The following is a 144179-nucleotide window of genomic DNA, read 5'->3' on the forward strand; positions in this document are numbered from 1 at the left end:
ATTCAATAACAGGATAAAAACGTCAGAAAGGTTGAGTGGGCAGGTGAGTCAGAAATGTCTGTTCTGGCAGGGACCCAGGGCAGCTCTTCAGAGAGGGATTAGAAAGTTGTACACATCGAGTTACTGCCTGGAATTTCGTGAACATCAGAACCCTGTTTAATAGACAAGAGACAGTGGGTGATGTTCTCAAACAAGGCAAACTCCCTATGTTTAAAATCAGCCTCAAAACTAATGATCGGCTGGGGGATGAAGCACAATTGCTAGAGTACTTGTGAAGCATGCACAAAACCCCGAGTTTGATGGCCAACACCACACAAATCTGGGCTGGTATGTATGGGACCTATATTTGACCTTTAGAAACCAGGGTTGGTTGTTTGGATTTTAAGTGCGCTGGCATGTGCCTGCTCCATGGCAACCAGCCTAGCTTACTGGTCCCCTCCCCTTGCCACCATAAATAGACTTTTGGATTATGTCTGAGGAATGATACCCAAGGTTGACCTCTGACTTCCTCATGCAAGAGTACATTATACCAGCATTTTACACATGAGCATGTTCTCTCTCTCTCTCTCTCTCTCTCCTTCCCTCCCTCCCTCCCTCCCTCTCTCTCTCTCCTTCCCTCCCTCCTTCCCCCTCTGGTTCCCAATCTCGTCTGTACTTTTTTTCTCTGATCCCCACCCCATCCCCCTTGCACTGTGTCCACTTGTATGTATAAAAGTGTGAAATATGAAACAAGAACACCCTTTTCTGTTCCATTCATTCATACAAAACAGCAAGAACTTTATTAGTGAAATCTTGTTTTTTATCTATGCAGTAGTTTTGTTACATGGAAATGAACCATGTGGAGAAAGAGACAAGAAACTGAACGCTATGGACCATTATTTGCAAACAGAATGGTTTGCACTAGAAAGCAAAGTCAGTTTCTCTAAAGACGGCATTGAATAGATACCTGGAAAGCCCAGTCTTCCACACTGTGAATGAAAAATAGAAATAAAAAGGACATATACTCCTCCTAGGTATGGTGGAGATGAACATGAGGGAACACACAGCCAGAGACAGACACAGAGACATCTGGAAGAGTCCAGAGTAGACGTGACCAGCAGATTGAGCCAGACCGTGTGTGTGTGTGTGTTTGGGGTGAGTAGGAGCTAAGAGGACAAAATACAAAGAGGCTCAATGTACCAAAAATGGCTGGATTATATAGAGAAGAGCAGTTGCGGAGAGGGTGGTCCAGCCCCTGGGACTCTTTTAGGGTGGGAGGCAGGGTGTGCTAGCCAGTACATCTGCTCTGATGTTAATAGGCACCTTAGCCTCTTGTTCCAGGTTGAGACCTAAAACGTTATATGCTTATTTTCCAGTTTACCGGAGTCTAATTTTAGGTTCTTATCTCCTTTCCTTACTTTGGCCTTAAGCTGCTCCTTCTGGGTTGTTTTGTCTCTTCAGTCTTTGTTCAATTTTACTTTTTCCTTTTTAAAATTAAACCTTAAAGCTATAACATTTTATCAAGTACTGCTCTGGCTATATCTTACATGTTTTGTTATTTGGTATCTGTTATTATTGTTGTTTGGGTTTAAATAATACCAACTTTGGCCAGGCGGTGGAGGCGCACACCTTTAATCCCAGGACTCAGAGGCAGGAGGATCTCTGTGAGTTTGTAGCCAGACTAGTCTACAAAGTAAGTTCTAGGAGAGTCTGGGCTGTCACACGGAGAAACCCTGTCTCAAAAAACAAACAAAAAACCCTAAAAAGTAATCTTAACTTCCTTAAAAAATTCACTATTTACTTTGCGTTTATGTGCCTATGTATACATACATATATACACATACACATATGTGTGTATACACACACACACACACACACACACACACACACACACACACACACATATATATATATATATATATATATATATATATATATATATATATATATATATATATGGAGATCCAAGGACAACCTGTCCTTCTACCATGTGAGTCCTGGGTATAGGACTCAGATCCTTAGGCTTGGTGGCAATTTAACTAACCTTTAGTCCTTTAACTACTGAGTTATCGCCACAGTGCTAATCTTACATCTTGAGAGGTCTTACTGTAATTTTACTTACTTTTGCAGTGCTTTTAATGTTTCTTCTGTGTGCAAGTGTGGGTGCACAAATATCAGTGTGAGCATGGAGGTCAGAAGACCACCTCAGGTGTCTTGTCCCCACTTCCACCTTGTTTGAGACAGCATCTTTTTTGCTATTTCCCATTGCATATGCCAGGCTAGCTGACTTGTGAGTGCCCAGGAATTCTCCTGCCTCAGTCTCCCATTTTCCCAGAGTCCTAGAATTAGAGACATGGGCTACCCTGTCAGTCTTTACAAGGCAAATGAGTGAGCACTCCAAGGCCTTTAATGTTTCTTAAGTATTTAACTTCACTGAGATGTGTCTATAACCAAGCCTTCTGAAAATGTTTTATTGCTCAAAATAGTCATTTTTAAATTTTTTCTTTGTATGAAGATAAAGCATGCTTCACACTTTTAAAGATTTTTGTGTTTAAGTGTCTTCCCATATATATATATATACACACACACACACACACACAAAGAGATATGCACTATGTGTGTACAGTGTCTGTAGAAACCAAAAGAGGGTATCAGGTTCCCTAAAACTGGAGTTACAGGCAGTTGTGAGCTGCCATGTGGGTGCTGGGAACTGAACCCAGGTCCTCTGCAGGAGCAGCAAGCACTCTCACCCACTAGCCACCTCTCCAGTCCCAGGTTTCGTAATGCTGAGATATGGTGTGTATTCATTATGGACAGCTTTACTTTGGCTCAGAATTCAAGAACAGCATTCACCTTCATGGGGAAGTCACAGCTGCAGGAGCTTATGGCAGCTGACCACACTTGCTCTGCATCAGGAAGTAACGATGAATAAATGCTGGTGCTTAACTGGCTCCCCCCCCCCATACAGTCTGGGACTATCGTCCCACCTCAGTTACTCTCATCTAGATAATTCTTCATAGATGCTCTAGAGATTTGTTTCCAAGGAGATTCTAGATCCTCTCAATCTTGATGATAAAGTTGACAATCAAGATTAACCACTAAGCAGGGGACAAATTAAAAGCCTAAGAACCATTCACTGGAAGAAAAGGGTTTCAGATATTCAGGAGATAAGTATCTGGTCTGTAGGTTGTTGGGGTGCCTGCTTATTGTGCTCAGGAGAGTGAGCTCATTCTCAGAAACACACTTTAACAACCTTCTCCCTCCAAAGGGAAATGACTTTAATCAACTGCAAATCAAGCTGCAGGAAGTAATGGATGAGTGCCCACATTTGCTAAGCACAATAGACTTGAGGTTGCACTATGACCAGGAAGCAAACAGAGGCCTCTTTGTTAGCATCTAAGGCATGCACAAACACCCTGACTTTCTACTGTCATCTTCTAAACATTCACAACATAATTCTTTTAGTGGCATTAACACCAAAGTCAGGAAGGATTTCGTTTCATTCATGTGTATGTGCCTGATTGAATTTATGTGCACCATATATGTACAGGTGCCCACAAAGGTCAGAAGAGTGTCAGATCCTCTGGAACTGGAGTTGTGTGTGCTGGGAAACAAAACTAGACCCTCTGTTACCAGCAGGTAGTGCTCTTAACCCCTTTTCCATCTTTCCATCCCTGCACTGACTTCCCTTTGAAACCTTAATATTGCTTCAATTACTGAGGACACAGCAGGGATAAAAGAATGGAAGCAAGAAGCACTTACATAAGTGGAGGAAAAACAGAAACACCCGAGCCTAGAGTTTGATGGGAATGGTGCACACGAGAAGCTGTACTGATGGGAGCTGTGCACACCTGAGCCTTGTTCTGAGATGGGAGCTGTGCACACTTGAGCCTTACACCACTCCCATCTCAGTGCAAGGCTCAGGGTGATGATTAGGCCAACTGGATGGTAGCGGTGCAGCGGTCCATCGAGGCAGAGAAGAACAAGGACAAAGGTCTGAGGGATGAGGACAATCACTGAGAACTGGAGCATCCTCAACTTTCTGGAAGAGACACACTTGGGCAGGTGAGCATCTGGTTTAATGAAGGTTATGATGCAACTCAACATCCTTGCAGAAATCTCTACATTTCCTTGCCCTGTTACACGCAGCATTCCTGTCCTAAGAGTGCCTTACAGTCAGTCCGCAATGGGAGTGAATCTGATGACTCCCTTAGCATCTCATGAAGTAACTGATCTTAAACCGACTTTCTCCTCTCAAGACCACCACACTATTTGTAACCATGTTGCTTTCATACTTCAAGGAGATCTACTAACTATCGGAGTTGATGAATTCTTTTAAATTCTAAGGTAGAGTAAAAACACTGGCTTCCCCCAATGGCCTCCTAGGTATTAACTGACATTGCACAGAAAAACACATCTGCGTCATAGATTCTACAAATTGATTAGAACTTGTTCATCATGGAGACTTGTAATTTTGCAGACTGGGAATCAGAATTCCTTTAGTAACTATTTACCATGCCTCCTCCATATCAGGTAAAACCTTTGGGATGAAACATAGCAGATTACTCTATACCTTGAAGCTTAAAAATACCATCAGATAGTATCCCAGACCTTTAGCAATGGTCTCCTCCTGTCATAACCCTCCTTCCCAAGGACCCCATTCATGTAGGTGGGGGCTGCATTTATGACTGAATTTTTGTTCTGTGACCATCAAAGTTTTTGCAATAACTTCCACAGCAGAATGTGTCATTCAGGGTAACCTGAATCCATGTTCCTTCCTAGGCTATGTTCACTCAAATCTGGCTTAGAATAAATTTCTCACTTTCCTTTTGGAACATGAGTTGTGTTTTGTTTTGATGTGGCCTTTCTTAGAAGAACAGAAAGTGGAGGGAGGGCTTTTTGTGTAGATATGTAAAACATACCGTTAAAATTCCTTTTTATGAATTCTTCTGCAGACTAAGTTGGAAAAAATATTTTTAGAGCACAAAAAAGTAGAGAAGAAAGTATGGAGGACAGAAGGTCTAAGATACAACAAACCTTAAAAAAAAAATCAAGTTGATGATGGCTCCAATCTGACAATGAGTTAACAAGTAATGGGAAGAAAGTTCAATCTTCAGTTGGTCCTGCCTACTGATACACAGCCTCTTAACTTTTCAAAATTATTTCCTTAGAACAACCAGCAGCTTTGAGGGGAGTCAGTAATTTCGTCATGTTTAAGAAGTAACCCCCAATATAAACTCAACTCTGGTGTCAAGAGACTTGTGGGAAAGCTGACAAGAACAGCTCACCATTCTTTGAGGGGTGATGAGAGACTCACACTGGAGATTACTGTTTTTCTTCTGTCTCAAGGGGAAGTATCTGGCCCTGCTTTGGTGAAAAGGAATCCCTCTAGGGAAATGGCACCAGTGAGTAATTCCACATTAGACGGTATCTGGCCTTTACAATGAGAGTTAGCTAAAGTGCCCAGGCCTCAAAGATTTCCCAGATCTCTACCGCAATTCCATGCGCCTGCTTTTATGGGATTCTCCATGCCTCAGTAAGATGGCTGAATAGGGGGTCCAGGAATGAAAGGGAATAGAAAAAACGACTCCCTTATGACCTAATTCCAGAATAAACACCTATCTGATCCTATGAAGTGCATTTCAATCTGCCATAGAGACACAAATTGCACCAGGACTCTATAGTGTTCTCTCACGGGACCTAGGAGCATTTCTTAAGCTCCCCAGTCTAAACCTTCTTAGAAAAGAGGAGCCATACACTTCAGTTAAGTAAGCATTAGAAGTGACCAGATATAGGGTACTTCATGGAACAACAAAAGTTCTCGTTATTTATGTTAGACTTAATATTTCAAATGGAGTTTTGAACCATCATTTACTTCAAGGATCTAAAAACTCAGATATCAGAGCAGTTACTAAATTCACTACAACTATCATAAATTCAGATTTTTAATTATTTATGTGCATGTATGTGCCTGGATGAATGTATGATGTGGGTGTGTGTCCTCCACAGTCAGAGTGTATCAGTTCCCCTGAAACTGGAATTACACGTCACAGCAAGCAGCCTGATGTGTCACACCTTTAACCACTGAGCCATCTCTCCAGCTGTCTGTTTCCTTAGGGAGTATTACTGCATACACCACAGGACAACTGAACTTACCTGATAGAAAACTGTTCTTAGACTTGGTATTGACTTGATGTGAATAACATAAGTAACTTTCTGAAAAGACTGTAAATAAGCATGATTCTGTGCCATACATAATCAAGGTATAGTTTGCTTTTCAAATGACCAGAGCTGTAACACAATAACCTAAAAGCATCACTTTGGTGTTGAGATGCTGTCACTATCGAGACTGCCCTAGCAGTTCCCTTATTTTTGTTGTAATACAAAGGCAAGTGGCTAGTGTACACACACACACACCCAGACATCTTGTAGTTTGTTAAACATTTGCCACACATCTTTAAGGCAGCTAATTCTAGCAACTGCAGCACCGGGGCAAACCAGTAATTATGTAAATTAACAACTAGCAATTATCTGGAATCAAGGGTGATGTCATGAAGTTGAACTGCAAGTGAACTTTCAGTTAGAATATGGCTCTCAAGAATGAAACCACATTTCAGATGAAAGTGCTCAGTCCCCCTGCTTTCTTCCCCCGTGATTACCACCTTACACAGCGTATGTTCTGAAGAAGTAAGAGAACGCCCTTTTAAATTTCATGATTGGTTTAATCAGGTAAGTCCAGGGGAGGGGAAATCACTGAAACAAATCATCTACCGGCTGATAAGTCCAATTACATGGTATGATGGAACAAAAGCAGTCACAAACTTGTATGTGCATATTTACATTATATACTCACAACTCTCAAGCTAGTTGACTCTATGTGGAGAGATGCATTAGGACAGCAGTTAAACAGGCTTCCACTGCTTGTTAGAAAGAATGCGGTCAGGCTCCTAGTGGGGGTAATATACACGTGAGGCACTTCTGAGGTCAAGGAAATAGAAAGCAAAACATCCTTCACACTGGAAATGTTAACACAAAAATGTGTATATCTTTAACACAAAGGCGTTCAACTAGATTTTTCTTGAAAATTTTCAAAAAAAAATAACAACTTTTGCAATTGTAGCTTTTGGGACAATGGATGACATCAGTGTACCAAAGCAACCAAAAGGTTTCTAACTGCCGGGCTGTTAGGCAACGGAGTTGGTAACTCTCCTTCCCTCCCCGCCCACTTTTTGGTTTGTATAAATCGCCTCTGCTTGTCAGTGTGCAAGTTCTTGATATTTGTAGTCTGACTCACCATAAAACACACACGGCCCTCTTATCATTCACAGCCGCTTTCCAGTGTCCCCTAATACTTACAAGTGTGGTTCTGGACGTCAAATCAAGAGTAAGCAACATTTAGTGATGAATTGGTTTTATCAGTTAACTAAAGTTCTCCAAGTTATTTTTCAGAAAGAGGTTACACTTGCTCAATGCACTGTAGGACTACAAGTAAAATGACTTTAAAGCACATTAATCCAAGTTACACATTCCAAATATAATCAAGACATTCAATTTCAACAGAAGAAAGATCCATAAAATTCTCTACATTGACCATTTAGAGGAAAGTACATGTTTCCTACACTCTGAAGACTAATGTGAGTATAAAGAAATTACCTGTGTGCCACTTAACTAAGGGAGAGGGGAAGGAGAGAAGACTCACCCAAGGAATGAGACGGCACTATACACATGAACTGAAAGTGCATTTGTATTATTTCAGAAGCTCACTTTAGGCACTGCTGAATAACCAATGAAAATAGGTAGTTTCAAGTTTTTCCCTTTAAGTTTGAAGCCCTGTCTCATCACCATCATCTACTCAGAAACACACACACTCTGGAGTTGTCATGATAAAATACAGGCAATTATGTTTATTTTTTAAAAATTCTCCCTGACTGGCACTGGGAAGAAAATAGGAATACCATTTTGGTAATGGCTTCTGAGTTAAAGGAACTGGTTGTATAAATGCTTCAGTATATATGTAAGTCTGACTGCCAGTTCCAAGCTTCAATAAATATTTTAAAACAGGCTATGTAAGAAAAGTGCTTAAAATCTTTCAGCAACCAAAAAATGCATTAGAGTAAAGATTTATTTACATTCCACTGAGCTGTTCCTTACCCCTGGTTTCTCTGGTGGGCAGTGGGCCACCCTCTGAACAGCCATTTACTGGGCAGAGGCCACCTCCATCTCTTGACACTGGTCTAAAATCATCCAGCAGGTGGCACTGGAACTCCAAAGTACTCCTGATCAGCAAATCAAAGGCTCTGAGGCCCCTTTAAGCCACAAGAATCACTTGAAGACCAAACAAGCCCACCAGGTAGAATTCTTTCTGGTCATGCCATTTTGGTGATTTTCAGTATTTACTTTACTCTAATAGTTTTGCTGAGCCATCGGCTTAAACTTTAGACAAAAGAGGAGTTTTAAAAGGAAACGCTCAATGGCGGTGCCGAATCTGCACAGCAAATGAAAAATCATTCCTGAATCCACCTGCACATGCTTGGGAATAAGATTAAACTGTTCATCTGATCACAGAGGGACTCGATATTATTACGTCATCAGCTACTTTTCTGCACTGATGTGAATTCGTATATGCTAATTATAAAAATCCAAAGTAAAAAAAAAAACCAATTTCATTACCATAGTTTTTAATGAAGAGAAATGTTTAAAACTGTAAAGGAAAAAAGGGAACAGGATGGCAAACTCTTAGCAGCAAAGTGGTTAAACAAACTGAAAATATTAATGCACAAACATTAAAATATTAAAGCAGGTATGTTGCGTATAAAATACAGTAGAGAACCAGGAGATGCACTATAGTGACTAGTGCTTAACAGAAAAATGATTAATTTTGTTCTTATATACACAGTTCATTTCCACGGTATTTCCTATATAGCCAGCAAGTTATAGTCTTCAGTTATTCACACCTTGTTCCAACCTGAATTATAAACTCCACACTTACAAATATGAATATTCATTCATAAGGAAAACCAGTATTTCTATTTCAGCAATAAAAAGGAATTTTGAAAGTTAACAGTCTGCTCTAGGAAACCAAGTTTATCTGAAAACGTCAGGGATGAAGATCATCTGTGTAGCAGCCTCCAAATATAGAAACAGTAAAAATAAGACTTAAAATTGCTGCTACAGTGTCTGGTTTTGGATTTAGTTCATCCAATTGATTTTTAGTACAAAACTAGAAATAACCTCTTCTTCATAACATCTATAGTTATCAATATATTTTTCTTCTTTTCAATGTGAAATAATACTTCAAGATGATCTATATACATAATGTTGTCAGTTCAAGCTGTCATATAAATATAAATGCTTTCTTAAAAAAAGTATTTTACAGACAGATAGTGTTATATATACATTGTTCAGTTTGATTTGGGGCAAAAGAAGAAAGCTAACACAAGCTTAAGTGTGACACACAAAATGAACGGTACAGAAATGACACTGAGAACCTGCAGAATGAACTTCAAATGGTAGTGTGATTTTCTATCACTTCAGAGACTTTAAGCAAAAAAAAGAAAAAAAAGAAAAAAAGGCACACTGCTCAACTGTCAAAGGAGTATATCAAAGAACCCCTCATATGGTTAGAACGTAATGTAACATTTAAAAAAGAGAGACAATTTGACCCCAAAGCACTTTTAAATGGTTTGCTGGAACACACCATACCTTAACTCTGTAAATCAAACATCCCATAACACAAATGCTCTGTGACAGGATGTGATGTACAAGCTCTTCCATTCACAATGGAGGATTAAATACTTTCTTGGGAGAGTTCCGCATACATTTTAATGCAAAATAACTTTGCTCTTGACTAGCTGAAATAAAATGCAACTGAAAAATGTTATTGTTATATGAGTAATAATAAGCACAGAAGATTAAGCTTCAAAACAATCAGTGAAACAACTGTGCACATTCTGGCTTAGCAGAATGATAAATGGAGACTCAAGAGGAAACTGCTTCACATTAACTATTCAGCTAATGCTCCTGCCTTGTAAAACCTTTATAAAGGCAACTAAGTTCTTCTGAAGGAGGAAACTCTGAAAGAAAACAACTTGCTGGTTGAATACCACAAAAACAACTAGAAACCCTCACTTTTTTCTATGCTTACTCAGTCTCTTTATATAAAAATAAGTGTTATGTTTCCATCAGAACATTAGACAATTACACCTGTGCTTAAAAAAAAAATTGGTCACTCAAGGCTATTAGAGTATTTTAAAGAGTTTAGATTTCCAGAATGTACAGATAGTAACTCAATATAAACTGCAGCCAAAGAGAAATGAGGATGAACATATCAAATCTTTCACATGGATACAAACGTTATTAACTAGATGAGTTAAGTACTCAAAATATATGGAATGTGATGGTAGATATATGCACATCTACCTCAGAACTAGGAAGGGCAAGAAAAGTTTAATAATATGTCATAGTTCGTACCTTACATTTAGTTAAATATAAACATTTGTTACTTATACATAAAACTGCTTTCAAAAAACAACTAATACATGATTTAGTTGCACTTGTTTTATCTTTTTAAATTTCCAAGTATTAACTTTTCTGTACTGAAACCTGTTCCTTAGTGCACTTTTTAGTTAATGTCTTAAAAAAATTCAAATCTTTAAAAAGTCCCGTCACCTAGTGCATAAATATAAAAATGCCAAAATTAATCCCTTTTAGTTGGATCATATTCTATGTTGACCTTTTGTAATCAATAACCAGAAATGACTTTCTTCTGCCAATGATCTATGATCTGTCCCAGAACATGCCACGCACTCAGGAAAACATCAGGCATGGCAAGCATCTGTAAGTCACAAGAACTGATGAGTTCTGCTTCCTCCACGCATGGCCCCAATGAACCAGGCAAGATTCCATACTGCCTGCCAACAGCTTCCACAAATCCAAGTTAGCTAATTCCTGGAGATGAAGATTTTAAGCTCCTGCTGGCCCTGGACTGCTTCACCCAGCAGCCTTATGTTTCCCACCACAGCACCCACATGCCTCACCACAGCGATGGCACATTCTCAAAGGGACATAGCAGCACATACATGGTACAATAAAGGACAGCGCTACCAGGGCTAACCATCTTAGGCAGAACTTGTCATCACTAGTGTCACATGAACAAGGGTGAGAAAAGTCTCCCTCTGAGTCTGACATACAATGATACAGCATGCTCTCTGCACAAAGCATGCAACTAACTTGATATATGCATCTTCTAACAGGATCTGGAGCATCCTGGCATTTTCCCCTGCCATTTTCTTCATGATTAAACCTTTCCTGGCAGTACACGCAGCGAGAACGTTCCCCATCCTCTTTTCTTCGTTTTGACTTAAATTTTAACGAGGGAGGCTGTGTCTTAAATACCACAGAGTCTTTCAGGGAACTTAACTTAGTTTCATCTCCACAGTGGTAGAGATAGTCTGATTTTTTACTGTCTTGTTTAGAAAATGGAATATTGGAGTCAGTATCATCTCTCTCCAAGTCATTTTTCCACATGTCCGGATGTCTGTAGTCTGCATACCGACGTATTAAGATATCTCGAGGATTTATTCTGACAATCTCATCCTCATCTTGAAAGCTGACGTGTCTGATTGACTTCAAAGGGACCTAGACAAGATGAAAATTGCATAAAGGACTATGACAGTTAATTTTATTTCAGTTTGGTGGAGCAACCCTATCGAGGGACCCATTCAAGGAGCTCCATGACAAAGTTTTGGATGAGATCAACACTTCAGCTGGTGAACCACATCCAATCAGATAATACCTAAAACTAAAACTATCTCCCTGCATGGCAAGAAATTCTGCCATTAGAACTTTGTACTCAGGCTCCAATTTTCCCCCATCTCCAACCCAATGATTTATCTGTAGATTTTGGGCTTTTATTTCTCTCCAATACCGAGATTGAGCCTAGGGCCTTGTGTCTGCTAGGCAAGCTCTCTACCATTGAGTTACACCAACTAACTCTTTGTACTTTTTATCTTGATTCAGGGTTTCAATTAAGCTATCCAGACTGGCCTTGTGTTCTCTTTCCTCTTGCCTAAGTTTCTTGAGTAGCTAGGCGTACCAGTCTGTGCCATGAGATCTGGATTAGACTTTGGGTTTGTATCCCATTACTGTATGAGCCAATTCCTTAAAACAGAAGATCCATCTACTGACTTTGTTTTACAGATTTTTAGTGCCAAGAAGATGGTTGCAACTCTCGTATCTTTAAAAATGTAGAAACGGGTAAAGATTGCTGACTAGAATGATACATGTGAGAGCCTCAGAGAAACTACTGGTAGAAATATGTTTATAAAGTCCTCCTGGTAGGGACTCAGACTGAAACCAGAACTCATTACTGGACACTGGGAGAAAGAAAATGTAAATGACAAGATCGATCATGTTTGGTACACTTGGAAGGTAGAACTTGTACGTAACAATATTTAGCAGACGTGCTGAAAGTGTGGCAGTTTTCTCTTTGCTGCTTTTCATATCATGTGTGAATGGGAGGTAAGTGTATGTGTGCATGTGTGTACGCACATGCACAATGGTGAAGGACTTGTTAAGCAAAGTGAAACTCGAAAGTGGATAATTCCCAGTGTAATTTTATTGCAAACAATAGGGAAGTAGAAGGATTCATAAAGCTAAACTGTGCCAGCATGGACTAAAGAGGCAGGATAGGGCAGGATGAAGAAAAATGTTCAAGCTGGGCGGTGGTGGCGCACACCTTTAATCCCAGCACTCGGGAGGCAGAGGCAGGCGGATCTCTGTGAGTTCGAGGCCAGCCTGGTCTAGAAGAGCTAGTTCCAGGACAGGAACCAAAAGCCACGAAGAAACCCTGTCTCGAAAAATCCAAAAAAAAAAAAAAAAAAAAAAAAAAAAGTTCAATCTCTGGGTCTCCACAAAACAGGTCAAGAGTGCTGTGTGGCTACAGGCATACTCCATCCTTTCAGTAAAGAAGCCTGACTCTGAAGACAGGGCTGAGTTATGTTCCCACAGTTTAAGAGGGAAGGCAAATCTTTTACTGCAGTAGACCATGCTATCTATGGTATTCTATGACCCTGATGGCAATGCTGATAACTAGAGTGAAGGGGAAGCAGGGAAGACCACCAACTCAAGAGGGCAAGAAGAGACAAACACAAAATCAAAGATGATTAATTCCAAGTCCAAAAATTAAGTGAACTGCTTTTTATTAGAGTTTGACATATCTTCATTTCAGTTCCTCAATTCTGTAATGGGACTGTCTATTTCTACTCTATATATTCCCTGACACTGTATTCTAGAAGCCATCACCTGTCTGGTTCAGAGGCTCACAGCTGGAGAGGAGTTTTGTTTCAAGACGAATCATTCCCCAGGGTCATCATACTTTGTTGGGATGACAGTTCAAGACTTGGGAATTAGCACAGATGCTGGAGTGGGACAAACCCTTCAGGACTCTTGGATGGAGATACACATTATTCTCTGTGTGAGAAGGGCATGTGAAGGCCAGAGTGTAGAGTGAAGGATGCTGTGCACTAAATTAACAACCTAAGTTCCTGTTTTGTCCTACCTGGTGATATAGATTCAAAAGCCACTCAGACTGAAGAGAGCTTATGTATAAAGACACAGTAGAGGCATACTCAATAAGTCTCATGTACATGGATGTTGAACTGCTACATTTCAAACCAAGAGATAAACGAACATTACTTACCCTATTTTGGGACTTTAGGCTCCCACACTCCTTAGATTGCCGCTGTACATATTCCATACTTCGACTCTGAATGTCTAGGCCTTGCTGACTGAACGGTATCTAAAATTTCAATGATTTCTATTTTAAGTGGTAGAGTATGAATTTCCTACTCGTAACAAAACCAAGTACAACATACATTTCAATACCTGATAGGTTGTAAAATCACGTCTAACCAGCCCCTTCCCATCAAACACATTAAAACCCCATTTTAATAAAATGCAGAATTGGCCTGGAGATAAAAGCTCAGTAGTTAAGAATACTTGTTACTCTTAACAGAGGACCTGAATTTGGTTCCTAGCACCCACATGATGGTTCACAGCCATTTGTAATCCAAGCTGTTTTCTGGCCTTCACAGGAATCAAACATTATGTATGTTTCCTGTGCACATATGTTGTGCATCACATATGCAGGCAAAATATAGAAATATTTTTTTAAAAAATAAAGAAAAGCAGAATCACTTCTTTCCTATTTTACTCTTGGAAAGAATTTTTGTTGTTATAAAAATGCATTTAAATTTAATTTGTCAAGTAACATCTTGCCCCACACAATCCAATCCCCCTGCAAAAGAACACCACTACTAACAACAATTAACAAAAAAGCAAACATAGAAGATAGGTATGGTGGCCCATGCCTGTAACCTCAGTACTTTGGAGTCTGAGATAGGAAGATCACTGGAGCTTAAGGATAACCTGGACTACAAAATTAGAGTTCTAGTCCAGTCTAGGCTACAAAGTAAAATCCTGTCAAAACAACAAAAATAAGAGGGGGAAAGATGCAACCCAAGAATCTATCAATGGCTGCCTGTAAATACACAACACAGCAGGCCAGGAGATGGAGCATCTGAGTGTGTCAAAACAGGGCTGCTAAGAGCAAAAGAGGCAGGGTTGGGGAAGGATAGGACAATAATCACAATGAGTTTTCTGGAGCGATGGAAATACTATGGAACTGAATAGTAGTGACTGCCCAACCTTGTAAATATATTAAAACACCAAAAAAGGAAGAATTTATGGTATATGAATTATGTTTTATAAAAAAATCATGAGAACAGTCAGTCCAGATAAGATTTCTTAGCTTGAGTTGTAAAGAACATTTAAGAACTGAAGATTATGGTTAAAATTTTATCAGTTTATTTTTTAGAATTTTATAGTTAAATTAAATATACAGAAAAAATAAAGGATATAATGAATTCCCATGTTAATCATTATCAGTATTTCAGTGGTTCTGTATTCTATTGTTTTACTGAGACATTCTGATCCAAACCCTGATACACTTAATAAAAGTGTAATTTGAAGATAGCAACACCCGTTCTATATGAAGTATGAGTTTTATAGATTGAACATATAAAAATTCAGTAATTAACAGAGAAAGGGACCACTATGGATTAAAAGTTCTGGTAAGACTCCATGAAGGAAACACAGAATAAACTATTTGTTAAACTAAAACAATAATAAATGGAGGAGTATTATAGAGAAGAAAATAAGAGCGAAATGTCTTTGCTTAATATAATGACCTCTAGTTAAATAGTAAGTATATACAGTCTTAATGGCCAGGGATTATAGCTCTAGGGTAAAGGATTTGCCTAGCACACACAAAGCCCTGGTTTCAATCCACAGTGCTAGAAGAAAACAAAGCCCCAAATATCCTGAATATTTATTTTATTCTAGGAGTAAACTTTTAAAAGTAAAAATGCCTATTTTCACTTATTATCCCTATTTTACTATCTCAAGTTATCTCAAGTTGTGTTTGTATTGTAGCTGTATCAGTTATAGCAAGGCACACTATGGCCAGCTATTCTCTGCATTCTGACCAATTGTGGTTTTCTGTGACGGTCTCTGCTGCAAAAAGAAGCTTCTTTGATAAGGGCTGAGAGAAATTAAACCGGTTTAGGAAAGTGGCAGGAGGGGGCTCTCCTCTAGAATCTATGACTTTACCAGCCACAGAGAATTCCCTCCTATTCAGTAGACCCAATGTCCAACAGTGTGTAACTGTTGGCTACCCACTGAATATAAGAATCACTATTGCATCTTTCAGAATATTCTCGTCATTATGAGGGTGCTACAACTGGGTAGGCCTACTAATTACTTTTCTCCCTTGGCAGCTTGAATAGCTCCTTCAAATACTATGAGAGCAAGACCACTTTGTACATCTTGAGCAAACACCGGCCTGACTTTAGGAAACAAGGGAAACAACATGAAAATGAAGGCCATGGCACTACACTGTATTGAGAAATAAGGTTCTTTGTGTCTGACCAAACAATCTTGTGTCTTTTGGAGGAATCTATAAACATGGCAGCTAAATTTGGTAGCTAAGTAAGGTAACATTCTAGACCTTATAGTTCAACAAGGCAGCTGTCCAGCCCTTTTGAAAAGCTAGCTTCTCTGTTGTAGAAAAGGATCTGTTAGGCTAACTCTGAAGCAGGCAAATAAATATCCAAAGCATATTAACTCCCTTGCTGAATACTTAAAACTCCAGTAGCCCATTTCATGACCTACTGAATGTAAAGCCTGTGCTAAGATGAGCTTCCACTGCTTCTAAAGTCCTCCTTTAAATTTTGCATTCTGATTTTTATGTAGCACTTCCTTAATCTCAAGTCTTAATCTTAGAAAAGGGACTTTAATTCTAGTTATTTTGAAAAACAAAATAAGGTATCTGCTCTACAAACTAAGGGTCAGATTCTGTACTGTGAGGAATTGTCCATGTTGCCTTTCAGATTCTATCCAAATACAAATGGTATGGAATCCCAACACCAACATGCCGAACAGAGTGTTTTACTCTTGGTAAGTATGAAAACACCATCAATAAACCCTCAATTTTGTATATTGCCCCTTAACAAATAAATGTATAGCTTTAAAGGAAACAAATACATCACATTTAATTCGTATTAAATTCCTATCTATCTTTGTCTATACTCTTGGAGATCAGGACACATTAATGATAAGAGACTAGGAATAATACTATTTATTTAATAAAATACTTTCCCTGGATGCTTTTTTTTGTCATCATTGTTTCAAGCTTCTAGAGGTAAATTCTGTTATTACCCAATTTATAGACAAACTAGGAAGATGTTGTAAGGCATTTACCTAACAAAGGACTTGGTTCCCAAGTTATGTAAAGAATATCCCTTCAAATCAGTAGGAAAAGGCCAGACAACCAAATGTGAGACATGCAACATTTTTGTTAAAAGAATTCCTAAGTGGCTAATAAACACGGGAAAACACACCAGCAATCAGGGATATAAAACTTAAAATCAAATAAAATACTATTTATTTCTACCTAGTGACCATTTCAGTATAAAACAAAAAAGGTTGAGTAATACCAAGTGTCCCAGGAAATGCCAACTCCCTGTATGAATGGCGAATGGGAAGATTACTTCAAACTGTTGTTTTTGAGTAAAATTGACAATCCATAAAAATGTTCTGTGTTTTGTCCCTGGTTTCTTGTATAACCCAGTACATAACTATGTACCCAAGTTTGTGAAAAACATCCTAGATAAAATCCAAGGTATTTTTCACAGTATGAACATTAAATAATCTGGTTGCCACTCTCTGCTTCTTTTCCTTTGTTTCTAATATGTGTGGTTTTCTACCAGATCACATATACACACACATGCCCATGGTGCTCTCTGTAATGGAGACTGCATATCTCTTCTGGAAATCAAATGTGGAATTTCTAGTCTCCTTCTATATATAACAGTTATTTAGAGACAGGCCTTTGGCTGATAGTTAGGTCATGAGAACAGATCTCCTAATTAGACAGAATAGTGTCCTTCTTAGGGCTACCAGATGTTTTTATTTCTATTGTTCCCAGCCAAGTGGGGACATGGCAATAAGGCAACCGGCCAGCTAGGAAAAAAGGCCCTTACAAAAGCCGGGCGGTGGTGGCGCACGCCTTTAATCCCAGCACTTGGGAGGCAGAGGCAGGCGGATCTCTGTGAGTTCGAGACCAGCCTGGTCTACAAGAGCTAGTTCCAGGACAGGCTCCAAAACCACAGAGAAACCCTGTCTTGAAAAAGCAAAAAAAAAAAAAAAAAAAAAAAAAAAAAGCCAGTCCAACGCCCTGTAATCTTGGCATTCTAATTATTAGAGCTGTAAGATTAAAACAAACAAAAACCTTGCTGTTTGAGCTACCCAGTTCATGTCGTCCCACAACAGCTTGCTAAGGTACTCATTCCCTGTCTGCAGCACTCATCCTCCACATCCTTGTGCCCCTTTACAGAGATTACATTAATTTGTCTATGGACATACCACCCTGAATGCACCCAATCTCATCTGACTACCATTAACTGTAAATCAATACCCTTTCTTGGTTTTGTTTTTTTAACCTGGTAAAGACTAGAGGGTCCTGGTGGTCTTCTGTAGCACAACAGTTTCTCTATATATGACATACATACGTATGAACGGTATGCATTTTCTTACCTGGCTGCCTTGGCTTTGCAAGTAAACTCCTCTGGCATTCAGATCTTCAAAGGGTAAAGGTCTTATGTCTGAGCTTCTGTAAGGATCACTGGTAACAACTGTCTCTTGCTGGAAAAGGTGATCTTTTACTAAGGAACGAGAAGTGTCCTCTTCAGTGGTCTGATGGGAGCAACAACACAGAACAACACTTCAGCACAATCAGTAAGTCTATGCCATTAACGTCGCCATGAAAGGCAATTCCCTGAACTCAAAAGTACATGCCAAAATATGAAGAAATTTAGAACACTTAAACTTCATGACTACAGACCTCATTAAAAATAACTCAGAAGAAATGAAGATACAATGATAAAGCCTTTAACTACACTGAGTAGTTTAAATACACAGATGACAAAGAAATTAGGAGGAAAATACAAATAAATATAACAATTTGCAAATTAAAAATAAAAAGCACACAGTACAAGCTATAATGATGATAAAGAGAACAGAAATATGAACACAGTAGTCCATGAACAGAAACATGAACACAACGGTCCGTGAACAGAAACATGAGCAACAGTGGTCCGTGAACAGAAACATGAGCGACAGTGGTCCGTGAACAGAAACATGAACACAATGGTCCGTGAACAGAAACATGAACAACAGTGGTCTGTGAACAGAAACATGAACACAATGGTCTGTGACCATGTTTAACTTGCTAAAAAAGATTTACAGACACTTAAACCACCAATCACCATAGACTAAGAGAGGGCATATACTCAACTAGTGATAGTCATTTAAGACATTTCAAAATATCGTAAACAAAAATATCTATAAAATAGATGTTATGTGAGCGAAATATAGCAACTATAAAACAAAGTCCTGGGTTTTTCCATTTCTTTGCAGTGTAGATTAAACTATTTGCTACTGTCTCCATTAATGTGTAATTATTTGAGAAAAGATTTTGACAGTCAAGTAGAAATGGCTGAATACTGTCACTGACTCAAATTATTACTCAAACTATCCTAAACTAATTTAGAACAATCATTATAGTGTTAGCGAATTTCAAGGTACAAGATGTATACTTTCTTTCTTAAATAAGTTTTGAAGAGTTTTTTAATGCTACTTCTAAAATAAACAAGTAAATTACATAAACTGACCAGGATCTTTTAAATTTATAATTTATTTATTATAAAAATAAAATTTTTGCTCTGGAACCACATAGTCTCTAGTCATTAATTTCTCCAGTATTCACTTTTCTAAATTATAAAATAACTGTAACATCTAGTGAAAAGCAGTTATTACACCAGGAACCAACCAATTAAAGTTTAAAATATACACAAGGACCCACTGCCAAGTAAAGCCAACTATGTCAGACCTGGTTAACTCACATTGTGACCTAATTCTCCTCACAGTTGTCCCAGACTAGTATGATGATTAATGCTAAACTACTGAAAGATGTTGGCTAAACACTGTTATCCAGCAAACATTTTCTGTCAAAATACATTTAAAAATTGGGAAGAGCAAAAAAGAAAAAGAAAGAAACCTATCTGTTGAAGACCTTCAAAAACAAACCACTAAGTCACTCACAAACTGAATAAAGACGATGTAAAAAAACAAATGGTTAAGAAAAAGGACCTTAGGATGTAAATTAAAATGTTCAAACAACTTTTTACTATAAATTGGGTATAGTATCAGTCTTAGAGCTGGCTGGGATACTCATAAGATAGAAATTTAAATAAGCATTAGTTGCATCAACAAAAGGTAATGATATCTTTAACAATAACTTCTTTTACTAAAATACAGTCTAATTGAGAAATCGTTTAGTAATTCTAAATGAAAGCTGGGCATGTAGCCTAGGATACCAGCACTCACTTAGCATGAGTAATGCCCTGGGTTCCATCTGCAGCACAGCAAGGAAGCAACAAAACTTTTTTGTCTAAAACAACAAGCTTTACTTAAAATATGTATCTGAACAAAACAAAACAAAAAACAAAAATGGTTTTACAGCCCAGTACTACTATGCTGACGTGGCTAGAATTCTGTGCTTCTGTGAGTAGAGCAATAACTGAACAATTTATAAGGATACATTTAAATGGGTCTCAGCCAATAAAATAACTAAGGAATCATTTAGATGAGAAATGACCCAACAGTGTTTGAAAGTGCTATCTATAAGATGTATAATAAAACATGTTATTACTTATACTATTATGAAAATCAAACTAACATTTCAGACAATTCTGAAACAAGAAAAGTTTATTTTTATGTTGTTAATTTCTTTTAAAAAAATAGGACTAAGCGTTTACCCTTACTTTTGATAAAAAAATCTTAATTTTTAAAATAATACAAAAATACTCTACCAGTAAACCAGTCACTTTTTAAAAAGTGTAATGTATCTTTTCCCTCTCACCTAATATAATGCACTACAATATTCTACACCTTTGCCTGAGATTTCTAGATTGATGCAGAGCAACTCTCTATGTCTATAAAATGACTTTGTAAATATGTGACCTCTCCATCCACTTTCCAATCTATTTTCTCTTCTCTATACCCACTGTCTGCCTGAAAGCCCTATCTCATGTTAGTGTGATTCAAACTGATCTTTTCAGACTCTGGCCCACCATTTTTCATTAAGACTTTTATTTTTATACTCAAAGTCTTACTAAAAGCCCCAGCTACCAAGGCTGTAAGAAACTGGGCACATGCTATCGCGGCATGGATGAGAACCAGAATCCTCAGAGCATCCTCCTAAGTGACTACACAGCCCACAAGAATGCACTGCAAAGTTTAATTTTATCTGATAAACAAACAAGTACACTATATTGCACTTGCTCAAGAATTTTATCCTTGAAGTTATCACAAATTAGCTTTGAGTAATGTGTGGCTGGATGATATTCGACAAGACAAAACCTTAATTATTAAGTATATATACATATAGTAGTTGAAATTGTATGCTCAGATTTTGTGACCTTATAAAGTACAAAAAAGTTCCATAATTCTTTTGTCCTAACATAATCACAAACATGTTTATAGTACCAGCTCATTTTAGAAATGAGCTGCAATCAATTCCTATTCTAGTCAACAGATCCTCTCAGGTAAATTTTTGATTAAGAATAAACTAATCCCCTCAGATACACCTTTTTCTCTCAAGACAGGGTCTCACTAAATATGTAGCCCTGGCTGTTGTGGAACTCATTATGTCATCTAGACTGGCCTTGAACTAACATAGATCTGTCAGTCTCTTGCTATCTAGGGCCAATGCTTCCCATGATCCCCTTAAGTTTTTAATCCTGCCTCCCATGGTTCCCTTAGGTTTTTAATCCTGCACTTTTCTGAGAGTTTTGTCTAAAACACCACTAGTATATTAATATTCTACTTAAGCAAGCTCAATGAAATAACTGTGATGAAATAGTAAAGAAAGAAGGAATGTCAAGACATATCTGCAGAAAATATATCACAGAAAAACCAGTCCATGTCCTGGCTTAGATAGCAGAAGAACATTCCAATGAAAAGTTAATTTGGCCTCAAGGTACTTTTAAGTTTGTAGAGATTCTTTACTCTTTGTAGATACAGTCTTGAGACATTAAGCAGTAAATCCTTTTTTCTCTCTTTCTTTTTTGGTTTTTTTAAGACAGGGTTTTTCTGTAGCTTTGTAGCCTGTCCTGAAACTCGCTCTATAGACCAGGCTGGCCTTGAACTCACAGAGATCCACCTGCCTCGGCCTCCTAAATGCTAGGATTAAAGGGGTGCGCCACCACCACCTAGTTATTTCTTAAGTAACAACGTTTGTGATCACGGTTATAAAAGACACCAGAAGTCAAACATAAACAAGATGAGATTTTAAACCAAAATAATGGACCTGTTCTCAAACTATTCAAAGATGGCTGAGAAAGAAGTAAATTCTCCCTGGTAGCTCATGGCAAATGATAAAGACACTAAATTGATAAGAACAGGAAGGTGTTCTGCCACCAAATACTCTTCTTCTTTTTTTTTTTTTTTTTTTTTTGGTTTTTCGAGACAGGGTTTCTCTGTGGTTTATAGCCTGTCCTGGAACTCGCTCTTGTAGACCAGGCTGGTCTCGAACTCACAGAGATCCGCCTGCCTCTGCCTCCCGAGTGCTGGGATTAAAGGCGTGCGCCACCACCGCCCGGCCCAAATACTCTTCTATCTAACAATTATGGCAAAGAATGGGATCTTACTCTCTGTGGATAAAAAATGAATATTCAAAATGAGATTTCTGCTCTAACATTTAATCCTTTCGAATTTGACAAGTTTTTACTTCTACTAAGCTGAAAAAAAATTAAACAGGTTATATGCTATGCTTTTAAACTATATTCTAGCTGTCTTTACAAATGATGGTCAAAAAGCAACACATGTGCTAATGAAATGGTTCAGTGGGTAAAAGCTCTTGCTTCCAATTCTGATGACCTGAGTTCAACCCTTAGAACCCACATGATGGAAAGAATGACTTCTACAAGTGTACTGAGGTGCATGCTCCCTATTGCTCTCCCTCTCCTTCTCCCCCCCGCCCCTCCCCCCCCTCTCTCTGTCTCTCTCTCTGTCACACACACACAATCTCCCATGTACCCAATCACTTATTCTCCAAAACTCTGGCATACCCGTCACTAGATAAACTATACAGCATTAGAGTAAATTTAAGAATTCTCTTTCGCAGTTTTAATCCTGGACAGACCTTAGAATAGTGTAATTGGTGGGGGGTGAGGATGAAAAATAATGGTTACTCTATTCTTCCAGAGGACCTGGTGTGGAGAGGGACATCCTATTCCAAGCACCTAGATGGAGACTCACAACCACCTGTGACTTCAGTTCCAAGGCATCTGACTCCCTCTTCTGGCACATGGTGCTCAAACATCCACACACATAAAATACAAATAAGGACTCTCTACTCATCTTAAGGAAGTTAGCATCTCTGTTCACACAACTGTTTGCTATATAAGACATCTCCACAAAACTCAGCAGCTTAAACAACTTCACGACATAAATTGAGTCAGAAATTTGGGAACAACATAGATGTACAAAAGTAAATAATCTCTACAAACTTAAAAGTACCATTAAGTCAAATTTTTTCAATGGAGTGTTCTTCCGTTGTACAAGTCACATTTAAATCAATCGAATGAGTAAAGGAGATTTCCCTCGGTGTGTGAGATGATATCCTGCAGAGAAAGGACTAGGGGTCTGAAAACCCAGCTCAATGCGGCAGAATGAATCTGACCAGCTTCCATCATGCCAGCCTGCCGCTTTAGACTTCAGATCTCTACAATTTTATGAGCCAATTCCTTATACAAAATAAAACTCTAGGCAGTGGTTCCATTTAATCAGGAAGACCTAGGTAAATAACATTATCTTTGAAATTTGTGAGTTGTTAACATGAATTCTAATGATTTTCTAAACATGTTTATGTTTTGAAACACTTTCAAGCCAAACTACTTACTTGTAAATCGTCTTCTCCTCCTTCAGCTTCATTTTTTGATGCTGGGCACCCTAAAATAAGAGGTCAAAGTTAATAAAGCATATATATATATATATATATATATATCGCCCCTTAGATTTCCATATTAAAGGTTGACAATATCATTATAAATATCAGAGATTCATTTCTGGGTTGCCTGGTTACAAATTCAAATACCAGACACTTGTATTTGTTCCTGTTAGAATAATAAAATGACTTCTTCCATCATCTCTTGGCAAATTTCCATTTACCTTCTTTTACAGCTAAGCAGACTCGTTATGTTCTATTTCTCGGGTTGTTTAAGTGATGTCAAAATGTGATTAATTCAGTATTTAAATAGTCTGATCCAGGAAACACAAGCACCCAAAACCAAGATTTTAGTTGTTCAAGTTAAAAAAGAAGTCAAGCTTGACTTACTATGGACAGTCAAGGCTCCACTGATTAACTTGTGCATATCCATGTTTGCTTAAGCTTTTATGGTGTTGAGTGTCTTTAGTTACAATAAATTAATACAAAATGACATGCTGTAGCTGAGTACACGTCATTTATGTTCTAGACATAGCTAGCATGAAGCAGGCATGAGATGAAAAGAAATGTGGTCCTTGTAAAAAGTAGTCTATTTTTGGGATTAAAAAAAGTAACAGAGCGCACGCCTTTAATTCCAGCACTCGGGAGGCAGAGGCAGGCGGATCTCTGTGAGTTCGAGACCAGCCTGGTCTACAAGAGCTAGTTCCAGGACAGGCTCCAAAACCACAGAGAAACCCTGTCTCGAAAAACCAAAAAAAAAAAAAAAGTAACAGAAATTTAGTAAGTTTAGAGAACTTTGGTGAGGAGGAGGATATTAAATTTTTAACAAGACAGGCTGAATACAGCAACAGTAACCTGGTGAGGCAAGTGAGCATTTCCTCCTTAAACATAAACTGGCACAACATTCTGAACCTCATTTACTCCATCTTAGAAAAAGAAGTATTCTCGTACAAGAGCATTTAAACCTGTATTCATACAGGTTTTTTTTAAAAAAAAAAATCAGCTCAAAATTTAAAATATATTACTTTGAGGAGTTAGGAATAATGATTTTTCTCTTTAAATTACTTGTTTTATAAAATTTAGGTAAACAATTAGAATCAACTGGGCAGCTTTAGAAAATATGCCAAAATTAACCAGCTTCACACACTTATCAAAACATATTCAGTATTAAGCATTTTCAAGCTCATCTCTAGTTTTCTCCTAAGTAGTTTATTTCTTCAAATTCCTCTAAATTACCACCTTGCACTTTCCTACTTTCTGTCTGCTTGCTTTTCCCAGACACAGTCTCATTATACAGCCCAACCCAGGAAAAGCTTGAGCTCTCAACCCCCTGCCTCTGTCCCTGAGCACAGGGCTAACAGTCACATTTGACCACACTGATGTTTTTTATTATTAAAGGTTTTATCCTTCTCAATTAGAAAAAAAATATTGGTTATTATCTCCTATGGGAAGAGATGGGCTTAAATATCATCTTTTTTTTGTTTAAGCAAACACACATCAGAACTATGGGAAAATAAATTCTCCATTTAGAATCTCCATGTTTGGGGCTGACCATCATTTAACAAACTGGTAAGATATTAAAGGGGACAGATGAGATTGCGGCCTCTGCCAAATTTCAAGAAGACCACAGAGTTTTATAACTGAGTATCTAGAATCTAGATATATATGAGTATTACAAGGTTTCTTTCTACCTCATTAAAGAGAAAAGAGTGTAATATTCCATGACACACTGCTGACAGGCTCTTCACCTGGTAGCACCTTCACCTGGTATCAAATGCGACTGGACAAACATAAAGAAACCAAGCAGCCTTCTCACTACTCATTACCCTTTACTTACTATGTCCTTTCAAAGTGTGGGCACGTTAACAGACAACCTTACTTGATTAAAGGACACAACTACTTTAGGTCAACATCAAAGAAAGAATAAACATTTACTACTATCTATATATAAGGTGTAAACATTCAGAAAATAATAAAAAAAAAAAAACAACCCAAAACACCCTACCTTGAGAAATATCCTCTATAGCTCTTCGAATGCCTCGATCAAAAGCCCTGGCATCAGCAGGACTTTGAAAGGTAAGGCCGAACTTCTTGTCGTCGATCTTCCAGTGGTGAAATGTGGGAGTGACCTTATTATAAACGAGGTCTTTTTTAAGCATACACTCCAAAACCACCTGCCAAAAGCCAGGTGCCAAAGTTAATGAACACACAAAATGCACCTAATGTAGCTTTGACATAAACACTGAGGACTATAAATACAATGAGCGTTTTTAAATAAAATGAGCTACTGAATGTAATCTTCACAAAGTCAACTTAATAAAGGGACTAAGGAGATTGTAAACAGAATGTGAATTATGCTATCATTTAAAAGAATAAACACTTATTCTGCATACAAAACTTCCAATAGAATACACTTAAAATTGTTTTTGAGAAAGTCTGGGAAAAGAGACACAACAGAAGTGGTAATAACAATATGACTTTTATAAACCACTCTCCCTTTCTCCTTGTGTTTCTGGGTATCTAACAAGCGCTCCACCATTAATTACATCTTCCAGCCGTTCCTCTTCTACTTTCTTAAGAGACCCATTACAGAAGCAGATCTAATACTTACTTGCCATTTTAGTAGCTTGGTTATTGGTTATAAAACTTTTTCCCACTTTGAGACAAGGTCTCACTGAGTATGTCTGACTGGACTGAAACTTCCTAGAGAGACCAGGCTGGCCTCAAGCTCACAGACCGCCTGCCTCTGCCTCCCAAGTGCTGGGACTAAAGACATGTGCCACCATGCCTGGCACTGGGTTGCTAACTTCTCAAAGCTCTAGCTTCCTCATTTTGAAAATAACAGCATTAAATACATCCTATAATTTTGAATGAAAATTTCATGTAATTTGTGGGATAATGCAGCTTTGTTTCTTCATATTTTATTTTTTCTGAAATGGTTCAGGGAAGTAACAATAATAGGTAAAATGACTTCCTCCCTTTTACTTGGGTTATCGATTTTTAATATCCGCTCTATACATCCTAATGTATACAATTTTTATTTTATTTAACTTCTGTTTGTCTATTTTTGCAGTGCTGGAAATTGCATTTAGGGCCTCACACATGATCTACCATTGAGCTACATTCCTAGCCCAACATTTTTGCTTATTTTATTCTGAACTGTACCAAGGAGGTAATTATTTGATGCCCCATTGCTCTTTAATACTTGGGTGTCTTTCTTAAGACAAGGCTGTTCTTGTATGTAACACAGTGAGTGATCAAAGTTAACATGGAGATACTCTTTTAGTTCATATTCTAATTTTGTCTGATAATAACATTTTTAAAACTTCTAGTATAGGGTTCATTCTAGGATCAAACATTATATTGTCTTTAATATGGGAGCCTTTTTCTAACAAGATGTTCAGACAACTTTCTATCACATTTGCTATCATTATCACTATACAAAAGAGAAAAAGAAATACACGTTAAGATTACTCTATAAGAGGCCGGGCGGTGGTGGCGCATGCCTTTAATCCCAGCATTCGGGAGGCAGAGGCAGGCGGATCTCTGAGTTCGAGGCCAGCCTGGTCTACAAGAGCTAGTTCCAGGACAGGAACCAAAAAAGCTATGGAGAAACCATGTCTCAAAAAAATCCCCCTCCCCCCAAAACACAAAAAAACACCTAAGCAGCACTCAGATCAGATCACATACCTATTTTATTTCTTCACACTAGTTGTAATGACTTCAAACCACTTTGCTTCCTAGTCTGTTTATTCCTAGTGCTCTAAGACTAGGAATGCTACAAGGACTTGAACTCAGCTTTTTTCTTGCCAAATTTTTGACCGCAGGGCAACATGTAATATGTACACACACACACACTACATGCTCAAAAACACCATGCCCGCTACTCCGGCTATCACCTTCACTGGAATGCCTTTTCCACACACTGCTAACAATTCCCCCAGTCAGGGCAACTACTCTGTATGTGAAATGTTTTCTTTCTTTCTTTTCTTTCTTTCTTTCTCTTTCTTTCTTTCTTTCTTTCTTTCTTTCTTTCTTTCTTTCTTTCTAAAAATAGAAAGTATACTTTGTTTTAACCTTTACAGTCTTCCCAAAGCTAGGATCAAAACCAAAATCCTAACGATGGTTGATTGCAGTCCAGAGATGGTACCATCCACCCATCTCATTTCCTACTCCATTCTCGTTTCCTGCTCTGCTCCCTTTACTTATCTGACAAAGACTCTAGAGAGACAGTCCCAGAGACGGTGTAGCAAAGGTCACTTCCTTTGCCTATAACTTTATTACTCAACCAGTACCTCGCAAAGATTCCAATTCATACAAACATTCATAAGAAAAAGCTCTTCCTGACCTCTAGACAAGATATAGTCTGATAAAGTTTCTGACACTGTAATTTCAAATTGGGTATTTTTAAACACCTCCTTTTGCTAAGTCTATAAACTGCATCTATGTTTGGCTATCCCCTAGTCCTTACAACACAGAAGCAACCTTACATATCTAATAAACATCCTTCCTCCGAAAAACACACATGTGTACAGTTTCTTCAAAAACTTGCAGGCTTTATGTGTTTTCCAGATCTCCACCCACTGAATTAGGTTATACCAGGCTATAGTTGGCTTTTACAGGTTCTGTAGAGTCCAGTGGACAAATGTTTTAGAATTTTGGAAGTCATTATTAAACATTCAATAATAAAACCTTATAGTGAAATAAATTACTCCGATTACTGCTTTGTTTCATGTCATCCAGTATAGGGTAGTCCCTGTCCTGCTCATTTTTTCAAACATCATATTCAACGACACTGGCAGAGTGAAGTCAGATGAGGCAGAAGTATGTAAATACTATAAATCACGACCTCTGTCCCATATGAAAGTAGTTGTTAAACCTTTATCATCAAAGCACTGGGACTGATGCCTGTTTGCTAGCAAGTCTTGTTAACTTAGTGCTAGGGTTTTGCTGATGGCTACATGTGTGGAAAAGTATTCTATGCTGATTTACTATTTGTTATACAACTATTTTTCAGAAATAGAAATATAAGAAGACCCAAATTTAAGTTCTAGAACTCAAGAATAAATACTGTATAGGTGTTAATCACTATAACACTTGTACTGAAACTCATATAGTAAATGCAGTATTTTAGAAAATGGTAAACTGAATTGTTTAAAAACAGGAAGAACGAAAAAAGTTTGCTTCTAGGTATTATGTAGCATGTCACTAAATCTTAATGCCTGAAAATATTACTGAGTTACTTCTTCTGTTAGATTTCCTAAAATTAATACTTTCCAACTGCTTCCTTTTAGATTAAAATCTCAATGTGATCTATACTACTATCCACCACTAGTCTCCAAATGCTATCTTCTTGGAGAAATATAAAAAAAGGAAAACACTGAGTTCTTGGGGATATATAAAAAAGTGCAAACACTGAATTCATGCAATACACAACAGGTACAAGGGTAACATACCAACAAATTATGAATCAGAAAGAACTCAATTTGTTTTTGCCTATATACTAGGGATTAACTTGCTGATATTATACAATACATTTAATGTAGCAGAAAGATACTCTTTAGGGCTACAATGGTGGTAGCTACTGAGGGTTTAAGAACAGTCAGTGGACAAAAAGACAAGTTACCTATTAATTACCACTACCACCCAACCAAAGCCTTAGTGGATAATCTTAAATCTATGTCACAGACAACATGTTGTATCAAACAATAGTTACATAAATCTCAGACTCCATGTCTGAATTAAATAACTTCTTTCCATTTAAGTCACATAAATTACAAAGCTGTTTCACATTTGACTTAAAATAACATTAACTGAGGGAGGAGGAGAGAAGAAAGAAGAGCAAGGGAGAACTCTATTTATAATTATTGGAGCTTCTTTACAAGAGAAGATCCTGTATACAAGAAATGAATAATTTCAAGTCCCATTAAAACGTTCCTAAATGCAACTGCCACACATAATAAAAATATGTTTAAAACCAGAAGCAGTATGGTTTGCTTATTTTGCCATTCATAAATGCAGTTATAGTTGAAAAGCAAGGCCAGGAGCTGGCTCCATGGGTCAGACAAAGTGTCTGTGGCACAAATGTGAGGAGTCCCTGAGTAGAATGTCTCCGAAACCTACATAAAGATGAGCATGGCAGTGCACATCCGCAATGCTGTGTACCTACTGTGAGTTAGGAAGCAGAGGCAGGAGAATTCCTAGAAGCTCTTGGACCTGCGAGCTCAACATAGTCAAAGGCAGACTATTAAGACAACCTGTTTCAAAAAAGGTGGAAGGCAAAAAGAAATGTTGTCTGACCACTACAAATGTGTCTTGGGATGTGTGTACCTGTACACTATACCTGGGGGGGGGGGGGGCGGGAGGGAGGAAAGGAAGGAGAGGGTGAGACTGTATGCTTCAAATATACCTCTACCTAATTTTAATTCATAACTCAAAAATTTTTCCAGGATTAAGTAGTTTAGGAAATGGGCAAATTTCACCAGGTCCCCATGATAACCTTAAAGGACATTAATGAGTTAGTGAGACAGAAATTCACACAAGAATACAATACACACATACATACAAGTAGCCTCATTCTCATTTCTACCCAAGAGAAAAATCTTATCTAAAGTTAATAAAATATAAAGTTATTGTACATATTAATATAATATTAAATCAAAAATAACTACAAAAATACTTTCCTGAAGTATTTTAACAAGAATTTCCTAAAGTAATTTGTGACTGATCCACTTAGAATGTGGTTAGTTATCAAAGATCAAGTAAAAGAGCTGTATTTTAAAATCACATTAGTATTTTTATTAACTCAATCATTAGCAAGTATACTTAAGTTAGGAAGTAAAAATGTATTCCTATTCTGTTAAGGTTAAATAGATATTAATTATAAAAACTATATAAAACTATGTTGTGTGGAATATTAGCTGAAGATGTATTACATTTGTTTATGCTGCTGAAGATCCGTTTAATGATGCAGAGATGTGTTGCATTCTTTTATGCTGCATTTGTTGAACTGTCAGACTGTGTTACTTTGCCTGCCTAAAACACCTGATTGCCCTAATAGCAAGAGCCAATAGCAAGGCAGGAGAAGGGGTAGGCATGGCTGACACGCAGAGAGAATAAATAGAATGAGAACAACAGAAAAGAGGGAGGAGGGAGGAAAAGAGAAGGAAAGAACACCAGGTGCCAGCCACATAGCCAGATACAGAGAACGAAGTAAAGACAAGACATATAGAATAGAGAAAGGTAAAAGCCCAGAGGCAAAAGGTAGACAGGATAATTTAAGTTAACAAAAGGTCGAGAGAAACGAGCCAAGCTAAAGTCTGGCATTCATAATTAAGAATAAGTCTCCGGGTATTTATTTGGAAGCCTAGTGGCAGGCCCCCAAGAAGTAAAAAGTAAAAAAACCAACTACACTCTGAAATTTAAAAAATTCTACCACCACCAATTTATTAAAATCTAGTATTAAAGAGGAAAAGGAAAAACAAGGTCTCTGTGCTATTAAGTAGAGTTAAACAAAAGTGGAGAAGGATGGTCTATTAGAAAAATTATTATAATTTTCTTACTTCCGTGACAAAACACATGAGGACAGTAGATGAAAGAAAGGTTGTTCCAGACTCCGTCTGAGGGGTAAGGCATAGCAAGGCAGGAAAACATGGTGACACAACACAAGGTCACACAGTCAGGAGGGAAATAGAGAGACCAATACTTGAGCTGTTTGGTCCTTTTTTATTCGGCCTGGGTCCCAGCCCATAGGATGGTGTGGCCTACATTCTGGGTCTCTCTTTCCCTCCTCCTCAGTTGCACCTCTGTGGAAACACTCTCAGAGGCCCAGAAGTGTGTCCTCAGCGATTCCAAGTCCATACACAGAGTTAATGAGCACGATTATTCCTAGTAAAGTGTCCAAAATAACAATACTGAGTTATGAAAAACGGAACAAACAGAAACATAACACTCACACTCCTGAAGCATGATGAAAGACGGTGAGAGAGAAATGTGGTACAGTGACTGTAAGTCTGTGGGCCTGCACCCAACAACAGCTGGATGGCATCCCATGTCTATCATGTTCTGTCTATCTTATTTTGCAGAATTAACTAAGGTAACACACAAGGTATTCAGAGTGGTATTAACTGTCAACTTTATAAGAATCCAGATTCACATGGGAGATGGGCCCTGAGCAAGCGTGAGGAATTATCTAGATTACATTAATTGAGGGGGAAGGTCTATCCTAACTGTGTATGGGGCTGTGCCCTGTGCGGGGATCTTATACTATATAAAATGGAGAAAGCGAGTGGACGACTAGAAGTATTCACTGATCTCTGCTTCTTGAACTGTAAGAAAATAGAAAGTAGGAAGTGTAAAGTCGATTTGGACAAGACCATTAAATTTCATCTGCGACCCACACATTGGAAACAAATGCATGAAAGATGGTCTTTAAGATGTGTAACATTTAAATGAATTTACTCACAATATAAAATATATCTTGGCAAAAGAATCACACTGTATTCTCTAGAATAAAAAAAGTAAGAACTCAATTCTCTATTTCTAAACAGCTAATGAGTCAAGGAAATCAGCATGAGAATCAGACAACAAGGAAATAACTACATATAAGAGTGGAGGGCTGTGCATGAGGGAACAGTTTTGCATACATAATGGCCTAGGTTTCAGGAGAACAGGAGTGAGGAGGGGGAAGGAAACAGGGGGATGGATCCTATGTGGGGTAACCAAAGCAGAATATTTAAAAGGAGTTTGTAACATAAAAATCTTGGCAGATAAGAAAACCAGAAAATAAAAGAAGTTAATGTCAAAACTACAAAATAAATACACTTTTTTTAGTTTAAGAATTTAAGAGGTCTAAACAAAGAGATTAGATGACTCATCATAAATGCAATTCCTGCCAACGTCCCATAGTCTTCCTGTAGACAGAGGCAAGACCAGCACTTCAACTTTCTACAGAAGGGAAAGACTGTGGACGTACAACAATCTTGAAGAGACAAGACCACAATGGGAGGACTCCCTCTCCTAGGTATCTGTGCTAATGCACAATATAGGAGCATGGGATACAGCATCTGCAGGAAAACTGTCAAAGCAGGAGAACAAGAGAGAACCTACAGAAATATGCTTAACTATCTTAAAGGAAGACAGAAAGGTGATTCAAGGAGGAAGGACAAACTTTTCAACAAATGCTGCAGAGAAATGCAATCATTCAGCCCAAAGACAGAGAATCTTAACTTTAATAGTAACTAAAAAATTAGTCTAAAATGGGTTTAAATATAAAATATAAAACTATAACATGTGTAGGACAAATTATAAAATATAGCGTCAGAAATAACAGACAATAGAACAGTTTATGGATTTGACACTAAAACAGCAGTCTACTAAAAGAAAAACAGATAAATGAACTTTAGCAAAACTTAAAGCTCTATAAGAGCCTATTAAAGAATGAAAAAGAAAATTACAAACTGGTACACAGCACATTGTTCCACCAAGAACTACCATCCAGAATAGAATTAGCACTGGAGCCTCAATAGAAAGAAAGTATCCTAGTGAGGAAATGAGCAAAGGACAACAAATATCTCACCAATAAAGGATACTATCAGCTACCAGGGAAATGCACATTTAAAGCTACAATGACTTTGACTTTTCGTTAGATGCCTAATTACCAACACTGAAAAGTGAGTCCATGAAATGCTGAATAAAAATGTTGTGAACATTTAGGTACTTCTTGAGCAAATTTAACACAGCACAGCCACTTTCAGTACAAGTCTAGCAGCTTCTTACATCATTAAACAAATTACTATCACATAATCTAGCAAACTCTATTTTGATTATTCTAGAAAAAGAAAAGTTATGTGCACAAATAAATGTACAGTAAAATTTATACAAATGCTCACAGTAGCCTTATCTATGAAACGGCCCTAGAACAACGTAGAAGTTCTTCATTAGTCAATGATTAATATTAAAAAAATTATACTTATATTACAAAATACTAACAATAAAAGATTTTTAAAACAAGTTATACTGAATGAAAAACAGACAATCCTAAAAGGTTGCATACTTACAATTCCACTTTTATAACACTTTGGAAATGACAAAAATCGTAGGAGTGATCCAGAGAACAAACAAATCAGTGCTTGCCAGGCTAAGAGTGATACGTATGTGGCTATAAATAACAAGGAAGAGTCGTTGGCTGCTTCGTACTGTGCCTGTAGATGTTAATTTATGTGATTAAACTATACAGATCTAAATACAATAAAAATTGACTAAGGTTAATACAGAAATCAAAAAGAGGTTGTCTGCATGAATATTCTAGTATAATAATACAGCTTTTTAAAATGTTATCTCTCATTGGTGAAACTAAGTAGCGAATACATACAGGATCTCTTTTCATTATTTTTATAATATTAATAATCTAAATTTAGTTTAATAAAATTAAAATATCTATGGGACACATTCTAAACCAGATTTCATAAAAATTAATGTCAAATTCTGGTGGCACGTGAGAAAGACAAAAATGCTACATCCACAATAAAAGATATCTCTCCAGGTAACAGCCAACATCATACTTCTATGTACAACAGTAGAAAGTCTATAAATTCACAAAGAAAACAGGGATCCTTAATTATTAATAATACCTAACGTTATTCAGAAAGATCTACTTAGTATCTAAGAAAGAAAAATTACAGGAAGAACTTTAAAAGACTCCAAGAATGGTAGAAAGAAGATGGCAATTTTTATGTATATATGAAAAAGATTAAATGAATTTATACCCCTAGGCTTAAAGAGAAACCATTCATACTTCTCAAAGTAAATGCAAAAACACATTCTACAAGAAAGTAGTAACTAATGAAGACAACTGGTGCCAGCAAATACCAAACTCTCTCTACACAGTTATAATAATATAAGAAAGTACATTTGCCTAGAAACCTACCAACTAAAAGTTAAGCAGGAAGCTGCATGTAAATTAACTGAGTCCCTGCAAATTCCTGTGCTGCAACTCTAACCTTCAATGTGGCTTTCTCTGAAGACAGGGCCTGTAAGGAAGTGGCAAATGTCAAATGAGATTAGACACACAGCTCCTAAATTCTTATGAAGCAAGTGCCCCATTGATGGAAGAGATACCAGCACTCCTCCCTAGGCCAGAGGACTTGAAGAGAGTCTCCCGACAAGGAAGTACCCTCATTAGAAACATAAGCAGGCAACATCCTTGATCTGACTCTGTGACACCCACAACTGCAAAAAACATAAGCCATCCAAGAAACACTGTATTATGGCAGCCTGAACAGGAAGCCAAGCACATGAAAAGACAACAGTAAATGATTAGACACAGACAGGAGTGATATTAATTAACCAGTCAACTAAAAGTAGATAGCCAGGTTATAATTAAGAGTCTAATAAAAGTAGGAGAAAGCTAGCATGCAGCACCAATAATTTCAATTAAAAATTTGGACTCTAATTCAGAAATCAAGACGGCTACAGAACTTTAATAGCCTTAACAGAAGCATAGCTCAGTAGTAAAGGTAAAGTTTTTGCCTAATAAATACAAGGTCTTAAGTTCAATATCCAGTACCACAAACAGTGAAACAAGAAAACAGCCTACAATTCAAAAAATAAACAGAGCACATCAGAATGGGAGACCTGGTATGAAGAACTAGCATTGGGCACTAAAGAGAAAGATGAAGCCAACCAAACTGACAAGTGTGACACACCATGCCAGTATAAATCAGTTCAGTGTAGTAGAATCCAAAGAAATTGAGTAACTAATGAACAGACTGATGATCATCATTTAAAACAGAAAATTGAATTTTAAGATATGTGAAGCACGGGCTAAAGAAAGGTCAAAGTACAAAAGGTGAAGCTGTCTGAAAGAGGAAATAAAGGCAGCCAAAAGGGTAACTAGCTAGCTCCCAATCCTAACTTTCAGGAACCAAGTATTACAAGGCTCCAAAACATAGCAAACAGTAACGGTAAGAGGCAGGGTTTTTCCTCTTCAAGAGGCATCAGCCACATTAAAGAAATAACTGCTGTAAAACTACTTTTGAAAGAAACTCACAAAACTTACAAGTGTTCATAAAGATACTGAAAGTGTCATTTACTTCTGCCATTGGTGAATTGACCCTGAAATGCACAGGTAAGGATGGACTGGTTGAACACTGCGGGCATTTGTCCCAATTCCATTTATTCATAGAAAAGCTGACTTTCTCAAAGTACTCTAGTTTTGGATTGTGGCAACAAAATGGACGTGGGAACACATGAGTATCTACTTACAGTCTTCTTTTCTACAGTGTTTTTTTAATTAAACTTTTTAAATACTTATTTTATGTGCATGAATGTCTATCGATGTACTGTGCTCATGCCTGGGGCATTAAGGTCAGGAAAAGAGCACTATTTCTTCCGGAACTGGAATTACAGATGGATGAGATCTGCCATGTGGGTTCTAGGCATCAAAGCGGAGTCCTCTGAAAGAGCAGCCAGAGCTCTTAACCATGGGACCATTAGTTTTATACTTGTAAGAGTAGGCATATTCTGAAGTTTAATATACATTGCTTCAGCTGATCTATAGGTACTCAAGCAATAACATGAAAATACCTGATAGTCTATCCTTGAGAAAGATACAGCTAAACAGACAGAAAAATGGTAAGGCCAGATCATTGTCTTTTGACATAAGGAAATAAGATTCTCTGTAGGAAAATTATTGAAAAAATAGAACTACGTAAAACTGGGCAATAAAAAAAATTAGGAGGCTTCTCTGTGGCAAAGTAAAAAAGATACAGAGGAGGACAACAAATATCAAGAAAGAAAGTCTGGTTCAACAGTAGAGATCACATATCACGGTTCATCCCTACATCAATGACTACTGTTAACAAATATTTTGATTCCACTTACCAAATCCAAAATTTCTGAGATTTTATATAATATACTATCCAAAACTAACACCATAACCATATTCTACTTTAAGAATGCTCAAGATATGGAAACCTCAACAAACAAACTAAAATATAAATCATCTTCACACAAATGTTACTCAATCTTCTCAGTCAACCTGTCATTGGCTACTCTGAGTATTACCCAAGTTCCTGACAGAAAAGCTTCCTACACCATTTCTTCCAGCACTACCTAGCATGCTTTTTAATATTTACTTTAATAAGAATGTATGTACTGTGAGAACTGAGATTTCTTAATTCATTTTCATAATCCCAATTTGCTGTGGGACAATGATCTTGTACCCTGTAAAAGTTTATGAGTTATACTGCTTTAATAAAACACTGATTGGCCAGTAGCCAGGCAGGAAGTAGAGGCCAGCAAGAACAGGAGAATTCTGGGAAGAGAAAAGACTCAGTCTGCAGTCGCCACCCAGATGCAGAGGAAGCAAGATGAGAATGCCTCACTGATAAAAGGTACCAAGCCAAGTGGCTAACATAGATAAGAATTATGGGTTATATAAGTTATAAGAGTTAATAAGAAGCCTGAGCTAATGGGCCAACCAGTTTATAATTAATGTAGACCTCTGTGTGTTTTGGGGATTGAATGGCTGCTGGACAGAAACCTCTGTCAACTCTGTCAACACCAGTTCTTTTAACTGAATTTGGCACAAGCATCTGCTGACAAATTATGTGCTATATGTTTGGAAGGACAACTCACCTTTAAAAATTTAGAATTAAAACAAAACATATGGATTCAACAGGTTATATTTAGCAATAATCATGTATATGTGAATATATATATTTATGCGATAGCAACTGATAAAAAAAGGCTGCAAATCAGAAGGACAGTGGGGAGTACAAAGGAGGGTTTGGAAGGAAGAAATAGAACCCAAATATAATCTCAATATATTCTAAGCTTTAAAATGTAGTTATTAAATGGGCATGCTGTATGATGTTGCTTTTACAGTTGATATAAAAATTTACCAACTTATTGCCTAGCACAGAATGGATGAGAAAATAATTTACAAGATAGGAAAAAACATTGTTGATAAAAATTAATAAAAATGCTAAAGACAGAGGAATTTAGTGAGCTTAGGGGAAAATTACAGGCAAAGTAATTGAATAGGCATAAAATTTAAGTACAAAACTACAGAGCAGAACAGAATAGCCCTGACTATCAACCATATCAGAAGAACCTGTTGGAAAGAGGACCAAGGTCAAGACAACAAAGAGCCCTCAGGAAAAATGAGAAGGCCCAGAGGTGGAAGAGCTTCTTTGGGGAGCAATTGTGAAGGTCAGAGCTGAAAGTGGAAGTCAGAGGCTGTGATTCGCTGAGGGTGGCACACAGAAATAGCACAACACCTCTACTCCCACTCCTCCCTCTTCCTAACTGTGATATTCCAGTTCACACAACAGTGTCTTTCAGGAGACAGGACTGCCAAGGAGGCCAAACCCTACATAAAAGCTAGTGAAGTCCTTTGGATTTTAGTGGAACACGCTCCTACAGTATGGCCATTTGACAGTGAAGCGATTCAGAGGTATCGTGGGAAAGCTTAGCAGGAAAATTCTTGTTCTGTACTTTTACTAAGTTCAACCCAGAGTTTTAAGATTCCCTAACATAGAAAGGGTCAGGGTCAAAGCGACTGGTGTTGTATAATTATTTTATCTTCTTCCCAGGAAATATTCTAATTTTGTCTTGGTCCTCAATAGAAGGAAAAAAAAAAAACCACTTTTATAAATACCATTGTTGTTGAAGAAATGAAAAACTTTTAGTGAAATTTTAGCTTTTATAAATTGTTTACCCACAATCTAATTACTCATTAATTCTAAAAATAATTCTTGATCTCCTCAGCAACTTCCCATACTAAAAACAAGCATCTTTCCTCTTTTCATTTCAAAATTACATTTGCAATCACTGTTTACATTGGTAGCTATTTTATAACCTTGTTCTTGTTTTCAAAGCACCCTAAACAATTCCCTTGTTTTAGGAAGGCCTCCCTGTATCCTCCTCTTGCACTGTATAACCTTTGGGAAGCATAACAAGTAATCACAAATCAAAGGCTGGAAGTCAGCCTTCTGTTAAAGCAAGGCTCTGTTCATCACTTGGAAGGAGGGGGCTGGTTTTCTTAAATACACCTTGTATGTGTCTTGGTCAGCCGTGGCCATGTGCAACTTTTCCTATTATTTATTTTCTTAAAGGGTGCAAGTTCATTCAGGAGTCTAAAAAACAAGAACTTCACTTCTTTAACTCATCAAATGGACTGAATGCTAAGATTCAGTCCACAAAAGAGTATAGGAGAGTTTCTAGCAACTTATCACATGGAAAACTATTTAAATACAATGTTTATTTACTAGGAAAACCTTTAAAAGAAAACAATTATCAATTTGGAAAGAATTTTATGGATTTCCAGATTTGTAGTCAGGGAACCTTTGAGAAAATATAAGTGCTAGAACTAAAACCAATCAACAAAATAAGTCATAGAGTCGACACTCTCATCTTAGAAGGCTTATTATCTCTTGTTTTCAGTGCTCCTGTCTCCTTTGCCTTGAGACTGTCTACTTTGATATTTTCAAAGTAGTAGTAGTAGTTATTGCTATCTTTGTGCCTAAGTCCTCACAACCTAGAATGCTTCATTATAGCTAATCTCTGAAACAAACATTGCAACCTTCCAACCATATGCAATGTCTCCTCGAGGCCAACATTTGATCTGCTTATTGTCCCTGCATCACCAACAGTCAACAGTTAAGTAAAACAACAGGTGCTTTGATTCCCGAGGTCATAATTCTGGCAGAAAAACCCATCTAGTCACTAACCATCATGAATGATCCTCTATCCCAGGAGGAAGTTCTGTGCCTGCATGTGTGCTCTCCCTCTCTTTCCCTTTCTCCTCATTCTGTTTCCTATTGTTGAAAATAAGATTATCTTCTGAATCCCAGGTTCATTTTTTGCAGTTGTATGGAAGAGCTACATACTGAACACTCACTGTGTCCATCAACCTGAGCTACCTCAGACCAACCTCACTTCAAATTATACTGTTTGGGTTCCTTAGTTAACGTTAAGTAAACACTTTCTTATATTCAGGCCATCTTTTCCTATTGATATGCTCTTACTTAAAAATATTTCTCCTCCAAATTTTATTCCACATTTGCCTTGTATTTTTTTTTAAAAAAAATATTTATTACCAAACATTCCTGAAGAAACATTTTATATCCTTCCTCTTTACACAGTTTCTAATCTACAACTTATTTTTAAAAATACTCAGCTACCAAATTAGAAACATTATACTCTAGGACAAACTACTTGCAACATCATTATGGTCACTATTTAGCATCTCCACGTTTAAAATATGCAAACACCATTCTATGTGTGCAAAGAACCACTCTTAAACTTTATAAGATGACACATTAAGTTTATTCCATTTTCCTGATTTAACTGGAGTCTTCCTCAAAACTAAACATATTCTAGTTAACTGTGATCCGCTGTGTCATTATGTACCATTAATAAGTAATTATAAAACCACAAAACAGTGGTCTTGGGAGGATTTTAAGATGATATAGGATAATTCTAACTATGGGAGAAATCTGGGCAAAGATTAGTAACTTTCTAAGTTACTGAAATGATCCATCAGTTAAAAACATTATGAAATCCAAAACCCAACCTAAAAAAAGAACATTCAAAATGTTCATGTACAAAAGAATTATTTGTACATCTGACAGAAATAACGAAGGCTAAATATGCTTATGAACTCATCTAACAAATAAATTTAAATAATTTCTAGTTACTTTAAAGGATCTTAAGAAATTTTCAACACTATTTCTATTTTGCTTCGACGTATTTGCTCTTTCCTTGACACGCAAATGACACTAATGTTACTCAACTTATACGCTGTATTTTTTGGTTCTCAGATGAAATGAGAATAAGCTGTCCACAGTAATTAAAAAAGGACAACTAACATCAAGAACCAGATTATCATTTTAATATATTTTAATGTAAGAAAACATCCACAAAGGTGAAAAATAATTTTGTTGAGACTAGCCAGTAGGTAATCTTATGTCTTTTTATTTAAAAAAAAAAAAACTATGGGGAATAGATAAAACCTGAGATCCCAAGAGTCTAAGGCAGAAGTAAGCAAAGTTTCTCTTTAATAGGCCACACACTTAAGGCCTCTGTTGCTGCTACTGAACTGCCTTTATAGCGTGAGAACAGTTACAATAATCAATGACTTCAGCCAAAGTCAAGACACTTTGTACAGGGCTGAAGAGATGGCACAGTACTTAAGAGCACTGACTGCTCTTCCAGAGGACAAAGAGTTCCATTCCCAGCACTCGCATGCAGCTCAAAACCACCTGTAACTCTAGTTCTAGGGGACCCAACACCCTCTTCTGGTTTTTGAAGGCACTAGATATGCATGTAATGAACAAAAAATATGCAAGCAAAACATATAGATATAGATATATAAAATGCAAACAATTTTTAAGTGAAGAATTTATTTATGCATGCTAAAATTTGATTCCACCTAATTTTTAAAGTCACAAAATTATGATTCTTTGACTTTACTAACGCTTGCTTTTTGAGATAAAGTCTTTAACTGTGTAGGTCAGCATAGCATAGAACTATGTATTCCAGGTGACCTTAAACATCATAATCCTCCTGCCTCAGCCTCCTAACAACTGAGGTTACAGGTATGAGCCACCATCGTCAGCTCATCAACTTTCATCAAATCATTGAAAATGTTTAAAACAGCACCCTACCCCACCCTCCGACAAGAAAACATCATCAGCTCATGGTCTGAATTAAAGAAACAAATAAAAAGAACAGGTGGCATGCCTGAATCTGTCCTTCAGACTAGGGATTGCTGATCCTTGGCCCAAAGTGGGGAAGGATGAAGAACTATTCATGAACAACATTCTGGAGTTAATCTATACAGTGAAGACATTCTGGAGTTAATCTATACAGTAAAGCAGCAGCCCCACGCAAGATGTATACATTACTGTCAGATCCAGCCAGACACAGGCGCGTATTGTCTTTAACATAAACATAAAAACAACGCCCAAGAAATAAACATTGAGTCACAGGCAAAATTAACTCTGACATAAATGATATACCAGAACTTTAAACAGATAATTCATTTCTTCAGAAAGTATCCTAAAATTACATTGATAGCTGTATTAATCATTACCATTTTGTCCCTGAGTCTCTCTCCACGGATAAAGAAGTCTGCACAGCCATTCTCTTCCTGATGAGGGACTCTGAAGACAGTGACGCTGCTCAGTCCGCTCCCTCCGAGTGGTAGCCATCCACCACTTGAGTCATCTCTGGTCATCACCACAGCTCGCACTTGTGCATAACTATTACTAAAACAGACACAAAGATCCGGAATTAGCTTTTCCATAAACAACAAGAAAGCCAGCGTGTTTTGTTTGAGAAGCCAAATAACACAGTAATTGCTATGTAGCAAGTAGTATGTTTATTATTTACTTCCATAATAAGCCATAGGGGGAAAAGTAACTGAAAGGGGAAACTCACAAACTGAAGGTTGTTCTTTATTTTAAAGGTTCAACTCATAATAAGACTACAGGACTATTTTAATTCATCATTTTGGTAAATAGACCATATCTGGATCACGCTGTATATGTGATCATAGATCCAAAAGAGAATTTGTCACCTTGCCTATATTTAATTCATTTGCTGCAACATTACGAGGACAAAATATTGCTGTATTTATTTTAGTTCATTAATTGCTTCTAAATCCCCAACTTTTCTGGAATACATTATAAACAAAATGTTGAAATAATCATGCTTAGACTTGGAAGCCCATTTTTAAAATCTTCCACCAATGAATGGGGAGCCTACATCATTTTTATAAATCACGGAGGGATAAATATTCTGTTTAGTCATCAGTCCAATATATCTGTGGAAACCTTCCATGTCTTCATTTTGCTCCATTCTACTCTTAAGAGACTAGTTCCATTTCATAATGCTCTCCCCAAATGAATGACCTCTGACATAAAACCTAGGATAGTCACTTAATGCATTAAGTGTCCTATACAACTGACACTTAAGCCCTCACTCAGTTTTAAAACTTTTACTAATTAATAAATAATCTCTAAGTCTGAATAATGAACCATGCAAGCTTAGAAAAGTATACTGGATACAACTTAGATCTGGGGCTAATTATAAATATCAGCTGAAGGTCTACACAACAGTTCTGTACCTTTTAATGTATCACTGCATGCTCTAAGCTGTTCATATGGTACTGCACTTGTCCAAAAGTTCTTCCCTAGCTTCTATTGTTTTCATTATTTTTCTAATTTTTAAAAATTATAAAATCTAATTACAGGCCGGGCGGTGGTGGCGCACGCCTTTAATCCCAGCACTTGGGAGGCAGAGGCAGGCGGATCTCTGTGAGTTCGAGACCAGCCTGGTCTACAGAGCTAGTTCCAGGACAGGCTCCAAAGCCAGAGAAACCCTGTCTCGAAAACAATCTAATTACATAATTCCCGTCTTCCCTTTACTCCCTTCAAGCCCTCCCATGCAAATCTTTATTTTTTATTGAGGTAACTTCATACACAGTAGCATGCATCCACTTTAAATACACAGGCACCACCTAAGTCTATAGATGTGTACACGTGCAGCTCGGTACACGCGTTTGTGTCCCTCCAGAATGCACTGCTATCTAAACCCAAAGATGAGGGCAGAGGCAGAGGAATATTTGGGTCATGAAAGCGAACTCTTAAAGCTACCTCATTCTTTCTCCCGTATGGTGACACAGCTAGAAGGAGGCCACCTATGGTCTTGAGAAAGAACCCCAAACAGACAACTTAGTCTTCAATTTCTCAACCCCCAAAAGTGTGAAAAAGAAATGCTTGTTGATGACAATTCCTTTCATTTACACTTTAACTTGTAGAAGCCCAAAGGAACAAGATATGTAGAACCATCATGAAAATTAAGATACTTCTACCACACCAAAGAACCCCCCCTGTGCCCTCTTTGTTTTTATTTATAATTTGAAGACAGCTTGGCCCATGCTAAGGCTTCATATACTTTGAAGCAAGTAGTATTATCATACTTTTTTAACTTTCTTTTTATTTATTTACTCACATCATGCATCTCAATCCCATTCATTTCCTATCTGCCCTTGCAACCTCCTCTCTCCCCAAAAATAAAATTTAAGAGAAAAAAAGTCACACAGTAAACCCTTTTATCCATGTATCTTTACTTGCAAGTTTTCATTGCAGAGTCATTGGTCTGGTTTGAGCTCTCTGGTTTTTGCTACACTATCAATGCTGGGCCCTCATTCTGACTCCTCTTGGATATCCTGTTTTTGCCCTGTGTCATGGAGATCCTGAAGCTTTGAGTCTGCAGGACCGGCCCTTTCATGTGCACCCACATATCACAGATGGAGTGGATGTTTGGGTGGGCCAACTCATAACCCTGGTTCTGGGCCTGGGTAGTTGCAGGGTTGGTTAGCCTGCCAGCTCTCCCATTTTCACTAAGGTAAGCTCTCCAGCATTGGCCTGGCTGGTTTACCCCTAGCAGAGATGGACAAGGGGTGGAGCCAGTTCTCCTTTCACACCCTCAGGGTTGGCACTCCCACACCTACACCTTCAAGGTCAACTCTACTGTGTTGCCCTGGTGTGTGGGAGCCACCCTCCCAGAGTGCTGCAGCTGGTGAGGGGCAGGGACAGCTCTCTCACTCTTTATGACCTCAGGGGCAGCTTTCCTAACTGCCACAGGCATGCACGCAGGGGTGGGAGGTGGGGAGGCTGTGAAGATATGCCCTCACCACACCACCACATGGCAGATGAGAGGCAGGGCCCGATCTCTCCCCCTCCCTCACTTTCTAGGTTCACTAGCACTCCTGTTAATAGGGTCAGCTCTACTGTGCTGTCCTGGAGAGATGCAGTGTCGACTTTCCTGAGTGCTGCAACTTGTAAGGAAGAGGGTCAGCTCCCTCACCCACCACAGGTGACAGTGCCAAGTGGGGGGCATCTTTCCCTCTCTCCCAACACCACATGGCAGACAAGGGGGTGTTGTCAGCTAGCCCTCTCTCACACCCTCAGGGCCAGCTTACCCATACTTCCTCCTCTAACAATATGGTCAGCTCTACTGTGCTGCCCAGGTAAGAACAGGCCTGCTTTCCTGAGTGCTGCAGCTGGAGGGCCGGTTCCCTCATCTGTCACAAGTGGCAAGAGGTGAGGGGTAAGGGAGGCCATCTCTTCCCTGTCCATGCCACTGCATGAGAGACAAGTAGTGCGGACAGTTCTCCCACCAGCTTAGAGACTGGTTAACACAAACCGCCACCAACTGGGTTGGCTCTATTGTGTTGCCCAGGTGAGGTGCAAGGCCTGCTCTGGTGAGGAGCAGAGGCAGCTCTCCCCCTCTTATGACCTTGGGGCCAGCTCTTCACCTACCTGCCTCAGGTGTGTGTGGGGGGACAATCTTTCTCCCCCTCATGCCACTGTATGGTAGATGAAAGGCCGGGCAAAATCTCCCATATTCTCCAGGCCGGTTCACTGTGTCCCACCAACAGGGTCAGCTTCACTATGATACCCAGATGAGGTGCAGGGCCTGCCTTCCCAAGTGTTAAACCAGAAATTCTTAACGTCCCATTTATATAACTCTTGGAAGGAACTTAAAGAATTCCCAAACTGTGTTTCTTTGTACTTTTAAATAGTATTAGGAGCTCCTAGTCACTGAAGTCATCTCTTCTGCCTCACACACACAGCACACACACCTGTAATGAACTGTAAAGCTATTTAACCATGCATGTACTTCCTTTTCTAGAGATAGCATAGTTTTAACCACAACTTTTCAATTAATGTAAGAACCATGGCTACACAAAACAGAATTTCTTGTACTGCTCTGGCTTCTCTTAGGTCTAGCTCAGAATATTTCTAATCTAGCCTATCTGTGGTTTATGCTTTGGTTGACTGTCCGAACACTTATAAAATAGTTTTCCTAGTATTTCCTTCCTCTCTGCTTCTATCTTCTTCTACAATATACCAACTGGCTCACACCTTTATGTGAGCTTACTAAAAGTTTCAGTTAAATTTCTGGCCTCCAAGCAACAATATAACACATTTCTATTACCTTAAAGACACTAGATCTCTGGTAATTTGTCCCAGCACCAACAGGAAATGAATACAAAACATGAGGGAAAATCTTGAAGATATTAAAGTAATCTGTGTACTGGAGAGGAAAACGATCATTTTCCTACAGCAAATGATAATTAACTGCTCCTCTTCCCCACAAATCAAAAAGTCCTAGAATCCTGTAAGGTGTATTCAGTACAAGAATTAGCTGTGTGTGTTCCCCTCATGTATGTTTACAAAAGCAAAGTACTTTTTTTTTTTTGAGTATTCATTATGGTTTATTTCAGGCACACATTTACCATCCAAATATTAACGCAGATACTAAGAGAACCACATTACAACTCATTCATCTAATCAACACTACTTATATGTCATGTACATAAACAAAAGAGAAAAACTATGTTCCTTTCCTGTCTGTAGAGGCTTCACACCTCTTGAGTAAAGACATACAAACAGAAATCACTAATATCCCCTTTATTTGGGAAGGGGGAGTAAGACAAGATCTCACTACGTAGCCCAGGTTTTCCTCAAACTTAGGGCCTTCTGTCTCAGTTCCTGGATGCTGGAATTATAGGCAAATACCACAACATTTGGCTCAACAGTCAATAATTAAGCCTTGTACACTATGCTAAGTATTATTACTTGCGACTACAATAACAGAATGCAAAATGCAGTAAGCATGGGAGAGATTTATTTATGTCTGGTCTTTCTCAGAATCTTGTACTAATCCTAACAATGGTAGTTACTTTCCCACTTGAATAAGAAAATTAAGTACTAAGTATGATAAGAAAATTCCAAGTCCAAATTACTCTTCTGCACTAGTAAGTTTAAAAGTAGAAGAAACAATTCCCATGTAGTAACCATCAATCCAAAATATCAAATAGTATTATGTTCAGTACCAAGTCAGGCAGGCCTCCTGGCTTTCCAAAATCTATGGATAGTAAAATCAAAGGCCTATGAGAAAATCTCCTGTTGTTTTGCCTTAGGGACTCACTGATAAACTACCTTCTAAATATCTGTATTTATACACATAGACTAATGCAGCTCTTGGCCTTAGAGAATTCCTTCTGAAGTTAGTGATATTTAAAGCAGAAACCCAAAATTTCTGAGAATAGGTGGCTGCTAAATACTCACCCCAAATGGTACGTGTATGTCACGTCCACTGAAGTCCTGGAAACATGGCAAAGAACAGCTGGAAGGACTATGAAAAGTGAAAGATCGGAGAAATGTTGTGGGGCCTGTTTCAGATACAACTATGCACACAGAGCTACAATAGCTTCCCTCTCAAGTAAAGACCAGGAAAGCGGAGGATGTAGAGACAAGAGTGTAGGAAGGGGCCAGAGGAGGTCAGTCACCAAGGAGAGAGAGGGGAAAAAGGTGGTAGTGGAGTGTGACTGAATGTAATCATAGAGTATTGTATATAGGCATGATACTAATTTGCTCATAAAGTAGAATGAGTAACAGACACTAAAGGGGACTCAAATAATATGAAATGTTTATATGCATATACCTACATGTTCTTTATGCCTGAGTATTCTAGTATGGTTTCTGCTGTTGTGAAAAAAAAAAAAAAAAAACACTGACCAAAAGAAACTTGGGGTATGTTAACCGACTCATCTGTCTGACTTATCTGTCATCGAGAGACATCAAGGCAAGAACTCAAGGCAGGAACCTGAAGGCAGGAATGAAGCAGAGACCATGAGCAAAGCTGCTTCTTATATAACCCAGGACTATCTGCCCAGGCATGGTACCTACCACTCACCAGCTTGGCCCTTCCACTTCAATTACAAACCAAAACAATGTCCCACAGCCATGTCCACAGGCCTATTTTATGTGGGCACCTGAGGTACGCTCTTCCCAGATAACTAGTTTCTTCCCCATATTTCCTCTATCACGGTGACACCACTGGGCAAGTTTGCCACTTTTAGGAACCTATGTGATTAGACTGGGCCCATTCAGGTAATCCAAGACAAGCTCTCCACAGCAATGCTAACTGCAGTCACACTTTCAGGGTTGCTAAGTTTCAAGGTTTAGTTAGGTTTAAGAGCCTTTGGGAGACAGGGGAGAAATGAAAAATGGAAAAAAATGAAAGATATATTAGTTTTCTTTACCACAAATAATGCAAACAAGCAAGCAAATAAACAAACAAAAGGCATGCCAAAACTCTATGCAAGTATTAAGTTTTCAAAGAACTTAATTTAGAAAACAGCAAGAAAAAGAAAAGACAACTCCAAAATTCAATAAGCAAGGAAGGAAGATAACTCAAAGGGAAAAAGTTTCTGAATAATACCCCCAGGTCATAAAATAAAAAAGAATCGAGTTACAATTAAAAGGATGCAAATTAGAGATGACCAAATATCAAGACATTTGCTAGCTCAAGAGACAGTGAAGATATGAAAATACAAATTAGTATGATAGGTTTTAAAAGATAATTTATGAATATCCATCAAAATTTAAAATACAAACATTCTCTCACTCAGCAGTTCAGCCGCTCTCTTTCTTCCATGATGCCCAAACCTACTCCACCCTACATAACACTCACATCTTGTCCACCTGGAAACTGTTTCCCCCCATGTACTACGTATAACACCCTATGTCTCACTAACTCTCCTATGCTGCAGTCTTTCCACACTCCTTTCTAGAACACATAACATGTGGTCCTTCTGTGGGTGCTAGGCATAGCTCATGAAACCAAGTAGCCGTTCTGTGGAAATTAAAGGGGCAGCTCAAAGTCTTGCCTAAAGAAAGGCTGCTGCTCTCCTGTGGGATACCTAAGATGTAAGGCGAGACTAAGAGGAGCTAGGAAGAGACAAGCAGGAGAGGGAACTATTTTGTAAATGTTTCCAAGTGGGATATGAATCCAAGATTCAAATAATGGACATCTGATGTAGACTAATGTGGTTAATAATAAGCACAAGGCAGACACGACTCCATTTTTCTAACATAGGTTAATAAACGTATCTGAGAAATTCCTTCTTGCCAGCTAGGAAAAAGGCACACAAGTCTATTCCCATTTCTAGCTTTAGTAAAAATTATATTGCTCAGCCATTATTACTTAGTATTATTTGTATTACCAAAGACATTAATGACAATTGTGGGTTTATGGGTAGGATGAAGCAATACTTTTTTAGCTACATGCAGCAGTGGCAAAAGCATTTGGTGATAGATTTGGGATCATCCTGAAAAGGAAAGTCCTTTACTCTCAACATTGGAAGATGTCTTTTGCTCAGAATGGAACAACAAAACCTGTTCCATTTAATTGCTAGGACTTCTGAAAACACTGTGAACCCCTCGAAGGTTCTGTACACACAGCTTCATTTAGCAAAAATGAAAAACACATACTTTTCTAGGTACATCTAGGGGCAAATACTTAGCTATATGCATGCTCAGAGTTCATATAACATTTCGGCATTTAATGGCAGGTGAAGCAGGCTGTAAACAGCCAACCCTAAGGGTAATGCAGTCAAATTGGGAATACAAGAAAGATATGAAGTCAGTGACAAGGACCAAGATTCATCAACAGACTAAGAAAGAGGAAAACCGAGTATAAAAACCACCATCTCAGTGTCCTAAATATGCCCAAGACCTGAAAGTCTTAGAAGTACCTCCAGGCATTTAATAAATACCTGAATAGGTGAAGGTGGGAGTAATAAAATAAAAAACATAAAGGAGACATAAAAAATGGCTAAAATTCTTCTATAAATACCTTTCAAGAGTGACTCTGGCATGTAGATGCTACAAGGTGACTTAGTCAAAATGAGAATTCAGTCAGAATTTAGCACTCCTCAGTGATGTGCATACAGACAGTTACATAATGCTGCCAGCATTTTATCCACAGAAGGCAGTTTAGAAATTTCCTCTTAAGAGGCCACACTAGTCTGGAAATAGAAACTGTGAGACTGTGGGACCTCTGAAATTTTAAACACTCCTTCCTCTTAATGCAATATAAATCGATTTAATTTTCACTGAAAACTGAATGTCCTTACAGCAGTACTGTCCAATAAAAACCAACCAACAAACAAACAACGAGAATTCAAGTTACATAACTAAAGAGGGCAGCACCGAAATGGTGAGCACATTGCTCTAACATCAACAGGCTGACTAAAATGCACTCAGAATCAACTTTGTTAAAACTGTAGGGTACAGTGATTAAGCAAACATCAAATCCAAGAGGAGCCGGAGGGGGGCAGGTCCTAGCATAAAGGCTAACCTGAACTACATTAGGAAGTTCAAATAACCTATGTCACTATGTCATTTTGACAACTGCTCTGTAATTAATAATTACAGGTCCGATATTGGAAATTTATTTTAAAATGTAAAGGTACTGGGGAGATGGTTGAGCAGTTAAGGGCACTGGCTGTTCTAAAGAAGCTGGGTCTGATTCCCAGCACCCACATGGCAGTTCACAACCTGTACTTGGGGGCCTGACACACTTGTCTGTCTTCTGGTATACTGTACACATGAGACACAAACACACATACATTAAAATAAAAAAATGTCTTTGAATGTAAGGGCACGCTATAGAGAAAGAAGGCATTCTAATACTCATAAATATTCTTACCTTTGTATTTTCTCCTGCAGAATACTCTTTTCTCCTATATAAAAATTCATGCACATTCTCACATGTTGGCTATGAAGACTTCTCTTTTATATGAAATTTAGGCATTTAACATCTATTTTACTGTTTTTATAATTCCTGTGATGTCATTTATCCACTCTTAATTGTTTTCGGCTGACCAAAATAATTAAAAACCACCAACCTACACTGGGGTCCTCACAAAAAGAAAGGGAAAACCCAGGTACTTTTTTATTTATTTAGTTCTTAAGTTATAGTTTAGTGAGGATGAAATGGGCTCCTGTAAGCAAAGGTAGATAAAAGCTGAGTTGTACAGAGGAACCAAATATCTGTTTATAATCTCACAGACAGCTTCAAGTCATAACAAGGAAAGAACATTAACTTTGTCGTTCCACCAAGCATGTATATCAGTCAGTCCTCCCAGCCCGACGCTGTTCATCAACAAAATGTCACCTAATAACAAAGCTGACAGTCCAGACAGTCACATTTGAGCCAAATGATTCAAAGTCATTTTCCATAAAGAATGGATTTGCTTAACTGTTTATTGCTATCTAGAATGGAAGAGCCACTACATAAATATGTACCCCTTACACTTCCTCATTGCAGTTCACTTTTTTAATATCAGTTTTCAGAATATGGACACTGCCTGGTTATATGCAGTATCAATTAATGAAACCTGTTATGCATGATGTATTGAGAAACATCAATATAAGTAACATCATTTTTCATAAGATTTTAAAAAATTTTAATAATTACCATTTATTCATTTATTTGTGTGTATGTGTGTCTTTATGTCTTCCTGTGCCACTGTGCATGCCTTTCTGTCAGAGAATACTTTACTGGGATCAGTCTCTCTTTCACAATGTAGGTACAAGATCAAATGTCTTTACCTACTCAACCATTTTGCCAGTCCCCTTTTTGTTTTCATGGTGACTTATATATAAATCTAATAAAATCATTGGTGCTTTAAAAAAAAACCAGTTACTAGAAGAGGCAAAATAAGAGGGAAGGAAGACTGACAGAATACTCAGAAATAACAGCAAATATGTATCTTGGGTCTCAAAGTAGAGCACAAACTAAAGTTCACAAACTTGGCCAGCTGAGAGCTAGCACAGGATAAGTTTTAAGATTGGAAATTTAGGGCACATACTCCCTTGAATCAAACCTTCCAAGGACAAAGATTGATGGCTGATCTCTTTTCTTTTAGAGATTGGGCACTAACAATACAATCAATACAATCTCTTCTGCCAGCATTCCCTGGTAGACTACAATAATGAAGTTTTTCTTGCAGTGAAATATCCTTAAATTAACTCTTCTATTTTCTCACATATATATATATATATATATATATATATATATATATATATAAAAGCACATAAGTGTACCTAAGTCAAAGGATAGAGTTCAAGTAAGCCTCAGTATCTCAGTGGTAAGACATGTGCCTATTAGGCCACCAGTCCTGGGTTTCATTCTCCAGCACACACACAAAAGATCTTTGAATTTCCTCTCAGATTCAATGAGGAAAGTATATTTACATTTTCACATATTCTATCAAAACACAAAAGTAAATCATTTTATCTCATTCTTCAGAGTTCTGGGCTGAAGAAGTTACAGAGAACTCTCTTAAACTCACTGATACACACACACACACACACACATACACACACATATATATGCAAGTATTCATGTATACAAATGCCAGTGCGAAATTTCACACATCCTCAGCAATTTAGATTCTCAAATGTAGCAAAAATACTTCAAAGAAAAGGAACTTATTTTTTAAATAAATTAAACTTAATTTTTAAATTTGACTCTAGCTAAGGGTTCTTCACTGCCCACCACCTCATCAGCTTTAGGTTCAAAACATCCTTAGAGTATCAACGAAGTATCTTTTCTCCGTGTTCAAAAATCCTAGAATTGAGTTCTGCTATCTAATTAATTTATCTGTCTTGGTTTATTTGCCAATTCCTGAACCAAACACACCTAAAGAGTTAACCTTGACTTTTAATGAAAAGGCCTGAGAGTGAGGAAAGGATGATTTCCTAAAGAGAAGAAAGGCACTCTCCATATGGGCACAGATTTCATAAGAAATGTGGAATAATCTAAATAATAAAAGAAATGGATTCAGCTGAATAGGAATTTTACTGGTAGATGGCCTTATATATTAAAAAATAAAATTATTCTAGGCTTCAATGCTGGGGGATATGATTAAATTCTAAGAATAATTACACTAAAAAATAGAATTAAGAAAGCTTGGAATAACCAGAAAACAGAGATAGAAAGGCAGCTAGGAAGATGCTATTTGCGTCCTGATACTATTTCAATGCTAAAGCCTGGGTACACAGCAGTGTCTGTATAGATCGAGCAAGAAGGTAGAACTTTGTATCTATTCCTTTCAACAAAACTCAGGCAGAATAAGCATTAAAAGACAAAGGGTGAGACAAATACTACAGGAATCAAATAATTTCCAGACTACAAACCTATAAAGACTGAGAGCCCAGCAGGGTGAAGAGAAGTTGCTAATCCAGAATAAGCACCCAACATGGTATTACAGTTTGGATCACAACTGTCTCTTAAAGGCCACATTCTATAGGGTTTGGCCACCAGCCTGCGGGTGCTATTGGGAGATGGTGAAAACCCTCTCCTATCCTACACCCCTCCTGCTAGGAGGTGAGCAGCTTTGTTCTGTGTCCTGCTACTCTTGCCACAGGCCCAAAGCAACAAAGCCAAACAGCAACAAAGGGATGGGTGATGTGCTAAAAGCATCCAAAGGTAGTAACAAAGTCTGAGTGGCAGTGACTATTCACATAATGTTTGATTTTTTTTCAATTAGACAATCAAATTCACTAAATTTTTAAAAATAAAATGATACATTAAGGCTCGGTTGGTTGGTAAAGTGCTTGCCACACAGGTAAGAAGACCTGAGTTTGGATTCACAGCAGCCTTGTAACTGGGTGGGCACAGCAGTGTGCACCAGTGCACCCAGGAGTGGAGAAGCAGAAATAGGAAGCTCACGGGGGCTTGGAGGCCAGCCACTCTAGCTCAGTCAGAGTGAGCTCCCTGTTCTGCAAGAGACTCTGTCTCCAAAAAAAAAAAAAAAAAAAAGTGAAACCGATCACTGAATGTTGCACTCCAGTCTCTCAACACATGTATGCACATATGCACATACAAAACACGGCATTAAGTACCAAGTACCCAAGATAAATAAGACACAGCTTCTGTCCTCAGAGTACTCACAATATAGCGAACTTTAATAATGTAAGGAGAATAATGTCTTGAGGTACTTTACGCTAATGCAATTATTCTATGTATTTAATGGACGCTCTAGAAGTAAATCAGAAGCCTGTGAGAAAGACTGTGAGTCAGGCCAACTTTTGTGAGAAATATTCCTTTGAAAAGTCAAAGTCAGTGATAGGAGTATGACATATAACAGAAGTGGATAATTTAAAATATAATTAAGGTCAAGAAAATGGTTTTGTTTAAAATTCAGAAGTGAATCCTATGTTTAAGAATAATTTGGATGCAGAAGCAGTAATAAACTGGCACAATAAATATGGAACGCTCATTCTTCAGTAACAGGGACATAAAGTCCAGATTCTGGTATCTTTTGGTTAATCCAAACCACTATAGAGTCTGCCTTTTAAAAAGAACCAGTAGCTATAAAAAAAAATGTACATTTTCTCAGTGGCCTACACACCTGTAACAGTGTCACAGGTCTTAACATGAACAAAAAACCCTGTCTCGAAAAACCAAAAAAAAACCAAAAAAAAAAAAAAAAAAAAAACCCCTCTGAGTTGGATAACACTTCAGGGCTGGAGGCTCCAAACATCTAATGAGTACTTCACTCCGGCTGCGGCCTTGTAGGAACAGAGGCACAGTTTTGGGAAGATTTCGATCTATTTAGAGAAAGTGGACACCTTGCTTATGTGAAAGCTCCTGGCTTTTTAAATGATGGCTCACTAAATGTGGACCAGTTGAATTCCACTTTCCAGTTTGATTCCTTAGCACAGTAGGATTATATATGTTTCAACCATTTTTATGTTGGCATGAACCTGGCTATAGGTTTTGTTTTTGAGACCAGGTCTGATATTGTAGCCCAGGATGATCTGGAACTCACTAAGGAGCCAAGCTGCCTAAGAAACAGTAACCTGACTCAGCCACATCATGTCCAGCTCAATTACCTTTTCTAAAACTACAGAATAAAAACTATATAAACTTAGCACACTTCAAAATCTATAAGCAATATAAACAAAAAGCTTATCACTCTCTCCTAATGACTTAGCTAAATTTAGTTCTAATGGCTTTTTGTCATTTCAGTATTGAATATTTAATCATTCAATATTGAATCCAAAACTTAAAGACCCCAGCAAACTCATTAAGAAGGTCTACCTTCTTACTCCAAATGCTCCCTCACTGTGTTCAACCACAACTGTTGTCTGAGGTTTCCGTCCTGCCCGGTTCCTGCAGTCATTAAGTCCCAAAGAAATCACAGAGGTCTGTCTACATTAACTATAAACTGATTGGCCCATTAGCTCAGGCTTCTTATTAACTCTTATAACTTACATTAGCCCATTATTTTTGTCTATGCTAGCCACATGGCTCAGTACCTTTTTTCAGCAAGGCAGTCTCACATCTTGTTTCTTCTGTGGTGGGCTCACAACTGCAGAAAGAGCTTCCTTCTTCCCAGAATACTCCTGTTGTCATTGACCCGCCTCTACTCCCTGTTTGGCCCGCCTATACTTCTTGCCTGGCTACTGGCCAATCAGCGTTTATTTAAAATATAATTGACAGAATACAGACCATTCTACCACACCACACAACATCCTCTACTTCTTAACAACTTTCTTCCACCCTAGTATCTCCACTTGATTATCCCCAAAATATGTAATTAACTGAAAGCTTGCTTCTTCAGCATCAGCTAATGAGTCCTCCTCAAAAAAAAAAAAAAAAAAAAAAACAGATACCTCCTTGCCATTCTAATACTTATGACTGAGATAATCTAATTTATTAACTGAAAAATATTTTTGTTCCTCTCCTATTAACATGGCCAATGATTCATGCAAAGTGGCCTTTCAACTGTATCTCACACAATATCATATGGAATAGTAGATGCTCAACATGTAATAACTGAGAAAGTCAAAGAGAAATATGAAAAGTCCCAACCTTCCTCTCAGTTTATTAACATGCCACATCTGTCAGTTTCTATGAAGACAGTAAAATATTTTGTGGGTTTCGTCCTAGGAGAAAATTTCAATATGCAATGTTGTTGTTGTACTAATAACTCAACCTCTGTTCCTAAAGCTGCTAGGGTGAAACATCCCCCATTTTCTTACAATTTATTTTTAAAATTTATTTTATGTGCATTGGTGTGAAGGTGTCAAATCCCCTGGAACTGGAATTAAGACAGCTGTGAGTTACCAAATGAGTGCTGGGAAATGAACCTGGGTCCTCTGGAAGAGCGGCCAATGCCTTTAACCACTGAGTCATCTCTCCAGTCCCAGCAACATCCCTTTTTAGGTTAACTTTTTTAGGTTTCTATGGCAGGGAAGCACAAGATTCCAGAAGAACCTCTAACGATACAGAGAAGCAGCTACATTGTTATAGGCCAGGCAAAAGCCATTCAATATGGAAATTTCTCAATCTGTGTCATTCACAAAAAAAACAAAAACAAAAACAACAACAACAACAACAAAAAAAAAAACCAACCCCAAGCTTAGAGACTAGAGTGTTTCCAGGAACCAGGTGCTCTGTATCCAAGGAGCCAAAGTAGAATATTAACAAAGAGGAGGAAAGGATTCTCCTGATAGATTATCTTAGACAAAGACCATGAGGCAAAAAAATATCTCAGGTGAGAAAATAATATTGTAAGACAGACAGTCCAGTGCACAACACAGGGTCAAAATAAGGCTGCTCTTTACTAAGAAAAACATTTTTAGAGTAGGGAAATGTAAAACTTACACTTTAAAAAAGAAAACCTGTCTTGCAGATTAAAGTAAAAAGTGGGGAGGGAGCCAAGTGAATGAAACACAGCTGAGAAATATAAAATCAGGATAATAACTGGGAAAATGGGTCAGAAAAATCAAATGGCAAAAAGGCATATTCTGCTGCTCAGGGTGCTTCTGAAGCTCCACTCTCTAAGTTGTATTTCCTTGCATTTTTCAAGTGACTCTAACCTCCACAGTAAAGTTATTCTAAACAAAGACTTAATGGCATAATCACCTCCACTCTACTCATCACTCATGTGGCCTGTCCCAGACAGCACTGTAACATACTGCTGTCCACCACTGTAATGTTCTGTTATACCTCTTACATCTATGTTCTACAGCAGAGAAACACAAGATTCCAGAAGGACCTCTAAGAGAGAGGTACAAGCAGGTACATTCTTGTAAGGCAGGGAGAAAGGGATACTCTACTCCAGCAGCTGTCTTGGGACAGCTGTCTGGGCTGAGTTAATAATACAACAGTGCACTGATTAATTTGTGAAAACTCACAGACCCTTTTTAAACTCAGAGTGTCTGGTAGAAAATAGGCGCTAAACAAGTAAGTTTTAACTTTAATAATAGAGTACTTTTCCTTGAGAGTTTTATTGTACATCCAACATATATAGTTTCAAAAAGAGCACAGAGGAGGGGCAGCAGAAGCAAAATAAAGATGCAGTATTTAAAATGCTGTGGTCCAGATGAAACAGTGAGGTTCTTCAATATACAGTCCGTAATATACATGCATCACAGTAATCTAATATGTTTTTTATATCATATTACTGACTCATAAATACCACCCAAACGTTTAAATCCTCATGCCAAGGATCAAAGTAACAATACATTTTGAAACAAAACAACAAAAAATAAAGAAATGTAGTCTAGAAAATACATAAATGTATTCAAGTATTTAGTTGAGACTGCAATAAGGAATATCAGATCTGTGGAAAACAGAATGGCTGCTCAACAGTGTTAAAGTAAAAAGCAAGCTTTCTGAAGAAAGGGCTTAACTCGAAGCTAAAATTAAAATGATGTATTATTAGAAATTTTCGTAACTCAGAAGTTGGAAGCTGAAGGATCAGCTGAAGGTCAGCACCAGCTACAGAGTGAGTTTGAAGCCAGCCTGAGATACACAGACTTTCTCAAAAGAAAAAACAAACAAAAATAGTATCAGAGGACAAGCAGAGAAAAGACAATTTACAGGAAGAATGTCACTGGTGTTCAACCTCACCAAAAAAAAAAAAAAAAAAAATCACTCTAGTAGAAATTAGTTACAATTAAGATGACTTTTTTCACCTACTGAACTACTGAAAAATAATAGTTATCAGTACAATCTATTCTTCTACACATCTTATGGGAATGCAGGTGTCCTACATTCAGTGTAGTTTGGCAACAGCACCTCCCCACCCCCCAAAAAGAAATCATTTAAAACCTATATACACATATATACCCCTCAGAACCAGAAATTTTACATCTAAAAATTAATTCAAGAAAAACAGATATACTCAAGACTATGCATAAAGCTATGGTAATTGCAAATTAATAAAGAAGGAAGGGAAGGAACTTACTAGAGGCTCATCAGCAAAAGACTAAAAGTAAATCTTCTGTGACTAAGTGTTATTATGAGGCAAACTATATACAAGCTGACAGAGTAAGGATGAGGAGGTAGGCTTTGAAACAGCCAGATACATCATGATCTCAGTTTGAGATAATTTCTACAGATGGATTTGTTCCTAAGGAAGAGTCACAACATGTCATGGCAGTCAGAAGACACAGAAGTTACTTTTATTTTCTTCTTTTTCCAACAGGAAAAAGAAAATGAAACAAAATCATCCGAGCTCTAAAAATATTAACCTGTCCACTCAGCACTGAAGATTTCAGTAACCTACTATGCTTAAGAAACTGGGTTCAAGACATGTTTAATTCTGACAATTACGCATCTTGTATAAGAGCTGGAGCAAGAATTTAAATCCCTGACCTCTTGGTTCTGCTCTGTGCCTTAATTAGATGTGCCTAGAAAGGAGGCTTTATTTACAAAAGTAATCTTTGGAAGTGGTGGATACTATTATCTGCAGTTTTACCAGTGTTAAGTATAAGCACATAGCACCTACAGAAAAAAAAATTTCCATAATCAGGCCCCCAAACATCACCACCTCAAAACATGTGATTGTACCACACAGACATTCATCTCCATGTGTTTATCTCTCACAGTTGCCTTGAACGTCTCTCATTAACCCCTTAATGTTAGGCTACTCACAAGTTCACAGAATATACTAGATGCTACCAGAACTTTTGTAACAAAGATCAATGTGGGCTTCAAATCAGCCTCATCAGCCTCATTGATTCCCTTGACAGTGAAGCACTTAAATATTGTCAAACCATGGTTCTTACTCAGAAAGAGAAAGGCATGTGGCAAAAAAACAAAAAAACAAAAAAACAAAAAAAAAACATCACTGGGGAAAAAACATTCACTTAGTCTATCAATGTTTCATTTCTGGGGTCTTTATAAGTCAAAGATTACACTAAAGGCATACAGAACACATTTTCCAAAACTACCAACCAACAGACACAGATAACTCATTCTGAGTCTCTTCAAGACCCATGAACTCAAACCATTCTATTACTATTTACCTATTTAGGTCAGCAGTTTTTATATCAAACAAAACTGGAATAAATCAAGGATACTAATCATGCCTTCTACATCTGCATAAGGATTTTTTTAGTGCATTCCTTAGTTGTATTTATAGATTGTGTGAATACGCTGTGAAGCATTATGGATACAGTAATGCTGATGCCCACCAGATTATGACAATTTAAAAAATGCCAAGTTGATTTCTTAAAATAAGTGAAAGTTTTTCTATCCACAGAAAAAGCATGCACACACACAAAAAAAATCATGTGAGTTTGAACCCTGGGCCCACATATGCTAAGCACAGGCTCTGTTTCTCCTGCCCCTGAGCGACATGAAGAACTGATACTTGCTGCCTCATCAATGGCTAAACGTTTGCTGCACAAGCCTGCAAACACGAGGAATAGAATTTGGATCCCAGGTATCCATGTAAATGCCAGGCAGATGTTGGGGCACATCTGTAATCACAACACTTCAGAGGTAGTGACAGAATCCCTGGAACAAACTGGCTGCCTAGTCTAACCTGACTAGCTGAAGGAGTGAATTGGGGGTTCAGCAAAAGACTCTGTCTCAGTGATAAAGTGGAGAGTGGTCAAGGAAGACACTGGACACTGTAACCTCTACAGCACACGCGAACTCATTCCCCACCTCCAAAATCAAAAACAAACAAAAAAGCCTGCAGGCAATTTCTATGGCAAAACCAAACATGCATACTGCTTTGTCAGAAATAACTAATGAAGGTCAATTATTTTTTTCTCCATTTATAAATCTCATGCTGCAGAGTATTTCTCTAAAGCTAAGTATTGTTACATTTTTATACAAACACATTTTTTCAGAGAGTGAAAAATTGAGGAAACAGAGCAGCACATTAAGTATAGAGGGCTAAAAGCATGGACCCTAAGCAATTATAAGGAACCTCAAAGAACTAGACCAACTTGACATAAAACACAGTACTCCATTTTGGGGGAAAAAAAAATCAGATGATCAATTTTCTCTCTCACTTGCAAAATATGGTGACTTCAGAGTTCCTAATACAATCCTTTCCACCCTCAGACAAACCACATTAGGAACTTAGATTTTGTCTCTAAACATGGAACAAAAGTCTGCTCTTTTCCCTTAAACTTTCACCTGCTCATTCTACTTTTACACCCAAGAACAGAGTGTGATTCATTCTTACCAAGTGAAAAACATCATGAGACTCCTATTATTTGGAGCTAGTTCACTAAGTTTCCTCAAAGCCCCACTTGACCAATTCCTACAACTTGTATTCATCTAATCTATTTTCTGAATATCACACTGATGGATTAGACTTACCACAACAGTTATGTGTGTGTTAGGAAAGAATAACTATTAACACTTGAGATAAAGATGTTAGATGATAGAGAAGGCACACTTCTAAAACAATTCACCACATTCTCTTTGGGACATCATCCGTTCTCTATTACACTCCCTAAATTAAAGTCAATATAGTTTCTTAGAAGGCCATGGCCAGTACTTTCCAAGACAATCATTTAACCTTCCAGGAAAAAATAGTTTCAGATCCATATATGACTGTAAATCTACTTCAAAAGGGTTTTTTTGTATGACCAGACAAGACCCTGTCTGAAATTTTCAAGGTGACCTTGGAGGAAACTGATACAGCCCACACCTTTAAAGTGACCAGAGGTGAATTTTACTCCTTATAATACTAAATTCTCAGTCCAAGGATGTTCTGATTATCCATTTTTGAACATGAAATGCATGAATGATGAAACTAGTGTCATAACAAGTCTGTCCAATAAGAACACACAAGAGTTTCTCAAACATGAGAATGTGCTGTGTCTGTTCAGAGTTCCAGTAGTTTCCTGGCTGTCAAAATAAGCTCTCTCCATTCCTCTACCTCCCAGAATAGCTTCATTACCAGTGAAAAACCACCGCTTCTGTTACAAATTCACAATCCAAATGCATCCTTTACTTGTAAGACAATAAGTTAGCATTGGATTATTCTAAATCATTTGGTTTTGCCAACAGTCATTTTGGATTATGCGAGGGAAATGGAGTTTGCAGGTCTACACACAGACTAACTGGGTAGACACATTGCTAACCCCAAATCCTAAATAACCCCTCAAGAGGAAATCATGTAATTTTCATCACTTCCATGTCTCTGGAAAAGATAGATTTGACAGCCCAACTCAGTTGTAATCACTACCACAAAGACAGTAAGACATTTATAGATTAAAAGCTGGGTCAAAGATGGTGATAGTGAGTCCCTGGGTAATAAGGATATAGACGTTTTATTATCTTTGCATTTTTCTGTTTAAAAACTTCAAAACACAAAAGCATCTCACTCACTGCTACCTGAGTACTCTACTTCTTGCCAAGATCCTACCTAGCTACCAGAAGCACCGATATAGTGCTTTTACAAAAGACTGAACCATGGATCTGTGGCAGGGATGTAAGAACAGGTACCATCTTTTCCAGGGCTGACTGTTAGTACCTATGATCTATCCCTAAAAACAAAGGAGATGATGATTTCCCCAAAATAAATTATTTTAGGGCCATCACAGATAACATATTCATGAAAACAGAAGGTAGAAATTGGCTAGGCAGTTTAAGGTGAAAGACCCCAAAGAAAGGTGACCACTTTTATTGGGGAGGGGGAAGTGACATTTTTCAGTGAGGACACTGAACTGACAGTAATGAAGACAAACTTTCTACCGAGGCGCACACACAATACAACCATAATAGTTTGAGCTAAGTATCTTATAATCCCAAGCTTTAGTATAGTCATTTATTTAAATAATATGGTCTTTGAACTAGCTAGTTTTTAGGTCAACTTGGCACCAAATATGGTCATCTGGGAAGAAGGCATCTAAATTGAAAAAAAAAAGTGCTGCTACAGGATTGGTCTGCAGGCAAGTCTGTCAGACAATTTCTTGATTGATGATTAATTTGTGAGGGCCCAGCTCACTGTGTGTGATGGTACCCCTTGCCAGAGGGTTCTGGGTGCTATAGTAATGCAAGATAAACAAGCCATGGAGAGTAAGCAACTCCTCCATGACCTCTGCATCAGTTCCTGCCTCCAGGTTCCTGTCTCTGCCTTGAGTTCCTGCCCTGACTTCCTTTAATGATGTACTTTAAAATGGAAATGTAATCAAAACAAACTCTTTTCTCTTCAAGTTGTTTATGGTCATAATGTTTCATCATAGGAATAGAAACCCTAACTATGACAGTCCTATTTAATAAAAATCCTTTTCCATTCCAAATTTCCTCACTTCTGTGAAACAGCGAGGACCTGTAAATTATCTGACATGATTCCCATGAATGTTTAGCATGTGTTACTTAGAGGTTACTCTACACTAGGAACTTGTTAGTATTTATACTTGTGATGATGAATTACTACCACCAGTAATAATTTCAACAGAAAGCTAACATTCTGGTGCTATCTATGTCAAGACACATGCTTTGTGACTGGTTCCTCTGGACTGGACTTGATTATTGCTACTTTGAATCAAAACTGCTCTGACCAACCCCAGGAAGATCTCGGGAGACTGAGTTTATTAAGATTCACTAAGATAGTGAAATACAAATAGATGGTGTATACATTTACATGTTAATCTAACTGTGATATACACAAGAAGAGAATTCCCTAAGAGTTCTCTAATAACAAAGATGAACTTTTGTTTCCAGGTCTGTTTTACTACTAGTGATTAAATTTAACCACACAGTTGTACTTTACCCCTCTTCATACAGGATTTCATTTTAAAATTTACTATCAAGCATTTTTCTGTATGATTTATTACCAGAAGCATAATGTATTTCCTTCTTTTAATATAGAAGCACAATTAAAGATGTTATACATACTTTCTTGTGTGTGCAGACTATAAAATATCAGCAATTGTGCTCAAAAAAGCTCAGCAAGCATCAGCCTACTACTACAAAAAGTAAACACAAAAAAGTTTTGTAGATGTTGACCAGAAGAATGCCTCATAAAAGTTATTCTGAGAAAAGATTATTTAATGATAAACTCCACTGTTCTTTGAATCAAGTAAAAGCTGAGAAAGAATAAATCAAAAGTGCAAGCCGTATAACTAGATAAATAAATATTTAAACAGAAACTCAATCTTAGAAGGGATAGTCAGAAAGTCTGACAACAGAGCTAGTACTTCACAGCAGATGGTGTAAAAATAAATTTAAATGCACCTTTTATTGAAATGTCCTATCTTTGACAAATCACTGAAATTTAAAACAGTATTGGATAAACAGTGAGAATTAAGCAGCAAACAAAAAACGTTTACAAATATTTAACAAGGCTATATTATAACGCCTATGAAATGACAGGACACTAAATAGGGCATAGGTAAATGCAAAAATGAAAGTAAGTCTAGCAGTGTATTGTATTTACACATTACATAAAGATCCTAAGGTACCTAAGAGCATAGAAAATGAAATAGTAACAATCATCACACCACCCACCTGTACAAAAACACATACCTAAGAGGAAAATGGCATAGGAAATAAAAAATTTTCAGCAGTGTCTCCAACATGTACATGCACAGTCCAAAAAACTACTAATATCTAACACAATGCCTCACTTATAGCAAGCATGTAAATATGTATAGAATTGCAGTGGCTACTTTCTGATATGAAAAAGCTCTATTATTAGCAAATAAATTTTGATATATTTTAATTAGATTGTGTCCAGAAAAGATGAAAAGCAAAATTAATAATAAAGCAAATGTGAAGCTGGGAGTGGTGCAGCAGGTCTTTTATCTCAGCACTTGGGAAGCGAATGCAGATAGATCTCTTATGAGTTCAACATCAGTCTGGTCTACATAGTTAGTTCCAAGATAGCCAGGGTCAGACAGCAAGACTGTATCCAAAAAAAGAAAGGAAGGAAGGAAATGAAAAGACAGAAAAGTAGGTAAACGAAAGGAAGGAATACAGTATCTAAGTGGTTAGTTAAATAGAACAAACACTATCTTTGAACAGAGGAGGTCTAAGTTCATATCTCAAAACTTATTACTTTATCTGGATCTTATGAGGAATTCTTTAACTTCAGCTTGGCTTTCTCCATCTGTAGTGTAAGCTAAATAATACTACGGACCTTACTCCAAAGCTAATGAGTACAGCTGGAAAGGTTTTTTAAAATATTTATTTATTATGTACACAATAAATATTCTGTGTGTATGTCTGCAGGCCAGAAGAGGGCACCAGACCTCATTACAGATGGTTGTGAGCCACCATGTGGTTGCCAGGAGATGAACTCAGGACCTTTGGAAGAGCAGGCAATGCTCTTTACCGCTGAGCCATCTCTCCAGCCCCCTGGAAAGTTTTTAAATACAAATAAATCTCCAATAAAAAGAACCGGTGCACCTAAGAAAAATGGTGACTCCAAAGCTAAGACAAGCAAAGTGTGCACTGAGCCCAGTACATTTGTGATACCACAACGGAGGTCCCCCCCAAAATGAACAGTTGTCAAAGGGTCAACACGCTGGTGCTTCCAGTAGCCAAGTCCAGGAAAAAAGCATAAGAATGCTGACAGTGGGCCAAAAGTTATACTAATATAAGTATGTGTATAATATGAGACGAGACACCCTTCTACCAAATACCAACTTACTAAAAGTGAGAAACCATGGTCATAGAAAAATCATGGGCAAACATCACTGTAATCATGCAGATAAGAATTATCAACAAATGATAACGTAGTGGATATGTGCGAGAAAACAGTATTTTCTAGGCCACAGAAATCTACTCAGAAGCTGCTTATTAGAAAAAATGTTAAACATTTTTAAAAAACAGTTAAGAAACATGGCAAGCATCTTAGACAAATTTTCAGTTGGTCTCACCAACCTCCTGACTAAATGCACTACTACCACTCTCTAACATGGTACTGTTGCCAAAATGCACACCTTGAGTTAAGGAACATTCTGCAAATACCTGCCCAGTACTCTTCAGCCAGTGTCAAAATATAAAGAGAAATTAAAGAGCTATTTCAGATCACAGGAGACTAAGTATACAAACATGAACTACATTCTGAATTAGGGCAACTGGGGAAACTTGTACAGTATTAGTAGATAGTGGCAGTGTCAGTAGACAATATCATCTATGTGTTAACTGTTTCATTCGACTATGCAAGATTTTGGGATACTGACTGAAGGTTTGTGTATATTCTTTGTAAACTGATCCCTACTTTTTGAGGTCTAATATATTTCAAAAAAGATAGTTTTCCCCCAACTTTACAGAACTACTTTGAGATCTGATGCTGCAAGAAGCAGACACTTGGTCTCTGCAGTTACCCAAATACACCTTCAAGTCTATGGGAACAAACTGCACTGTCAACTTAGAATTCTAGGCCTAAGCCAAGGGGATCAAAGAGTATTTGGATTCCAAATTTAAAGAGAGAAAAAAATTGTTTAAGTATCAGCTTTGTCACTGAACATAAGATACAAAAATATATGACTTTTATGAAGCAAAACAGCAATATGAGTAGCTATAATTACCAATAAATGCCAACTATCTTCCAACAGCTCTGTCCTCTAAGACAAAAATCAACCCCCGAGGCTGGGCGGTGGTGGCACAAGCCTTTAATCCCAGTACTCAGGAGGCAGAGGCAGGCGGATCTCTGTGAGTTCGAGGCCAGCCTGGTCTACAAGAGCTAGTTCCAGGACAGCCTCCAAAAACTACAAAGAAATACTGTCTCAAAAAAACAAACAAACAAACAAACAAAAAAAGCTAGTTCCAGGACAGGCTCCAAAACTACAGAGAAACTCTGTCTCAGAAAATAAAAATAAAAACAAACAAAAAAATCAACTCTCAAGAATACATAGATGGACAAGAGAATGACAGACGAGTATATTCACCTCATCTCTTCAATGTTTCTACCCTCACCTTTTACCCATCTGAATGGAAAGGGAGAAGTAAATACAGTTCAGACTGTTCATGGCCAATGATTAGGAGTTTGCAACGCCAAACCTGTTCTTCACCTCAAATAACCTTTTGTCTTCCAACCAATGAAGCTTTCTGGAGCATAACTTTTAGAGCAGCACATCTTCTACTTTTACATTAAATGCTGGCCCAACTGGGCTAATATTGTCATATATCAACAATTACAAATTATTCACTTCAAAGCTCTTTCTAGTGAAGGAGTACCAGACAAGTACCAGCTTGTGTGTGTGTGTGTGTGTGTAAAATACCTGAGCTATTACTCATACTTTTTCACCCACAACATATGAAATATAAAGGTGCAAAAAGACTACTTCCACAGTACTCATTTGATCTTTTGTTCTAAGCCGTAACCAACACTAAGTCTTTAACCTTTAAGCAAGATAAAATTTATCCTGTTGTATGAACTTCAAGATAAATCAGTCAGCAAAGATTGTAGCTACATAAATCATAAGACTTCAGAAATGTAAAGGTGAGTGCACATGAAAAAATGTCTCTTATAAATGATTTCATTTCAACACTTTTTCTCATCTTGGGAGAAAATATACTGCCCCCAGAGTTAAATCATTATCCAAGTCCTACAGTACAAAGAGCTAGCATTTATTTCTAATAATTGAAAAGAATTGTCTGAGAGAATGACCCAGGCTCTATTCTTCCATACCCCCAATACTTACACACCTGGAACATAGTATACGTCAAAAACGTTAGCACCTCTGCTTCCACCAGTATTTTACAAATGCTCAATAAATGCTTGCTGTGTTACCACATTTAGTATCAACAATAATGACTGTGCCAACCCTAGAAGCAGTAAACAATGTGGAAGATGAACTGGATCTGACTAATAAGTGCTACAGCATCCTCATTTCCATCTGTCTGGCTGATACAACCATACCAGCCCACCATTCCAATGCCCATGAATGATTAAGCTCTTTGGGTCTCCTGTGCTGAAACATTTAGTGAGCTCTAAGATATGGAGGACTTACATAATGGCTTTTAATTGAAGGATACTTCCTTACTGAAGAAGATCTAAACTTTTTTTTATATGACCTGAATACTTTAATGTTACTGACATTTAGATTATCATACACAGCATAGAGATAATCATTTATTACTGGGTTCGAGCATCTTGCCATTTAGTAATAAAGTAAATTCTTCTAACACCATCATTTATCATTTTGAAATAATTACTTTAAATAACAAATTAACAAACAAGAATCTGGTGCTGAAGAGATGGTTCAGTGATTAAGATTACTTGCTGCTCTTGGAGAGGATTGGAGTTTGGCTCCCAGCACCCATGTCAACAGGTAGCTCACCTGTTACTCCAGCTCAAAGAGATCCACCTCCTTCTGAACCTCAGTGAGCACCCATACACAGGCATACAAATAAAAAATTAAAATTAAAAAGGGAAGAAAGAAGAGACAAAGCAAACAAACAGCAATACAAGACAATTTGCAATTATCGACTGTGCACCCAGAATATCATATAGACAACTGTCTTCAACCTCAAAGGAACAACCAAGAATGTTAACGAAGCAGCCCGGCTGCAGGTGTGTAAACAGCTTGTCTGGGGGTTAGTGCATTTCAAGTCGACTCCAAGTTGGCTTTTATAATTTTTAACTATAGAACAATGCATATGTGTGTAAATCATTTCAGATTTTTCAGTTACCTAGTTAGTCCATAAAAGTAATTAACTGCAAATAGAATTATATAGTAGAATGTAAGTCTTACTCAACTGTTTCACAACTTTATATTTAAAAAAGGCAAAGTAAAACAAATCTTGAAACTAATGATGTAATGAACAGGAGACTAAGTCAAATTACAAAACAATTAAAACCACTGAGCTAGAAATCATCAGAGCAATCTTACTCATTTTATCATTTGGGGAAACTGCGATTCTAAAAATATGTTTTCAAAAGATTACATATCAGACAATGCTTACTACTATATGAACATAATGAACCACCAGCACTCACTATCATGAAGACATAAAGGTCAAGAGATGAGTGGAAGCAAGTGAAAAGACAAAGAGATTAGGAAACATAACTTCAGTAATTTGGAGAAAGGAAAAATATAACAGGAAGGGAACCAGAGTCTGCTTGGTGACCTAATCAAGTCTAAATCCCAACTATCATTTATCAGCCTTACCTGACCAGGCTTCAATTTCCTCATCTATAAAATGGACTTAACTATATCTACACCATAGGGTTGTTGCAGTAAATCAATTCATTAAATATGTAAATTAATTCACTAACTCAATTCAGTATCTGGCACATGTAAACACTCTAGGACATTTTACTGAAATTCATTATCTGATATTCAAGACAGCAAAAGAGTAGTAGAATAAACTGGAACTATGGGGAGGAACAATTTGGTAGTTTTTGTTGTTTTTAGAGGGAGCATTGATTCAGACTTCAAAAGTCACTCTAACTTTATAATCCAAATATATTCCTACATTTATCCCAAGAGAACACTTAGCAAATATGTATCAGGAACACAAACAAGAACATTCATGACAGCAAATATTTGGAAACAACTCAAATAGCCCCAGGAAAGAAAACACAGTGTGTTAACAAAAGGAGTATTACATAGCAATACTAATGAATTTAAAACAGCATGTTAAAAATGTTTAAATATGCTAGGTGGTGATCATATTCTAGACAGTTATTAATCAAATATTTAAAAAATAGGACTGCAGAAGTCTATACAAGTGCCAATAATAACAGTATGAAACAAGAAATGATTAATCCAGTTTTGAACACCTAACAAGGACTAAGGGTTAAGTATAACCTGCTCTGGTAAAGAATAAAACAAGACAATGCATATCTCACATACTAAAACATCTGATTTGATCCATGTTAGCTACTAATCAAAGTGATAAAATCTACTGGGGGCTAGCTTTAGAATAAAATATTCGTAAAAGTTAAAACCTCTCCAAGAGTGATGTCTCATATCTATATAATCCCAACATTCAGAAGACAAGAGAGGGAAGGATCAGTTGTTCAAAGTCATTCCCTGCTACAGGAGAAATTCAAGTATCTGGACAACAGGAGACCCAACCAATAAAAAAAAAAAAAATCACTTCTCATGTTAAATAATCCCTTTGTTTCCCCAAGCAGAAACCAAACTTAACAGTTGATGTTTTTCTGTCAACTTAGTGATTGCACATCCATCTACTAATATTTTAATTATTGTCTGCAACACCACAGTACAAGGCCTAGTGGGCTTCCAGTCCCAGAACCACAATATGTAGGTTCTATTTACCAACAAAGACTCAGAAGTCAGATGTGGTGAAAACCTGCTAGAACGGCAAGAGACTCTTTCCGTGTCCCAGAACCAAAAGGAAGTTCAAACACTAGCCCTGCCCTTTTCTACCCATGGGTCTTCTCTCTCCAAATTCCTGGCTTCTCTATGGTTTATTCTGGTCAGCTAGTTGCTGGCTCTGCCCCAATTCAAGGTAAATATTATTGACAGTCTGGAGAGTCACAGTCCAATCAAAACATCCCACAATAAATAGCAACTATCCCAGGGCAAACCAATGGCACGAGAGGGTTTTTCCTTCTTACCAATCAAATTGTCCTTTTGCAGGCTGGAGAGATGGCTCAGTGGTTAAGAGCACTGGCTGCTCTTCCAGAGGTCCTGAGTTCAATTCCCAGCAACCACATGGTGGCTCACAACCATCTGTAATGAGATCTGGCGCCCTCCTCTGGCATGCAGGCATACATGGAAGCAGAATGTTGTATACATAATAAACAACTAAAAAAAAAAAAAAAGTCCTTTTGCTAGATCATCATGCCACAAATGTGTTTTGACATTTTACGTGTCAAGAATAATCTCCAAAGTATGTTCCAAAACATGGACAGTTTAATCATTAGTAACTGACAATATGTATCAAAAGTCTATGGTAAAGACACTTAACATGGCAAGTGTACTATGCTGGTCTACCATAGACTAAAGATTTATATGAGCACACAAACAGATATAAGCAATCACTGGTTAACCTTTTGACTAAGATGAAATACAAATAATCTATAAACATCAACATTCAACACATACTAAAAAGGACTAACCTGTCAGGAGCCGTGTCCCCCCAAAATTTACAGGAAGCACCACCGTGAGGAGTTTTTGCAGAGGGCTTCACTTTCCAATTGTATTGAGAATAGTCTTATTGACCAAGCCTATCCCACACCCAAATTAACTGTTAATAGAGAGCTATCTGCTAGCGGAACCTGCCTCACATTCCAAACTATCTAGACAACTAGGTGTGTCACCTTGTGACTTCCTGACCAAGGAATCATTACCTGACCCATTGTAACCTCTTGGCTTGCGTGACGGGCGTAGACCACGTGGCAAGACCCAGTGCTCCAGCCCCCCAAGCTCCCCATTCAGGGGCTATATAAGCTGTAACCATGACCCTAATAAACGGAGGCTTTGACAAATAAGCTTAGCCTCCTTCCTCTCATCAGCCTATGCCTTTCAGGTGGTGCCTCTCCGTGACCCTGGAATAACTGGCCAGCCAGGCGGGTTACAAACCCTAGACAGAGTAACCCGTCGAGGCGGCCTACACTAACCTTAGTTTAATGTCTTTTTGCAAAACAACTAAAATTACCTACTTCTCAGTAACACTTCTACATTTTAGAAAAGCTATTCTTCCTCTCAAGCTTTCTTAGTAAAATGCAGAATTTTCAATAGATTGAAAAATAATATGATACAGTTATCAATATATTTTTCTGTGATGAAAGACTAGAAATGCTACAGATCTCTGTTCAATTCAGAAATGGCTAGGAAAACTATTATATTAAAAATTAGCTCCCTAGGGAATCACACTACATTCCAAAGTCTCCTGCCTCTGTCCTAAGGCCATCAGCTTTGCCAGCACAGAGACCTTTTTCACCAGCTATGGGACTAAACTTCCCCAAGCCTCAGTTTTCTCATGTTTATAAAAGGGCAAAGTTAACAGCCATGACATCCATTAGAACAAGTAGGTGCTATGAAGCCAAAATCTGTTGCTTCCTCAAGCACTGTACCACTGAGGTATAGCCCCAGTTCTGTATACTGTTATGCCCAAATCCGTGAAGTCCCTCAAAAGCCAACAAGGAGATCGAGTCCCATTTGTAAAAGCAAAGAGTCTTTATTTTATGCAAGTTTGCAAACTCAGTCTCTCCGTATTGGAATAAATGGAGAGCCCCAAGCTCAGCAGTGGTAAATGTGGGGATGAGGGGTTTCTAAGGTTCAGGACCCCTGATTGGCTGACATTTGTCTAGGTGTATCCTGGTGAGTGTGCTGGCAGGTGATCCTATCTACAAGGGTTGGAATGTTAGGCATTTCCTTTGGATGGTCTGTTCTAGGGTGGTGCTTGGGTAATTTCAGTTTAAGGTTCTTCCTGCAACCAGGTAATGCTTCAGGATAAACTACTGAGACTCAGGCCTCTATTAAACTTATGAATGATTGAGTCCTACACTGGCAGGTAATAATGGTTGAAAGTAAAGAACTTCCTTTGGGTGATCTGTTCATATTTAGCTTATCATGGCTGGTTTCCTACATAAACTAACAATCCCTCAAATATTAGTGATAATTTAATTGAGTATTTGGAATCATATGGCACTAAAAATACAAAATGAATCTAAGACATTTGGAGACTAATTTCACTCAAAAAAAAAAACAATCAACAGAAAAATATTATCATTAAAAGAAACTTACGTTCTTTGACAATTACCACCCTTTCACAAACTTTGATGGTTTCTGGCTGGAGTGAGAGTGGGGAAGGACTCACCTTTCTTTAAGGGACTGGTCACTGGGAGTCTGACCAGGCTCCAACACAAATTAGACTTGGCATATTTTTTTCTCTTTTCTTCTTCTTTCTGTTGGAGGTCACAAGGGTTAACAGGATGGATGGACATGGGAGGACTGGGAAGTGAGTGTGATGAGGATGCATTATGTGAAATTCCCAAATAATCAATAAAATATTGTGCTGGGAAAATAAACTAAGGGACTGGGGAGATGGCTCAGGGAATGAGAGTGCTTGCTCTGCAAACGTGAGGATCTGAGTTCAAATTCCTAGCACTGCATAAAAGCCACTATAGCCACATTATCTATAATCCCAGGACTATGGAGGACAGAGAGGATCTCTGGAACTTGCTTGCTGGCTGACAGCTTCAATGGGTTCAATGAGAAAATGAGAGAAATAATAGAGCAGAATACTAAACATCCTTTTCTGGCCTCTACACACATATCACACAAACACAAAAGCGCATGTTCACATACACATGCCTATGCCATGGAAGGGAAGGGGACAGAGAAAGGCAGAGAGATGCTGCCCTGGAATTTACTATGCAGCCAAAGCTGTGACAACTTAAAATCCTCTCGCCTCTGCCTTCTGAATACTAGGATTCCAGCTGTATACCAACCATACAATGTTATTTATAGTAAAGAGCTGGGAATCTACCATTCATTAAGGAGAAAACAGCTATGTAAGTTTTGGATACAATATGATGGTATACTACAGTGTAAGAAAACTTAACATAAGCATATAAAATAGTCGTTATATTGCGTGTATTATCAAGTATGAGCGACTAGTAGTTCTACTGCTCTTTCACCTCTTATTAAAATCTAATTTAACAATAACTATATTTACACTAGAAAAACAAAATTATATACACATGAAGCTTATGTGTATGAAAGGTCGGAAGATTTTACATTTGCTTTTTTAAAAAATAGATCTTTCTTCAACATTAATTGCTCCTACCCATAAACCAAAGTCAATTAAAAGTATCCATTTTACCTTTTTAAGACAGGAACCCACTATGTAGACCACACTGGCCTCAAACTTAAGAGATCCACCTGCAGGTCACCAATCTGCTAGGATTGGTTTCCTTATACTTCCTGATTAGCTAAATGTATTTAAGGCAGAGTAATACAAGAGTGGGATGAACTGAATGAAGTTAATCAGTAATTACAAACCAAACTATCCTTTTCCTTTGATATGCACTGGAGAACAGACAGCACACATTATATAGGTTGTTCAGACTCAAAACAATACAGAATGTGTGTCTCATCAGTAAACTGTTCTCGACTTCTACCTAGGGTTTTGTTGTTGTTGATGTTGTTAATCAAACAAGCCTGATTTTAAGTTCTAGATTTATGCTCATTCAACACCTTAATTTATCAATAAACTTAAAATTAATTCCTAAACCAAATATATAGTTATATATCCAAGGAAGTTATTTCTGAATTAGCAAATTAAAATTACCACAGAATAGCAGGCTATGTATCAGGACTAATGATATATTAATTTTTTGCTAGTTCTCATGACCAAAATTGACAGCCTACTCATAAGCTGACAAATTCTTGGTTGGTTCAATTGAAGTTCTAACAGATTAAACCAAGAAGGGTAAACTTCTGGCTAGCAAATCTTTCTCACCAGTAAGAAATCGTAGCTGGATCGCAGCTTACAAAGCAAGTGTTTACCTCTTGAAATAACTGAAATGGAAAAGGCTCACTTCTCCCACGAAAGTAAACTTCTGATCCCTTTACAGATATAAACAGACAGAAAGATGGCCCTTCCCACCTCAACAGGGAATAGCATCAAACCTACCAGTACCTCCACGATGTATTCAAAGAGGGTTTTTTTAAAAATATTTATTTATAATGGATACAATATTCTGTCTGCGTGTATGCCTGCAGGCTAGAAGAGGACACCAGACCTCATTACAGATGGTTGTGAGCCACCATGTGGTTGCTGGGAATCGAACTCGGGTCCTTTGGAAGAGCACGCAATGCTCTTAACCGCTGAGCCATCTCTCCAGCCCCCTCAAAGAAGTTTTAACAGGCCCTGAAAAATACTTTCTACAGACAGGTGAGTTGTTGTTGTTGTTTAATGAAGGAAAAATGATACAGAAGTAGTCCTTCCCAATACCACTTCTGTATTTATTTGCCCACTCTTTCCTTGATCTTTGCCCAGAACATGAATGAAAACGTTCATGATACATTAGTATTATTTTGCTTGTTAGAGGCAAAGGCAGGCAGATCTCTGTGAATTGGAGGCCAACCAGGGCTATATAATGAGACATAGCCTCTCTCTTAAAAAAAAAAAAAAAAAAAAAAAGGAAAAAAAATTGTTTTTTCATTCCAATTATCATAGACCTAAAGACTAGTTCTAGACTGTTAAGGGTATAGTTACATACACCAATCTGGTCATAGAACAATATCCAAATGCTAGAGAATAATACAACACTTTACCCGTGTTAACTTCTGAAACTAAATAGATGTGTTAGATTAACATGTTTTGATAAACAACCAAGTGAGAATGACTTTCTGGTGTGTTCTTGGTCATTAAGCAAAGCTTAGAGACTAGCATAATGTTAATGTGTTCCTTATGGAACTCTTCAAGTTGGCACTGAAGCCCAGTAGCTTTTTGTTCACCTTTCCAACTAATCTGTTAACGGGGTAGGATGCTTAACCTCCTTATAAACCCCAACTAGCTGGATGTAGGAGATTATTTAAATTCGCTGAATCTAAGAAGATGAAATATATAGTGGGACCTCATCTCCCAATGACAACAAAATGATTAGTAAGCCCAGCTTAAATTTTTCTGATGTACAGATCAGTTGTTCAAAAATTATTTTTATCTTTTTATTCAAAATTCATTTTTACTTTACCATGCAGCAATTACTTAAACATGTCAAAAATAATATAATAAAATTAGCAAAATCAAGTGAAGCAGTGTGTCTACAAAATGATATCATTAGAACAAATCATACACTATTAGCATAAAAAGGGCCCATAATGCTTAGTTCAAACTCCTTCAATCACAAACTGTTACCAACTGTGACCCAGAGAGGCTATCACTCACCCTTGACCAGAGAACTAGTCACAAGAAAAATGCCTCCCAATTTCAAGTTTAATGTTCTTTGTGTTATACTACAGTGCATAAAACAGTTAAAAGTTAAATAGATATGCAAATGACTTTTGAATAATCACTTTCAGTCTATTTAAAATGCAGTATTTTAAAAAAATTCTAGATACCCTAAACCATATTTTTTTGTTTTTTCTAAACAAATCATTTCTACTTTACCACCCAGCACATTAAGACAGTCTGAACAAAATTTCACTCTCTGCTTTAAAACTGACATAATTCTCAAAGACAAACGGACAGATATTTCAAAGCCTAAGTAGTCTCATATTAATTTTTTATTTTGTGTATGGTAATTTAATAAGAAGTTAAAAATGTGACTATCTCAAGGAAAAACCAGCAGATACTGATGAAGAAAAAAATTCAAGGTCAAACTTGATATTGTTCAAAAAAGGAAAACCCAAAACAAACACATTCCAAATACAAACACATCAAAATATATCTACATTGGACATACAGTAGCCACTAAATGTGGCATTCTAGAAAGACAATTAAAACATAGCAAACTACTTACATATATTAACCTGTCATAAGTATCCATTATGAAACTCCACTTCGATCAGAGTGTGTGTCTCTGAGTGTGTATATAAACATGTTACATAATTCTTAAACAATGAATTTTTCACAGTGCTTGGCAGAAAGTGAAAAATCCAATATATGAATATCATCAAACTCACAGGTAAAGGAGTATGCACGCAGTTACACAACGAAATATTATAGTTCTTGTTATTTCATGGTAGCACAGCAAATAAATTACTCATCTCTGAACTGGCTTTTGTTTCTGCACGGGTGGGAAAACTATTTTGCAAATTGTCAGTTTTATTCCAAATGCAACTCTTCTAGAAGGTTGGAGGATAAATGCAGACCTCTCTGTATGAACGTTCCCAACAATTAGTGAGACCTATTAGGCAAGTTCAAGTCACCCTAATCAGAGCAAGGTTGTCTGTCAGTCTTTCTCCTTGAATACTTCTCAGTCACCACCAGCAGCATACAATTAGGGTGCCTATAATTTCTACCCTTTCCCATCAATGAACTTCTTTATTCCTAACCAGTTTCTCATTATTTGGCACCATGTAGAAGCCTCAAAAGAAAGAAATTTTCAAATCTTTGAAACTGATAGATAAATGACTACCTTTTTGTTGATAGAGTGAATAGCTCAGAGGCCAACACAATGATTACCCCAGAAGTATCTAGGATAGTTTTAGGTCCTACCTATTATTTCTAGAACTTGAGGAAATCTAACATGTCAAAAAGGAAGTCAATTTTGACCTTGGGAAATAAAAGGGTAAATCTTCTTTAAAAGATAACAATAATTTTTCCCATAATCACTCAGTCTATTTTCTAATTAAATTAAATGACCTCAAATGCATAAAATCACACACACACACACACACACATACCCAAATACACACACTCAAAGTGTATAATGAGCATTATGAAGTAAGGGGCGATAACAGACACAGAAATGAGTAAATGATTACATTATGACTTAAAAATTTAACTTAAGTATGGATCTAGTACACAACACAGGAGGACAGAATGTTGGAGAGCATGGCACAATTGAGTCTCCTGGAGTGAAATTGTTTCCAGGAGTTTCTTTTTTGAAAAATTGTTTTGAGCATGATAGCATATAGGTTAAAACAGACAACCCAAGACCAGAAAGCTTTGCATCAAATAGGAGGAATAAAGTTGAAACATGTAAGCTAGTATTGAGCTCAATTGAACTCCAAGCAAATTTTACATAATATCTACATAACATAAACATACATTTCTTGAATAACTGACACACAGCTTCCCAATGTTTCTTTCCATTCGGTTCTAGAATACTTTCTAAATATATGTATATAATGTATGCATAGACACACACACACATATATACACACACACACAACAAATGAAAAATTCATATACTCACATGCTCCTACTGTGATGTACATTGGCAGGAGAAATGGTTCTAACCCAAACTTACCTCAATTCTAATTAACCTTCTCTAAAATTACTATAATCCCAACTTGGTATTAAAAAGTCTAGTATACTGACATGGCAGTTGGTTCTGGTTCTGGTTTATTTAAGCACAATAAACAAAATTTTTGGTTTTTCAGCTACTTCATTCCTCCCTCCAAGTACTTTGGCCCAATTGGCAAAGGGCATGTAGTATGGTAGTCACTCAACACAAGTTACAAAGGCCCTTAGGTATTACATCAGATGTCCTTAAGTGTTCAAAATTCTATTTAAAAGAAAAATGCATTATATACAATATGGTACATCTTTATCTACTGGAGTATCGGTTTTTGCAAATGAAAAACATATATCTGGGTATCAATTTCTGTAAAATGAAATATTCTTTGAAAATAAAATCATGTGTGGCAGCTCCTTTACTCGAGGCTTAAAGCAGTTTACCCTAGAGTACATTTACTGCCTTTTGAAAACTCAGATTAAAAAATTCTTTTATTACATTTATTAGTGTAACTGCATTGGGCACACAGGTGACATACAGGTCAGAGGACAACTTCTGGGAGCAGGTTCCACCATGTAAATGCCAGAACTCAGATCACTAGGCTATGGTGGAAAGTGCCTTTAAACACGAATGTGGAACAGTCTCCCACCTGTCACTGTTAACATGAAGCCATTTACTTAGCACATCTCCCACTAACTCTTGATTAGATATGAAACCACTTGTTTAAAAAAAGTCTAAATTCAAATAATGTTTTTCAGAAGAGGATTCTAAAAGGCATTATTATATTTCAGCACAATGGCTACCAATTTTAAAAGCTTAACACTTCAAAGAATTGGTAATTTTCACCTTCTTTAAAAGGTTAAAAACAAAGAAAAATAAAGTGTTAAATTCTACTGTAATTAAATCCCTATGAACTATGGTTTAAAGAAAAAAGAAAAAAATAATACAGGCCCAGAAACTATACACCTAAGTCCTTATGGGTGTTGCTATATCTCTTGCTTCTTCATAATGTATGATTACAATTAATGAATTTCCATTTCAAAACTTCACCTCCTACGTTAAAGATGAGATATACAAATGACCAGATTAAAATCAACATACCAAGAAAACCACTTTGCGGTTGAGCTAAGGCACAAGTAAACAATGTCAGGTAAGGCAGCAATGATTACCATTTTCTAACATAAAAAAAATTTTTTTTGCCCTATGAAGAACCTTTTAGTGGATTATACATGCTAAAATAGATTACTCTTTTCCTACCCAAACTAATATTACAAGATTCCTAGGGAGCAATGTATTAATAAGGCAGGATGTATTTCTGAAAACAAATTTAAAAATCTGGATGAATAATTTCCAAATTGTTATTTCAAAACATCAATATCTTGAGGATTAAAACCATCAGAAGTATTTTTCATTTTAGTGTAACAAAGGTTCCATCCACTGAGATCTCTCTCACACACTTGCACTTTCAACTTATTATAGTATCCAAAAAAGGCCCGTTTTGAAACAATCTATTATATGCCTGCACTAGTCCACATCCCATCATTTCTTCCTCAGCCGCAGCAAGGCAATAATACTACTCCCTAAACTACTAAACTGGTAAGACATCTTTCCCCATCTCTAAAATAGATCTGAAGATTTTATCACAGCTGCTTTCTTCCAAGATACTAATAAAAGTTCCCGTCATTCCCTTCAGCATTTCCGCAGTTTTTCTCCTAACCCAGTACTATCTCAGACAGGCGTCTTGATCTCGCTCAAAATAGGTCTAGTCTGCGGAAGGCAGTGACAGTGTACTGCACTGTGAATGGACAGCCAGGTATTTTATGAATGGAGGCGATCACGTGATCCCAGCACCTCCCCGAACTGATATTTCCCACATAACTGTGTCAACATTCTGAGAACTGGGGTAGTTGTTTGTGTGTGCGTATGTTCTAAAATTTAATCTAAAACTTCTAATCTCCTCACTTCCTGAACTCAAAAATCTACATAAAGAGAAACAAGCTTCGAATGTTTTTCTTAGGAAACTCTTTCAAGTTGTCCAAGGTGATGGATGTTTAATTATTTTTTTTATGAATGAAGTGTGCTATGCAAATGAGGGCGATTCACAAAAAGAGAGAACATGGCGGCCACTTCTGCTTCTAGACTGCACTGACTGCAGCAATCCACCTCCTTCCACACCCGCTCCTCAGTATGTGCTTTTCGAAGAGGGGGGGAGAACGCAGCTTGGCATTTTTTCTAGCTAGTTTACGTTAAGCGGGCTTCGGCACTGGCCTCTAAAGCCTTCTCGAGGAGGTCTGACTTGAGGACTGTACTTTATTTAAAGGAATGCATCCTCATTTAACTCTTCATAACCCTCCAGAAACAAACAAAACTTGAACTCAATTACAAGAAAAACAGACGCCAATATTCTGCCCCAAATTAACTCTCTGCTCAACAGGAAAATCTTGCCGCACCATTATTCCTCCAAGTGGCTTCGAGTTAAAGCAAAATATTTAAGAGGCACAGTGCTTCGTTTCGAAAACATAAGGACAGTCCAAATAAGCAAAAAACGTAAAGTCACGGAATGCTCGAGATGAAGTCACCAACGCGTTCGGCAATGTAAACGGGGCTTTATCACAGACGAAAGCAAGACACTAGCACTCAAAATTCTCAATTGTTCTTGATGAAGACGGGTTCAATATTCGCAAAGGTTAAAAAAAAAAAAAGCTCAACATCGCCCACACTCCAGGTGTCCTTAATCCTCTTTAATTCTTAAAATGTTTCCCTAACCATTTTTTTTTAAACTAGAATAGTATAGGTCAGAAGTTTAAAAAGTGGGGCAGGGGGCGAAGGCTTAATCGGCATTTAAGAGTCACTGAGTCATCGAATTAGGATTCAAGAGCAGTTTGCGGCAGGAGGTGCGCCCACACATTAGTTTCCGAGCGAAAGAGCTGAGAAGGGAGGATGGCTGGATGGTCAAGGTATTGGGGGGGGGGGGTGCCGGAGCGAAGGGCAGGCAAAGGGTAGTTTCTACTCTACTTTGAGCCACCCACATGACTCGGTCTCGGAAACGTCCGATGGCTACAACGCCTCTGCTCAGCACTCGAGAGCCTTTCCCCCAAGCAGGGAGGCGAACGCAAAGCTGGAAAGGGGGTGCTGCCACTAAAGAACCCGGCCCGACAGACACATCGGGCATCTATCACCTCCCGGGCCGGACGGGCTGGGGGAGGGGGCTGCCCACGGGGCTCACCCAAGCCAGGGCTCGCTTACTCGTTGTCAGAAGTCGCCGTCTCCTCGCTCATCTTTCCCTCACCGCGATCCGCACAGGAGATGGAGGAGCAACAGCAGGCTGGGAAGCAGCGGCAGCGGCGGCACCGAGGGGCGGCAGGCGGCGGCGGCCGGCGGGGCGCGCGGGCAGCGGCTCGGGGGCCTCACCATGGTGGACGCCTCACCGGGAGCGGCGCCCCGCGAGCCGGGCAGCCCGGCCACCCCCGCAGGGGGGCGGCGGCAGCGAGCGCGGCCGTGGCGACCCCAGCGGTTCGCTGCGCCGAGGCCGGGTGCGACGCCGAGACGGCGCGGGCGGCTGCGGGCGCTGGAAAGGGACGCGGCCGGCGGCTGAGGCGGTGCTGCTTGCTCTCTCAGGGGCGCGACGACAGGAGGGCGACGGGGGCCGGCGGGGGGCAGCCGAGCGCTGGCTGCGGGCGGCGGCGCGGTCCCGCCGAGGTGCCGCGCACCATCTCCCGCCTGGCCGCCGGCTGCCCGCGCGGCGCGCCCGGTCGGCCCTCAGGGGCTCCCCTCAGACGCGCTCCAGATGGGGGTGGCGGGCAGGGCGCGAAGCGGCCGTCCGAGCCCGAGGGCACAGCGCCGAGCGGCGGCGAGCAGGGCCGAGACCAGCGCAGCTCCGCGGGCCCGCTCCTCACGCCCGCGAGAGGGGAGCCGCAAGGGGGGCGGCGGAAGCTCTCACGCCGCCCGCTCCTTCCGCCGCGCGAACCGGGGGCGCCCGCGGGAGAGGCAGGCGAAATAGTCCCTCGCGACTTCTGGGGCGGCGGGGCTCGCGCGGGAGCCGGCGGGAGGGCGGACGTGGGGCGCGGCTGCGAGCGGGCGGCACGGGGCCTCCGGCGAGGTGGCGGGGCGGGAGGGGAGAGACCTAAAAGCCACGGCCCGCAGGCGAATCACTGCAGCTCGAGATCGTGGGCAGCATAACAAGTTTCCAAAAAGTAGTTCCCTCCTCCCCCTCGCTTCCCAAATCGTCGGGCAGAGGGAGCGGGGCCAGGAGGGCGGCGGAGGGATATACCGCTGCACCGCGCGCGTGTGCGTGCGCGCGCTCCAAACTCTTGGCACGCCGCGAAAGGGGGCGGGGGTGGGAGCTCCGAGCAGAGCTGCTCCGGGACTGGCATTGTTGCGACGTGCAACTCCCCGTTACTCGGCCTGGAATATCCAGGTTGTCTGTGAAAGCAGGCGGCATTTCGCCGGGTGTTCGGGGAAGAAATCCGAAGGCCACTCCGTTCTGCTCAGTGCGCGTGCACGCGCGCGTGTGTTGTGTTTTCCTTGCAAAGAATGGAACTGGCATGAGTTCATCTCTAGTTAGTGGGGGTTACAGGCCGGGACTGCAAAGCGAGCTCCTCCTGCTGTCCCCCTGGTTGCATTGCTGCAGTCCCCTTGCTGCTTGCACAGAAAGAGAAAGAGAGACTATGAATGTGTGTGTGTGTGTGTGTGTGTGTGTGTGTGTGTGTAGAAAGAGTTGATTTCAATACCTCGCGGCGCGATTCTCGCTGCGCAAACAACATGCAATGCAAGGCATTCATCTCTGAAAGCCCGAGTGCTTGTTAATGGAGAACGGCTTCCATTGAAGCCCGGGGTAGGCGGGTTACATGAATCTGGCGCATCCAGCAGCACAGGAAATAACTCCCGCTGCGAGTGAGGTTGCATAACTATAGCGCAGGAGATGCCTGTGTGGCACGAACTCCGCCGAACGGAGGCGGAACGATTGTTGGATAGGCAGCTGTCACGTTTGCTTTGTCAGAGGACAATGTAGGCAGTCATCCCAAAAGGTCTTTTTTTTTTTGCATAGGAGCCTTCTAGGATTGAGGACTGGAGCCTGGGATCTTTGCGACTGAAGGACTAGGAACTCCTGGCTCTACACGTTCTATTATCTCTTTATCTACGAAGTCAGCCTAAATACTAGATGGCCTGGGAGACTGAATCCCAAGCGCTCCCAAGTTCCTGTCGCGTCCCTCCAGGCGGTTCTGCTCGAGGCTTCTCACTTTGTTCTCAAGTTTACTTGACCTCCAGGGAAGGAAACTTGCGGCTCCAGCCACCTTGAGGGATAGAACAATTCCAGAGAAGAAGAAAGACAGAGGGCCTCCCAAGGAAACCGACACTTTCCTGCCAAGGGTTTCCAGGAAGCCTCAGAATTGCTGCTCTCCGGATGAGTACACACCGGTGTGCTAACAGTATTGTGCACATAGGAGTGCCTAAGGTATGTTTGAGGAAGGAATGAGAGCGCTAACCCAGCCAGTCGTGCACCAAAAGCCCGTACCGTGGATCAGTGAGGCTCCTTTATATAACTGCCTTCCGGCCACGTCTGCAGGACTGTTCATCTTCCGAGCGTGGAAGGAGCAGTAGTGCGGATAGGAAAGAGAAGTGCGTGGAGCCTCCGCTGAGATCTCTACCCCTACCATTTTAAACTTGATTGTGATGTGAAGAACCTGACCGCGGGAGTGTTGGTACTAACCTGCCCTCCAAGTATTCTCACTAACTAGCTTTGCCCACTCAAGTTTAAATCAGTCTGGGCCTGGCTGGCAATTCCCCAAAGGGGGGGGGGGGGGAGGAAATGAAGCCGGAGAATTGCAAGTTCAAGGTCTGCCCATCTGGTTGATTTAGCAAGACTCTCTCAAAATTTAAATTTAAAAGAAGCCAAAGATCTAGCCAGGTGGTAGAGTACCTGGGGAGGGGGTGAGAGATACCTGAGGCCCTAGGCTAAGTCCTCAATAGGGAGGCTGGAGGGAGTCTAATCTTTCAAAGACTGTTCTTAAGTCACTTAAACTCTGCCTGTTGCTGTGGGGCAAACAACACCTATTTCACAGAGCTCTACGTGGGTTACTGGGATTGCAACACACATAAAGAATTTAGAACAAGTGGTGTTGCACACCTTTAATCCCAGCACTCCGGGGAGGCAGAAGCAGGCGGATCTCTGTGAGTTCAAGGCCATCCAGGGCTACACACAGAGAAATCCTGCCTTGATAAACAAAACAAGCAAAGAACTTAGAAGACATTCAAAGTTGATTGCTTATCCAGCTCTCACTGTGATTCTGTAAAACCAAGCTGTAAAGCCCACGTCAGAGTGCCGGCGTGTGAAGTCAGATGTGAAGCACTCGGTATTGTCCAATCATTCAACAGACAACCATCCATCTTCTTCCTTGTGCCCCAAAAGACACATGGCCTGGCCCTCCTTAGGCCATCAGCAGTTATAACCGTCAGAGTTACGATGCAGGGCAAAGGTGGCCATTTGCAGGGCTGCTTTCCCTTCTGAGGAGGTGCAGCTGTCTGAGGCTCCTGTGCAGCACAGAGATAATCAGAACTGGCTCTGGGGGAAGATGAGAAAACTGGCTTTGTTTAGCACACACCAAGCAATGTGCTCTCTGCTTACACAGAGAGAGCCTACTGAAAGACTCAAAATGCGGTCAACAGCCTGAAGTGCCGCACCTCAGCTTATTCTGTGCCCTTTGGACAAGACGCAGTGGGTGGTCAAGCCATCAACTCCTTTTAGTTAGGGTTTGTCTGTGTCCATTTTAAGAGGACATTTGTAATTCCCACCTCTCACCAGTAGTTGTTATATACATGTGTGTATGTGTGTGTGTGTCTCCCTGGTCTAGGTCCAACCTATAATAAAACATATTTTTGATATTATATATGTGATATTATATGTTTTATGTATTTTGTGTTATGTGTGTGTGTGTGTATGGCTGAGAGGGGCAGGCAGCCTGACCCACAGTGGTGCTGATGTGTATGTGGTGATGTAGGGCAGAATGACTTCTGCTGCAACTCTTTCTGGGGAGGCCTCCGTGCAAAGTTTGCTCCTGAGCAGGACTGGGAGCAGTTCCACCAGCCTCGGAACTGCTGTCGGTTTTGGTGGACGAAGTGGGCGCGTTGGCAGAACCTTTCCTGGGGAAGTCTGATGCAGAGCCTGGTCCTCAAACCTGGCTGCCAGAGGAACGAGCGGTCCTTCAGAGGGAGCTTAGTGACGTCCTCCTCATCTGCCTGGTTGCATTTACAGCCTGTTGTCCTGTGGCTTTTCCTCAAACACTAGTCTCTAAGATGGATACCAACCAACTACGTTACCCAGTCCATCGTCCAGAGGTTCTGCCTGCAAGTACACAGACTTGCCCCATTGGACCATCTTTGAAAACCAGGCTGTGGGTGCTGCAGCCCCTACCCCTGAGTTGAAAAACCAGGCCTCTACCTAGAACCGTGGTGTCTGAACAGCAGAGATGTGCTTATTCTAGTCTGATCTTACTAAACCATGTATCTAAGGCCTAAGAAGACACTTGGACAAAGGATAACCTACTGGTGTTTCTCTCTCAGTGAAAGGATTAAGGCGAGAGAGAGAGAGAGAGAGAGAGAGAGAGAGAGAGCCGGCAATCAAAGGCAATATATGAGACTTCATTTGCATCCTGATTTGGCAAGTATTTTAAGATAGATGATTGGGGAATGTTGAATACTACCTAAGGATTTGATGAGAATAAAGATTATTTTAAAGATTGCCCTTCATGGCTATGTTTATTAAATTCTTATTTTTCATATATGTATAGTACAGTAGTACAGTTTAAATGATATGGAATCTGAAAGTTACTTCAAAATGAAAGACTTAGAGACTGATGATGCAAGGTTGTCTACAGATAAGTATATTTCCTTCACTATATTTTATATTGAAATCTTCCACTATTAAGGTATTTCCCCCAGTCTTCTGTGAACACTCCTTTTTGTACTTCTTTACCAAAGTGCTGAGGATCAAACCCAGAAGCTGCGTGAACTAAGCAGGTATATTCCCTCCGACTCCATCCCCAGTCCTGGCAGTAGTGAGGCAGTTTTGTAATACGGCCAATAACTTTCCTTTTTCAGAAATTGACAGGTCCTTCATAGTTTTCCTCCCTTTCTTTACAAGCACCTTGTCATCCTGTCTCCTGATGCATCCCTAACTAAAACCATTGCTCTCGCCAGCACCAATGGGACAGCCTCACATGTCTGCCACACGCTAAGGACATCATGGTCGCACGTTTTCCAGCTCTGTGCAGTTGCTACTAGCCAAGGTGTTGTTTTTTTTTTTTTTTTTTTTTTTTTTTGGTTTTTGGAGAAGATTTCTCTGTAGCTTTGGAGCCTGGCTGGTCTTCAACTCACAAAGATCCACCAGCCTCTGCCTCCCAAGTGCTGGGATTAAAGGCGTGCGCCACCACCGCCCGGCCTAACCAAGGATTCAAAGGCTAGGTTCAGATTGTTTAAGGGAGGGGATGTTTGTAGTAGCTTGATTGTTTTTCCTGGTGGGGGGGAAGGGAAACTGTGGAAGGAGGATGGCCACGATTGCTGGTTCCCAAAGGTGGCTAGCTCTCTGTACTTTGTCCTCAGCTTCTTTTGTTTTTTTTTTTTTGGTTTTTCGAGACAGGGTTTCTCTGTCGTTTTGGAGCCTGTCCTGGAACTAGCTCTTGTAGACCAGGCTGGTCTCGAACTCACAGAGATCATCCGCCTGCCTCTGCCTCCCAAGTGCTGGGATCAAAGGCTTGCGCCACCACTGGCCAGCTGTCCTCAGCTTCTTAAAGTTAGCCACACCCACTTAACCCCAGCCAGTTAAAGGAGAGTGGCCATAAATCTAGAGTGGAAGGAACCCTTTCCTCCCTAAGTTGCTTTTTATTTTTCGTAACAACAGGAAGGAAACTAGAATAATTATGAGTAGTGCCAAGGGTCAAAGAGAGAAGAGCAAAATCATGATTGTCAAGTAAGGCCAGGATGGGATCATTTCAGAAACGCTAAGTCACCCGTGGGTTCGAAGTTTCAGGCAGATAATAGTTCAAGTCTTGTTAATACACTGCTTGTCAACTTGAGAGGATCTAGTATTACCTAAGACACGTGCCTGTGAGGGGTTTTCTAGGTTAGGTAAACTGAGGCAGAAAGCCCCACTGTAACTGTCGGTAGCACCATCTCTCAGGCTGGGGGACCTGCACTAAATAAAAAAGGAGGAAGCAAACTGAGCAGCAATCCCCATCACTTTCTGCTTCTTGCTCGTAGATGCAGCGTGACCAGTCGCCTCAAGTGTCCTCCTCAGCATGATTGACAGAGCCTGCTCCTTCACGTTTGGCTTCTTTCTTCCAGGGTATTTTGTCCCAGCAGTGAGAAGCGCAAACAGCAGAGGTGTCCGGGGTGGTAAATGGTGCCCCGTCTTCTGCCCTCATCAGTCTTCCCACACTGTACTTTATAGTAACCCGCTTTCCTAGGAACGTGGATTTTGTCTTCTGAGGTTCTTTCCTTCTTGCCTTTACTATTTATACATTATGTTAATGCATTAATGACCTTTTTTTGCTAGTTATCTTTTTTATAAATATATATTTGTTTTCCCTGTTAAACTTTATGGGACCTAAAAACAGAGGCTAGTTTCGTGTGTGTGTGTGTGTGTGTGTGCGTGTGCATGTGTATTCTTTTTACTAATAGAGCTTTCGAGGCAGAAGGTTGTGCCAAGATCTAATCCACGTATGAAAGTGCAGTTGTATAGCCTGACTCTGGGCTAAACCCAGAAGTCCCTCGCACTTCCTACTGCGCTCGAATATATGGTGGTTCAGCATTTCGCACAGACCCTGTCTGGTGCTCCTGACTCTCAGCAGATATTTGTACACTTGGCAAGCCCAAGAGGAGAGAGCCATGCCAACACGTGAGGGTCTCTTAGTACTTAAAGGACAAGTTTCCTTCCCTTTCCAAAATTCCCCTACTTTAGCACTGTTTCTTTGTGGTTGTTAGTCGGCAGAGTTGACCGTTTGAAACCAGGTCCTCTATTTTCATGTTTCTCTCTCTCTCTCTCTTCCCTTTCTCTCTCCCCCTACCTCCCTCTCTCCCCCTTCCTTTCTTCCTTCCCAATCCCTCCTTTTCTCTTCCTCTCCCCTCCTCCCCCCCCCCTTGTTCTGTCTCCTTCTCCCCTCCCTCTTCTTTCCCCCTTCTGTGGTATAATCAATACATTTCTAAACAGTTTACTTGCCTCTAGAGTGGGTCTCTCTTCTTCACTGAGCTTCCGTGTTTTTCCAAACTAACGTAAAGAATAAGAGGCAAGTGTGCTATTTTCTTTTTCTCCCTAAGGACTGCAATTGTTAGTCTGTTGGTATCCGGTATGTGTGAAATCAGTTTACTTTTAATGCTATAACTGCCTTTTACAGGAAGTTTCCACAAGCTTTGGATGAGTACAAGGGAAATGAGCAGTCTGCGATTTCCTTTATGTTCCGTGTAATCTTAGCAGGGAGGATGCTTAGCAGACCCTGTGCTACTAAACAAAGCACTCCGCTCTACCGCCATCCTCCCAGATGGCTGCGGCATTCCCATTCTGTAAAGGTTATGTTCCCTTACAGCAGTCATGAAGGCTTGGATATGCATCACAAGAGAGTCCTAAGGCTCTGTGCATGCAATACGGATTTATTAATAGTACAAGAAAAGGGTCTAGGTAGTTCTCAGATTTTTGTTTTATAGCGACGGCTTTCCCTTTAGTGAGTAATAATTAACCTTTGCATGGGATTTTAGTGACCTAAGCGCCTTATGCCCTTGCCCAGTAAGTATTACTACCAACCCCAAGCTACAGAGACTGGGATTGAAAATCAGGGAGGTTAAGATGCTTGTCAGGGGTGTGTATAGTAGTAAAGGTGTAGCTGGAGCTGGAAGTGAAATCATGTGCTTCAAAAACACCTCTCTCTCTCTCATCTATGTGTTTCAGTATTTTATATACTATCTCAAACATAGGCTCCTAGCTGGGATATGCTTCTATTTTGAGTTATTGTTCTTTTGGATGATGGTTTAGCAGGAGAATCCCAGCTTTAGCTGAAAGGGGATTAAATTCCCTGGTTGTTATCAGTTGCCTTCTATGGGAAAGAAACTCAAGTTTCCTTCTGCCGTCAGCTCTCATGGTGGGCCCCAGAGACTTCTGAGGTCTTTTTTTTTATAAATTAGTAGTTAAATTAGAGCCTTAGTAGCAAACGTACATACTTCCCTCAGAAGGCAAAAGCATCTGGGTATCTGGCATCTTTATGTGACGCTGGCATCATTGACAATCATGGTGGCTGGAAGCCATGTCTGGCTATTTATTCCTGGGAGTACTGGGGATATTTCAAGAGCTCAACAGATACATATACTTAGTGGACAGTCAATACAGAACATTTCTATTAGCACAGGAAGCTCTTTTGGACACTTTAGAGTATAGATGTGTTGCTATAAATAATATAGGGATTTATTTTCTTATTAAAATGGACATTCACAATGATTATGCCTTCAAATGGATTATTATTGACCTGCACGGGGACACTGGATTTCCTCTTTTGATATCCAATTATCTATTTATTCTACCCACTAAAGGTGAAAGAGAGGATAATTTCATAATTAAGGTCTTTGATAAGTCCACAGGAGGTATCTGTTGGGGAACATAAATTCACTGATTTATTTGTTTTATAAAAATACTTCAAGCATCCATCCTTGCAAAGCATCATCTGAAGTCTATTAGAAATGTCAACTCCTCGCCTCCACCCCATCCTCCCTGAGTTAGAATCTTCACTTAACAATATTCCCCAGAGAATGCATCTGCACACTGGTGTTTATGAATCAATGGTGCAAAAATTAATCTGTGGATAGTAGTGTAATTTGCTAACACTCACTGAAAACATTGTGTCTCACACTTGTTAGACTCTGAGAATACAAACACACAAGGCAGTTGAGTCACTGATCTGGCTCCTTTCCTGATCCCTACAAGCGGAAAAGTCTTTGCCATTGCTGCCCTTTGACCTCTTATTTGTAGTCTGCCTTAGACCCCCACCCCACCTCCCATCCTAGCACCTTATCTTGCCTCACCTCTGGGTGGGACACTGTTTACCTGGTTCTCTGCAGTCTTAGGGCTCCGTTTGAGAGCTGTGCCTCCCAGTGATGATAGAGTAGGCAATAGACCTCTGGGGATGGCTGTGAGGGATTTTCTAGGTTGGGGCCTTTGATGTGGGAACGACTAACCTCAGTGTGGATGGTACCATTCTGTGGACAGGGGTTCTGGGCTACATACAGAGGAGAGCACTGAAGTCATCCTGTTTCCTGGCTGTAGATGCCATGTGACCCGCCGCTTCAAATTCTTGCTGCCATGCCTTCCCCATCAGGACATTCTGTAGGAACTGTAAGCTGAAATAAATAAGCCCTTCCTTATGGAGTTTTTGTCAGGTTTCCCCCCACCCAACATTATAAAATACAGTTAATACCATCCCTTCTTCTTTCCTTTCTCTAAAATTTACCTAAGTTTTCAACAAACAAAGGCCAGTCTTTGTCACCTCCAGCTCCCTCTGCACTATTGTGTTAGAATTTAATCTGGTCTCCTTGTTGGGTTCGTGTAAAGCTCAGTACTTTTAAGAACTCATTTAGAGTTTCTTAAGATTCTACATGTTACAATTGCCAACGAAAAAAGTCTTGATGACTCTTCCCTTACACGCAGCTTTGCTATATGTAACAGCTCTTTATCTGGTGGACAGAGTGCGTGTGTGTATATGTGCAGTTGTAATTTGAAACCATGATGTAGATGTTTAATTGATAGAGGTGGAAGAAAAGCTAGAAAGGAAATATTAGTATTTGAGGAAAAATGTTATTTCTTTGAAATAGAATCTTGTACTATCTAAATGTTTTCTTCTAAATGTTTATTTGTGTGTTTGCTAGGGGAAGCATGAGTCTGGAGATGAGACCGCTCACGGGAGTTCTCTCTTCCACCACGTGGGTCTCAGGGCTTGAACTCAGATCATCAGGCTTGGAAGCAAGGTCCTTTACCCACTGAGCCATTTTGCACGCCCTTTCAGTTTCTCATGTTTCCATGGTTAATATTCTAAGACTAAAGACCAGGAAAAAAGCTATTGTAACAGTCTCTATGAGACAGTCGGGTAGCACATTTCTCAATGTTGAAGAGCCTGGACATGAGCTACAGACTAAGACTTTGTTAAAAAAAAAAAAGAAAAGAAAAAGAAAGAGAGAGAGAGAGAGAGAGAGAGAGAGAGAGAGAGAGAGAGAGAGAGAGAGAGAGAGGAAGATGATGCATGTATGCGAGGTTAAGAATTGACACAGTGCTCATGGGTCTTGAAGCTGAAGAGTGTGACTGCACATGCAGTGCATGGTAGGATCCACTCCACAGGGCCACTTTAAGCCCCCAAGGAGCCCCGTAATCTTAGGAGGATGTGCAAACACAAGGCAAACATTTAGTCAATACAAGATGCTGTATGTCTGAATGCCTAGCAAGAAATAAGCTCTTAGGACTTTCTTCCGTTGGAACCAGTTTTTAGTAATATCCCAAATGTGTCCATTTTGGAAATATATTTTGTTATTGTATGATGCCATACTTTTATTTAACAAAAATGCTCATACAAGCTGGGCGTGGTAGTGCACGACTTTAATCCCAGCAGGCAGGGGGATCTCTGTGAGTTTGAGGCCATCATAGAGAGCTGTCTTTATTCTCCTCAGCCTGAAAGTCCAGGCAGACCCAGCTTTCCTTCTCACTGAAGAGCCACCTTCAGCTCTAAAGTTCCTTATCAAAGGCCCTCCAACACTTCACACCCTATTTGCCTCCTGGGCTTTAGCCAATCTTTGTTTATTTCAAGTTTCCTTCCTTTGTTGCCTTGTCCCAGACTTCCTTCTTGGTCCCTTGCCAAGCCCTGCCACATCCTTTGAACAGTCTCTTTTTGACCTGCCTCGCTCTGCTTAGGTATCTAAATCTCCTCGCTGTTTCTACAGAATCATTTAGAACTGATTTGGGCAAATAAAATTGCTTTCTACAAATATGTGTCCACATCTTAGCACGGTGTAGCTGCGCTTGTTTGGGGCCATGGAACTATTCTTTTTGTTTTGTTTTGTTTTTCGAGACAGGGTTTCTCTGTAGCTTTGGAGCCTGTCCTGGAATTCCCTTTGTAGACCAGGCTGGCCTCGAACTCACAGAGATCCGCCTGCCTCTGCCTCCCAAGTGCTGGGATTAAAGGCGTGCGCCACCACCGCCCGGCTATAACGCCGTCTGTTTAGAATCTGTATTTAGTCGTCCGTCCTTCTCGTGCTTCTCTGCACTCGGGAGGCAGAGGCAGGCGGATCTCTGTGAGTTCGAGACCAGCCTGGTCTACAGAGTAGTTCCAGGACAGGCTCCAAAACCAGAGAAACCCTGTCTCGAAAAACCAAAATATATATATATATATATATATATATATATATATATATATATATATATATATATTCAGATGGATCAGCTTTAATCCCAGCACTCGGGAGGCAGAGGCAGGTGGATCTCTGGGAGTTCGAGGCCAGCCTGGTCTACAAGAGCTAGTTCCGGGACGGGCACCAAAGCTACAGAGAAACCCTGTCTTGAAAAACCAAAAAAAAAAAAAAAAAAAGAACTTAGAAAGTGAGACCCGGATGGGCTGTTGTCAGAGGTTATCGTGATGTATAATTCACTACTGTCGGTGGGATGCCTTTGCTTTTGTATTTGGGGAATTCCTGTGCACTCACGTGAAGAGGTGTCAGTAGCGTCTGACACACTTCATCCACATTTATGGAGTCTGAACCAGAACAAGGCAATAGCATTCATTATTACAGCATGATCTTAGGTGTGTTTGAGTCTGAACACACGCAAGCCACCGCACATGTGTGGCGATCCCAAGACAGCACGAAGGAGTTGGTTCTCTTTCCACATTTCTGTCACTTCCAAGGATCAAACGCAGTCCACCATGCAAGTCCACCTGCATGCTGAGCCGTCTTGCTGGCCCCTGTTTTTCTTTTACTTTTCATATCTCTAAAATATCATTTGCTTTAAAAAAAAAAGTATCTGCAATAGTTTGTTTAGTTGTAGCAACCCTCATGCCTTGGCTCGATATTTTTTTAAATTAATTTTTCACCTTCACTCTTTTTTTTTTTTTTTTTAAACAACTTTATTTCATGCACATTGGTATAACGATGTCAGATTCTCTTGAACTGGAGCTACAGACAGCTGTGAGCTGCCATGTGGGTGCTGGAAATTGAACTCGGGTCCTCTGGAGGAACAGTCAGTGCTCTTAACCTCTGAGCCATCTCACCAGCCCCTCACCTTCACTCTTAATACATATCTTACTTTATAATACTGAAGTATTCATCGGTGAAGACCTCTTCTGAATATCTGAGTCACCTGGACTTTATTAGCAAGCAGTATTTTGGTTTGACCCTTGAAGGGTTGGTTTATCTTTATAAACTCACAGAAGATCTCCTGTCAAGAAAGTTCCTTTGTTGAGATATTCACGTCAAATACCAGCTTCATACTATAGATGGAATAAACACTGTCCAGGACTTCAGAAAACTTGCAATCTAGTGAAGGCATGGTCTGGTCAAGACTGTGAGTGAAGAGCTAGGAGTGAGGTATCATGGGAGCAACAGGCTTTGCATCACTAAAGAAAGAATTAACAGTAGGTTACCATGAAGCACTATTGTGAAACATAAATAAGAACAAGGAAGTGAAAAAGACAGCCATGAACTTGACTCTGTCCGCGTATCCACGGAGACCGTGAACAGGAAAGTGCTGACTGATGTCTGTGTACTCAGCTTCCCCAGAGCCAGCTGGTGCCCAGAGATCTGACAAGTGTGTGGTTGTTCTCTTTTCTCCTGCACTTTTAGACACCAAGGCCACACCACTGGGTGTGAGAATATCATCCTCCCCTCCCCTACCTTCCGCTCTCTGCCTGCTGTAATGGGATGAAGCATGATATTGGCTAATACCTCTCTGGTAGCACACCTGACCTCTAAATGTGGACCTAGCTAGCTTGAATTTTTTTTTCTAGTTGTATTTTCTGGCAGTTGTTGTCATATCCATGTTTTTGGATTAGGACTGCAATCTGCTAATCTAGTTAGTAAGTAACCTTTTACATAATTAAATATGATTTGCTTTGATTCCTAGATCCTAACTGCTAGCAGTTGTCCTTTGTATTACTTCCCAGTCAGGCCTGACCACTCCTGCATCCATCCCAGGGCCTTTGCCCTGCATCGTCCCTTTCTCTTTTCTTCTGAGTGAACGTAAAATTTCTACACTACCTATATCTTCTTGGGGTCTAATTTTATTATGTAAAAAAATGGTCTAAGCAGGGCGGTGGTGGCGCACACCTTTAATCCCAGCACTCGGGAGGCAGAGGCAGGTGGATCTCTGTGAGTTTGAAGCCAGCCTGGTCTACAAGAGCTAGTTCCAGGACAGGCTTCAAAGCTAGAGAAAAACCTCGTCACGAAAAATCCAACTCCCCCCCACAAAAAAAAAAAAAAACAAAGTTCTAAAAGTTTCTAATGTGTATTCTCTTAAACTACTCATAGTGACCAGTATTTGAAGGCTGAGGCAGGAGGATTGCTATCTGTTTTTTTTTAATTTATTTATTTTTTATTGAAAATTTCCACCTCCTTCCCTCCTCCCACTTCCTTCCTCTCCTCCCTCCCCCCACTATCTGTTTTTAACCCGCCTTGGTTCCATAGCAAAATCCAGGTTCAGGCTCAATTATAGGTACATTTGAGGTCAGACTGACACTCTGTTTCCCCCGCTCTCCACCCCCACCCCAAAATAACAGAAAGAAAGAGACCAGGAAATTTACATCCTAAAATATATTTTGTCTTCCCCAAATGTCTAGACTGCACTCTCAACAATGTTAGTAGATGGAAATCGCATGTGGTGAGCTAGAAATCTGAGGAAAGCGCATGTGAGCCGGAGACCTCAAGAATAATTCTAAATAATCATTCAAAAAGAGCACAAAATAATATCAAATGGCAAAATCACAATGGCCTAAACTCAGATATCATGGACTTGGAGCTTTCTATCCTTTGACAGTCAGCAGGAACTGTCAACTTCTAAGACCGGGAATCACTTAGAGGGTAAGTTGTTGTAAGAGCTGCGGTGGGCTGTGTTCCTGCCCAGCTCCGCACGGCTAGCTTTACCCAAAGTAATTACACGGAAACTGTATTCTTTTGAACACTGCCTGGCCCATTAGTTCCAGCCTCCCATTGGCTAACTCTCACATCTCGATTAACCCATTTTTAATCATCTGTGCAGCCCCACGAGGTGTGGCTTACCAGGAAAGATCTTAACCTGCGTCTGTGTCGGGTGGGAGAATCATGGCGACTGCCTGACTCGGCTTTCTTTCTCCCAGAATTCTGTTCTGTCTACTCCACCCACCTAAGGGCTGGCCTATCAAAGGCCAAGCAGTTTCTTTATTAATTAACCAATGAAAGCAACAGATAGATGACACTCCCACATCAGTAAGTGATGGATTGTCTAGGTTAGACTAACCACTGGACCTGTCTGAAAGGGATTATCCTGATTAGGATAATTGAAATGAGAAGGCCTGCCCACAATGCCTTGGGCTGGAATCCTGAGCTGTACCAGACAGGAAAATGAGCTAGGCACAAGTATTCACCAGTTCGTGCTTGCAGACTAGAGATGTGATGGAACCCAGTGCCTCACGCTGCAGCTGCTAGGGCTCTCTGGCCGAGATAGACGAGATGCTGGAGCTGTGAGCAGAAAGAAACCTTTCTCCCTTAAGCTGCTTTTGTCAGGATGATTTATCACAGAAAGAGTAAAAGAAACCAAGATGCCCACTCCCTCCTCAGGAATCCCACAGAGCAAAGAAAATGATACTACGTTGCTTTTAAAATTAAACTTAAAAAAATTAAGCCAAACATTCCTTGTGAACACTAGACCCCTGCCAGAAGTTACTGCCGAGGCAGAGGACACCAAGTCTACATGTCTCCCAGGGACTACGGTTAGTAGTTGAGAAGATATGAACGGAGATCCTTTCCTAGATATTCAAATGTGCACGCAGTAGCCATGGGTTTGCTTATAGCACTAGTGTACCATGCCATGTGCGTGCTTTATAGCAGTATTTATTCTTCTAGACAGTTATACAGTAGTTTGTAATGTGCTTACACAGCAAGCTACCTGTTGTAGAATATTATTTTTTTATTTTTTATTAATTTATTTATTTATTAAAGATTTCTGTCTCTTCCCTTTATTAATTAATTAATTTATTAAAGATTTCTGTAGAATATTATTATTATTATTATTATTTTTTTTTTTTTTTGGTTTTTCGAGTCAGGGTTTCTCTGTGGTTTTGGAGCCTGTCCTGGAACTAGCTCTTGTAGACCAGGCTGGTCTCGAACTCACAGAGATCCGCCTGCCTCTGCCTCCCAAGTGCTGGGATTAAAGGCGTGCGCCACCACCGCCCGGCTGTAGAATATTATTTTAACTGTGTAAAGATGTGTTACATTTGCTTTTGCTGCACTTATTTAGTGACGTAAGAATGCGTGTTTAATTATGGAAAGATGGGTTGCATCTGTTTCACCTTGTCTGCCGAAGGCACCTGATTTGTCTAATAAAAGCTGAATTCCAATAGCCACGCAGGAGAGGGATAGGCAGGGCTACTGGGCAGAGAGAATAAACAGGAAGAGAATGAGAGAGGAAGGAGGAGAGAACTAGGGACAGGCTCCAGGCAAGAAGTCAGGCAGATACCAGACAGACAGACACGGAGAAGCAGTGAAAGTAAGATATACAAAGGTAAGAAAGGTAATAATCCCTGAGGCAAAAGGTAGATAAACAGGTTAATTTAAGTTAAAAGAGCTAGCCAGAAACAAGCCTAACCCAGGCAAAACATTTAAAATTAAAATAAGTCTCTGTGTCATGACTTGGGAGCTGGTTGGTGACCCGTCAGAAAAAGCCTAGTGCAGGTACTAGCAACTATTTATTGTTCTGTTTCCACATCAACCATTCTTTACTAGTAGGGTTGTTTTTTTTCCTGTGAGAAACAGCACTTTCAAAAAATTTTGTATTTGCCTTAAAAGTATACTTATAAAAACAAACATTTCTCTCAGAAAAATTTAAGTGGCATTCCTAAATTCAAAAGGAAGAACGTTTTCTTTTTTTTTCTGTTTTTCTTCCTTCTTCCCTTCCTTTTTCCCTCCCTTCTTCCTCTTTCTTTCTTTCATTCTTTTTCTTTCTTTCCTTTATTCCTTCCTTTTATGTGATGATGGGCTCTTGCTATGTAGCTCATGTCTACCTCAGCATCCTGAATATAAATACCACAACTGACTTGAGAATAAGCATTTTAGTTAAAGATAGAACTACTTGGCTCTCCTCTAAAGCATGTTTTTTTTTTTAACCAATTATTTTCTCATTAGTATTAAAAGGCAGTACCATTTTCTCTGTCATTCACATAAAGGATATTGATCTCTCTTAGTCTTTATTAATGTGACACCCTGCCCAAATACTCTATTGCTGCTTTGAGTGGGTTTTTTTTGTTTTTGATTTTTGTTTTATACTTTTCTAATCACTATTTTTAATGTCACTGACATTTCTTCTTCAAGGGGCATCATGATTTACCTGCTTCTCATTTATTCCTTTGCCTCAGTTTCCTGTTCTGTATCCTTAGCTTATAATTGTAGGAGCCAGCCATGATAAGCTCAATAGGAACAGACCACCCAAAGGAAGTTCTTAACTTCCAACCATTATCACCTGCCGGTGTAGGACCTAGCCACGATAAGCTTAATGGAGGCTTGAGTCTCAGTAGTTTACCCCTGAGGTAATATCTGGTTGCAGGAAGGACCACAAACTGAAATTACCCAGGTACCGCCCAAGAACAGACCATCCAAATGAAATTCCTAACATTCCAACTGCTGTAGATAGAATCACCTGCCAGCACACACTCACCAGGACATCCCTAGACAAATGTCAGCCAATCAGGGATCCTGAGCCTTAGAAATCCCTCAATCCCACCTTTACTACTATAAAGACCCAATTCTATCTGAGCTTGTGGCTCTCCGGTTATTCCAATATGCTGGACACATGGAGAGACCGAGTTTGCAAACTTCTATAAAATAAAGGCTCTTTGCTTTTACATACGGGATTCAGTCTCCTCATAACAATAATGAGTAACCACAGCGACATCACTTATTATAATCTTTTCTGATGATGATTTTGTGGAGCTGGGGATTGAGTTCTGGGCTCCATCCGTGTTAGATAAGTGATCTACAACTGAAACATGCATGTATTCCCTATGGAAACGCTCATTTATTATATACTAGTAGAAGGTCACTTTTTTTTTTTCTTCTGAGAAAAATAATAGACAAATGAGGGTATCATTTAGAAAGGTTTTTCCAGGTTTTCTTTCCAGTATTTAGTGTGATTTCATTTTTTGCTCTGGACACACAGAATGCATGATGCATTGTAGTAGCACCACAATAACTCTGTTTATTCTCCAGGAAGAAATCCAAAAGAGCCATCACAGGTACATTGGTTGCCCCAGCATAAAGCTGTTAAATCAACTCCTAGAAGCAGGTACCCCGATGTCTTCTTTCCCAAAGCAGGAACGAAAATAACTCTCCAAAGAGATACTGTAATGGTAAAAATAAAGTGGTGCCGTTCCCCGAGGGGCGGCAGTGAGCATCAGGCCAGGAGGGGCAGCGGGTCCCTAGTCGGGGAGGAGGGGGGGTGAGAGACAGATGGAGAGGCACATCATGCAGAGAGAGGATTTGGGTATAGTTTATTCAGTGGGTTATGGAGGGGAAAGGGAAGAAGAAAAAGGAGGAGGAGGAGGAGAAGGAGGAGGAAGAGGAGGAGGAGAAGGAGGGGGGGGGGAAGAGGGGAACCATGGTAGCAGCCATCTCTTCCCAAGAGAGACAGGCTGGAAGCAGAAGGAAGAGGGGAGTGGGTGGGGCTTGTCTCTTAAAAGGACAGGACAGACCTTTACAGATACAAACAGGTGGGTGTTGTTAACTCTACAATCATGACTCATGTTCTATAATAGTGGAAAGAAGAAAATATAATAGCTAACGTTGCATGCTCACCTCCTGCCCTGATGTGGGAGTGATTTCTTTCTAATCTGTTGCTTTCATTGGTTAATTAATAAAGAAACTGCCTAGGCCCATTTGATAGGCCAACCCTTAGGTGGGTGGAGTAAACAGAACAGAATGCTGGGAGAAAGAAGTCGAGTCAGGCAGTCGCCATGATTCTCCCACTCCAGACAGACGCAGGTTAAGATCTTTCCTGGTAAGCCAGCTCGTGGTGCTACACAGAATATTAGAAATGGGTTAGATCAATATGTAAGAGCTAGCCAATAAGAGGCTGGAACTAATGGCCCAGGCAGTGTTCAAAAGAATACAGTTTCCGTGTAATTATTTCGGGTATAAAGCTAGCCCTGTGGGCGGCCGGGTGCCAGGAACATAGCCCGCCGCTCCTCCCCACTACACTGCCCTGGTGCAGTTCCCCTTGCTCCATACGTTCAATGTTCGTCTCGCCACAGAGAGTACACTGATGTTGGATGCCCACCACCAGTCCTGGCTCCGTTCCACTTGCTCCCTAGATGTTCAAGTTCGTCTCACCACAGAGAGGTGCTCTTGGTGTCATCCCCAGTTCAGTAGGAAGGAAATGAAAGCAGATGGAGGTTAAAGAAGCTCCAGTTGGTTTCACAACGAGAAAGCAGCAGAGCTCTGATTCGAAGTCAGGCTGGCTGGTTTCAGGACCACAGTGCTCTGTCTTCATGACCAGAGTGTCACTAAAACAGGATCAGAGAGGAGAGAAACTATAAAGAGGTCACAGATAGAGAAAAGAAAACAGTGAGGGTAGAGGAGGCAAGTAGACAGGAGAAAATGAATGAGAGTAAAGAAAGAAATGGGGAGAATTCTTTCCCAACTCCCACACCACCAACTGAACTCCAGCGCATTCATGCCTAATCAAATGTGCTACACTTTCAAGTTGGCCTTAGTCAGCCTCCCCTGCCCTTAGAAACTAAGAACTCAGGTGAGGGATTTGTCCCCTTGCCTGCACACACCGGTCTGCAGAAGTCCTTCTTCGGTCTTGGAAACGAACGTCTCATGTCACCATACTCCAGTTCTCAGAGACTCTAAGGAACCCGAACTCTTTGAAAGAAAGGTATAATACAAAGTTTCTAGCCGGGCAGTGGTGGCGCACGCCTTTAATCCCAGCACTCGGGAGGCAGAGGCAGGTGGATCTCTGTGAGTTCGAGACCAGCCTGGTCTACAAGAGCTAGTTCCAGGACAGGCTCCAAAACCACAGAGAAACCCTGTCTCGAAAAAACCAAAAAAAAAAAAAAAAAAAAAACCTACTCAGAGCATTTTAAACCCTGTCTCGAAAAAAACAACAACAACAAAAAAAAAAAAAACAAAAAAAAAGTTTCTAAATAATTAGAAAACGTGTTCTTGAAAACATTCTGGAAGAGCCATCATACAATTCAGAATTCGGTTTCCAGGGACTCTCTAATTCACCGGACCCACTTATGCACAATAGAAAAGATAGTAGGGGATCATTTCGTCCAAATGACCCTCAGCTGGGAGCAAGTTCCCTCTGCACCCCCCCCCCCCACGCATCCAGAGGACATTTGGTGATGTCTGGAAATACTTTCAGTTGTCACAGCTCAGGGGCAGAGTGGGAGGGAATGTCACTGGCATCTAGTGGGAAATGTCCAGGGACACTCCAAAGGACAGCCCCTCACTGCAGCAAATGATCTGGCTCAAGATGTCAGCGAAAGCAAGGTTGGAACCCCATTTTCTGAGAGACAGAGGTACCTAGTCTCTCTCTGGTAGTGTGGAATCTACCAAGCAAAGTCTAGGGGACACACGGAGCTTTTTTCCTCTGTCCATTTTCTCTTTTCTTTCCTTTCAACTCCTTCCTCTATGGCCTAAATTCAAAACATTCATTAAAAAACATAATAACGTAAAATAGAAATAGTAAAAATGCTTAAGCCGATGTATTTGAGTGCAGTTTCTTGCCAAAGTTTTCTCTCTTTGGCCTCAGAATTCTTTGGATAAGTATTCTGTGAATGATATTATTTAGAGGTCTCTTTATAAAGCCATGGATTAAAATGAAACACAGCAGATGTTGAGATAACAATAGCATAAAGGAGAAGTGTCATTCTAGTGAAAGCATCTGAAGAATAATTATTACCCTCGAATTAGACTAGAGTATTTCTTACCTTAGCAAAACTTATTTTCCAGAGTTGAATATGTCCTCATGCATATCTATTAATGATAACTTACACTATTTATATGGAGAATTTTTTTTAATTGTTTAGGGGTAGTAACTGAAATTTATATACGATTTAAAATCGTGTACCACACATTCTGTTCAGTCCTGCGTGTGTTAGATCATGAATCCTCATAAATCTTTTTAGTGGAACCTCAGAACTCAGGTGAGGGGTTTACTTGCTCGCATAAGCAAGCTGTGGTGGTTTGAAAGAAAATGGCCCCCAAAGGAAGTGGCACTCTTAGGAACTGTGACCTTCTTGGAGTAGGTGTGGTGGAAGTGTGTCACTGTGGAAGTGGGCTTTGAGGTCTCATATATGCTCATGTCACATCCAGTGAGACAAACAGCTTCCTGTTACCCGCCAGTCAAAATGTAGGATTCTCAGCCGGGTGATGGTGGCGCACGCCTTTAATCCCGGCACTCGGGAGGCAGAGGCAGGCGGATCTCTGTGAGTTCGAGACCAGCCTGGTCTACAGAGCTAGTTCCAGGACAGGCTCCAAAACCACAGAGAAACCCTGTCTCGAAAAACCAAAAAAAAAAAAAAAAAAAAAAAAAAAAAGTAGGATTCTCGGCTACCTCTCCGAAACCACTGTAGCACGTGGATTGATGTTCTCTGAGTCTGGCCAAATCTAACATTATTACCACAGTCTGATTTCACCTATCCTAAGATCATTTAAAAAAAAAATCACCTAATTCCCATTGGTAACCTTAAAATAAGTAAATAAAATCAAGGTGCAAAAGCATATGCTATGCATACATCGTTCTAGTACTATGTTATTTTAATTATAAAAAAACCCTCTAAAGTAAAAGTTTTAGAAAACGAATGCAATGAAGAGCAAATAAAAACTCCTAAGATTTTTTTTCCCCCTAAATTTCAATGGATGAAGCTCTGTGTAGCCCCTGAAATTCTTCCAGCCTTTTCAGACCGCTGGAGTCACAGGGTCATCTTTTCTTTGCTGCATGCTTCAAATTAGGACACAAGGCTCATCTGTGCTTCTTCAGAGGCCCCATTAGGAGGGTCTTCTTGTCTGATCAGTGACAGATGCCAGTCACATCGCAGATGTACACAAAGACAAATGAGCCAGCAGCAGGAGGCTATGGTTCTCATCCATCAGATAGTGCAGTGTGGCAGGCAAGCGGGACTAGGTCTCTTCCTTACCCATCAGGAGGAAAATTCAGAGCCACTGCACGACATCAAAAGTTTCCCCACACTTCTTTACACAAAGGCCTTTATCTCAGAGTCCCAACGAAATAGGCCTCTAATTCCATTCCGGCACTGCTTTTATATGAGTTGTTAAAATATGTAGTAAACTCACTGGCTGAGAATGCAAAGTTCTTCTGCTACACAGTAAAGAAACCCTGTATGCATGAAGGTAAATAAACCTTGGGAGCGTGAATCGTAAGCATGAAGGTAAATTATAAACGTACTATGAAGTTACTTGCCGTGATTTGGCTTAACGCTTTCTAAAGCGTCAGTTCTTTGCTTCCCTTTCACTTCTTACCAAGACCTTTTGTGGCGATGGAGCCCTTTGTTTCATGCTGGGACAGAGATACCGTGAGGGCAGTATTCATCTCGAACTCAAACTGAAGGGGTCGAGCTAACAGATATTTTAATTCCTTTTTAAAAATAAAGAGGAGCCGGGCGGTGGTGGCGCACGCCTTTAATCCCAGCACTTGGGAGGCAGAGGCAGGCGGATCTTTGTGAGTTCGAGACCAGCCTGGTCTACAAGAGCTAGTTCCAGGACAGGCTCCAAAACCACAGAGAAACCCTGTCTCGAAAAACCAAAAAAAAATAAAAATAAAAATAAAAATAAAAATAAAGAGGAAGGTTTAGAGGAAACACATGAATCCACGTATCCAGATTTAAATAGGGACAGACGCCTCTTCCCAGCTTCCCCAGGACTGTGGAGATGGGAGCTACACTGCCTGTTTCTGTCTACCTTTCATATTCAGGTAGGAGAATGCGTCATTTAACATCCCGATGTCCTAACTTAATCTATAGCTGTGATCCCCATTCTAGGAACTCTCCTTTTGACAGACATTCTCTTTCAGTTCGATTGTTTTCTGTGATATGGAATAATTCTGTCTGGCCACCCCCTAAGCCTTTCAAATCAACTCTCTGGGCATGAAGAACATGTGTGAACATATTGCGCACACTATTTTCATCTCAATTAGTATATCATTTATTGGCCAAGTGGCTGATAGAATTTTCTGGATAAGGAGTTTAATATTCACATAAGGATTCCACGGGATCGTGTTACATAAAGGCCAGAGATGTTCAGTTGTCAGCGTCAACTGGGATCACAGATCTGAAAGTGATTCTGTCTCACTACTTTACCAATGACTGTGCCCTCCCTCTCTCCCTCCTTCCTTCCTGGCTATGTTTACTACTCAGGTTAAATTGCTACTAATTAGTTGCAGGTCTGTCCACTCTCAGCTTAAGACACAAAGAGGCCAACAGAACCTTTCTAGCACCAGTTCTGAAACTTCTTGGAAATATCTCTTATTGGTTCAGTTTAGGAATGCTTCTGCCTGGACGCATACTGTCCCTGGTCAGTCAGACTTGACCGATGTAGCAGTAATTTGTTTGGCCCCACCATAATGACATGGATGATGGAGTTGAATGGGGCAGTTCCCCTGCAAACATAACTATCTAGACTTGCCAAAGACATCACTTAGTCCATGACCTTCATGTAACCAATGATGAAAGAGACTCAGGAAGGCGGGTACCCCAGGCCAGCGAGAAAGCCAGAGCTGGTTCCCAGGTGTCCTGAGGGTCAGACACATGTGTTTTTATTCAGCAGACATCCATGAACAGTCACTGGGGCGCACACCTGGTTTCAGGAAACACCAACAGCAGAATTTCTTATCCTGGTCCTACTGCTTCTTAGATTAAACCAGTGTTTGCCTCCTCCTCCACCCCCGCGCAACTGTGGACAGTGGTGGGCACTCAAGCCAACACCTCACACACACTTAGTCCAAGGTGCTAGCAGGGAGTTGCAGCCTCAGGGCTAGAGAGCGGCTGCTGCTTCTTTCTCTTCTTTTTTTTCTTTGTATTTTTGCCATAGTCCCTAACCTTCCTTACTAAAATTGTCCCATGTCCCTTCACTGTGTTTCCACATGCCAACTGACTCCCAACATCAACTTCTCTAAGATCCACATGAAGAGTGGCTGACTCATCTGATAGGCACAGCCTTGAGAGCCACAGCAGAAACCTTCAGTAGGCTTTTCAGAGGGTGAGGGTATTTATTTACATCCTGTGAGAGGCGCACCGGATGTGTGAGGAGGAAGCATCCCTTAGTAATTATTATACCCCACCTAGAGGAAGCACACCTTAGTAAGTGATTACTATACCCCACAGAGAGGAAGCACACCTTAGTAATAATTATCATACCCCACCTAGAAGAAGCACACCTTAGTAATTATTATACCCCATCTAGAGGAAGCACACCTTACTAAGTGATTATTATACCCCACCTAGAGGAAGCACACCTTAGTTAGTAATTATTATGCCTCACCGAGAGGAAGCACACCTTAGTAAGTGATTATTATACCCCACCTAGAAAAAGCACACCTTAGTTAGTATTATGCCCCATATAGAGGAAGCACACCTTAGTTAGTAAGTATTATGCCCCACCTAGCACTTTGCCTCAAAGAAGGAACGTTTACATGTAGTGATCACAAGTTCTTGGTTGTTTAGAAGGGCTAGAAGGAAAAGAGAAAACGAGGCCATATAGGAAATCAACTCTTGGTTAACACTCAGACATCAGGCTTTCCATTTTCTAGCTAAATGACTTTCAGAGATTCACTCAGCTTCTTGGTGCCTTAGCTGACTTATTTATGAAATGATAGAGACTGAATAATATGTACTGAAATTTCTGGTAGTCCTCACTCCACTGTGTTCACCAAAGCTTTTCAGAAGCTGTGTAATAGAAATCTCGCCCAGTGTCCTGAGTATTCTTTCTCATAACAAGTGGTTATACAGTGCTTCAAGGCCAGGAGAATAAGGGCTGTTGTTCACTTTCTAGACCAAATACAGTGGCGTGCTCTCTGAAGATCAGTACTGTAAGCTTTGCCCTCTTCTGCCCCCATCATCTAAGAAAGCCTCTTTAGGTGGCTAGACCTTCCCTTCCATTGACTTTACATAGGTGGACACCATGCCTCCAAGTGACTCTCCGCCCCACCTCTTGGTTAAGGTATTATAAATATGTGATTAATATAAGCTGCAGTTCTCCCCTGCTTACAACAGAAGTTGAAGAAAAGAAGGATAAGGCGATGTCTTAGTTACTTTTCAATTCCTATGACGAAAACACCATGACTGGAACAGCTTATGAAAGAAAGTGTTTAATTTGGGCTCGCAGTTCCCGAGGGTTAGACTATGACAGTCACGGCAGCGGGCAGGCAAGGATGGTGCTGGAGCAGAAGCTGAGAGCTTACGTCTTGAGACACAACTATGAGGCAGAGAGAGATAACTAGGGACGTTACTGAAAGCCCACCTCCAGTGACAGCCACACCTCCTCCAACAAGGCCGTACCTCCTCATCGATCCCAAACGGTTTTACTAACTGGGGACCAAGTATTCAAACATGGGCGTATAGGGGGCATTCTTCCTCAAACCACCCCAGAAGACATCTTTCCCTTTCACTGGATAATGCCTCTGTGCCTGCCTAATTGCATCTCCCAGGCTCGCATGAACTTCCTCATAACTTGGCAATTTCTTATATAGGTCATTATGATTCTTCCCTGACCCCCACCGTATCAGAGCATTTTTCTATCTGCTATCTGATTTTATTTGAAAAAAGGAAAGGAAAATCTTGAGCCCGGCAATTCCACACTACTGTGTTCCCTTGACTACAGCTACGCCTTGATAGATCCTGGAAGAGACAGCTTATGAAATGTGCCCAGTTCCCAGAGACAGCCAACCGTCTCTGCCGCTCAGTCTGGGTAGACATTCCTGGAAGCAACCACTCAGGAGTGCTACTTTTAGAAACAATAGCAGCTAAGATCGCTGCTGGAGCCAGGACACAAGGCTTTATCTTTCCTCAGTCTCTTGAATAAGCTGCCGTTTGAGGGTGCTTACTGAGTTGACAGCTGAGTGTTAGTCTCCATGCAATATAGCCATCAGGATTTTCCCATCGTCAAAGTATGGAATGGCCTCAGAGCTAATCTGGCATAACGGGCTGGAAATGGGCATCAGAACCCTTACATAAGATTTTATCTCAGTAACAAGTTGTCCTGACCACATAAACATTCAGTTTCAGCTAGCACATAGGACATATTCAGTGAATATTAATTGTTACTATGAAGGTGGATTGTGTATCATGATTTATAATGGTGAAAACATAAATATGCCATGTATGTATGTGTATATATTACACTGGTATGAAGTCACTAAACTGCGCCAACAGTGCTGGATTGGGGGTGCATCAGAATTAAACAAAGAAACTGCTGAAGGTGAAATTATCAAGCCCCACCCAAGATACCTTAATTATTTCTGGAAAGATCCATAATAGAAGAGATTATACCTCATATGAGCGCGGTAAAGACAACACTGATTTTGCTTAAAGCATGATCCTTTAAGTCCAAAAAGTGTTGGCTTTTCTTAACTAACCATTGATATGTGTAGCTTAGTAATGTACTACTGCTTGCTTAGCCAGTGCAAGGCCCTAGGTTTGATCCTATGTACAAGAACAAGAAGGAAGAAAGGGATGGAGAGAACTGCAACCCATCAACAGCTTCTTGTTCAATCTTCCCACAGTCCTGTTTTTAAAGGACATTGTCAATCCTTCATGTCATTGGAAACAGACTTTGATTATTAGCTTATGTTATTCAATGAGGTAGTTCCCCTCTCCCCCGCCACTGATATCATTATAAAAAGTATTCTTCATTCTCTAATCACATCATTCCCTCTCTTTTCCTCTGGACAGTTCTTGCTACTTACTTCTTATCTATCATCTCTTTATAGAAATTGCCTTAATACACAAATAGTATTTCTTCCAAAGAAAGACAGTCCATTCGGGAATGAGATTTCACTCTCGGGACTGTCTTTCGGTCTGCTTTCTCTGGGGCCGTTCTCACAGTGAGTGCATTGAAGGCAGAGGGCAGAGAGCAGGTGAGCACTGCGAAAGCATTTCATATCCATCTCTAGGGGTTGCTCCTGCTGTCCCAGTCCCAAGGCAAATCTCTGTTCACCTATAGTTCTGCTTGCTCAGCACAAGCGACTGATACAGCGCTGGTGTTTTTTCCATGATGACACCATGTGTCTTAGTTAGGATTTCTATAGCTGTGAAGGGACATCATGACCATAGCAACTCTCACGAAGAAAACATTTAATTGAGGTGGCTCACTTACAGGTTTAGATGTTCAGTCCATTATCAACATGACGGGAGCCTGGTGGCAGGCAGGCAGATGTGGTGCTGGAGGAATAGCTGAGAATCCTACATCTTGCAGGCAACAGGAAGTCAACTGAGACACTGGGCAGCATCCTGAGCCTAAGAAACTTAAAAGCCGGCCCCCACAGTGACATGCTTCCTTCAACAAGGTCACACCCCCTCCAACAAAGCCACACCTCCTAATGGTGCCACTCCCTATGAGATTATGGGGGCCAGTTGCATTCAAACCACCACACCATGCTTCAAAGAGCACCACAAGCATGCTGTGCACTGACTTGAGAGATTCTAAAGAGATTCCTATTTTTTTTTTCTTGGACACTCCCCCCGTATACAATTGTTGCCTGAGATCATAGGACCAATACAGGCTGACTCCGTAGGAGTGCTCATAGACTGCATTTTAGGAAGTGTGTTGAAGGCCTAGATTTTTATGCTTTCTCAGGAAACAACTGTAACAACTGAAACTTAGGCAATGCTTATTGTGCTGCGCATGCACGGCTCTGACCGCTTTCCCTTAATATTGAGTTACTCGCTTCTCTGCAATATTAATCACCTAATTTTATTTATTTATTTTTTCTTTTGTGCGTGGGCACGTGTGTGCATGTGTGTGTTTAAGCACGGGAAGGCCCAAGGATGACGTCTGAAATCATCTGCCGTTGCTTCTCCCATTGAAGAAGAGTCTCCACAAACCCAGAACTCAATGATATGATAATCCGGCTAATCAGCTGTCTCCATCTTCTGAAGCTAGATTATAGGCAGGTTGCCACACCCACCTGGTGTTCCCACGGATTCTATTTGTAGGGGAGCCTGTATGTGGAGGACAGAGGCCACTGTCAGCTGTCTTCCTCAAACTCCCCCACCCTTACATTTTGAAACAGGGTGTTTCTCTGAGCCTGGAGTTCATGAATTCGGCTAGTGGTAGAGCAGCAAGCCCCAGAGATCCTTTTCTCTTCAACTCCCCCCGACCCCGTGCTAGGATTGCAGGTATATAATGCCCAGCTCTTTTCCTAGGGTGCCAGAGATCAAAGGCTTGCCCTTGTAATTACCTGGTAAGCATTTGCTTACCTTTGCTTACTGGGGCGTCTTCGCAGTCCCTGCCCCTTCATTTCTTAATAGACTCACTTCTGAAAAATTCCTGCTTTGAGTCAGGCTAAGAGGAAGAAAACAAGTTCCTAATATAGCCAAGAAACCTATGGGGAGCAGGGTGTTGTGGCAAACACCCCAACTACAAAACAAAAGCGGAAATACTGGCTGAGTGGGGAGAAGAATGTTCTAGAGGGAGGAAGTGCGGAGATGACCAAAGAGAGCAGACTCTCAAACCGAGTCCTACTTGCTGGGGTTTGCCAAGGTCGACTTGGCTTGCACAGCCATTGGTGGCCTCACGAAAGTGGGGCTCTTGGCCTGTCAGTCTCAGTCTCCAGTAGAACTGTCCAAGTAATTTCAGGTCCCCCAAACCACACTGACTGTCCACATTTTGATTCTGTCTGTGTGTGTTAACTAAGCCTTAGCGCCTAAGAGCTCTGGGTTGGACTTCAGCTCTGCCACGTCTTAGTAGCCTTGAGTGCATTCCTTAACCTCTTTAACCTTCCTAGTCCGTGCAGTGAGATCACATAATTCTGTTGTGATAATCAAGGGCGCTAATCTATGCACATCATTAGCATAAGAGTGGAGACAAAGAAATATTAATCACATTGAAGCTGTTGTTATTGTTTTTTATCCCATAATTACCTGTTTATGCAATTTAATAAATATTTATTGAGCTGAACTACTTAAATGAAACAATGATCAATCAGTAAGCAGTTTATTTCAAATAGAGGTGTATCTTTTTCGAGGGGTTTGAATGATTTTAATGTCCTAGCTTTTATTTTAGATCCAAACCAAAAAGAGCAATACAGAACCATGAAAAAGGAATGGCGTACTGCACAGTTGCCACAGTAGCTAACACACCCCGGTGACATACATGTTTATGTTTTTACTTAGTAGAGTTTGATATTGTTTGGTAAGATTTTGTGTGTTGTTTATTTATTTAGATAGGGTCTCACTATGTAGCTCTGGGCGTGCTGAAACTCACTATGTAGACCATGCTAGACTCACACTCAGCCTGCTCTGACCCCCGGATTGCTGGGACTAAAGGCATGTGCTACTATACCTGGCTTTGTTCTTTCTTTTGAAGGTTTAGTTTCTACAGAGATAAAATAATTAGTTGAAAATGGAGTGATTTAGCTCAGTTGCAAAGACCAAAGGAGTATGAACCTTCTCTGTGCCCTGCTGCCTAGCCATGAATCGCTTTAGGAGTGAATTGAGCTAGGTGACAGGTACTGTCTCTAGGTGGCTTCACTAATCCACTTCAGCTAAGTGAATGTTATTTGTACATATGCCATGCCCTGGACATCAGGGATTCAAAAATCAGTAAGTCCTACTGGAACCCTGGGAAATTAAAACAAGATTGTAAAGGGGTCGAGCGCCTGGGCATTGTGCTTTTGAGGAATGCGACTGCGTTCATATCTGCCTGCTACGGTATAGGGTCTTCTCAGACTGTCTTGGCTCTACCATTCTGTGCTTGTGTGCATATCGCAGATTGCTGGTTTATTCAGTTAGATAGATATTTATTTTTCATCTTATGAATGACAGCCGAACTTCATGCCTTAGGACCAGGAGCTCGACTGAGCCATTTGCTAAGACCCTGAAAACTAACGTTCTGTGTCCCACAGGCAGTTGTTGTCACCGCATTGGCGTCACGCCTAGCGCAGGCTGTGTGACTCAGTGACAGTTGCAATCAGAGCGTGGAGCCGGAGACAAAGAGGCCATAGATCAGGAAATCACAGTGATGATGGCCAGCAGGGGTGAATGTTTTGATATGAGTGCAGCGCCGTTGCTGTTTAGGAATTATTTCTTTTAATATCATTCACTAAACACACCTCATCCTGTTTCATTGCCTGGAATTTAAACAATTTTGGGGGAGCCAAATGCTTTGTTCAATTCTACAAAGTTATTCTATGCTAAAAGCAAACTCCAAACACTGAAATAGCCATTCAGCCTTTCCCATGGTTCTGGGTCTGTAGTTCATAGGTTTACTTTGCATTTTTTTTTTTTCAAAGCAGGGTTTCTCTGTAGCTTTGGAGCCTGTTCTGGAACAAGTTCTTGTAGACCAGGCTGGCTTGAACTCACATAGATCCACCTGCCTCTGCCTCCCGAATGCTGGGATTAAAGGCATGTGCCACCCACCGTCTAGCCCAGTTCATAGGTTTAAATGCTTACTCTCACTTGAATCACACCTAATTTTTGAAGTCCCTTTGATTTACTATTCATCCCAGGCTAGATTAAATTCTTTATATTTGGGATAACAGAACTGATTTCTAAGAGAAATCTTCAAGCAAGCATTTTTCCATGTTCCAAAGACCATTGTTTATTTTATTAAACAATGAAGTTTCATATCTATATCTGGTTTCTAAGAGTTATACATGTACATGGCTAATGGTCACATAAAAATGCTGAGAAATATAAATGAGGATAAAGTGTGAGATTTATAGCTCAGCGTGCTTATAACAGCTGTCTGGTACTATAAGATGGAGATGCTTTGATAATGGCAGAGACATCTGAAACTGTGGTTGAGTGGAACTGTGGTAATACTAGGTGTCTTGGTCCATTTGTTCTCATATACAAATATCCGAGGCCGATTTATAGATAGCTGAAAGTAATTTCTCACAGTTGGAAGTCGTGGTAGTTTCAACATAATTGGGCCCTCATAAGTTCATATGAGTGGCATTATTGGGAGACACGGTTTTGGTGGAGTAGGTATGGCATTGTTGGAGGAAGTGTGTCACTGTGGGGGCAGGCTTTGCCGTCTCATATATGCTCAAGATACCTCCCAGTGAGACAGACCATTTCCTGTGGCATGCGATATGTGGAGCTCTCAGCTACTTCTCCAGCACCACATCTGCCTATATGCCGTCATGCTCCCTGCCGTGATGATAATGGACTGAACCTCTGAAACTGAAAGTGAGCCTGTCCCTCCCTGCCCCACTTCTCCCCCACCCCAGTTAAATGTTTTCCTTATAAGAGCTGCCATGGTCATGGTGTCTCTTCTCAGGAATAGAAACCTAACTAAGAGGCTGTACATTTTAAAATCAAGATATATTTGGTCTCTCGTTTCTGCTTCCAAATTGTTTCCTTGAACATTGTGGCTTCACTCGTTGCAAGACGCCAGAGCAGAAGCTCTGTGTTCTCTTGATCCTCATTCTGAGGACCTTCATCCCATTCAGGATGGAGGCTCCTTCTGGACCTAGTCGACTCCTCAAGGCCTTGCCTTTCAGTGTGTTCCACTGGAGATTTAAGTTTCAGCCTGAATTTTGGAGGGAATATAAACATTCAAGCTGTAGTCCTAGATGAAGACAAGTATAAACTCAGGACAATAAGAGAGAAGGGTCCAAGATTCTGAAAGAACATCTTCACATAAACTTAAAATATTGCAGCTTGGGGAGCAACTGTATTACTGCTGTGGGAGGAAAGTCAGAATCACTGTGATGGCTTGAACATTGGGTTTGGGGTTCTTATTTCCGTCTCTTCTGTGGTCACGAACAAGTTACTTAACCTTTGAGACTCAGTTTCTTGATACTATCTCCTTCAGGGATGGTTAGAAGGCCAGAGATAATGTGCGCTTATCACCTGCTTCCTAGATACTAAATAACAGCTGTTGTGATTAAGTCATTATCTCTGTATCTAAACAATCACCAATAAAGGAAGCTGTGCCAAACTCCTACTGCAGCTAACTTTTCCTCTTCTCATTAATCAGGAGGCAACCTGATAAGTTGTCCCTAAGATAGAATGTAGCCAGCCCTAGAGGAAAGACCAGCCTGGAGTCCTGTTCCCCATGGACTTTGTACAACTAAGAAAATGAAGCCCATTTATTTAACTTATACCCGTCCTCTTGGCACCATGTGAAGTCATCCTCTGAAGGAAACAGACAACAAGCTCATTTCCCAAGGAGAGAACAACAGTTAGCTAATTCATGAAGGAAGGTTGTAGCCACAAAGATCTCAGTTGGCAGAAGGTAGCCACCTCTTAGCTCACACACCAGCAAACCAAGATTCCCAAGCTGCTGCAGGAAGTGCTGCTGAAGGATCGATCCTACCATAAATAACGGAGGGAGGTTTGGGATGCTACAAGGTGTTAATATTTGCACAAAAACAGAAAGCCAAGCCTGGAAGGGATGTCACAGCTCATTTACTCATACCTTAAAAAAAAAATGATATGGAAACTAAAAAGCCAGAGAAAGGAAACACTATCGTCAATTCTCTATGATAAGAGGAAATATTTCTTGTTATGATCTTACCCCTATCCCATCTCCCCACCCCTAGCCAAGGTGCTAGGGCTTAGGGAAAAGCATAATGTGTGTGTAAGGGTTCTAAAAGCCACTGGCCTTGCTAAATTTAGATCTGGCTTCTGCTTATGTAATTTTCCTTGTGTTTTCAATTATTTACAGGGATATATTATTTATATACGTCTAGAACTTGGGCTTTTAGCACTCAACAAGCAGGAATAATTTATAGGCTTGTGAGAGCTTCCTGTCCTTCCTTTGCAGATCCGGCTCTTTTTGCTTTGTTAATTAATTGTCACATTTCAGTTTTGTGCAACTTCCTTTCCTGGCAGTCCTGTGGTAACTGGCCAGAGAGTTATCTTCCCAGGCACATTCCAAAAGCCAGGTTAATTTTCCTGTCCGTCATTTCTCAACTTTCGAAAGCAGGACCCAGCGGATGAAGGTCCTAGCCACCATGAGAGTCTACCAGAAAAGAAGCTTGCTTTTTTTTCCTCTGCTGGAAGTAGAAGTTACTTGTTTCAGCTCCCCCTCCCCCATCTTGTTTTTTAAGCAGTCAAGTTACCGAACTGCCCTTTCCTTCATCTTTATTCCTTCTGCTGCTTGGCCCCGACTTGGTGACCTGTGTCATCCTGGTTTCTGACCATTCAGGCTGTCATTTAGGCGAATGCATGAGGTTAGGACCCACATTTTGCTTTTCTCAGCCTCCTCGGCTTCCTCCCAGGTGGTCCTAACTGGCTTTTTATCGCTGGTGCTTTGATGGCTGTAATCTTGCTGTTTAGCTCAAGTCTGGATGACAGCTGCTAGGAAGTTGATGTGGTAGGTGCACGGGAGAAGGGGCTGTCTGTGGAGAGGGCTAGGCAAGGTTCTGGTACCCTGTCCTAATCGTGTTGATCTTCGAGGACAGGATATTTGAAGGCCAGAAGTTCCTGTTTGGGTGGGAGACCCAGAAACTGATCAGAGCTCAGGAGGCCACCATCTTAGTGACAGCCAGACAACCTGTACAGTCATTGTAATTCTATCCGCACGCACAAAGAACTCCTCCCTGGAAGCTCTGGGGCAGCTGGCAATAAAAGAACCAGAAAAGGAAAAAGAGGTGGTATCCAAACTCCGGAAAAATCTCCATCAATTTCTAGAAAATACATGAACGTTGCTTTGCGTTTAGCTTCTCCATCCCTTCATCTTTATGTCTCTTATACTGTATCTATAACCTCCTGACCCCACCAGGGTGAGAGGTGATTTGTGAGTATACCTCTGACTTCTGCTTGTGGCGTCACTACTCAGCAGACCCTTGGTGATGTTATTGGATGATTCTGAAGGAAGGAGGCTCAGTTTGGGGTAAAAAACTGGTAACATTGAGCTATGAGGTGAAGGCCCAAAATATTAGCTCATAATTGGAAGCATGGCTGGATGGCAGTGCACGCCTCCCTTTTCTTCAGGGAGCAAATGGAAAGTTCTTTGGTCATTTCTCCCCAGCCTGGGGAATGTAGCTCTCTCTTTCCCCACAGCTTTTGGAGAAGTTAAGGCAATGAGAGCAACAAGGATTTTCTCAGTGGAAAGTGGAGGACAACAGTGTAGTCGTAGAGGCTCTCTTTGGATGGCCGCTATCACTCAAAGGCAGGAGACACTTGGCTGAAACAGAGGCCTCAGGGTTTGGCGTTTGTTTTAAACCCCTTCCTTCTCTTCAGCAGAGCCATGAGGTAAACAGTTCACTCTAGAAGGCGACAGAGTACCTTACCACACCCACGGACCTTCGTGAGGATACAGACCATCCTCACAACTGTCTTGACATAGAGATACTACAGCCTAGCAACCAAATAGTTCTGAGGCGAAAGAACCACTCAGGGACATTTTTCTTTCTTCGGGATTGCCCGTGTTTTTATTTGCTACTTCACCGCACGGTAATAATAATCAATCAAAACACTGGCTATTGACTGACAGTGACAGGTAGATGAATAGGCATCTTGGTGACAGCCATTGAACTCTCCAGACCTGGATGTGTTCATAGCAGGACCCCCTTCTGCGGTGTGACATATGTTTTAGGAGCCCTGACAGCGACTGTCAGTCCAGGCTTAAGAAATGTGCTGGGAAGTATGTACTTCATAAATGTGCCAGGAGCCCTAACAACGGTTGTCAAGGCTTAAGGAATGTACCACAATGCCCCTGGTTAGGTAAGGACTGGATAGCCATAGCACAGGCTGTCTGGGACCTCCCTCTCAAGGGTTGTCAGAGATTTTTTTTTTTTTTTTTTTTTAGCATACCGCAGGGAGAGATGCCAAGAGGTGCTAGTGCCTTGTAAGGACAACTAGACAGCCAGAGAACACTACTTAGTAGTAGCCAATTAGGCCAAGTAGGCAGTAGTTGACTGTGTCAAAGTTGAAGGAGAGGATCCTGGGAAAGATGTTATAAATGCCCCAGGAAAATTCACTTGGCTACAAGATGTATCATCTCCATATTTAAACCGCCTTCAATATGGAGTAATGTTGTTAGGATGCTCAAAGTCGGGGTGAATATGAAAAAAGCCTTTCTGTGTGGCATCTTAATCCTGTGTCCTGTAAGCACAACTTCTGCTGACCCTTTGAGGAGTGTTAGCATGGGGGTAAATTGAATAGATGAAACCAGAGGAGGTGGGGAAAGTAGCCTTTTCCCTTTTCTGATCCAGCCCTTCCAAAGCACTCCGCATTCCTCTTGTCAAGACCCCCTCAGGCAGTTCCTGCTGTTTTTCCAAACCTGTCTGGGTGTTAAAACTCTCACCCTTTTCTTGATAAAAATCTAGAGATCTTCTTATCTCTTGTTTATAGCCAGAGGTTAGGCCTGGCTTGATTCAGAAACCTTCAGGGGCAAAGAGAGTGTAACTTCTGTTTTCCTCTTAACCTTGCCTTTCCGCCCTCCTGGGCCCACACTGATCCCAGGAACCTTCAGGACAGAGGGAGGGGCAGGAGGCAAAGTGGAAAAGAAAAAGTCTTATTGAAACAGGGTACTTTATGCCCATAATCCCAGCATCTAAGGAGGATGAGGCAGGAGGATAGCTACAGATTCCAGGCCAGCTTGGGCTAGAGTCAAACAGTGTCTCAAACAAAACAAAATGTAAACGAAAACAAACAAGTAACCAAAGTAGAAAAGGGTAAGGTCTCCCCTAAAAGGGGTCATGTGATTGGAGACCTATTCCTTTGAAATGATGAAAGCCTTATTCTGGGTTTTTCCTGCATAGGGTGGGTCTGTGGGTTTGTTCAGAGATGCAGAAGTGGCTTTTCTAGTCTCTGTTGTAGGCCTTTTATGGCTCTCCCCAAAGGGACACTTACTCCTCCCCAGCTCTCACAGAATATGCCTTCTGAGATAGTCCCGCCCCAGCAAGCCACAAGAACTTTTCTACAGCAAAGATATTAGTACTTTCGTGGGTGATCATTCAGCTCCTTGGAAAGTCTTGGAAACTTCGCTGCACAGAACCCTTGCAGAGCGTCTTGTTCCCATGGGAGCCTTTCTTCTTGGCTCTGTCACAGTAGATCATTCCTAACACCCTAGGTGATGGTTAGTGTTTACAAGGGTTAGTGTTTACAAGCCACGGTTGTGGCTTCAAAGTGAAATGTTTGGGTGTCAGGTTGACAAGGAGCGGAGTTGTCATGCTAAGTCTTGATTGCCAACTGGATGGGATTTAGAATTGGAAACAAATACCGGGGCATGCCTGTGAGAAAGTTTGTAGATTTGGTTAACGGAGATAGAAAGACTCACCCTAAATGTGGGCAGCGCAACTCTGTGGGCTGAGGCCCTAGACTGAACACAGAGGAGAAAGGAATTGAGTGCCAGCCCTCATTGCTCTCTGCTTCCTGAACGTGGATACCATGTGGCCAGGTACTTTAAACTCCTTCGGCCACACCTTCCTGGCCAGGATTGATCATACCCTTGAACTCTGAGTGCAAAAAATTTTTCCATCCTTAAGATGAATTTGTCAGTTCTTTTGTCCCAGCAACAAGACAAGTAACTAAAACACCTTCGTTCTGTCTGTCAGCCTTTCTTTCTGGGCTGCGCACACACGCATGGGTGCATCAAGTCTCAGAGAACATCAGGACCTCCGCTGCTAGTGTTTCCCCCTGTTCTGTTGAAGGCAATCAGAAAGGTGTTACAATGGGTTATATCTTCCTTTGTGTCCACTGTGAGCAAGGCTGTGGTTCTTCCCACATGTTGGCCAGTCTTTTGTCTCTTTTGTTTTTCTTATGTTTGCGCTTCATTTTGTATTCATATTTTTGTATTGATTTTTAAAAAGCATGTCATAGGTTAGAGGCATTTGTCTTTTCTCGCATGTCAAGTGCAAACATTGCCTCCAGTTTTTTGATATGTTTGCTTTGTGTGTATCTGCTTTTTCAAGGAAGTTTCCCAGTGTTCTGTAGTGAATTTCATCAGGCTTCCTTCTGGAACATCTGGATTTTATGGCATCCATCGGAAAGTTATAAAGTTATAAAAAATATTAACCCCTTTTCTTCTAGTGGCTTTATGATACATCTTTTAATTGATCTTGTGAAATATATCTTGGGGTAAAAACTAAAATAAAATAAAATGTGACTTTTTGTATGTGTTTCACAGACCCAAGATCTCTTTAATTCCTTTTGCTCTACTTGACACCAGTAGATAAAAATGTACATTTCTTTTTTTATTTTACAATTTTTTTTCATTTTGTTTTATTGGTTTGTTGAGACAGAGTTTCACAGAGCCCAAGTTCTTGAACTTCCTGTTCAACTGAGACTGGCCTACTCCTTCTACATCCCCAAGTATATTGATAACAGGCGTGCGTCACCAGCTGTGAGTCCCCCTTTAAACACAGCTTCCCATAGCTAAATGCGAAGATGAATCCCAAAGGCAACGCCTTGTTGTTGGAGCTAATGCCCATCGTGTACTTCCCAGGAATCTTAGCCCAAACCTTCCAGGTACTTGGTTCAAGCACCAGGACCTGTGTGAGTGGCGGTTACATTCAGTTTCAAACCCAGTGATGACAGAGGCAAGTCACACATCCATTTTATAGCGGATGCAGAGAAGGGAAGTAACAGGCCTAAGGTCACAGAGCAAATTAGGGTGTTGAAATCCAAGATCCTGGGCCCTTTAGCCTGTTTCTGTAATCGCTGGACCCCATCACGCACAAAGCACAGGTAGAAAGCATCTTCTCCTTATTGCATCACCCCATAAATGACATAATCCACAACAAACACAGCCAGAGGGCAGTGGGGAGAGGGTAAAAAGCTCAGCCCATTGAAATGTGCAGCTGTTCCAGGGAGTCGGTCGGGAAAATGGCCTGCTCAACGGAGATCATATATAATTGACAACGTGAGTCAGACTTGGGCATCATTCAAGATTAATCTTATCCCCTTAATGAAATTGCTGATTGTTTTGACTTGTTCCTCTCTGTCTTTTCCAAGTTGCCTGCCGGTGTGCTGTAGAGACAGCCTTGCCGGTCTGAGGCTCTGTTCTCAAATGCTGAATTATGGAGTGCATTAAGGCGCTGAGAAGATCTGTTTGGAGAGGCAGGAACCCAGTAAAGCTTCTCATTTTTCCATGATGACTGATGGATTTGGAGCACTCTGAAGGGCTGGCTGCATAATGCTAAGTGTTTAACACGCGCCAGCTTTGTCACCTGACGTGAACCCTTTGATTCCAATCTCCTAGTCCTCACACACTCAGAAAGGAGTGGAGGGGGAGGGGGGCTGCTGTTCTGGGGTGGGGAGGGAGAAGAGGAGGAAGATTTCTGACTTTGGAAGCAGGGAGAGGTAGGAGGGAGTGTGGGCAGGGGCAGAGAGGCACCAAAGAAAACCTGCCTGTGTCTTAATTACCTGGCATATTCCCTGTGTTGGTTTCATAGGTCATTGGATTTCTTCCAAAAATGTTGTTTTGCAAAGGGTGTGTGAAGTAGACTCATTGGTGAACAGGCTACTCCTTGCCAACAGCAGGATATGAAAGAGTTCAGCCCCAGGAAGGTCCCTGTGCCCAAAATGGTGGGGAAGAGTCGGAAATGGCCTCCATCTGACCAGCTGCTATTTTCTCTCAACTCAAGTGGCTCTGGGGATTGGTTCCAGCACCTCATATACTGGAAGGCTGTGTTTAATGTCAGGTGCCTCAAGTTCTGCAGCTAGCCTGTGGTTTGTGTGGTCAGTGCAGACAGCACCGACTCCATTGGAGTTACAGGCAGCGATTGTACTTGTCGCAGGAACGGTTCATTCCTGGATGTGCTTTCGACCGCTGTGTCCTATGAATCCTGTTGGCCAGAAAACCCTCCTCCACCCTAGCACTTAGTTAATAAATATGACTTGAAATGCAGCCAGAAATGCGTATGTTTGCTGTGCTGTTAGATTTCTCCTTGAAAGGGGGAAGACTCTTTTGAATGTGATATACAAAAAGATTCTATTAATTAAGTGAATTGACAATCTCTCCCTATAGGATGAAGAAGAAGTAACGACACCCATTGTTATGCCACTGATTGCTTTGGTGGGCAGAGTTTATTCTTCATGGCTTCTAGGAAAGAAACGACCACTTCGACCCCTCAGTTGTTTCTCTTACCCTTGTGCTGTGCTCACAAAACTATTCATTAATGTCAACAAGACTTATGAGACCATATCCGGTGGGGTGGAGGCAAGAGGACTATATCCCAAAGTCAACATCTTTGCAATACATTTCAAGATGAAAACGATCAAAGTCTCATTACTCTTCAACGACTATAGCAGAAAACAAAGAGGAGCATTTCCTACTCAGGTTAAAGATGAAACCGATTTCAGGCTTGGCTTGTTTTTTTTTTTCTTTCTCTGAATTATATTTATGTATGCAATAGACCTTAAAACATTTTAGCCAAACGTACCCCTAGGTATAGTTGAGTATGTTCATTACAGCTCGCTTGAAAAGAAGACTTCTAGAAGAAGCCCACGAAGATGAAGGGGGAAGGAGCAGCCACCCAGGCAGGAACACACGTGAGGAGTATAATCAGAAAATGAGATGTGTGTCAGACAAAGGATCTAGGGAGGTATCTCTAAGACCCGGAAAGCAAAGGAATTCTTAGCTTGCTTTTTCTTTAGTGAGTCTGTAGTTGACTTGAAAAGATGCACCCCTTCCCCCACCCAAGACCCAGGTTTAAGTCTAAAACCAGGCCCCCTAAGACCTCCCCCTCTATTCTAGGCGACACGCCTTTTATCCTTGGTCAGTTTCATTGTGCCCTCTGTGTGTCCCCAAAGACTTATACACCACCCTTGTTCCCTCTGGGCTTGGTGGTGATGACTACCCCAGAGTCCATCAGCAGAGTGCCCTGTCTCTGGCTTTTGCTTTGGTCTGGCTAATAGGCAGTACTGGCAGGAAGTCAGAGGGAAGCAGGAAAGTGAGATGGATAAAGTATTCTCACTGCCCTTCCCTCCAGACCTTGGCTGTTAGTGACTCCTTTTGGGGGCCCTGGCCGTAGTGCCCTTCCTCCCGTCCCCTGTGCTATTGCTGGTAGCTTCTTTTTCCTGTGAGTGTAGGGATATTTTCCATCTTCTGTTGGCTTTCCTTAGCCGTCATTCCTCTGTCTTCCACACACTTGGAGTGAGCCATCTGTTTTCTGCCACGATGACTGTTCGTACATCCATATCAACAGGCTTCTTAGAACAGAGCAGTCAGTTCTTGGTCTGGAACCAACCATTTTATAATGTTGTGGGTTTCTGGTAGTGAGGCAGTCTCAAACCCTCACCGTTGGGCTCAAGATTCATGCTGTGTTCTGGCTCTGGCACTGTCCGTGTGAGCCGCCAGTGGCAAGCTTGACTTTTCTGCTCCAACCTTCCCTTGCTTTGGATCACTTAAGTGAGTGAATTCTATGTGGCATTCACTGTGATGAGCTTTTTATATGCTTTATCACTTCTTTGGAATGAATAGTTTCTGCCTTTATCCATATCTTACAAACGAGAAAAGTAATAATAAAAAATTGCCAAAGGTTGCATGTTTAGTTAAAGCGGGGATTTAAGTCCTGCTCTAAGCTGTGTCCTAGCTCACCCCCTGGCTTAAACCTCAGAGCTCCCAATAATTATACCTGTGTTTCTGTGTACATTGGTACATAGGACATTCCAGCTCTTCAAAACTTAGCTACTGGTCTGATCTCACAGGGACTTGTGGCTCTCACCCATCTCCTGCTCCTGTTTCAGTCAGCAAGATCTGTCATAACAAAACACCAGTGGGGGGGTGGGGAAGACCAGTGGGAGGCTTAAAGAATAGAATTTGTTTCTCATTGTTCTGGGGGCCAGGAGTCCAAAATCGAGGTGTCCCAAATCATTCTGAGGTATAACTTCTTTTTTTTTTCTCTTTTTTTTATTAATTAATTAATTTAATTATTAAAGATTTCTGCCTCTTCCCCGCCACCACCTCCCATTCCCTCCCCCTCCCCCAATCAAGTCTTCCTTCCTCCTCAGCCCAAAGAGCAAGCAGGTTTCCCTGCCCTGTGGGAGGTCCAAGGACCACCCACCTCCATCCAGGTCTATTAAGGTGAGCATCCAAACTACCTGGGCTCCCACAAAGCCATTACATGCAATAGGATCAAGAACCCATTGCCATTGTTCTTCAGTTCTCAGTAGTCCTCATTGTCCATTATGTTCAGCGAGACCGGTTTTGTCCCATGTTTTTTCAGTCCCCGGCCAGCTGGCCTTGGTGAGTTCCCGATAGATCATCCCCATTGCCTCAGTGTGTGGGTGCACCCCTCGCCGTCCTGAGTTCCTTGCTCGTGCTCACTCTCCTTCTGCTCCTGAGGTATAACTTCTATCTCTTTGTGTGCACACAGAGTTCTTGCTGAGCCCCTGAAGTAGCAATGTGAGGGGGAGCAAGCTATTCTTCCCCCTCACCTTCCTTCCTGTCTCCTCCATCTCTCATTATCTCTTGATGCTGGAGATCAATCCAGGGTTTTGCACATGCTAAGTAAATATTTTACTTCTGAGGTGCACTGCCAGCCCCTGATCTTAGGACACCAGTTCTATCAATTGAAGACCCTGTCCTTATAATATCTTTTAGCCTCTGTCACTTCCTGATAAGTTCTGTCTCTAAATAGTCACACGGGAGTGAGGGTTTCAACAGATAAAGATTAGTCCAGCATGGTATCTTTCTTTTAGGAACTGGCCTTAGAATTGGTCCCTGATCTACTGTGATAGAAAACAAAAATAGAAGTCAGATCTTTTGTGTTAGGGGGAAAGTTCTCTCTTCCTCAATTACGGGGAGATGGATATTCTCCACCCAGGAGATGACTCAGTAGATAAGAGAGCTTGCTGTGAAATCCTGAAAACCTCAGTTCATATCCCCAGGATCTGTGCAAAAAGGGCGTGATTGTGCATGCCTATAATCCAAGCAGCAAGGTAAAGAAGCAGAAATAGGAGACTCAAGGCCAGCTTCAGGGAGAGACCCTCTCTACAGGGAAGTGGGTTGAAAGGGTTAGAGCAAACACTGTGGTTAGATAAACATGGCCCCCGAAGGCTCATATTTGAATGCTTAGTCATCGGGGAGTGGCATTCCTTGAGAGGGATTAGTAGAGGTGGCCTGGCTGGAGAAAGTGTCACAGGGGTGTGGGTGGGAGGACTTTGAGGTTCAAAAAGCCCATTCCAAGCCCCGAGTCTGCCCTTGGATCGGGATGTGGAACTGTTACAGTTCCTTCTCTGGCTCATCTGCCTGCTCACTGCTGTGCTCCCCACCATGATGATAATGGACTAATCTCTGTAACTGGAAGCAAGCTCCAATTAAATGCTTGCCTTTGTAAGAGTTGCCGTGGTTATGGTTTCTCTTCACAGCAACAGAACACTGACTAGACAGCAAGCCACCTGATTTCCTCCTCCGGTCTCTTTGTATGTAGGTGGTACATACCCTCTCCCCTATCCCCCCATGTGTGTACATACACCATCACACATACAGGCACAAACATAGTAGATGAAACCTTCCTGAGTACTTGGAATGAAGTTTTAGACAGAACGGCAAGGTTTGCAGATACCTCTTAGTCTAAATTTAAACCCTGACAGAACATTGGTTTTAAAGCGTCCTGTCTGAATTTCAGGCAGAGAAATATCAAATCACACTCCTAAGAAGTGCCCACTTACTTATTTTTGAGGCAGACTCTTCTTGCGTCGTCCAGACTTTTCTTAGACTCTTGGTCCTGTTATGTCAGTCGCCTGTGGGCTTGGATTACAGGTGTCTATGACTGTTTCCCCTTCCCCTGTTAGGGGTTAGGAATTAAAATAAAAAGTATCATGCATGCTAGGCAAACACTGCACCTCTGAGCCTACCTTGTATTTAATATTCTATTTTGAATTTGCATGTAATTTCTGAAGTAGTTTGCATACAGGGAAGAGATGTAGAAGAGAACGGCCATTGATTGATTAAAAAGTTGATTAACGGTGCTGAAGAGAGAACAGGGGACTAGAGCAACGGCTCAGCAGTAACAGTCACCTACTGTCCTCGCAGAGGACCTTGCTTCTGACCCAGTACCCACAGAGTGACTCACAACCACCTGTAACTCCAGTCCAGGGGGATCTCATACCTTCTTCTGACCTCCATGGCCACCGAGCATGGACATGGAGCACAGGCCTACATGCAGGCAAAACACTCATACTTATAAATAAAATAAGTATGAATTTGAGAAAGTGGTCATTGTGAATTGGGAGGGGTAGAAGAAATGTTTTGTGCTTTGACAAACTTTTCAGTGATAAATCATTTCATGAGAAATAGGGCCATCTAAGCAGTTTATAGCTCTTTTCTTTTCTCTTCTTCTTCTCATTCCTTAAAGGCCTTCTGATCTATTTGTTTCTTACTCTTACCTCTGGAAGAGACAGGTTTACTATCTGTAGTGAGGCATACTAGAGTTAGCTAGTTCTTACAGAAATGTTGATGCTTGACAGGAAGAATCATGGACATCTAAACATCTCTGTTTCAAGGGAAGGAGCTGCTGGCTTGTCCCGGCCACCCAGAACTGAAATAATCACACAAAAACTGTATTAATTAAAACACTGTTTGGACCATTAGCTCTAACTTCTTCTTCTTTTTTTTTTTTTTTTTTTTTTTTTGGTTTTTCGAGACAGGGTTTCTCTGTGGCTTTGGAGCCTGTCCTGGAACTAGCTCTTGTAGACCAGACCAGGCTGGTCTCGAACTCACAGAGATCCGCCTGCCTCTGCCTCCTGAGTGCTGGGATTAAAGGCGTGCGCCACCACCGCCCGGCCTAGCTCTAACTTCTTACTGGGTAACACTTATACTAATTTAACCCATTTCTATTAATTTGTTTATTAATATATAATATTAATATATTGCCATGTGTCAGTGGCTTACCAGGTAAAATTCCTAGCGTCTGTCTCCTGCGGCTCCATGGCTTCTTCTTAATTCTGCCTCCTTTCTCCCAACATGCCGTTTAGTTTTCCCTACCTACCTAAGTTCTGCCTTATCAACAGGCCAAGGCAGTTTCTTTATTCATTAACCAATGAAAGCAACACATATTTATAAGGACCTCCCACACCACATCTCAGCATCTAGGTGTATGGATAATCTAATGGGAGATCATATCTCTCTGTAAGAGCAGTTACTATTTTGTGTGGAAAGAGACACTTAGAATGTTTTTACATGTTTTTGTTTGTGTTTTGAGATAGAATCTCACTATGTAGCTCTGGCTGTCTTGGAACTCACTATGTAGACCAGGCTAGCCTCAAACTTTTAGCAATATGCCTGCCTCTGCTTCCTGGGTTCTGGAATTAAAGGTGCATACCACCATACCTGGATAATTTTATACATTATTTTTTAAATTAAGAGATCATTGTTTAGAATAATTATATGTCTGTGTGTATTCACGACTGTATGTTTAGTTAGTGGTATGTTAGCACAAATATGTCTTTTTTTGCTTTATGAGACTCCACCTGCAAGAAAGAAGATACAATATACTTTTAGTAGTCCAAACTGCTTGCATTTCTCTCAATTTTCTATGCATGCATTTTAAAATTTAATTAGGAAATTTAAAATATATCTATTAGTTCATTTGTATGTATGTGTGTGTACATGTGCATGTAAGCAAATATACATGGATATGCACATATGTGTCAACATGTGGGTAGAAATCAGCCTCTCAGTGTGTGGGTCTTGGAGATCAAACTCAGACCTTCCTGGCAGGAAACACCTTTAGTGACTCAACTATGTCTCCAGCCCTTAGGCATGTTTTGAACAGAGAGAGTGATAGAAAGAGAGATGTGGGGAGCACTTCTGGGCATGACAGCTACGGCAGGGGGACTGGCTCTTTGGATGTAGGATACACATATGTAGGATGCAATCTTTGCTGAGAGACAGTCATGAGAGAACTAGTGGTCCAGCTATCTTCATTGTGCCTTAATCTATTATCACTCCAGCCTTTCAGGGTAGAGTCCCATTTCTTAGACATTCTTAGTCTGTAGTTCTACCACTATGGGCTGGTTTTCTCTAACTACCTCCAATTACTCTTGCTAAGTCTAAGCCTATTGTTTCTTGTCCTAGAGGAAAACACAGAATCAAATGGTCTCCACAATTTTTTGTCTTTGAAAACTTTCTCTTGCCTTTACTAAGTACAAAGGTTAAAAGAAGAAAGAAGACAACGAAACAGGTGTGGCCTTATACGAATGTCTTCAGAAACTTTCTAATACCCTTTGGATTTTCTGATTTTTAATCTTCTCATTTATTTTCTTCAATAAAGGGCTACCCTGGGCACCCAAATAGGAAATGACACACCCATAAGTATTAAGGAAGAGTTCGGTGAACTAGAATCTCAAATGGTCACACCAATGGGAACTTACCGTTTGGTACCCCAAATGCAATGGGCCTCTGTGCAGCCCGTCCTACCTTGAAGCTTCCCCTCCCTGTTTACACCTTCTGACTCACACTTCTTCAGAGAAGCCCAGAGGCACCAGGCAAACTGTTTACATGAGGTGTTTTCTCTTTCTCTTTCTTTTCAATGTGTGGAGAGGAAGACTTTCAACTCCTTTGTTGGCCTTTCTAGCGTTCGTGCCAAAATTGTGAAGTTCTGAAGATATTTCCCTGATAGAATTACCCCTGCAAGAAAACAGTTCTTGCCATATTCTTCTAGGAGGGCAGCATTTGTGGGGGAGGCCCCCAGACATGTTGCTTCCAACCCCTCTCTCACCCTTTCATTCTGGACTGTGGGGAACATGAGCTTTGGTTTGTGTTCAGTGTGTCTCAGTAGAGCTTGTGTTCCCCCCACGAAGGGGCTATGACAAAATACGACAGTGGAGACTCACATGCCTCCTCACACTGACAGCTAGAAAGACAACCCATCCACTTAGACCAACAGACTCTTGATGGATCGTCACATGTGTCCATAGTAGCCAGAACATGGGCAGATCTTATTCAGGATGTTTCTGTGAAGTTATTTTTGCTTTTAATACATATTGAAATTTGTAGACATTGAGTAAAACAGATTACACACTTTAGTTTGGATGTGCCTCATTCTACCAAGTAAAGGCCTCAATAGAAAAAAAAAGATTTTATTTTATTTTATGTTTTATTCCCTCAAAAAAGAGGGAATTCTTCTGAAGACTCTTTTTAAGACTGGACTGCAAGTCCTCAACTTTATATTAATGAGAACTCTTTTTAAAAATCGACCAACCTTTTCCTGACCACACACTTTCTCTTAGTATATATTAACTTGTTCAATTGCTTTTGGGTACTCTAGTGAATGCTTCTCTGGACATTACTTAAAATTGGCCATTAAAGTTTCTTTGAAGCCAACTTGAGAACAATAATTTGCTGCGTCACACCTGGATAAATGGCCAGTTCTGTTCTACTCAGGCCATGGTCCCACAAGAGGCTGGTATGAAGTATGCTGTCATAGGTAGACCTGATTTAATCTCTATGTCTTCATTTTGTAAGTCCATATTCTAAGTGCATTTCCATGATTACTGTTTTTTACTGTTTCCAAGGAAAGAGTCAAAATGATTAACCTGGTCTATGGTAATATGATCATAGAATCATCCAAGTGTTTGAAAGGCACGGGGAATGCTCTTAATAAGATCAAGCATATCTACATGACTATTGTTTCTTGTTCCATCTCACCCTTCATAGCTTCACCATCTCCTCCACTCATCTTGGATGCCATGGTCCTCCTGCTGCAGCATCTTTTAATGCCTCACTTTATCTGCTTAGAAAACTCATATATGTACATATGTATGTACCTATGTACATATATATATATATATTTAAGACAAACAAATTCAGTCTTAAAATTACTAAGAAATCCTGTGTGCTTTAGACTAGAATGAATCTTTTTGTTGTTGTTGTTGTTGTTGTTTTATTTTTGTTTTTGAGACAGGGTTGCTCTGTGCATACCTGGCTGTCCTGAAACTCACTTTGTAGACCAGGCTGGCCTTGAACTCAGAGATCCTCCTGCTTCTGCCTCCACCACCCAGTTTAGATTTATGGTTTGACAGCAGTGACCCATAACAGAGTTCCCGAATGAGCCATGCTACTTGAAGGGAGGAATGTGAGGGTGCAGGATTTTTTTTTTTTAGTCTGAAATTTTAGGGAGTATTTGACACCTATTCCCATGAAAAAGGGAGTCAGATAAAATGTGTGGCACCTTCACATTTCATGAAATAGAGACTAAAACCTCCTATTTTCTGTGTGGATGTGACTTCAGTGAGTTTCAGACACAAAGGATCAAGCCAACTTATCTTTAAGTGATCCTTAAAAAGCAATATAGATGCCTGTTGCGGTTGACAAGAAGCTAGTTCTATTTTGTTTCAGAAACACAACAGTCAAAGAGTGGGACTCCTTCCCTGGCTATCAGGCGGTGGGCAGACAGCACACAGGCTATGCAAAACGGCAAAGCTTGAATCAAAGCAGCCAGACAGTGCTGTCTGCTGAATATCAGACCGTATGGGCTGCTCCAAAGCTAATTCTGGAAGACATGACAAAGCAGAGCTAGGTCAGATCGGATGCGCTGGCACAAGCTGAGGAGAGCACTCTTTCTCTATTAGTGTAACAGTCTGGGCAAAACCTCTCTCTCTCTGTGCTGTGTGTGTGTCTTCAAGATGTGTCTGCATGACTCTGAAACCAATACAACTTGGCCATGTAGATCACGTGTACATTCCGAGTGAACAGGGCCCTTGATCACATTCCTGCCAATTATGCTGTTCTCAAAAAAGATCTGAGCTAAGTCTTAACGTGTCAAGAACGCTCTGTGGAAGAAAAAAAATTCAACGAAAAGCAATGGTGAAGAATTTTCAAAAATAGAAGGAAGAGGGACTTATGGGAGTAGCAAGTCATGACTTTTTCCAGACAAATCATACTGAGGTAAAACAACCATTGTATGAGTTATTATTACCATGATCTTATGTTAACCTTGGGCACAAAGCTTTAGGGACTTTAGAAAGTATCATTTTAGTTTCCTTCCACAGGTCCAGAATTGTCTCTCACGGTGTTTACCTTATTCTGGCCAGAAAAACATGCGCTAGGATTTCAGTTTCCTTTCCCATATCTGCATCCCCCGCCCCCCAGGGCCTTACGGGTGAGTTGCTAGAAAACAGGAAATCTGTTTTATTACTCCTTAATTTCCAGGCAACTGCAGTGGACATGGAAGTGGTTTGAGTGCAGACCTTCAGCAGCTGGAGGCCTGCAGCATTTGGAAGATGCATTCTGGAGGGCGGCCTTGCAATTCTTAATGCGCAAGCTCACCTGCTAGCCGGAGGGGATTTGTTTGTTCTCAACTCCACCTCGTGGCTCCAGCCCTTCTTGGCTTGGACCAGGTCACCCATCTAACTGAACTGGCATTCTTTTTTTTTTTTTTTCCCTAAAAGTGGCCTTTGGGAACCTGGTAGCAAGTCCATCATCTATGCACAGGCTATGCAGTTGGCACAGTCAGATGCGAATCCCAGTTTTGCCAGTTTCTGGCGTTGACCTTGGGCAAATTTCTTAATCTTGCTAAGGGAAATAGTCTAGACAAATTCCAGAGGCGGGTGCCCGTGGCCCGAGGGCATTTCCTGTTGCTCCCAGCACTTGCGTAGGTGAGCTGGGTTCATTTAGAGGCAACAGGACGAGGATGGCTGGAAACCATATAGCCCATCTTTTGGGCACCGCAGGAAATCTCAGAAGGGAGGCTGGTGTTGTCCTAAGACTTTGGCATGAGCTGTTGATTCAGAGAAATAGCATAGAGACAAGCAACCAGGTCTTGGCATTGCTTCCTGTATGTGGAAAGGTTATTAATACTCCCACACAATCTGCCATAGAGAATACAGGGAGTCGCTACTGAATCTTCCCAGGAATCCCCCGTCTTGTTCCCACACCCTTGAACTGCGAAGGAACTTCTGGAAACCCCCGGACACTGTTCCCTCTACCTGGACCGTGAAAGGAAATTATCCTTCTAGGCTTTTTTTTTTTTTTTTTTTTTTTTTGGGAAATACAATTAACTGACATTTTTGAGAAGTCCCATGTGAATCACTCTAATGAAACATGTTTTTATTATTATATATTGGCATCTTGCCTTTTCAGCTGTCTTCTGTGACATTTCTTTATATTTACACAGGCCAGAAAGTGCCAACAGGGGGACAGAGCTATAGGGGCTGTTCCTTTGGGGGTATTATTCCCATATCATGGTTATCAGACCCTTGAAGAACCCCCTTGCCAGGGGCCACAAAGCAGGTGTACAGGTGAGGCAGAAGTCCCAGGACTTGCTTTCCAAAAGTTTGCTGCCCTGAAAAGCCTCTCTAGCATTGTGAGGAAGGAAGCTAGACCCCGGCTGTCGTATAGTTTTGACACTCTGAAGTGACTTGATCATCTGACTTGCCGAAAGTACATTTACTTTAAAAAAAAAAAAATTAGTGAGGATTTTTATGACAAAGGAGGCAGCATTTTAAGAACTGTGTGATTTGGTGAATCATGTCAGTGACGCCTTACATAACAGGTATTTCCCTCGGGCCATCCTAGTCATGAGACAGAGCTGGGATGTCCCACTGTAGCGAATTGATTGTTCTGCCCCCCTGCCCATGACCTGTGGGAACATCTATCTCCTCCAATTCCTTCCTCGGCTCAGATGGAGGAGATCCTCCGGGGGTGGGTGCTTAGGAACTGCTGTCGTTCCCACGCATTCATCTCTGTCTGGCAGCGCTAGTGTTTCCTGACCTGACCTCAGGCCACAGAGCCATCTGCCAGTCTTGTCTGCCCTCTTTCTGATACAAAATGTTCCCCACACTAGTACGGAATGCTTTTTCTTCCTTATTCCAGTGGACATGGCCATTTCTTGACTACCAAAGGCAAGAAGGGACTGTACCTAGTGATCACTGTGGAGGCTCTCTTCTGGAACAAACCATCTCAGCTTGCCCACCACATCATATTCCCCTCTTAAGGGAGAGTCATCTTGGTTTGCCTACTCTCTCTAAATGATGACCTCAGGACTTCTTCCTCCAGCCATCGCTTTCTCTTTCCATCAGACATTTATCCCAGGAGTGAATGAGCAGACTTGGTTGGGGTTGTGTTGAGGGAGGGGTAGAGGGTGTGGGCTTTTGTTATATTTTCTTGAAAGGGGAAGACTCTAGGACATTAATGAAATGATTGATGTCTATATGTAGTCTTTGCTCTGGCTTCCTGCAAGGCAGTTTATTATATTACTCTTATGAATTAAGTTATTTTTTTTGAGACAGAGTCTTAATATGTAGTTCTGTTAAGCCTTGGACTTATTGTCTTCCCACTCAGACTTTTGAATGGTGGGATTACAGGCAAGACCCTTTTAATTATTTTGCATTTGTGTTTTATAATTAATAAACTGTTATAGAAAAAAGTCAGATTTATATAGCATTGAACAGACAATATAGAGAGTTTCTGTATACCCCTACTATATTAAGTGCTAAATATTTGGTTTTGGAATTCAAGGAGTTTGGGATAAATAAATGCAACCTTGTGAATACATTTCTAGCTTGTTGAATTACTGAGAGGTATGCAAAGCAATTAATAAATTCAACATCCTGAATAGATCATGTGCCATCAGGGCAATTTTACTAAATGTGCTAATTGCAAAAAATTTTCAGTCATTTGAATGAGAATCACAAGTAATGATGAATGTTTATTTCACAGTTCAACATACCGTTTTTTTTCTTTTTTAGTTTAAAAGAGATCTAATATATCCAAATAACATTCTAACATTAAGTAGGACATTCTAATTGCTGGTACCCTTCCAGTTACCTCTGTTCTGTGTCCCTATCCTAGTCTAGACCATTTATTCAGAATCACAAATTGATTTTTAAAAGCCACAGTTGCAGTCTGGAAGCAGATTGGGAACTCCATTACTGTGTGGTTTTGTCTTTCTCCAACTAAATCTCTCATGCCCATAAAGGGTTGGAGAGTTTGAGGTCTACTTTAAGAATCTATTAATGGCTGAAAGATCGATGAAAATGCTGCAAATATTTGTTGATTGATTGTTAATAGAGAAAAAGGCTTTGACTCCCTCACAACGACTAGGAGGAAGTATAGGAAGGAAGAAAAATCTTCCTTTTTAATTAGACAAAAAGGGGGAAATGTGAACTATTCCTTATACTGTGTAAGAATTACTATGATTGGTTTAATAAAGAAGCTGACTGGCCAATAGCTGGACAGGATAAAGTTAGGCTGGATAACCAAACTGAAAAAGATGGGAAAAAGAAGGGCAGAGCCAGAAGAGTCACCAGCAGATGCAGAGAGAAGCAAGATGGGCATGCTATGCTGAGAAAAGTCACATGGCAAAGCGTAGCTAAGAAATATGGTTAATTTAAATCTAAGAGTTAGCTAGTAATAAGCCTGAGCTATTGGCTGATCATTTAAAATTAGTATGATCAGTGTCAGTTATTTAGGAACTAATGGGTGGTAAAAAAAAGTCTGCCTACAAGTGGTGCCCAACGTCGCGCTACATATATCTACATAAGACCTGAGAAAGATTCTAAACAGACAAAAATAGAGCCAAATGTGACTTCCTAGTCTCATTGTCATTCAATGCTGACCATGACCAATCTCCCAGCAGCTGCCTGTGTGCTCAAGCTACAAATGTGCCATGAGCTAAGCTTTGTAGCAGGTTTAAGGTTTTGCTCATGCAGACAGAAAAGGTTACAGGTACGTAATAAAGCCAGTTCAGATGGAAAAATACTAAACAGGTTACAATGTGTTTAACAATGTGTATAGGCTTAAAGAAAAAAAATGGGTATAGATAGTCAAAGAAAAAAAGAGTTTAAAAATAATAGAGAAAAGTTTTTAAAGGAAGAGCAAAGTAATAATAATAAAAAGAATAAGTCACATAAAGATGGGAAACACACAGAGTGTTTGGATCTTTTATGTATTGTTTTGTTTTTAAATTTTTTTGGTGCTAAGAGACACTGGATTATGAAAGTTGCTAGATTAACCAATGTATATATTTTAAAAAATCTTGACTTTAAAATGGAAGTCAAAGGTATGTTGCTTTGGAGGAGAGGGTATGCTTTTATTTCTACAGGAAAGGAGAGGCTATGGGTTCATTCCAGATTGATATTCCAGTTTTGATCAAGGATGACCCCCAGAAAATACAAACATAAAGAAATTAACCTTAAAAAACCTACAACACATGTAAAGTATATTTTACCTACTCAAACATAAAACAAAATATCATCTTTGACAAACTTGTCTATACTTGTATTAATATGATATATATGTTACCTTTAAAATTTTATGTATTTTCAGAACAAGGAGACGAGACAGCATTGGAAACATATGGTCTAGGTGAACCAGCATCTCAGAATGCCTCTGTTGTAGTTTCCTCAGAGTTCTACATCTAGAACAGCTTTATGTTGATTGACTGAGATGATCTAATCTCACAGACTACTACAGGCAAGATTTAGCAAAATTACCTTAAATTTTCTCAGGGTTCAATGATACTTGTTCCCCCAAACAATGGGAAGTAGTCTAGAGAATAATGCCCACATTCCTAAAAGATGAGTTATAGATATTTATTATCATTTAAGGGGTTTTGTTATAAGTTGTTATTGGTAATGGTCAAGAAAAAAAGCTAAACAAAAGAGACTAGATTCAATGATCTTGTTCTGAAAAGAAAACTGGGTGATATAGAAATGATAGGATAAAAGGATAGATTATTGAATCTACTTTTAAAATAAAAAAGTAATTACTAGTTTTAAATATTTTGCATTAATATGAATTTTGGTTTATTGATACAAATTTAAAGTTATTTTTGCTATACTATATGTATGTTTCTACTCTTGTTTAAGGCATTGTGCCTATGCAACTCTTTTTAAAATGTAATGTATAGCCAGGTGGTGGTGGCACATGCCTCTAATCCCTGCACTTGAGGGCTAGAGGCAGGAAGATCTCTGGCAGTTTGAGGCCAGCATGGTCTACAAGAACTAGTTCTAGGATAGGCTCTAAAGCTACAGAGAAATTCTGTCTTGAAAAAACAAAAAATTGTAATACATAATTAGGAAATTATTAGTAATAGTCATCTATAATAATCAAATGTATAGTCATATTATATAAGTTTTCAAGGTTATACAGATATATTTAGGTAGATAGATGGTCTTCAAACACTTTAAAGACATACAGACTGTGGCATTTAAAATGTTTTACTAACATAAGATTCTTCTTGACACCCAGACAAATTTGCTCCTGGCAACACCAATTTAGTTCAGAGAAGATGACGGGTATCAAAAAAAAAAAAACACTGTATGGGGTTTACTTTCTTTATGGCAAAAGCTAACCATTAGGGCAAAAATAAAAACTATTCTTGCCTCAATTGCTAACAGTATATTGTTCAAACTGGACCAACAGGACACACACACACACACACACACACACACACACACACACACACACACACTGCTAAACTTTGCCAAGTCAAGGTAGGACAGTCCTTCAAAATTTCCTGCTGCTCAGAAAAGTCTGTCAGATAAACAAAGTCTGTAGGCCAAAGATGAATACACCAACATTACAGAAGAACTTTGGGTGACTGTCTCTAGGCAGCCAGCTATCCCTGTCATTAGGTAACACTTTACCTTTATGGAGTCTTTGATGGAATTGAAGACTAGATAGTCATAGTTAAAGATTTCCTTAGTTATGATAAAAGTGAATTAGGTATAAAACCTTATATTCACAAAGATAAGGTAAATAAAAGAGTATTTTCTCTAATTTTGCCAAATACAAATAGACTAGATACTGCAACTATAATTTGATAACTGTTTTGTTGTATGTAATTTTACAATTTTAAAATTAAAACATTCCTTTTTAGTTAGACAAAAAGGGGGAAGTACTGTGGAGCAATCTTTGTGCCCTGTAAATATGTATTGCTCTCATTGTTCATTGGCTGAAGCCTAGGCATGATTTTCAGGGGAGAAAGAATAATTGGAAAGAAGAAGGGTGGAGTCAGAGGAGTTTGCAAGCAGATGCAGAGAGAAGCAAGATGGGTCTGCCATACTGAGGAAAGACACCAAGCCATATGGCAAAGCATAGATAAGAAATATGGATTAATTTTAAATGTAAGAGTTAGCTAATAATAAGCTTGAGCTATTGGCCAAGCATTTATAATTAATAGTAAGCCTTTATGTGATTCCTTAGGAGTGGCATGGGGGACAGAAACTTCTGCCTACACTTTTCAATATAGCTACCTTATTTCTCATGTTTGGGCAGTTTCTATTTACCTCATTCAGCAGCATAGTTTAGATAAATGCACATAAAGGTAGCAACTTGAATAAGAACTGACTTTTATTTTCAATCTACTGAAGAAAGATAATTTAGGTGGAGCACATGACTACCACTGTCAAGAGTTGTGAACATTATCAAGACAGTTTTCTGCCCCAAATGTCTTTCCATTGACTCTGTCACAGACACTGAAAGGCAGCCATTGGTTGCCAAGATAAAGACTTTGTTTTCTCAAGTATCATTAAAATAATAAATATCTATTATGTGAGAAAGGCAAATCTCAACACATTAGGGAATACTTAAAGTATGAATGTATGAACTTTTTATTTTGTAAAAATTTAAAAACTTGTGCTAACCAGATGTAGTTGGAGGGAGTGGTACAGAGTCCTCACACTTCCCATTTAGTTTCTCTGCCTTGTGTGACTACAGTACAGTGTGGCAACAAGGAAGTTGATATTGATTCTATTTGTAGTCTTTTTTCTGATTTCCAGAGTTTCACATGTACTTCTTTGTATATATAGATATGTGTATGTATGTAAATACATTATTTAAGTATATATAATTTTCTAATACATAACTACATATGGCCACCATCATAGTCAAGACGCATAGATACAAAATTCCAATTTTCATGATGTACTCCTCCACTACCCCCATTCACCGTCCTGTCTCATGTCAACCACTAGTTTCACTGAACTTGGAAAAATCAAGTTGATTTTGCCTAACTAGAATCTTCACTCTTATCGACTAACATTCATGGTACTGGAAGGTACTTTGCACGCTACCGGAGGAGAAAAGTAACTATCAATATCACCCAGCTACAAACCCTTTGACCTATAGCAACAGCCTGCTTGTAAGATATACTGATACAAGAGCAGTACAAATGTTGTGGAAGTGATCCACCACTTTTTGATGAGATTTGAGGCCCACTCTACCAGACTGTTGCTGGATATTTGTTTACACCGTGTGAAGATATATTGCTATGGTTGGTTTAACAAAAAGCTGTACGACCAATAGACAAGCAGTAGAGATTAGGCAGGACTTCCAGACAGAGAGAGAAGAAGTCGGGGAGCATCTAGATGTGCAGGAGGCACCAAAGAGACACGGAGGGAGTCAGACATACATTATGGAGGAAAGAAAACGAGCCATGTGGCAGAATATAGATTAATAGAAACAAGTTAATTTAAGTAATAAGAGCTAGTTGGGAACAAGCCTAAGCTAAAGACCAAGCTTTCATAATTAATAATAATTTTCTGTGTCATTGCTTGGGGGGATGGCAGTCCCAAAGGAAAATCTAACTATACCTGACACCGCTAAAGTGACCAAGAACCTGAGACAAGAAAGACACGGGCCCTCAGGGAAGCCTACTGTTCTTATTCTGTTAAAAGAACATGGCAATGAAATGGCTCTTAAAGACATATTACTATACCTATAGATCAGAGAGTAATTAACACAGACATCCACAACTGGAAATGTTCAAAGAGCGAGAGACATTGGAGCATTCAGCCCTGAATGAGATGTCTATATTAAGCCTTTCCCCTCAAAGCTCAGGCAGGGCTCTATTCAGAAGAGAAAGTAAAAAGATCATGAAGGCCAGAAGTGGTAGATGACTCCAGGAAAACTGTGTCTCCCTGACACAACAGGCTGCATACACATATGAACTCTCAGAGACCGTGACCGCACATGAGAGACCTGCACAAGTTCAAACCAAACAAATTCCCAGTACTGAGATGCAAAGTCTCCCCTAACTAAGAAGCTGTTTGCAATTGATATGTGCTAGAAAAGGGGAAGTCAGGGTTCTCCAATGACTGTCAGTGGGTGTATCAACCATGCTGTAGTGTGTGTGTGTATGTGTGTGTGTGTGTGCGTGGGTGTGTGTGTATTTTGTTTTGTTTGGATAATTATTTGTTTATTAGGTTTCTTCTTGGTTTTTATTTTCATCTTTTGTTTTTTAATTTTTTTGAGAGTGAGAAAGAAAAAGGAAGAGAAAGAGAACAAAAGATTGGGTGGGTAGGAAAAGGAGGAGGACCTGGGAGGAGTAGGGGCAACTGAAGAATATGATCAAATTATTTAAATAAAATTTATTAATTTAAAAATATTTTTAAATTTTAATAATGCTATATCTGTGGAATCCTGAATATGAGACCAGACTGTTTTTGTTACCTAACATAGTTCCCTGAAAACTGTGTGCACCAAGAGCTTATTTCTTTAAAAATATTAAAACAGCATTTTAAAATGTATTTATTTGTTGCTATTTTATGTGCATGAATATTTTGCCTATGCATGTGCTCACTCTGTATGTGCCAGGTACCTTTGTGGGCCAGAAGAGGCCATTGGGTCCCCTGGAACTGGAGTTACAGAAGGTTCTGAGCTGTGCTGTGGGTGCTGGGAACAAAGCCTGGGGCCTCTGCAAGAGCTCCGGGTGTTCTTAGCCACTGGACAACCTGTTCAGACACCTATATTTTTGTTGTTGTTCATTTGTTTATTTGTTTTTGTTTTGTTTTGTTTTCCTGGCGGAATCTTCCAGGATTGTGGATCTACCAATGTTACTCAAGGATGTTTGGGCTGTTTCTAGCCTTTTGCATTTATGAGTCTTTCGTCTTTCGGTTTTCTGTTTCTTTGACTTACTGTATATTTTTGAACAAAGTTAAGAAGTGTGATTTGACTTATTTACAGTATTTTAAAGTGTATTTTTTTTTTTTTTTCACTCTGAGCACTGCTATAGACATGGGTAATCCACCACACTTCCCTGGTGCTGCTGCTTCCCCATTGCTAGTGAAGAGTGCAAATATTACTATCACTTGAGTTTCTTCACCCTCCCACTTGAAAATGGGGATTCAATTTTAAGATGTAATTTCCTTAAACCTTTCCCACAAATACTGAGTACCTCATCCAGTGCTGTCTTATGTTTGCACTTCAACAACGAACCATGATTTTTAAGACACGTGAGGAGAAAAAGTGGCTACCATATGCATTCCTACTGGTAGCTGTTGTGTTTCTTTTTTGGGTAAGATGGATGTAAACATTTGCTGATAAGAAGGTGTCCTGTTGTTAATTTTATATATCCTGAGGATTTATGACTACGCATGCAGCAAGGCGTTCCAAATAAATCTCCTCTTGGAAACCCTTGGCAAGAGAGAGGGTTGATCGGAAAGAACGGGGAGTTTTAGATTTACAGAGCACTTGGGGGAGATGCACCGTTTCCCAGTCTTTTCAGAGGTAGAAGACTGTTTTCTCTTCCATCGCTTGCCTTTGCAGAGTTTCCTAGCTCTTGTCACACACCACCACTGTCAGCGAGCAAGGAGTATATTCCAGGATGGCTTACATCGCCTGCTTTCTCGTGGGGATGCATGAATGTGTTCTGGCATTGTGGTAGGGTGGAATTAGAATTCTGGGTCTCCTGTCCCAGTTTACATCTCTGGGCTCTAGTCTAATGTGTGATTTGGAAGTCTGGTTCTCAAGATTTCTCATTTGAAGAAACTTAGAGTGACCTAGTACTTGGTGAGCATCCCCAGAAAGGCGGCAGGAAGTCGTACAGGAAGGAAACTCAATTCACTTCTGCAGTTCTGCCATTCAGTGACTGCTAAGGCTCCTCCCCAAACTCTGTCCTTCTTCTCTTTCTTTCTTTCTTTCTTTCTTTCTTTCTTTCTTTCTTTCTTTCTTTCTTTCTTTCTTTCTTTCCTTCCTTCCTCCCTCCCTCCCTCCCTCCCTCCCTCCCTCCCTCCCTCCCTCCCTCCCTCTCTCTTTCTTTCTTTCTTTCTTTCTTTCTTTCTTTCTTTCTTTCTTTCTTTCTTTCTTTCCTTCTCTCTCTCTCTCTCTCTCCCCCTCCCTCTTTCTTTCTTTCTTTCTTTCTTTCTTTCTTTCTTTCTTTCTTTCTTTCTTTCTTTCTTTCTTTCTTTCAGCTTTTTGTTTAGGAACAGGTTTCAAGCACACAGAGTACAAAGAGCATTTTTTCTCAAAGTCACCGTTTTAAACATGTTATCCTGTCTTTCCCTAGACAATGCTATCTGAACTCTTGATAGTGAATTACAAGCATTGTAGGGCCTTAGTCCTACACTATTCAGCTGCACTTCCTAAGAACACAGTCTCTTGATCAGCAAAGCATACATTATCAACTTCAGGCGAATGTCCATTAATTTTCTTTTGTCTAATTTTATGCATATTCCAATTTCATGGGTTGACTTAACAGTGTTCTCTCTAGCACCCCCACTTCCAGGACACAGCTACTTATGTTTTTATAATTCCGTGGTCTCTTTTAATCTGGAACTTTATACAACTGCGTGAATTTGGGTTCTCCTGATCCTAAGTTCAAACTAGGATTGAAAACACACAGAAATGCCTTTAGGGGCAACGTTACGAAAAACCAAGCAGATCAACACTGGAAGTATGCAAAGAGAGGCAGAGATGCTATCGGCCTGCCTCCTGGGAAGGAGAAAGGGGACTAGGGGTTGGGGTGGGGTGGATGAAGTGGGGCTGGGGGAATGCATTACAGCTGGGAGAGGGTCTCAGCCAGGCTCCTTAGGAGTTCCAGAGTAAGGTTCCAACTGGAGGAACCCACCTCAGGCAGGAGGGGCCCACTTGTCTCTCTCTCTGTTGAGTCCTTAGGGGAGTGTTTGTTTCTCGGCATAGCTTAAAGATATAGCAGCCAAAGGCCACGTGCAGAAGTCATCGGTATTTTTGAAAGACGTAATATCCTGTGTGCTTTTAATGAAGAACTCTCTGTTATAACCCAGTCGGTTTGAAACATTCTTGACTGCCCTCTCCATCTTCTAAAGAGGTTATTATTGCTCTCTTCTGAATCTCGAGGCTCCCTAGACATTTGTATGTTGGGACCCACTTTCCATGTGACAATGTGAAGAGGTGGGTGGGGCCTTTCTGGAAATGATTAGTTATGAGATCATAATGGGATTAATGGGATCGGTGTCCTTATAACGGAGGATAGGGAGGGTTGTCTTGCCCCTTGCACCCAACCTCCTGCTGTGTGTAGACACAGAAGCTTCATCTGTGAGGAACAGGCCAGACACCAACCATGCTGCTGTGTTTTGATCTTGGACTCCCTAGCCTCCAGAATTATGGGAGATGAATTTGTGTTGCTGGTAAACTAGCCACCCTAAGGGATTTTCCTTTACTGCAATGTAATGGATTGAGATATTGATTACTCTCTATTGGCGCCCCTCTTCTCTCACGTGTTTTAGCACGCAGCAACTGTTTGGAGACTGCAAACAAGTGGATGCCGCTGGCAGAAATGATTCCGTGGTTAAAAGTTTACTTCTGGTGATGTTAGTATCTGAGTCAATAGACTGGTACAATGGGTTGTTTTTCCCAGGGTGAATGGGACTCTTATAATTCATTGACAGCCTGAATTGAATAAAAGCCTACGGAAAAGAGAATTCTCTCTGTTTGGCCCTTGCAACCTGAGATACTGGCCTTTCTTCTGTCTTTGGACTCAGACTTGAATGACTGGCTCTCTTGCTTTCTTAGTTTCAGAACTGGAGGACTGGGGCTAACCCACTTAGGGTTTCAGACTGCCAAGGGCAGATCTTGGACCTTCTTAAGCTCAGTCATCATTGGAACCTGTTCCTCACAGTAAACCAATCTTCCTCTCTCCCCCACGTCTCCCGGTGTAGACATGTATTTACTGTTTTTGTTTCTCTAGAGAACTCAACTTCATACCCTCCTGCAGCCACATAGAACATTCTAAATCGATTGTTATCTGAGCTAAGGAAAAGGCCAGCTTTCGGGTAGAAACATCAAGCGGGGAATCTACCTTTGTGATGCCGATGACGTATATATAACCTTCTAAAGAGCATCTAAGGATGCTCCTACCAGACTCCAAAGGTACAAACAGTTACGTGTTGTTACACTGGTAGCAGATGGCTTGTTCTACTGACGTGCAGCTCCTGGGGTGGTGCTGGACTCGGGCTCACTGGAAAGGAGTGTTAGAACTGAGGCTCTCTGGTACGGGACATGCTAGACTCAGGCTCACCACACTCCCTCCTTTCCTTCTCAGCTTGTAAGACAAATGGCTGCTCAGTGTCTGGTCATCTTTTAGAGACTGAAGAATGAAATAGCTCTTCCTATCTAAAATTCAAAAAAAGCTTGATGTTACTGCTTTAGAGCCTCGTGACAGGTTGTTTTTCCAAACAGCTACGGTGGCGTGTCCGCTCTGTGTACCCCTTCTGAACCAGAGCACTTTATATTAAGGGGTGGAGTTTACCTCTCTCCATGGGCCTGTGAGTTTGTTGTAATCAAAATACCCTGCTAAACTGGTAGAGTTGGCTTTAAAAGTCAAATAAAAAATAGAATCTTTGCTCATGAAAAGTCTGTGTTCTAGCATAGGAAACCCAGTATAATAAGAATAATAAAATAGCTGACAGCGTGTGGTGAAAAAGGAAGCGGTAAGCAAATGCTGCCAGGGAGATGGATTAGGAGAGAGGCCACCTTGACGGGGAGCTTAACAAGGCACCAAGCACACAGCAAAGATCAGAAACGCCTCGGCTTGTTGGAAAAATATACAAGTTGAAGATTGAAAAACGGGTAGCAGATACTTGGAAAGGAGAGATGAGTACAGGACAATAACGAAAGGCAATGTTGGCTCTGTAGGTCCGGCAGGTTGTAAGAGAGGAGCATTCTCCTTTCACGGGACACATTCCTCGGAGCACCACGTCCCTGGGCATTTAACCACGTCCTATCTTCTTCCATTTTATGAATGAGACAGTTTAGGCTGGGAGGCCTTAAAAACCATTTAGTGGAAGTTTCTGGTGTGTGTGTGTGTGTCTGTCAGTCTGTCTCTGTGTCTGTATGTGCATGTGTCTGTGTGTGTGCATGCACATGCGTGTGCTAAATCCAAAGGAAAAGAGAACGGAATGCAAACCTCTGGACATTTTGTTTACTTTTTCTTATGATTTATTTAATGAGCTGATATTTAATTTTACAGCAATCCTGAAGGCTAGCTGCTCTTATCCTGGTACCAGAAGTAAGCCGAGGCTCAGAGACACCAGGAAACCTGCTTCAGGCCAGAGCGAAGGTGAGGTAGGATCCGGAAACGTAAACCTTCAGAGGCAGTAGCAGTTTCGGCAATCTCGAACATTCCTGTGGACAGCTGCTCTACTTCCTCCAGGTAGTTTCAAACAAACTCCCCGTTCATGCTTGCAGAGTATCATCTAGATGTTGGCTCCTAAGGCACTGACGGCATAAATATGGGAATGACCGATAGGTTTAGCACCTTCATTAAAAAAAGTGAGTTGTTAACCTCAAAAAATTTTCTGGTTCCAGTTGGTAGAATGTGAGAGGAAATCCCCCACCCCTTTCTAAGGGACAACTCTAGGTAACTTAGAGCTTAGCCACGAATCAGGACTGTGACCTCAAATTAGCCTCTTCAGTCTTCCTGGCCAAACGTCCCTTCTTGTAAGATGGGTGCATGCTGAGTAATATTTGAGGGCACTTTCATTTGGAATGTTTTGTGATTCTACAAACATCAAGCCAAGATATGAGGTGGGCAGTTTACTTTAAAGATATTTTGTGCTGTTCAGGCTTCTGTGTTCTTCAGCTTCGCAAGTCCATTAGTTCTGCTCACACAGCAAAAGATTCATATCCAAGGAGAGCAGGGTTTGGTGAGGAGATGCTCTGAGGACTTCGGGTACCAGGTCTGTATAGTGATGGCACTTCCAGAATAGCTACGAGTAGACTATGGTTTCAAAACTCTTATCATAAAGTTGCTCTTCATACAGAGATAAGCACATTTACTGTTTCTGATGCTTTACTACTGTCTTAGGTTTTCCTTCGCAAGGACATATTGTTTGGTTGATGCCTTTGTATTATTCCTACTAGGTGAGACAGACAGAAGAATCAGTCTCAATGATTTACCTCATCGAATGCTGTAAAATTCTAATTATATAAGACAAACTACACACACACGCACACACACACACGTACACAAAAGCAGAACCAAATTTATTGTGACCTGCACTTTCACAGACCAACAGAGATTGTGCCGTTAATTACTCTCTTCCACTTTCTCCCGGTTTTAATAGCTACTGGTAATTGCCACTTCCTAGGGAATCATGGGGCTGTTAGGTAGATTGCCCTCCCTATCTATATTAAACCATTTGTAACAAGTGAATATGAGGGACCCGGCAAGCAAGTAAATTTATGGCCTTAATTTTGTTGCCTGAATTGAGTGCATGTGTTCCAAACTGGTTTTTAATTGCTATGACCTTGCCTACTGGTAGAAGCCCAGGAATTTATGAATTATTATATAAGATCTGCTGATAGATAAGTTCTTATCTGCAGAACAAGTTGACTTTCCATTTATGCTTTCTCTCCTTGCTTGCGTTTGTATTTGGGGAAATATCAAGCAACTCAAAACACTATGTTAACACAGAGCTTCAAATGAGCCACATACTTGATGGCTTCCCAAAGTGTCTGCAGCTTTACATACCTTTGCCTTCTCGCTAACACTTCACTCCTTTGGGGAGAAGAAAGAATGCCAAGTTTCCTCTAAGGTCTTCCTTCAGACACAGCTTTTGAATGACAGTCCTTTATCCCAAAGGAAAGAAAAATTAGTTGTAATCATAATTCAGAGCAAACTTCTGAATAACATGAATACTAATTGTTAACTAGCTGAAAGAGATAGACCCAGATTTCTAGCCCACCCCACTTCCAAAGATCCTACAAGGTTTATTTCTGATTCTCTCTGCCCATCACGGTTATTTTGAAACTTTATGCTAACCAAAAGCAAGTCGAGAAAGTATTTGAAACTGTGATCACTACGATCTTCATTATTTGGTAATGCCCATATCTGTCTATCACCACATTTTCTGCCAAGGTAGTACAAGTCCTCTAGTAATATTTATTTAAAAAAAATAAGAATTCCGTTACTCGACAGGGAAAAGGCCAGCTAATCTGAAACAAGCCTTAAAGAAACACGTTTGTTGCCGGGCGGTGGTGGCGCACGCCTTTAATCCCAGCACTCGGGAGGCAGAGGGAGGCGGATCTCTGTGAGTTCGAGACCAGCCTGGTCTACAAGAGCTAGTTCCAGGACAGGCTCCAAAGCCACAGAGAAACCCTGTCTCGAAAAAACCAAAAAAAAAAAAAAAAAAAAAAAAAAAAAAAGAAACACGTTTGTTAACCACAGATGACAGGGTTTGTGTGACATAACTTAATACATTTGGGGGGAATATGACAGTTCTTAAGTAATTACTGTCTTCAAGTGATGACATCTGTGTAAGTCACCTGTACTTAGGACTTACAGCAATTCCTTCAAGGTATAGTGTCTTTCAAATGTCCTTCAACATATCATCACCACACTTTATTTATTGGAGTTGTTTTAGCCAAGTAAGCAGGAAAACGCTCATATAATCAAAGTGAGGAGTCTTGTGCAGACCAGCATGTCAGCATGGGAAGCAGCATTTAGGCGGGACACGTGCTTCCAGCTCTGGCCACTGTTCTGCATCCACAGCTCGTGGTATAGCTACCTACTGGGTTGTAGATAGCTGCTGTAGATCTCTAGGTCCTTTTCTGGAGTTCTCATCCAGTATTCCCAAGGTTCTATAACATATAACATATGTATCTATTTCTACAGTCCCAGTCTTCAATAGTTGAAGAAAAAGGTCACAGTTGGTTCTGATGCACACAGATCCTGAAGTCTTAGGTATAGCTGAGTAACATTGAAAGTTTTCATTTCTGCCGGGCGGTGGTGGCACACGCCTTTAATCCCAGCACTCGGGAGGCAGAGGCAGGCGGATCTCTGGGAGTTCGAGGCCAGCCTGGTCTACAAGAGCTAGTTCCGGAACCAAAAAGCTACGGAGAAACCCTGTCTCGAAAAAAAAAAAAGTTTTCATTTCTTCTCTGTGAAGTCATTTGTGAAAGGCTATACTTATATTGGACTTTGGAACAAGGCAGACTTGTAAACTCCAGCATTTATGGTAGAAACGTGGGGGAAAAATCACTTACTTCCAATGAGTTTGAAGGTCATAGTTTCCAAACTGAATGCTGTGACTACGACATCTGGTAATTTGTGCGCCATGTTTCCCATGGTGCTTTACTTAGTAAACACATCATAGAGCATGGCTGTGATAACTTGTGCCTGAGAGACCAAACCCAAGAGATTACTTACCTAAGCCGGGGGAACCTAAAAGTTACAAAGCCCGGTTATTGACACAAAAGTATTTGGAAATCAACAACTAGCTACTTTGGGGACAGAAGGAAGTGGAAAAAGAATGAGTCTTCTTCAGTATGAAAGGAAATGTCTGAGAAGGAGATTTCTTTGAAAAGAAGATGCAGTAATAAAAACTAGTTAATGACCAGCCTCTAGCAGAGAGGTTATTGCTACTCTCAGCTCTCACCCTGGTGGATACGTGGGTTTTCTTTGTTACTCTGGTTTCTGTTCCCGGAACAAATGCCTTAGAAATCAACTTGAAAGGAGAAAGGTTCTTCTCCAGATCAGAGTTTTGAAGGTTTTAGTTCATGATTAATGGCCCCCATTGCCTTTGGGTCTGTGGCGAGGCAGGATAGCATGGTGGCACAGCATAGCAGAAGTACTCATTTTATAGTTGGGGAGCAAATACAAAGAAAGAGGAAGAGGTTAAAATTCCACAGTGCCCTTCATACCCCAATTACTTGAAAGCCTCCAACAAGCCTTCTTCTGGAAGTTTCCACCATATCCTAATAGGGTAAAACTACAGAGCAAGCTTCTCCCCTCCCTCTCTCGTCATTCCCGGGTGTGTATTTTGTTATTTACCTATGTGTATGTGTCTTAGTGTGTGTGCACGTGTATTTTTATATCAATGGAGTCCAGAAGAGTGTGTCTGATCCCCTGGAGCTGGAGCTACAGGTGGGCTTGAGTAGCCTGGCATGGGTTTGGGAACCCAAGTTGGTCTTGCAGAAGAGCATCAATCACTGAGCCAGAGATTCCGTTCTCTGTCCCCCACACCTGCTTCTCACCAGGACCCCTTCTCCTAAATTACTTAAGTCCATTTTCCTCTTGTTTCAGCCCACTAACCAAGGCTC

The 144179-nt window shown here is 40.3% G+C and overlaps 1 protein-coding gene and 1 pseudogene across 2 annotated transcripts; one reads left to right on the forward strand and one right to left on the reverse strand.

Annotated features, from left to right (window-relative positions):
* Positions 1-9517: 9517 nt before the first annotated feature.
* On the reverse strand, positions 9518-80803 carry Spred1 (sprouty related EVH1 domain containing 1). Of its 2 annotated transcripts, none has more exons than XM_057781054.1 (7): positions 79839-80803; positions 41706-41880; positions 25611-25779; positions 23561-23610; positions 18133-18291; positions 13679-13777; positions 9518-11616 (listed from the first exon to the last, which is right to left on the reverse strand). In XM_057781054.1, the coding sequence occupies exons 1-7, from the start codon at positions 79868-79870 to the stop codon at positions 10969-10971; spliced, it is 1332 nt and encodes a 443-aa protein (XP_057637037.1). In that variant the 5' UTR covers positions 79871-80803; the 3' UTR covers positions 9518-10968. The 2 variants fall into 2 exon arrangements, with proteins under 2 accessions (XP_057637037.1, XP_057637038.1); XM_057781055.1 differs by lacking the exon at positions 79839-80803 and adding an exon at positions 49328-49408.
* Positions 80804-81513: 710 nt separating this feature from the next.
* On the forward strand, positions 81514-84034 carry LOC130880997 (dCTP pyrophosphatase 1-like; annotated as a pseudogene).
* The last annotated feature ends 60145 nt before the right edge of the window (positions 84035-144179 follow it).

Source organism: Chionomys nivalis, chromosome 9 (genome assembly GCF_950005125.1).
Source record: "Chionomys nivalis chromosome 9, mChiNiv1.1, whole genome shotgun sequence".
Taxonomy (NCBI): domain Eukaryota; kingdom Metazoa; phylum Chordata; class Mammalia; order Rodentia; family Cricetidae; genus Chionomys; species Chionomys nivalis.

What these genes read in the sequence shown, in the direction of transcription:
- Spred1 (XM_057781054.1), bottom strand. Translation starts at nt 79,870, where the DNA reads ATGAGCGAGGAGACGGCGACTTCTGACAACGA. An exon ending in TATAGAGGATATTTCTCAAG is followed by an intron (nt 23,611 to 25,610) that starts GTAGGGTGTTTT and finishes CTCTTATTTTAG; the next exon opens with GGTGCCCAGCATCAAAAAAT. An exon ending in GAGGAGAAGACGATTTACAA is followed by an intron (nt 18,292 to 23,560) that starts GTAAGTAGTTTG and finishes TGCTCCCATCAG; the next exon opens with ACCACTGAAGAGGACACTTC.